This window comes from Panthera onca, chromosome B2 (genome assembly GCF_046562875.1).
Source record: "Panthera onca isolate mPanOnc1 chromosome B2, mPanOnc1 haplotype 2, whole genome shotgun sequence".
Lineage (NCBI taxonomy): Eukaryota > Metazoa > Chordata > Mammalia > Carnivora > Felidae > Panthera > Panthera onca.
In genome coordinates this window covers 44,424,449-44,568,627 of record NC_138343.1, presented here as the reverse complement: position 1 = coordinate 44,568,627, position 144,179 = coordinate 44,424,449, and the positions used below count along the sequence as shown (strand labels likewise).

The following is a 144,179-nucleotide window of genomic DNA, read 5'->3' as shown; positions in this document are numbered from 1 at the left end:
ACTTCAGGGGGCGGACTCTGACCAAGAAATAAATCTGAACAAATTGCTCAAAGCTTAAACACACCTGAAATACACTTTGGAATTTGGGGGAATAAAAGGCGTTTTAATCCGGCTACTCTAATTAGGAACAATTTACAGTGTTTCTGTGGTGTTTTGTACAGTAAAAGAGATTAGGAAGCTAAGAACATAATTGCTGTTCTGGGACAGCAAACAATACCTCTGTTTCCTGGGTTTGTGCCCAAGGGTGCTGGTGAATAGCGAAGGCTGCCTGCTTCTAAGCCAAGCAGGAATTAGGCACGGTCGACTTGAGATTTCCACCTGCTAGAAAGGCAGTGTTTTATTTAAATTTGGGCTGCATCAACAGGATGTCCTTGGGTACTTTGGACTAATACAGAGTTAATTCAAGCACGTGGTACAAAATAGATTGGGGATATCCTGAGCTTTTTGGATTCATCTCTTCCTTTGGGAGGAAGGAGTTTAGCAAATTTTAGAGTTTTGTCAGCCAGGAGCCACATACTCCATGACTGAACTATCCAAACTCTTTATAGATTCCATTTTGTACCCAAGGTCTTAGGGGTGGACAAAGTAATACACGTGAACATAAAACTGTATTTAGGCCCTCACAGCTTCCTCCAGAAGGATCAAGGTGCTTGAAGCATACTCCTCAGCCCTCCCCTTACTGCCAGAGCTTGCCTTAGCACACAGTGTGGTATGAAGAAAGGGTGGGAGAGGGAACAGAGACCATGGAGCCTTCAATATCCCAGTTTCTGTGCCAGACTCAGCATAGATTGCATCTTTTGGTCCTCAAAACAGCACAGTATGCTGTATATCATTTTCCCCTCTGTAAAAGGATGTGGGGACGGACTCAGGGATCGGATGAGAACAAACACGGAAGCAAGGAGATCCGGCACCAAGGTGCCCCACTCTACCTCAACTTCTCGTGTTCAGAAAGCCTCTGGCCTCAGTTCACACGAGCAGCCGCAGCGCTTGGCATGTTCTGAACAGAGATTGGCCCTTGGGGGATAAATAGGGGATCCCCGAGGCTGTCTTTTAAAATGATATCATGGTCCTAAGATACCATGATGTAATTTTTCCAGACACTTTACTCCGGATTCTCCTGAGAACTTGAGGGAGGCTAGGGGGGAGGGCTGGGACTTGAGAAACAACCGAAGCCAGAAGCGATGGGGGAAGAGTCCCCTGTTTGCAGATGACAACAGATCTTCCCAGAATGGGTGTACATTTCACCTGGCTTAATCCCAGCCAGACATGCCTAGTTACATTTCCCTGATGGCCTCCTGGGGTGGACGTGGAGGGTTCTTTCTGGGAAGGAGTCCCGGTGAAGCCTGGCTTTCAGGAGTGCCAAGCATTTCTCTGCCTTGCGGTTTCCCATCAGTGAGATGCGCAGATCTGCCCTCATTAGATAAGCCTAGAGAACCCTGCCAGTCCCGACTTTCTCTGATCCCGTGTCCCCTTATAGGTAACATGCTGAGAGAAGAGAAATTTATCACCAACGAGAACCAGCCCAAGTGGGTTTGGCGGGACCTTATCTTGCTGGGTAGGAATCCTAGATAAAGCACCGCCAACAGCTACATTTGTGCCAACCAGATGGGAGGCAACGCCCCTTTGGAATTCTGACCCGATGCTTGAAGCCGGAGCAGAGGAGTGCCCCAGGGTGGCGTGGCACCAAGAGACACAGTGCTTTTGTGGATAAGGTTTCCTGGTTCTTAGATGTCAGCCATGTCCCCCAACAGGGTGTGGGCAAGGCAGCTGTGAATTCCATGACAATGTGCTGCTGGACATTGCCAAGGACAACTCTCCGAGGCACAAACGGCCCGCCTGGCGCTGGTGATGATGTGAGTTTGTTTTCCCGACGTTGGCTGGCTGGGCGAGCCAGTCCCACCTGTCGGCTGTTTCACCCGCTTGTGGGGAATGTCATACGGCCTGCACCCTCACCAATTTTAAAAAGGAATAGAAGGAAGTCACACTCGCGGAATAGTTCCAGAATTTATATCGACAATTATTTACACATTAAAGTCTGCCACAATGTGAAGTGCCCATGCCCTGCTTTCTCTCAGGCCAGAGCAACGATTCTCCAAGTGTATCTCCAACCAGCAGCATCGGACCTGGAACTTGTTAGACATGCCAATTCTTGGATGTACCCCAGACCTCCTAAAGCAGAAACTCTGGAGTGGAGCCCAGGGACTTATGTTCTAACAAGCCCCACCCGGGGACGCTGATGCGTGCTCAGATTTGGAAAGCATTGACTTAGCAAACTCAGAGAGGGCGTGTTCCCGACTGAGCAGGGTTTGAGGCCAGGTTCCAAAGCTTGCTAGAGGTATTAACTTGTTATATTCCCAAACCTTAGTTATTTCATCTGTAAGCAAAGGTCATAACTCTGTGTAAAGTTAATGCTGGGAGCACGTGAGAGAGGCTGAAAGTTTTTAGCACCCTGCCCGGTATTTGGTAAGCATCCAACAAATGGTGACTATTAATGATATTAATAATGCTAATGTTAATAAAGGAGCATGGATCCCATACGACATTGTTAGCACATCAAAGCAGTGTATTAGGAGGAGAGATACACTCTTCAGAAACCAAATACAAAGCTTCAAACTCAGTTCTGCCACTGGCCACCTTGGACAGGCTATCTTATCTCCATTTGTAAAATGGGAAAGATCACAATTACTTTGCAGGGTCATTGGAAGGCTTAAATGAAGTCGGTAGAGTAGCTTGTTTAGTGTCTAGATACTATAGGTGTTAATTTTTCTTCCTCTTTCTCAGTGGGAAAACAAACACAAGTTTTTAAGTAGTCAGTAGTCAGTAGTCAGAGATTTAACCAAGGAAAATATCCATAATGGGACATTCTATCCGGATGGCTTAGGAAATACTTGTTTAAAAGGGAGGGAAGGGGCGCCTGGGCGGCTCAGTCGGTTGAGCATCCAACTTCGGCTCAGGTCATGACCTCACGGATCATGGGTTTGAACCCCGTGTTGGGCTCTGTACTGACAGCTCAGAGCCTGGAGCCTGCTTCCGATTGTGTGTCTCCTTCTCTCTCTGCTCCTCCCCCGCTCACACTCTGTCTATCTCTCTCTCAAAAATAAATAAACATTAAAAAAAAATTAAAAGAGAAGGGAAAGACATAGGGAGCTGTGAAGGAGAGAAGGACCCCTTATGCATATTTTTTTTTCTTGTTCATTATTTAATGACCCATGATAAGTCATAAGAAAAAATGCCCAGGCAAAAGAAGGCTTTTAAAAACAAGAATACTGAAGAGTTACAAACCAAAAGAAATTTCTAATTATTTTTATCTGGTGAATACAAAGTGGACTTTAAAAGTATATCAAAAGAAGGGGTGCCTGGGTGGCTCAGTCGGCTAAGCATCCGACTTCGGCTCAGGTCAAGATCTCACGGTTTGTGAGTTCGAGCCCCGCCTCGGGCTCTGTGCTGACAGCTTGGAGCTTGGAACCTGGTTCGGATTCTGTGTCTCCTTCTCTCTCTGCCCCTCCCCAACTTGTGCTCTGTCTCTCTATGTCTCTCAAAACATAAATAAATGTAAAAAAAAAAAAAACGACTTTAAAGTATATCAAAAAACATTACTGTAACTTCTAGTCAGGACATCTCCCAATATGCAATGCTCTCAGTTTCCCCAATTACAAGGCCTTTCTAGCTCGTCTCTCTCTCTCTGCCTTTTGTTTCGTACTTTAAGGAAGACCAACCAGCAGCCTCCGGTATCTTTTTCTGGGCTCTCTTGCGTTCTCCCTCTCTGACCACCAACACATGTCCATTTCCCCGACCCAGGCGTGGCAGGTGCTGGGAGGGGTGATGGCGCCCAGTTATGCACATTTGATTGAATGTTTAAGTGAACGAAAGTTTACATTCCAAGTATAAACTTAAGATGTATGGAAGGTGTGACTACAGGGTAATGAGACTGACTCTTTGTTCCCCCAAGAGGAATTTGAACTTTTATTTATTTATTCAGCTGAGGAAGTTTTAGTGTGGTGACCAGAAGTACAGAATCTGGGCTCCTCATTTACATTATAGCTCTTATACTCAGCCATGTATCTCTGGCAAGTGATTTATCTCCTCCAAGACCTCAATTTCCTCAACGGTAAAATTGAGGCAGTGATAATACCTTGCCCACAGTGTTGTTAAGGTAATTAGATCAAATTGTACGTGTAGCAAAATTCCTGGAACATCGTAGATGTTCAGGATATGTTTAGTGAACATCTAAAAGCTCACTTTTAGCTTTTATTTTATTATAAATATAAAAAGTATATAAGATACAAGGTAAAAAACTCTTTCCTTATTATACTTTTGCCTCCCCCAGCCCCCCCCCCCCACCCCGGCCCCCAAGAAATTATCATTATTAAACATTTGGAATATATCTTTTAAGACTATCCTGCCCCGCAAAGGGGACCCGCTGTATGCATTCTCCCTTGTAAGTTTATATTTGATGTTTATTTCAAACATTCACATCAAGGACATTTGGAAAATTTCCATGAGATTGAACTAGTATGAAATACAGAGGGAATAGATCTTATAACTCTATAGAGCTCTAGAGTCATACCTAACTTTCAAAACAAAAACTGCTCTGTTCTGTATGGCTACTTATATCCACAAATATGGATCTGGAGAAATTTGATTTCCTCAAAAACTTCACACCCATCTCAAAGCTGCTGGTTCTGTCACCATATTTAGGAGATTATGAGGCTGACCCTGAAGGTAACTCCAAGAGAAGAGTTAACTCCGCACACACGGCCTTCCTCCTCCCATCTCCACGCCAGCCTGGTAGTGCTATAAAGTCCCAATTAAACGTGTTAACTCTGGGATTCCCCCTCCCGTGCAGCTGGTAAACCAGTTTCATGTGTAAAAATACACAACGGACGTAGATATAGGCACTGGGCAACTTTGTTCAAGATCTGATTTCATCTGCACCTTGGCAGGGACCAGCAACTTCTACTGCCAAGAAGTGAGACTTCATTACTGAATTCTAGCTTTCCTTTTGCAAACGCTTCTTCTGGATAAACTAAAGTACATTGTGTGTGTGCTCAGTTATCCTGCAACATTCCCAGGAGGAGGAGTGGGAGTAGGGAGTCCAGGATAAAGCACACATATGTACACACACACACACACACACACACACACAGACACCACTTTAAGACATAGCTCTGCCTCCTGGTTGGACATCTGCCTAGGTACACGTGCATTTTTCTTGTGCCACCACTGACTTAATGCTCATGGTTATCATCTCCACCTTGTCCAGAAAGAGTTCACTCAAGTCCGCTTATTAAAGACTTTTAGACTCGACAAGCCTTCTATTACAAATCTTCTCTGTCCCAGTTACATGTCTCAATATCAGATTCTTTATGCAGAGAATGGCACTTCATCCCCCCTATGATTATCCTCTAGGTTCTATAGGTGAGGAAACAGAGACCAAGTTTACCTAGAAAGTAACAAAAGTGAGATTTTAAGTCAGAAACTCTAAAACCCTTGTTCTTTCTGTTCGAAAACTCTTCAAGATCCAAGATTTGCTGAAAGGCTGGTAAAAGAGAAATTACCAAGATGCCTGCTGGTATCTATCATGTTTTTCTACTTTGGTTAATGTCTTCCTATCAACCTATTTAGCCCTTGCAAGAAATGTCATCAGTTAGCCACTAAAATATTGGCCATAGAGTTCATAGTTGGTGGTCTTCTGTTGGGTCACAGACTCCAATCTTTGCTTCCCCAAACATACCCCCCCATAAGCCATGGACAGACAAGAATGTCAAGAAGGTTGAATGACCTCCCAGGAGCGTGAGGACACATTCACAGGAAGCCAGTCTTCCAGGCTGAATTTCTTGAATGGGAAGATAACGGCTGTTCTTTCTCCCCCAGTGAAGGTGTTGAAAAGCAGGTCATTGAGAAGCCATGGGAAATACTGCACGTGCCTTTTCAGCCCTTCTCTGTGGGATATGGGGACGGAGGACACCTGCCAACAAACAAATGAAAAATAAACACATAAGTAAAAATCCCTTACTGGATGTTGGAAAGCATGAAGACTTGAGAGGGACAAAAAAAGTAAAAAGGGGGAAAACAATTATTTCTATTTCTACTGCTACTGAGAGTATGTTTTGGAGAAACACGGGTTTCATGTTCCTAGAAGAAAACAAAGTGCAGACACTGAAGGTTACTGTATGGAGGACATTGATCATTCTCTTTACTTGAAGGGCTTGTGAGACCACACAAGGATAAAGATATGTATTGGGGAGAATCTCTTTACTTCCTTCTATTTGTCAAAAGTGAAAGGTCCAGGTGGAGAGCATAAGAAGACAATGTCATGGGGCGCCTGGGTGGCGCAGTCGGTTAAGCGTCCGACTTCAGCCAGGTCACGATCTCGCGGTCCGTGAGTTCGAGCCCCGCATCAGGCTCTGGGCTGATGGCTCGGAGCCTGGAGCCTGTTTCCGATTCTGTGTCTCCCTCTCTCTCTGCCCCTCCCCCGTTCATGCTCTGTCTCTCTCTGTCCCAAAAATAAATAAAAAAAAAACGTTGAAAAGAAGACAATGTCATTATGAGAAAACCCTGAAATAGCACAGTTGCCCCTAGTTTTAGGAATAGAACACAGTCTCTTTTTAATATTCATCTTATGAATTGACATGTCAACTCACTCCATGTTTTCTTAGTTGGGGCACTTCTTCCTCCCAAATATATCCTATAAATCTTGGGACAGATCCTTTCTTTGTATTTAGTTGAAGCTAAATCTGAGGATTCGACTAGATTCGAAACCATTATGCACAATAAACTCTACCACACATACTAAATTCTCAGAATGCACAGATGACACAGGCAAAATAAATAAGTGGCTTGTTTGTAAAGGGCTGAACACTTTTGTGACCTTTATTAACATTGGTAGTCATGCAAACTTTGGAATGAACAAACTTCATTCTACAGGGTCTGGGCAGGGAGTAGGTTGGCTTAGAAAAGAGTATTTACCTTCATGCACTTCTGAAGGGAAGAGAAAGAACATTCTTTGAGGGCTTTTTTTTTTTTTTTTTTTTTTTTTTTACCTTTACTCTAATGGAGGACTGGACTATGTTTTTAGCAAACACCACTGGAGACCAATCCATTCAGGAAATCAAACATAGCACTCACTCTACACGTCTCTAAAATGGTTCTGCTTGGAAGTATACAAACCTGAGTCTTACTTTGAGCCTTTACAAGATTCATTCATCTACTCAACAAAAATCTACGGGGCTCCTGTTATGGGTCAGGCACTCTTGTAGATATTAGGCATAGAGTATTGAGCACGATGAACAAGGCAGGTGAGGTGCCTATCTATGTGGAACCTATGTGTTCCTCATCCATCCTGCATTTCCACATGATTACCAACCTAGCACAAGCCTACAACTTCTCAGCTTTCCGGGTCAGTTTCTTGCTCTCTCCTAACCTCTTCCATCTTTCAAGTTGTTATTTTTATTGATTTGGAGTATGTAGGCCCCATCAATAAATAACTTGGTATTCATCTACATTTATGCTATAGTTGCAAAAGAAAAACATTACCACTCACCTAAAAAACCCACCCACTCTATCTTCCACCTTGGCAAATCTCTTTGACTCTTCATGGTACAGGTGACATCCCATGTCCTGTGTGAAGACATTCCTCCCTGCTCCTGCCTCTGTCAACTTCCCTCTCCTCTGAGCCTTGTACTCAAGTAGCCACCAAGATGTTATGAAGGGTATTTATTGAATACTTTTCCTATTATTTGCTGTTCTTTGTCTTTTCTTTCTTTTTCTTTTTTTTCTTCATCTCCTTTAATCTTATGTCACCTGCTAGATTATACCCTCTTCTGCAGCAAGGACTGTGCTTTATTCTTTGATGGTAGCTAGCTCATTTATTAGATTTGAATATGAATTGTATACACTTGAAATACACCTTTTCATTTGCTAATTAAAATCTTTTAATAAAAGATAATCTCTTCAACAAATGGTGTTGGGAAAACTGGACAGCAACATGCAGAAGAATGAAACTGGACCACTCTCTTACATCATACACCAAAATAAGTTCAAAATGGATGAAAGACCTAAATGTGAGAATGGAAACCATTGAAATCCTAGAGAACACAGACAGCAACTTCTTTGACCTCAGCGGTAGCAACTTCTTACTAGACATATCTCTGGATGCAAGGAAAACAAAAGCAAAAGTGAACTATTGGGACTTCATCAAAATAAATAGCTTCTGCATAGCAAAGGAAAACAATCAATAAAACTAAAAGGCAACCTACGGAATGGGAAAAGATATTTGTGAATGACATATCTGATAAAAGGTTAGTATCCAAAATCTAGAAAGAACTTATCAAACTCAACACCCAAAAAACAAATAATCCAGTTAAGAAATGGGCAGAAGACATGAACAGACATTTTACCAAAGAAGACATCCAGATGGCTAATAGACACATGAAAAGTTGTTCAAAATCACTCATCATCAGGGAAATACAAATCAAAACCATGATGAGATACCACCTTACACCTGTCAGAATGACTAAAGTTAATAACACAGGAAACAACAGATGTTGGCAAGGATGTGGAGAAAGGGCAACCCTCTTCCACTGGTGCAGCCACTCTGGAAAATCATATGGAGGTTCTTCAAAAAGTTAAAAATAGAACTACCCTATGACCCAACAATTGCACTACTAGGTGTTTACCCAAAGGATCCAAAGATACTGATTCAAAGGGGCACATGGACCCCAATGTTTATAGCGGCATTATCAACAATAGGCAAATTATGGAAAGAGTATAATGGAAAATTGCTAAGTCATCAAAAAGAATGAAATCTTGCCATTTGCAGTGATATGGATGGAGCTAAAACATATTATGCTAAGTGGAATAAGTCAGAGAAAGACAAATAACATATGATTAAACTCATATGTGGAATTTAAGAAGCAAAACAGATGAACAGGGAAGGGGAAAAAAAGAGAAGGAAGCAAACCGTAAGAGACTCTTGACTATAGAAACAAACTGAGGGTTGTTAGAGGAGAGCTGGGTGGGGTATGGGCTAGATGGGTGATAAGCATTAAGGAGGGCACTTGTTGTGATGAGCACTGGGTGTTATATGTAATGAATATAATGAGTCACTAAATTCTACTCTTGAAATCATTCGTGTATAAATTCTGAGTTATGTTCTGAATCATCCGTGTATATATTCATTTAACATATTCTGAGTTCCTATTAAGTTCAAAACAGTGTGGTGCTGTGGGGGATATAGAAAGGAAATTGAAAACACAATATATGCCCTTGAGGAGTTCACATTTTCCAAAATGAACCAAGAAAGACCAAGGAGTGATTCAATAATTTTGAAATAAAAAATAACCCCTTGTTGAAATTCTTGGTTTTGGTTACAAGAAATTGAGTGTGTGTGTGTGTGTGTGTGTGTGTATGTGTGTGAGTGTGCCTTCATACGTGTGTGTGGTGTGTATTACATTTAGTTGATAAGGGGAAAGGTCAGCTTTGCCTTATTTTGGACAAATTTTATATTACGCTGAAATTGTCTGCAGGAAAACTAGGCCATTGGATAAAATGGCCTAAGGGGATAAAATGGGTAAGATATTTCCCTCTTTGTGCAATCTGAAAAATGGTCACCACTGTGGTCAAAATCATATTGCTTTATTTATTATTTAGTTGTAAATCTGCTGTAGAAAAGTAGTAGTTCTGGGTGTGGCAGAAAAAAATATGGTCACGGAGACCAGGAAAGTGAGGCCCTTTCATTTAATATGACTATATACCCACCTCAACGCACCATAATCCAGAGCCACTCACACCTCCCTGGTTTTCTTTGAAACACACAAATGAATGCTTCGGCAGCTTTTTGGTATTTTCCCATCTCAATTTTCTCCATTGTTTGCCAAGCCTTTCTGGACAAGCCAAAATGAGAAGTATTTCCCTTCTTGGTGGTTGTTTGGCCTGTGGACCTGTGCGTGCGTGTGCTTTGTGAGCCCTGCCTGGATTGTAGGTAGAGATTTCCCCCACACCCTTGGGCTTTGAATGGGGCAGAAAAGTGGAGCTTGTTTTTTAACTTAGTAATAACAATGCTGAGTGCTTAAGAAAACACCTAACACTGCATCAAAAGAGCTGACGTAGATGTTACACACAGCAGCTGTGACGGTCATTAGAAATGGCGCCGAAGACAATTTTTATGGTTCTTAGAACCAAATAATACTGGGGGTTGAGGCAGATTCTGCATATGAGGGGTAAGAGAGGAATATTTTTTTTTTTCCCCAAGTGAGATATGCTGATTTTGTTTGTGTATTTCTGCAATCTTTTTGTTTGTTTTTCTGATGTTATGGTATTTTCCACTTTGTGTCTATGTGCTTGTACTTGTATCTATTAAAGAATATTTAAAATTTATTCTTTCATTCAATTAATTATTTATTTTGATGGAAAAGAAACGTGTGTTTTTATTTTGTTCTATTTTGTCATTGTTTTGTTTTGCTTATCTTGCCCTAAAACAAATGGCAAAGCCAGGAATGGTGTCAGTTCAATTACTGTGAAATCACTAACGATAAAGTGTGGAAACCTCAGTGTCACTTGCGGAAACCTCAGTGTCACTTGCAGCGTCTCCTTCAGATGTCTGTCCTGTCATTCTAATGTCTCGAATAGCAATGTAATGTGCCTTTTGGGCATGGGAATTGAAAGGGGAGCGAGTGACTAAATGCCAAAGCAAATAGTTTCGATTCTGCATCCATAGGTCACAGATGCTTTTGTCCCCAGCCTAATAGTACATCCTGGGATTTGGTCCTGGCCTGGAAACTACAGACTCCATGGAGGAAGGACAGTTCTACTGTAAATGCCCTACCTCTATAGCTCAGGTAGAATAACCTCCCATTGACTTTCTAAGTTTCTAGATTGGAATATGCTGGAACACTTGGGGTTTTGTGGGGTAAGAAGACACCTTTGCCATATGTGGTAGCTTACCCTTTATATGTTTCTTTGTGTCCCCAGGTTCCCAGCCCTTCGGACAGAAGACTGTATAGCCTACTCATCTGGATGGCCCTGTTCCTAACACTAATTCTGTAAGGTTTGTTCACTGAGTGAAGAAATGAAAGATTGTGTTTAATAGACAGAGAAACAGAGAATTCTTGCTGAGAAACTCTTCTCTCTACGACTGACTTTCCAAGGTAAATTTCCATTCTTTGACTTTAAACATTGACACAAGGCCTGGTTTGGGGACAAAGGCAATAGGAAGGAAGGAGAAGCCTCTGTTATCCTGTAAGGAAACACAGAACCTGAATGGGAGAATAAAAAATACATTTCATGAAAACTAAATGTGAGCCACTGAAAAAAATCATTAATGCAGAAGAATGCGGTTATAGCACAAAGACCTCACACACTCACAGGCACACGCACAATTTAGAGGATATACACAAGACTATGCTCTCCAAATTTCCCCATGTCATAAGTAAGTTTCAAAACAATTTTAATGAGCTGCACACTGTTCCATTATGTTGTTGAATTATATTTAATAATTTAACCAATTCCCCATTTGCAGGGCTCTGTACTGAAGAATTATTCTTACCCAAAGAGAGGTTTGGCATTTGGCTTTGGCTACTGGAAGGTATTCTCTGGGCCTTTGGAATGTCCTGCCTGATAAGAGTGTCTTTGTTTACCTTAGGATCTTGTGCCGTACTGCAGTCTAACAATGCGATTTATGACACAGGCTTTAGGCCATGTGGCTTTTGCTCTACCTCTAGAGGGGCTGGAGACTTAGGTAGGATACGCCGCACTGTCATAGGGCAGTCAATCATGTATATGTGATTGAGTCCCAATAAAAACTCTGGACATCCGAGAATCAGGTGGCCTTCTTTGGTTGGCAACACTTTGTCATATTGTCACACATTGTTGCCAGGGGATTTCATGTGGCCCCGGAAGGTGACAAATGGAAGCTACACATTTGGAATTTTCTGGAACCCTGCCATATGCATATCTTCCCTTGACGGATTTTAAATTCTTTCACTATAACAAATCATTACTGTAAGTATAACAGTTTTCGGTGAATTCTGTGAATCCTTCTACTGAATTATCAAACCTGAGGGTGGCCTTAAGAATCCCCAAACTCGGGGCACCTGGGTGGCTCAGTCAGTTAAGCGTCTGACTTAGGCTCAGGTCATGATCTCATGACTCATGAGTTTGAGTTTGAGCCCCCACATCGGACTCTGTGCTGACAGTGCAGAGCCTGACTAGGATTCCCTGTTTCTCTCTCTCTGCGCCTTCCCTACTCATGCACCGTCATGCCTGCTCTGTTCTTCTCTCTCAAAATAAATAAATAAACTTAAAAAAAGAAAGAATCCCCAAACTCTGCAGTTGGCATCTGGGTGACTTTGTGGACTGTACTCCCTAATTTCACAGGAGCATTAACATTTCCCTTTAAGTTGTCAATGATTTTTAAATGAAACATAGTTTTAAAATACATTTCATAGACTGAAAGAAAAATTACCTTAGATATACATCGTCTGTAACATGCATTAGAGAAGTGAGATGCGTTAAAGTACAGCTCTTAGAATTAGGAAAATAAGCCAAATTGCTTCAATTTTTTATAATGTAAATAATATAGTAATATATGGCACACACATCTGTATCTTTCACCATTTCCTTTCGTTAGATTCATAAATGTAGGATTAATGAGGTAAAATTCCTGGGCATGAAACTTGAAAAAGTTCAAGATATACAGCAAAGCTGTAGTAATCAAAAACAGTTGATGGTCAACTCATCTACAACAAAGGAGGCAAGAATATGCAATGGGGAAAAGACAGTCTCTTCAACAAATGATGCTGGGCAAACTGGATGGCTACATGCAAAAGAATGGAACTGGACTACTTTCTTATACCACACACAAAAATAAACTCAAAATAGATTAAAGACCTAAATGTACTACCTGAAACCATAAAAATCCTAGAAGAGAGCACAGGCGGTAATTTCTCTGACATTGGACATAACAACTTTTTGCTGGACATGTCTCCTCAGGCAAGGGAAACAAAAGCAAAAATAAACTATTGGGACGATGTCAAGATAAAAAGCTGCACGGCAAAGAAGACAATCAGCAAAACAAAAAGACAACCTATTGAATGGAAGAAGATATTTGTAAAGGACATATCTGATAAGAGGCTAGTGTCCTCTTACAAAAAGAACATAAATAACTTATATAAAGAACATAAATAACTTAGTACCAAAAAAACAAAAACAAAAATAATCCAGTTAAAGTGGGCGGAAAACATGAACAGACATTTCTCCAAAGAATACATACAGATGAACAACAGACGCATGAAAAGATGCTCAACATCACTCATCATCAGGGAAATGTAAATCAAAACCACAATGAGATATCACCTCACACTTGTCAGAATGTCTAAAATCAAAAATCCAAAAACTGATGCTGACAAGGATGCAGAGGTAAGGACCCTTATACACACTAGCCAAGCTATTGCAAAAAATGGCATGGAAGTTCCTCAAAAAATTAAAAATAGAATGCCATATGATCCAATAATTCCACTACTGGGTATTTACTCAAAACATACAAAAAGGCTAATTCAAAAAGATACATGCACCTTTCTGTTTATTGGAACATTATTTACAATAGCTAAATTATGGAAGCAGCTGAAGTGCCTATCGATATATGAATGGATAAAGAAATGTTGCATATGTGTATGCAATGGAATATTAGTCATAAAAGAGAATGTAATCTTGCTATTTGCAACATGAATGGGTCTATAGGGTATAACGATAAGTGATACGTGATAAAAAATAAGTCAATCAGAAATGATTTCACTCGTATGTAGAATTTAAGAAGCAAGCAAAACGAGTGAACAAATAAAAAAGGAGACAAAAAAACCAGACTCTTAAATACAGAGAACAAACTGGTGGTTCCTAGAGGGAAGGTGAGTGGGGGGGGAATGGGTGAAATAGGTGAAGGGGATTAAGAGCACTCTTATCATGATGAGCACTGAGTACTGTATAGAACCGTTGAATCACTATATTGTACACCCAAAATTAAAAAAGAGTGCATTTTTTTTACTGCATGATAATTACACTGGAATTAAAAAAATAAAATATAAAAATAAAATAAAACAAGATGAATTGCCACGTACATTTTTTACATTTCTGATTTCATTCCTAATATGGTCACTATTGGTAAACATTTAGAGTACGAGGATACAAAAATGCAAAAAAGCTCTTAATTTTTAATGTCTAGAGTTCCTGAGACAAGCAATTGAAGCACTGGTTTCAACAAAAGAAATGTTTCCAGCAAAACTTGCTGGGAGAAAATGCATTTTAGTACATTGCTTCATTTGGAATGATAGAACTTTTTTTTTTTTTTTCACTGTTAGCATTACAAAGGGGAAAAGCTCATTCAATTGAGCTTTCCAGAGGAGTGACTTACTAGAGACTTCCTCGCTTGATGGGCTAGAGAATAAAAATGTCACCAGTCAACTGTCCTCTTCCTGCAAGGTGCAGTCCTGACAACCAGGAAGAGACAGACCAAACCACATTTGGAGCCCAGGTCAAATTTAAAGGGCTCCTACTTTGTGCGCCTAAGTAACCAGGGAGGAAATTCTCTTCTCAGGCGTGGGAGTGCCTTCACCCTAGATTTCAGTCTCAACAGAAGGCTCTGTCTCTCCTGCTTTCATGCTCATTTCTTTCTTGTTTTTGAATATATTTCAGAGGATTTCAGAAGTGATGGCTGTATGGGGGCTGCACGCAGAGCACAACTGCTTTGTGTAAGACAGTGATACAGCCGTGAGGTTCCCAATTTGTCTAGTGGTGACGGCATGATCCAAATATCAGCTGCACCACTTTACTAACTGTGAGACTGACCTTGGGCGAGTACTTAACTTTTTAGAATCTCAATTAAAATGTACACACCCATGCCCATCTTTTAAAGTGGTAACAAGCATTAAGTTAGAAAAAATGGCATACGTGAAGTGCTTATCGGTGTCTGGTTCGTATTATATATATATATATGTGTGTGTGTGTGTGTGTGTGTGTGTGTGTGTGTGTGTATATACACACATATATATTATAAATACTATAACTGTAATAACTTATATCAAAAATGCATAGAGCCTGATTCTTCATTTTTATATCCCCAAACGTGCTATTCCACACTGCGGGAAACCTGTTTCATAAAAACTAAGTATTATGTCTCTAAGTCTATTTAAAAAGTATATGATAAATATAACGATAATTATAGTCAAAGGTAGTGAGCACATACTGTGTGCTAGAAGCTGGTCTAAGCACTTTTACATACATTAACTCACTTAATCTTCCCAGTGGTTCCATAGAGAGGTATACAGTGCTTATCCTCAGTTTATGAACGAGGATGCACAGAGGCCGAGAAGCTTCCCCAGGGTCACACGCACAGTCAATGGCACAGGTAGTTTCACTCAATGGGCAGCCCTCTTTGTTTCTGTCAACGCAATTCAGTCCGTGGTCTTGGCTTTGCATTCCTCCCCGGTAGAAAAACCTTTCTGAAATCAGGACCTGTTCTTTACACGCCTCTTACCTCTTACAAAATTGAAGGTGCTGTACACAATATCTGTTCTTGAATGATTGACTCTATCTTGATGTTATATTCAGATTTTAATTTAGGAGAAAAATCTGGTTTTTAAAGAAATATGTTTAGTAGCCTTAATAAATAATTATCAAACCTAAGCTTGGGAATCTTTAAGCTTTTCCTCCACACTCGGTCCGTATATTTCTCACAATCCCACTCTAATTATGATTATAGTTGATTCCACCTCGGAATTTTGTTCACCATTGTGATGCACATTCCACTCTTTAAATTTTTTCGTGGTCTCATTTCCTGCTAACTTTGGATTCTCTAAGCCCATTGAACCAGATCATAAACAGCTCTCAGATAATAACTGACATTTCCTCTACAATAAAAGCATCTGAACCATCTTCCAGACAGAAAAAAACAACCCTGATGTTTTCAGCCATGGGCACCTAGTTCTTTGAAGGCCTAGTTCCCTTTGAGCGTTTACCACCCTATCTTTTCAAACCTCCTTCAGAAGAAATCAATTACTGGCAGTGTTGTCCTTCTTCAAGCAATGTTGCTTTTTCTAGTCCTTGAAAATTAGGCCTTACAGATTCAGTAACACTATCTTTCTCTCCAACAGCTTGTTCCCAGGAGACTTGTCTCAAAGCATCAGGAGGAACCAGTTTCATCAGACGGCGGCATGGCCTTCTCTTGATGAATTCAAGGCACAGGGGCTATAGTGGTGGGCTTAAGGCTGAGTGGGAAGGTTATCTTGTGAACTTTTATCAAAGAGCAGAGGATACCAACCCTCATAGTGGGATTTTAGAACGTGAACTTTTATTTTCTTCCCCATCTTTATGAATAGAATTATCTATCCTATCGACAAAGGACTTGCTTAATTCCTCCATCAATTTATCAGTTTCGAAGTAGGTAAGTCAGAGGGTTGATGTTGGTTGACTTGGCCATTCTCGTTTGTCTTTGGGCTGGCAAAAGAATAAAACACCTAAATTATCCTACATCTTTTCTTTTTCTTCCAGTTGAAGCCATTCCCCATTCATCTCACTTACCTTTTTTCCCTTCACACTCCAATGACTGGCCTAAGGGCTCCCTTCACCGGAAAGCCTGGTAGTCATTCAATCAGCATGTACATGTGAATATAGTTAAATTGAAATATAGTCCACAGTAACTTCAAAAAATACTTTCATTAGACATAGACCGCGATGTAAATGCCCGTAGTGACAGGTCAGGCTGGAGACAAACATGACTATCACAGCGAGTCCCACATGGCCAGGGATTTCTCGGGGTCAGAAAGGATGGCCGTGTCCTGGCTGGTATCAGGTTCAGTTAGGGGCTATATGATATGGGTAATATGTATCTCTGAATCCTAAAAACACACATAGTGTGGCAAGAGTCCCACTCAGTGTGATTAGGAACATGGGCACTGAGCATATAGAGAAAGTGACGGGCTCAAATCTTCCCTTTCCAGACCCTATCCTTGATATTTGTGGAAACTGGGACCCAAATATGAATAGAGGCCCACAGAGCATACATCTCTATATTTTGAAGTTATAAATTAAGCAAACAAACTGTTAAATAAAATGCATCTCATCTTTCTTCCTTGACCAATCGACTTTCATAATGGCCTGGATGGACAAGCGCAAATTGGGAATTTTTCAGACTCCTTCGAATTTTGTGCCAGGTTGTGGCAATGCAGAGACAGGCCATCCTCCAGCCACACGTCTCCTCGTAGGGCCAAGGGGACAAGCGCATCCAGAGCCCATGACCCTATAGTCTCTAGACTTCACTACAGCAACCCAGGATCCTGGAACTCCCTGCCAAAGACCTCAATCTTGTTTTCTTGTAAGCTCCCCCCCGCCCCGGATGGATTGTACCATTGGTGTGCACGTCGCTAACCCCACAGGATAACCAAGAGTGTGCGGTTACAGCGGCGCTGTGCTAACCCGGATGTGCATACCTGTTATGTGTGAGACCCCTTGTGGAGCAGGAGGGGGCCAGGAGGGTTAGGTCGGGGGAGGCCATTCCTGCTCAGATCTGGGGGCCCCTATGCCCCTCTGACTTGCTAGGAGGCCTCTGTTGATTGACAGGGGTGGCAGTTCGAATCCCCTCAACTATTTGATCAGTTCTGTCTTTATTTTTTTATTCCTCTACTGACGGCGTGTAGTTAATTCAGTATAACTTTAATAGTTAGATGTGCTCTGGATACCCACCTGATTGGGCTGAGGGCACAAGTAGTGGTGCAGGTGGAGTCTGAGGTATAGGGAAGCTTCCATCTTCTGACTGGGAGGAATAAGGTCTCTCTTTATTTCCAGACTCTAGGGGAATGACTTCTACCATCACATCCTATGCAGGAAAACTGGTAGTGAGTGCAGGCATCTGTGATTCTTTCCTTATCTCAGGCACCAAACAAGATCCTTCTCTCATCTTCCCCTTCTCAGGAAATGTCTCCATCATTGGTCTCCTTAGTCCCTCTGGCCACCTTGGGCCTGGTCTTCAGTCCCTTCCTCTTCCTCACCATGGTCTACTGGCAAAGCCTTCTTGCCTCCTAAATATTTCTCACCATCTGCCCCCTCCTTTTTATCTGCACTGCACCCACCAGTTCAGAGAAGGGCCCGGGAGCTGAAGGTACAAAGCAGGGCATGGTTTAGGCCCCACGTCTTCACTGTGAGGTCTGGGCCTTACTAGCAGCCTCCAAAGTGGCCAAGGACTGGAGAACAGTTCAAGGTTGTAATGTTCTTGCTTTGTTCCATGGTCCTTTACAGGTGTATTATACTGTTGATTCTGCAAATATTTTGTATTATGTCAGAACTCTGTGTGATAGAATCATGCGTAACACACACAAAATAATAATGGACTGCAGACATTCAAGGTTTTTCATTTTATATAAGGTTTTAAAATTCAAGGTTTTAAAATTACATGTCATGTTGTCTCAAAGCCCTCTTCCCTCAAACTAAGAATGTTGTGTAAGAAAAAAACAGCTTTCCTTTTGACATTTTTACAAAGTCTCCAAAGTATTTGTGAACCTGCTCTTTTATAACTTACTTTTCTGAGACTGATATGTATGTGAAAAATCAATTTTGTGTTGGTCACAGCCATATATCCTGACGGCTTGGGTAAATATTTGTCTTAATGTTTCAGAGGGGTAGGAGTAAAGTGTTGAAATAAATGTATCTCTTGCCTTCTATGTGAATTGCCCTAGTAAATCTCAAAATGTTTGCTTTCTTAATGCAGGGACTTCTCAGTTTTGTCAGATGATCCACATCTTATCAGGAGGTGTCTGTACTTTTGAGGAAAATAAGAACATTGGAGAAAATACCCACATAGGTGAAATAAGAATGATATTTATGAGGAATGAATTAATTATCCTCCATTAACAACATGTCATATTTATGGCTTTGCAAGACAATTATCTTTAGGGAAAAATATTACTTCCACTTTTCCCAGGCTCAGGCTTTGTTCTTTCTTTTCTCTTTCTAGAGGACAGAATGTCCCTCAGCATGGAAACAAGCAGACCAGGTAGCCAAAATACCTTAGAATATTCTCATTTAAACAAACAGGAACAAACATCCTTAGAAAGGTTTTCTCTTGTTTGATGTTGGAGTTCCCGTTGAGATTTTTCAAACAGAAGTTATGAAAACAAATCGACTCCACAATCTCCCACCCCTGTAAAGCAGTAGTCATTCCTTTCTCTGCAGGAGTTTTCATGCCCATAAAAACTGAGATCTTTTCCTGGAGCAGCAATTAGATTGTTATCCCTGTATGTGTTTTTAGGAGTCATTGGTCATTGTCTCCCTAAACTGGTGATGCTAGTACTCAATGGCATCTGGCATAACTGTTTACACGAATATGGACAGGGGGCAGAAATAGACGTGAAACTTCGCTGACATTCAAAATTCTGCGATCTAGCCCAGTTTCTGGCCTTAGGGAGCAATGTGGCTTAACACCAGTCATTCCAACTTTCTGAGGTCCAATCTCTCCACCTATAAAACCAAAGAGTTGAACCAGATTAGGCTCATCGAATGTACTGCACACATGCTGTCCCTTCTCCTCTATCCTTGCCAGATACAGCCAGCCCATCACTGATCATTGCCACTTAGCCTTGACTTTGTATTACAGTCCTTCTCAGTTAAATGCTATGGGCAGCTGCTGCTGTAGAGTTTGTTTTGTTTCTTAAATTCCACATATGAGTAAAATTGTACAGTATTTGTCGTTCTCTGACTTATTTCGCTTAGCATTATACTCTCAAGCTCCATTCATGTCGTTGCAAATGGCAAGATTTCTTTTTTTATGACTGAATAATATTCCATGTGTATCTATACCATATTTTCCTTATCCATTTATCTCTCCATGGACACTTGGGCTGCTTCCACATCTTGGTTATTGTAAAAAGTGCTGCTATAAACACAGGGAAGCATGTATCCCTTTGAATGAGTGTTTAAATTATTTTGAATAGTGTATTCAATTATGGTGTTGAATTGTATTCTTTGGGTATATACTCAGTAGTGTGATTGCTGGACCGTAGGGCAGTTCTATTTTTAACTTTTTGAGGAACCTCCATACAGTTTTCCACAGTGGCCGCACCAGCTTGCGTTCCCACCAACAGGGCAAGAGGGTTCCTTTTTCTCCACATCCTGAGATGTATGAGTCATTAATTTTAGCCTGAGTCATTAATTGTAGCCATTCTGACAGGTGTGTGAGGTGGTATCTCACTGTGGTTTTGATTTGCATTTCCCTGATGGTTAGTGATTATGAGTATCTTTTCATGGATCTGTTGGTCATCGGGATGTCTTCTTTGGAAAAGTGTCTGTTCATGTCCTCCACCCATTTTTAAAATGGACTATTTGTTTTTGAGGTATTGAGACTTATCAGTTCTTTATAGATTTTGGATGCTAATTCTTTATTGGCTATGTCATTTGCCAATCCTGGGATCTCTTGAATGAGATAGAATTATAAGGTATTACTGTTAGCTTGCCCTCAGATTTGGAGGACTGAGGAACCCTGTTAGGGGAAATCGGTAGGATTTCATTTCCACTTCTTTTCCACTTTTTGTAATGCTGAAGGAAAGACAACTCCAAGTCATTTCTGCTTAAAACTTACAACTAGCCCAAAACATTAGGCTCAAATGAGTTTGTCCACAGATCTAGAATTGGAAACATTACTCATACAATGGGGAGCTGTGAAAAGAGATTATTACTTTTAATTCCTCAGAAGAAGGAAATTAGAGTCATAAATTTCTGGTTATTCAAGAAAAAGAAAATGTTTTCATAAAAAATTTAATCTGAGTAGATATTAAAACTGGCTCATTTAGAAAAGGAAGCTTCTATAAATCTCCATTTAATTTAATTCAGCAAATTTTTAGTGATAATATTTGTATATATAGTATCATGTGAAGGATACAGGGGAGACAAAGAATAGAAAGACCAAGACTTTGGGGTCCCTGGGTGGCTCAGTTGGTTAAGCGTCCAACTTTCGGTTTCGGCTCAGGTCATAATCTCCAGCTTTGTGGGTTTGAGCCCTGCGTCAGGCTCTGTGCTAACAGTGCAGAGCCTGATCGAGATTCTCTCTCTTCTTCCTCTCTTTCTTACCCTGCCCTGCTCACTCTGTTTCTGCCACTCTCTAAATAAATAAATAAACTTAAAAAAAAAAAAAAAGAAATACCAGGACTTTGACCACAAGAAACTCATAGTTTAGTAAGGGGAATAAGAGAAGTAATCAGACAACACCAAAGCCACCAAAGCAAAAAGAATGTCCTTCCCAGAGGACACTAGGAGGTTCAAGAAGGAGGTATCCTCTGGTTGAAAGGATCAGCTAAAGCTTCGAAAGAAGAGGCAAATGAGCTTGATTTTGAACAAGGTACAAGGAGGATATCTACAAGCAAAAATCAGGCTGAGATTTTGAAGAATGAATGTGGCACCAGTGTGCGGTTCGACTTGAGCAGGAAAGAGCCTAGGAGAGGACTTGAGAATCTATTTAGAAGTCTGGGCCTGAGGTAATGATGGCCCAAACTAGGAAAGTGTTAGCAGACGCCAAAAGGCAGGAGACAAGAGAGACATTGCTGAGGTAACGACTGCCAGGATTTGGTAATTGACATGAGTTAAAGACAGCCCTAACTGTACAGCCGAAGGACTGGAGTCATAGCCGTGCTATTAGGAAGGGCTAACCTCAGGGGAGTTGGTTTCATTAACACATTTGGAATAGGCTGAAACTTCAGCATTGCAGGCAGAATAATTTTAAAGGAGGATGTTTGGTCTGCAAATAAATAGAACTACCACTGCAGAAGCTTCTAACTTTTGCCTTAGTCCTTCCTGATAATTTGAGTGGTATGATAAAATGGCTGTTGTCTCCCAAACATATTTATTTATAGATATAAATGTCGGAACAGATGCTAATGTCCTCAATTAAGGATGTCCTTTAAATTTTTAATTTAAAGGTTTCCTTGCATGAAAGTTTCTGGATACTTTAACAAAACCGATAAAACCTCTGCCTTCTAACAATCTAATTGGTTTTATAATGCAAGTTCAAAGCCAGTGTTTTGATACTACTAATGCATGTTGCACAATCCATTTTCAAGGTCAGCTTTGGCCAATGAAGATATTAGTGACTGGAAGTTCTTAGGCTTTCAAAAAAACAGAACATAAACAATGTAACCCCCCCTCCCAAAGTAAATGGCAATTATCAGAACTAAAAAAAAAAAGGCTGAATAAATGGAAAACAATTGCTAGTATTTAATCACTGAAATAGACCATGAGGAATTGGGTGAGATTATTAAAAGAATAATGTTGTGTCCAATATTCATCCAAGCACATTGATGTTTTGTGGCAATAATAGAACAATATTTACAGAAAACACTGGAAAATTTTTCAGTTAAGCAGAAGTGATTTTGAAATTTGAGGCTAAACTGGACACACAGATAAAACCACAGATAAAAAAAAAATTAAATGATCACTATCTGGAATGGAAAATTTTTAAAGGGATTGCAAATCATGAATAATAAAATAAGAATATTTAACACATAAAATTTTAAAGTATGCATATCTCAGGTCAACTAGATTATATGATGATAAAAGTCTTCTTGTACACCTACGTTTATCAGACAAATGACAAAAAAACACTGGATGAAGAAGTAAAGAAGTCAAAATTTACAAGTGCCTTCTTGGTTTTTACATCTGGTGTAGTAAGTTCTGGCTTTTATGAAAAGCTGAAAAGACAACTTTCAATTTTAGGCATTGACTTAAACATTTGTTGAGATGGTATTCAGGTGAAGAAAAAACACGTCAGCCAGAGTATTCAACGTGGTGTGAGTTTGTTACCAGGACACAAAGCATCAACTTGTAGATAACAATTGGCATTCTATGGAACAATTGAAAAATTATATGTTATTGTCTGTATCCATGTCCGAAAGATGGAAAATGGAAGAAATCAATATCAAATTTGACCACGCGACCATCCACAGACACGTCAGGGCAAGGCAGACTGAATGCTGTTAGGCAATAAGATTTAATTTAGACCAAATATCAGATGATTAGGGGAGTTAAGTGAAACAACAAAAGAGCTTCAAATAAATAGCAAGCTGTGGTCTTCCACAGAAAATGCAATTAATTTTGAACATTAGCTGCCCCCTTATTTTGTTATTGGGAGTGAACTTTGTTTTTTTGGTATAAATAGTTGGGCAAAATCTTATGAAAAGAGAAGATGAGAATTTGGCTACTTCACTTACAAAGGAGGTAAAACTGTTTTTGTTTTTGTTTTTAATTTTTAAAGGAAAAGTGTTTTTGTGAATCAAAAGAAACTGCATGTGACCTATACAGCAAAGGGACATTCCAATAAAATATAAGTTAATTAAACAAGGAAACAAAAATGTGTACACGAATATAAAGAAGATTCATGTACAAATAATCCCCAAAGAAATTTCTGTAAGGATGATTTTCTTGCCATTGTGGATCAAGGTGTGCTCTCTTCTGAAGAGAGATTTGAACAAATGAAGCAACATAATGCTACTTTTAGTTTTCTCTGCACTACCTCAGCTTTGAAAAACTTGAAAGAAAATGAAATGTAAAAATATCATATGTTTATAGCAGCACTAGCAACAATAGCCAAATTATGGAAAGAGTCCAAATGTCCATCGACTGACAAATGGGTAAAGAAGATGCGTATACACATACAATGGAATATTACTCGGCGATCAAAAAGAATGAAATGTTGCCATTTGCAGCAACATGGATGGAACTAGAGTGTATTATGCGAAGCGAAATAAGTCAGTCAGAGAAAGACAAATATCATATGATTTCACTCATACGTAGAATTTGAGAAACTCAATAGATGAACATAGGGGAAGGGAAGGAAAAATAAGATAAACACAGAGAGGGAAGCAAACCATAAGAGATTCTTGAATACAGAGAACAAACTGAGGGTTGCTGGAGAGGGAAAGGTGGGTTAAATGGATGACAGGCATTAAGGAGGGCACTTTTTGGGATGAGCACTGGGTGTCATATGTAACAGATGAATCCCTGGGTTTCACTCCTAAAGCCAAGACTACACTGTATGTTAATTATATATATATATATATATATATATATATATATATATATATATATCAATATATATATATAGTTTTATATATATATATTGATATATATATATCTTATACTCACGTTAATTAGATCTATATTATGTAGATATATAAATATATGGATCTATATGATATATATAGATAGATCTGTATGATCTATCTATATCTGTATCTATCTAGATATCATATATATCTAAATTTTGGTTTGTGAGATGGTTAAAATCACAATATGTGATATGATTAAATTTATATACTAAAATTAAAATATTTTATAGTATTTTCTATGATAATGCTAATTTATTATATGTGATTATATAATAATATTTGAAAAAGGAATGTAAAGTTCATGGTTATTTCTCAATCTAAATATTTATTTAAGACATTTTTAAATAATTCCAGCATTATCTTCCCCACAGAGCAAAAGCGTTGTTCAATTTAATAGTAATCTAAGTGTTGCCCTTAAGGTATCTTATAGATACAATTTATATCTATCATCAGCTGATCTTTTTTTTTTTTAATGTTTATTTATTTATTTTTTTTGAGACAGAGACAGAGCATGAGCAGGGGAGGGACACAGAATCTGAAGCAGGCTCCAGGCTCTGAACTGTCAGCACAGAGCCCTGCGCAGGGCTTGAACTCACGAAATGTGAGATCATGACCTGAGCCGAAGTCGGGCACTTAACCGATTGAGCCACCCAGGTACCCCTATCATCCACTGATCTTAAGGAGATTATCCTTGATAATCTGGGTGGACCTGATTATATGACTTGAAAGGCCTTTAGAACAGAACTGAGGTTTCCTGAGGAAGAAGAAATTCTGCCTGTGGACTGCAGCATGGGAGCGTGTCCTGGAGTTCAGCCTATTCTTCCTGACCACCTGCCCTACAGATCTCAGACGTGCCTAGCCAGCTCCCACAAATGCATAAACCAATTTTTGCAAGAAAGCTCTTAATACGTATCTCCATCTAGCTCTGTTTTGCTGGTGGAGCCCTGATTGATAGAGTTACTTTCATTTATAATCTTTCGATATAGGAACATAGAGGATGTGGCTCTCTAAGTGTACTCTTGTTCAGTCCTACAAGCGTAAACACAAGCCTTGAGGCATGGCGCTGGGTAGGGCAGGTGCAGACTGACGGCCTGATAAAAAACAAAAACTGTGAGAGCCTAGGTCTGGAGAGCAGGCCCAAGGCCTGAAAGCTTGGCCCTTCTCAAAATGTCTTCTCCAAATTTGAATTGCAGAATTGCAATAGCTACTTTTTCTCTTTCCTTATCTTCTCTTTGCTGTATCTGGTCTTTTTTGCCCAGCAGCAGGATTTTGACCATTCCATTGGTATTCTACGTATCTCAAGCTCTTCCTCTGACCTCCAACACTGTCCAGCTCTACCCAGTACTCGAGTGAGCCCAGAGGCCAATAGTCCAGAACAAATGCTCCTCAGAGATGAATGATTGGCGGGGGGGGGGGGGGGGGGGGGAATGCAGCAAATCATCTCACAAACTAATTTCATTTCTCACTTGTAAACTAGAGACGAACAGTTAAGCTCTTCCTGTTCATCCATAACCATTCAGCTTCGAATACTATTTTGTGTTCCTTCCTACCAACTCTTTTCCAATGACATTCGAAGAATTGGTCCTTCTCCTTTTTTTGGTGTAGCAGCCTGGAGCTGGGCACCTTCAGGCCACTTCCATATGGAGCTGGGAGAGGCAATAAAGACTGCTAAAACTCAAAGGGCCCACCTTCCCCAGGTACGCAGGACTCTGTGGTTGATGCTGGGGGCCTGTTCATTGTCTTACCAACATGTTCCCTTCATTCGGGCGAACTCTCTCGGAACTGGGTCTTTGGCAGACCTTTGACCACTAACCTACCTCATCAGTTTTTGAATGCCTGATGGGCCTTAGGTCTGTTCTCCAGACCTAGGCCCCCATAGTTTCTGTTTTTTATCAGGCCTTCAGTCTGCACCTGCCCTACCGAGCACCATGCCTCCAGCTTCCAAGTCTTGATTCTTCATGGGCTCTTTTCGAGACGTGGTGAAGGGACTGCAGAAAGACTAGGTCAGATAAGCATGTTCAGTAACATTAATAAATTAATATTTCCTCAAACTCCACATATACCTGGAACATCATCAGTCCTATTTTTGATAACTTAAAGGAAAGTTTGCTTGTGTTTCAGTCAGAATAATATACATTTTTAAAAATAGCACTATTGGGGCACCTGGGTGGCTCAGTCGGTTAAGCAGCCGACTTTGGCTCAGGTCATGATCTCGCGGTCCGTGAGTTTGAGCCCCGCGTTGGGCTCTGTGCTGACAGCTCAGAGCCTGGAGCCTGTTTCAGATTCTGTGTCTCCGTCTCTCTGACCCTCCCCCGTTCATGCTCTGTCTCTGTCTGTCTCAAAAATAAATAAATGTTAAAAAAAAAAATTAAAAAAAAATAGCACTATTATCCTTTTTAAATAATAGAATTATTATTTCAGCTACTAAGAATTTATTTTTCTATGCTTATGATTTTTGGTGCTCTGTTTAATGTTTAATAGCAATGTTTAATATGATATTTTTATTTTTATATAATATTTTTATTAATATGTTTAATATAATATTTTTGAAATTGTATAAACTTAAAATGAAAGATTAATAAACATCAGTATTTATGGACATATCGCTGTCCTTAGTAGATATAGAGGGCGAGGGGAAAGGGGATGGCTGAGAATTTTGTTCCAGTCAGATTTTGACCCAGAGTCTCTAATAATGACAAGAGATGTTAAGATATAAAATGTGGAGAGTCACTGCCCTGGAATTTCTGCCACCTGTAATTAGGGATGTTTCATTTTCTTCCATATGACAACTAAAAGGAAACTTGTCGTGATGGTCAAGATAATAGTAGTAAAGAGAAATACTAGTATCAAGGAAAAGCGAAGCCAAACTTTTCAAGTAAAAGTTAAAAGGACTAGAATTATCTCCCGAAAGTGTTCATCTCTCCCCTCTATTTGGACCAGCTCCTCCCAAATATCATACTTCAATGTAAAAATCTGTTTCATCCTACCTTGCTGATTTTCTGGATCGTTTTATTATTAATATTGTAACGTTTTGTGCTTATTTTTCTTTGCATAAGAACAATAACAATGGCAGTGTGGGTCATTTCAGGAAGCCATCGGTTCATATATTCAGTAATTCTTTCTTTCAATTATTTATTCAATATTTTCTATGAAAGCCAAAAAATAACTACATTTTTAAAGCACAGCTAAGTGACTATGAGTAAGTTACCTCACCTCTCTGAGCTTTAGTTTCCTATCAAAGATGGAAGTCCTCATCCCCACCTTTCAGAGTGGTTATCAGAATTAAGCGAGGTATCATTCAACCTAGCATCACCTCTGGTACGTGATAAGTACTCAAGACATGATAGCAATTATTGTTGTTGTTATTTTAGACATGATGTTTTTTGTTTAAAAAAAACATTCTGCATATACAAATAAATGACTAGGTTTTGGAATAAAACATTGTTGTGACTTCTCAACCATTGTACCCACATTTCTATCCTATTTTCATCAGACATGGGAATATGGGCAAGCCAGTTGAGGTAATAGTAGACGGTAATTCTTTCCTAATTACGTTAAAGTTGTATTCAAACTCTCAACGTGGTCGATGCTCTGAAGTTTAGGTGTTTCTAAACTTAAAGAGTTATGAAATTATTTAACTACTAAGACTGTGAGCTGCTTGAGTCTCCAGTGCTGAGGATAAAACCAGACATGGAAACTGATAAGACAGTCAAATCTTTGGTGGTGTTGACCGATTTTTCTCTCTAAGGTAGCTGGGGATGATGAGGAACAAACCATGTTAAGTGACAATTCTTTGTGACTCTCAGAGAGGAATAAAGAACATGTTTTTATAAATTCTGGTTGATTTAAAGAATTGATAGCTGGGAAAATCATTGTTTCTGTGAGAAGATATGACAGCTTGTTGAGGCAGAGAGAATGGGAGTCATCCTTCGGGAATGAACTGAGACATTAGCTTTGGGGCCATGTCAACAATGATAAACCAAAGGAAGTGGTTTCAACCAAGTGCTGCCCACACACCCTGGTGTGACAGTTCAGTCCAGAGGGACCATGGCAGAAGCTTATTTTTCTTCCTTTCTCATTCCAGAAAGAAAAGGGAGGCCGAGGGGGAATACCTCACGTCATTTCCTAACACATTCAGTATTTACAGAACACATTTCATAATCTAGGCCAAATAAAGAGGCAGTGCATTCTGGAAATCGTCTAGAATTTTCAAGAGCTTGCTGAATTTCACTTCTGTGCACTTTTCTATTTCCCAGCTTTGGGTCATCTGCAACCATGAAAAAGGCCTTTACGTTTTTCTCATCATTAATAGAAATCAATCTTCCCTTCTCTATATCCTTTCTTAAAGACCCTCTGATCTCATGCCTTCTATCATTCTTTGTCTTATTTATTTATTCAGTAAATAGGTGGCACAAAGAGGGATACAGAGCTGATACAAGATACAATCAAGATGCTTAAAATATAGTATAAAAGCTAAGCCATGCATATCCAGGAAGATAAGCTAGGCACGGGTGAAGAAGAAAAAGAAAATGTTGTTATTTTAAATTTCTTTTTTAACCTTTATTTTTGAGACAGAGAGAGACAGAGCATGAATGGGGGAGGGTCAGAGAGAGGGAGACACAGAATCTGAAACAGGCTCCAGGCTCTGAGCTGTCAGCACAGAGCCCGACGCGGGGCTCGAACTCACGGACCGCGAGATCATGACCTGGGCCGAAGTCAGACGCTCAACCGACTGAGCCACCCAGGCGCCCCAAAATGTTGTTATTTAAATTGATATAAGTACTATAGCCTTCGAAGGGGGTAGCATAAAGATGGATGCTTATTTTAGAAGATAACTCCCTTGGGTCAGTTTGGAGGTGAAAACTGAACCCTCCCCCTGGGAGGGCGCTTCTGGATGCAAAACTAAGAGAGATACACTGCTCTGATTAATGGATTGAGGCGCATTAGAAATTTCCACAGCAGTGAGAGGATGGGACCCAGGGGAAAGGGAAGAGGGAGCTTCCAGGAGGTCCTGGAAAGGAAGGAGAGTCCAAGCACATGATATAGATGGAGGCCTCAGGAGAACATTGGCTAGAAAAATCCCCTGTGGAGCCGTGGCAGAGGGACTCTTTTTCATGGACTTGAAGACCATGGCTCCAAGTAATCAGTGTGAGCTGTTTTCTGGGCTTTGATGTAATTACCCTCTCCATTTTCTCAGACCTTCAAAAAATCCGCTGGACCCAAAAGCCTTATGCTAATGGGGCTTTTGGGAAATGAAGGATGTGGGGTTCAAAGGCAGGAACCAAGAGTAATGGCTTGGCAGTAAAACACTTGGTGTTGGTTCCAGTGTAGCAAGGATGTCTCAGAAGAACTCAACTTTCCCTCACATTTTCCTCGAAGATAAGGGGGTGGAGATCCAGGAAGATGTGACTTGCCAGGGGCTGTGATGTCATCACAGTCAGGTCACCTGGACCACCAGGTGACTTCCCTTCTTCCCACCTTTAAAGAGACATGGTCTCTGTTTGTTCTCTGTTCCTTCTGAGATGTTGAATGGCAAGGCTGGGAGTGAGTCTGAAACAAGGACCATCCCTTAACTAATGGGAAAGCCAGAGGTTAGAGAAATTTAGGACTTTTCCACAAAGCCATAGTTGTCTCCTCTACCTCTGGAACTAGGAACAAATTTCTTGGTGTATTCTCAACTCACATCGGTCTGTTGCTAAAATTCTGCCAACCAGGGTGCCTGAGTGGCTCAGTTGGTTAAGCGACCGACTTTGGCTCAGGTCATGATCTCATGGTTTGTGAGTTCGAGCTCCACATCTGGCTCTCTCCTGTCAGCACGGAGCCCACTTTGGATCCCCGGTCTTCTTCTCTCTTCCTCTCTCTCTGCCCTTCCCCCCTCTCAAACATAAATAAACATTAAAAATAAATAATAAATAAAATTCCTCCAACCACACAAAACAGGATTGATAATCAGATGTAGAATGCCTAAGTTTAACTTTTAAGACAAGTTCTGCTTTACATCATCCACATAAAATAATTCTTTTTTCAAACCTTCTAAGATACATACATTTTTAAAGCCACTTGTTTGGGGAAAGTTTTTAGATCTCTTCACTGAGTTTCCGCAGGTTCTCTCGTGTGGAGGATCGTGTGCAGTCAAGGATGCTGAGATGTCAGTCAACGTGCAGGACCCTGGAAAATATGGCACCTGGAGGGGTCCCTGAAGAGACCAGGTTTCATTTCACATAGAGGAAGTGAGTGAATCTGACCTCAAGCCAAGGATAACGATGCCATTCATCAAGATTAAACACAATTATGATGTTTCCTAGAGTTCTTTTCCTAGTAACTTTTTTTTCTACCACAATTGCAGGTGGAGGATGTGAAAAGAATGTGTTTAATCTATGACTCAAATGTCTCTTTTTTAAAATAATATTTTAGTGACTTTGCTTTCGTCTCTTTTTGAAATACAAGCTATGGAGACAAAGAATCAACTGTATTGTGTGCCATGTAGAGTTAAAGGACAGATATTTTGCCATTTTTGGTTTTGTTTTTATACCAAAGACGTGGAATAACATGAAAAATCTTGTTTATTCCCTGCTTAGTCCTATTCCATACCTTCCTTCTCCTGGATACCATTGGGTATTTTTTCGTTATGTATCATTTTGTACATACATTCCTGCAACTGACTTTTTTCACTCTGGCTTCCCCCCGCCCTGACTTTTTAAAATATTATCCATCCATGTTGATTTAGAGCACTATTCTTATAGTAATGCTAATTTTTTTTATCCATTTCCTAACTGATTACGTATATGTGTTTCTTCCGAGTCTAACTATTAACAATAAAGAGCAATACATTTGAATATGTTTGTGTTTTCTGCTTTGCATATATGGACAAAGACTTTTCTCGAATGCATATAGTGATCAGAATTTTAAACTTTCGCGGATCTGCCAAACTGCTTTCCAAAGTGACTTACCAAATAACCTCAGCATTGTGAGAGTTCCTAATTCCCCACAAAACAATCAGTGTATGAGAATTCTTAGTTCTCCCGAATACTTGGATTTACGTCTTTCTTCCTTTCTTTCTTCCAACATCTTTATTTTCCGGGGAGGATCATGATGTTGGTCTTACTTCAGGCAAACTTTCTTTTTTTCAAAAAAAACAATCCCACTGATGTCTCTTGCACGTGCTCCCTCTTTGACAAGTTTGGTGTCAGGGAATACACATTTCCTTTTTCTCTCTCCGTGAGATACTGAAGGTCACAGAACTCCTGACTATAGCGTTCCATCCTCGAAGACCAATGTGATGTTGGTAGTTGGCGAAGAGAAAAACAGCTAACGAAACAAGACTAGCCTCCACCTTTTGGCGGAGCCAAAGCTGTCAGGACAGGACGGATTCTCCCTCCCAGAGGCGCTTAGAGCTCTTGCAGGAAGAGCTATGTGAGTGCAGTTAAGTGATGTCTGAGCATCCAACAGATCACATTTGTCCTCTTTATTACTTGCCACGACTGTGTGTATACCTCTCATGATTCCTTCCAAATCGAGAATCACTCTTCTCAGGAAAACATCCAAACTTCCACGTTGGGCTGCTACGGGTGTTATTTATTTCCCCTCCAAAAAATAGAACAAATAACGAATTCATTTCAAAACTAAAAAAACAAAACAAAACAAGACACTTTTATGTTTACTTGCATACCTGAAAGTAGGACTTTAGGGAGCAGACTGAACTGATTGACCAGATCACTCCTTAAAGAGAAGTTATTGTCTGCCTTTGATATTACAAGTACATGTTGCAGGTTACATCCACTAAAAATACAACAAATATCAAAATTAAAGAGAAACTAAATCACACAGATATATTAATATTTTCTGGTCTCTTCCTGGCAAAGTGCCACTGACCCCTTTGTTGAAGGCTTTGCTATAGCTGATTGACAGTAAGGTATTTCTGAATGGCTGTCTAGGCAGCCGGAGTTACTGAAAATACTGTTTTAAAAAACGATCAAATACCTGAGATATGTGTCCTTTGCTCATGAAGATCTTCTCACCGCCAAGGTGAGAAGGTACGAGTTTCAAATGAGCCCAAACCTTGGCACTTTTATTCTACCTGGTGAACCCGGGTCCAGTTGCGACTCTGTACAGTCTCATTTTGGACTTCGCCTATACTTCTTCCCCAATTGAGATGCTGTATCCTCCTAATTGTTCTTTAAAAAAAAAATTCTTTCTGGAGCGCCTGGGTGGCTCAGTCAGTTGAGCGACCGACTTCAGCTCCGCTCATGATCTCACAGTCCGTGAGTTCGAGCCCCGCGTCGGGCTCTGTGCTGACAGCTCGGAGCCTGGTTCCTGTTTCGGATTCTATGTCTCCCTCTCTCTCAGCCCCTCCCCTGCTCATGCTCTGTCTGTCTCTGTCTCAGAAATAAATAAACATGAAAAAAATTTTTTAATTCTTTTTAAAGTTTATATATTTTGAGAAAGGGAGAGAGTGATCAGAGGAGGGGCAGAGAGAGAGAGGGGAGAGAGAATCTCAAGCAGACTCCGGACTGTCAACACAGAGCCCGACAGGGGGTCAAATTCAAGAACGGCGAGATCACGACTTGAGCTGAAACCAAGAGTTGGACGCTTAACTGACTGAGCCAACCTGGAGCCTATCCTCTCCCAATTGTTCTGCTGAGACAGTTCTGTTATTTACTCTGATAGTCAACATGCTTCACTTACTCCCTGTTTATATTTTACATATTCAGGGAACATATACAATTAAGCAAAATATTGAAGAAAACAGAATTCTGCCATTGCAATTACCACCCCCCCCCCCCGTTTTTTGTTTTTTTGTTTTGTTTTGTTTTTTTGTTTTTGGAAGAATGAGAGAGTGCAGGAGAGGGGCAGAGGGAGAGAGAGAGAGAATCCTAAGAAGGCTCCACATTCAGTGAGGAGCCTGATGTGGGGCTCGATGACTCTGGGATCATGACTTGTGCCGAAATCAAGAGTCAGTAGCTCAACCGACTGAGCCACTCAGGTGCCCCTTGACATTTTTATTTAAAAATATTATGGATGGGGACACCCAGGTTGCACAGTCAAACATCTGAGTGGCTCAGGTCATGATCTTGCAGCTCCAGAGTTCGAACCCTGTATCAGGCTCTGTGCTGACAGCTCAGAGCCTGGAGCCTACTTTAGATTCTGTGTCTCCCTCTCTCTCTGTCCATCCCTCGTTTGGGAACTGTTAGCACAGAGCCTGAAGCAGGGCTCAAACTCATGAGCCCCTAGATCATGACCTGAGCTGAAGTCAAACGCTTAACTGACTGAGCCACTCAGGTGCCCATTGACATTTCTATTTTAAATGGAAATAATACCCATTAATTAGAAACAAAATTGAAATGCTATGAAGAAAATTCAAACTATTGGTTTAATAAATCTTTGCTTTATTATAGATACATGTGTATATTAAATTATAATTAATTGCCCCAAGCAAGATATTCAGAATCACGCATACCTAGACTGTTTTTATAGCTGCTAGATTATGGCTCTGTTACTATAGTTTATACTTTAATCAGGCTACCTCAACAGGGGCTTCTCAGACAAATGCAACCCTTTTACATGCATAAGGTAACCTGTTGGTTCAGAGGAACCACGAGAAGCAGCCAGATTACACGCTTAGCAATTTTAGTAGTAACATCGTCATGGGTGGGGCACCTGGGTGGCTCAGTTGGTTAAGCATCTGACTCTGGCTCAGCTCATGGTCTCGAGGTCCATGAGTTCGAGCCCTGCCTCAGGCTCTGTGCTGACAGCTCAGAGCCTGGAGCCTGTTTCAGATTCTGTGTCTCCCTCTCTCTCTTGCACTCTCTCTCTCTCTCTCTCTCTCTCTCTCTCAAAAATAAATAAATGTTAAAAAAAATCATATTGTCATGGAAGTGTTCAAAACAATGACAATGAATGTTTCCAAATCCAAACAAACCTCAGAACTTAATTTGTGTTGTAACAGCATCACTGTGGCATGTTCCTTGACCCCCTCTACCTTTTGCTTTGATAGTTATTTATTTATTTATTTATTTATTTATTTATTTATTTTGCAAAAAGGCTTTTCTTGAAGTTCAGTACCTATTTATGAGGATAATAATAAAAGCAATGAAGTTCAATACTCACTCATAACAACCATCACCAATATAACAAATTTCTCAGGGAATTAGTAATGAAGGGGAACTTGCTCACTCTGGAAAGGCTGCTTACCCCAAACCCACAGCAGCATCCTGCTGAATGGAGAAATGTGACCTTCGTCGTTTCCCTTTTTTTTTTTTTTTTTAAAGAAGTTGACATGTGCCCTCATGTCTGTTTGGCCCCAAATCTCATGCTGTTTCCCACGGGTGCAGCAAAGGCTAAGGCGTGGACAGCTTTCAGGGATTTTTTTTTTTTTTTTTTTTTTTTTTTTTGGAGCAAGGCACTTTGGGTTGATTGTAACGGAAGATCACTTACCTCGGTTCTGTAAAAAGTGGGGACTTGGTCATAGCTATGTATGACAGGGACCCAAGTGTTAAGTTACAAGTCTTCTTAGATGGTAACGTGCCTTGCCTGTGTCTTGCCCGAGAGCAGGTCCTACAGGCGACAGTCGCCCACTGTGCGTGGGACCATGGATGAGTCACTGTTTTGCACATGCGTGTTTGGCAGGGACGGGAGAGACAGCTGGTGGCTTTCACAAGAACGAGGGCATGATGTTTCACAAGATGTCTCCTGGAAGCATTGGTAGAGGGAGAAGGAGAGAGGGGCGGAGAGGTCTGAGCAACAACCTTGAGGTCAGGGACTCAGAAGAGAAATCATTAAAAATGTTTTTAGCAATGTTGCTGGTACTGTTAGGCACAGCCTCCTCATCCCCCTAATCCTCAAGAAGATTTCAGTCAGGAGCTATGGCTCACCTTTGGGCCTTTTGGTGTTTAGATATGTGAGTTTTGTCTTTTTCAGTGTGTCCTCATAATAAAACAGGAGCCAAAAAAGTCAAATTTTATTTGGGCTGTAAGAGGATGGACCTCATGGAACCCTGGCTCCTGGGATGGAGTTTGGGTCCCATGCCCGTCCCTCCCCCCCGGGGACTTCATGCCCTCTCATGGGTGGGCTCCCCTCACTCTCTGTCTCTCTCCACTCTCCTCTCTCTTGCTGTTGTTCTCTTCTCCCCTCAGTCCCCCCAGATCCACGAAGATTTGGGGGTTGTGAAGCAAAGATCCTGTGCAAAGTGCGTGGAAATTTTACTTCCTTGTTTCAAGTGACCAACAAAGACTGACTTGTACCTGTTTGACCTAAGTTCAGATTCTTTTAAAAAAATTTTTAATGTTGCATTCATTCTTGAGAGAGACAGAGAGAGAGAGCAAGACAGCATGTGAACAGGGAAAGGGTAGAGAGAGGGAGACACAGAATCCGAAGCAGGTTCCAGGCCCTGAGCTGTCAGCACACAGCCTGACACAGGGCTTGAACCTACAAACTGTGAGATCATGACCTGGGCAGAAGTTGAACGCTTAGCTGATGGAGCCACCCAGGCTCAACCCTAAGTTCAGATTCTTATAGGAGGTAGTGTAACTGCTTCCGCGGGGTCAGTGTCCCCCCTGCTCCAATCTGTGTGGCCACAGCAGGGCAGCGTGAAAGGGTGGGACAGGGTCACGGGCACATGCATGGATGGAGGCATCCATCTCTGTGGATGGGAGGTTGGGTCTCAGAAAAGGGAGGTACAGGTCAGCTGGATGTCTTCTGATGTTTAGAAAACATGATTTGATTTGTTAGGGAGCTAAGAAAGGCATGGGCGTCAGGAAGGGACCACGGAGAGCCTGCCTTGGGTGCTCTGTTTCTGGATGAAACGCTGGCCTGGCCAGTCATTTTCCTGCCGTCCCCTCCACCCCTCTGGTTTCCAGCCTTTGCTGGATCCTTGTGCTTCTTGCCACCTCATCCGTCTTTCCCTGCCTCCCTCTCTCTTCCTCCCGTGTTCCCCTCCTGCCCCCTGTCCTCTCCATTTTCCCACCTGCGTGGCCTTCACTACCTCTTTCCTCATCTCTATCCAGCATCTTCCCATTTTCCTTCGCCCTTACCAACTTTGATCCTCATGGCTGACCTGTCCAAAGCTTCATTTTCTCAACAGAGGTCATTTCCAACCCATAACATAGTCCCTGTGAGAACGGGGATGGCCAGCACATGACAAACAGGCATCTTAATGAACGTTGAACCACAGCACATGTGAAATTGCTCTGCTCTGCAGGAGTTTAAACCGTAAATAAAACCTTAACGACAACCTTACGTTTTCTTCTGAGTCTATGTTTTTCCCTCTCCCTAAAGGGGGACAACCATAATGAATAACGCTCCTGCTCATACTCAACGTACACAAATTCCCCCCTCCTGGGCCCTGGGTCCCGGATAAAACAGACATAGTCTACAACCTTGCAGTTTCTAGTGCAGCTGCAGGGGGTGGGGGGCGGGTGGACACAGGGCGGGTCTTCCGCACTTTGTGAGAAGCATGGTTTACTGAGGGAGAAAACCCAGGGGGCCCAGGAAGCAGAAAAATGTTACCTGGAGGACGTGAGATTTGAAGGGTTGGGGGTCCGGGGAAGACATTCTTCATAGGTTTCCCAGCAATGAGGAAAGGTAGGGCAGGAGGGAAGGAGAAGGGGGCGAGTGTGGTGGCGGTGGGCGCTGAGGTGAGGTAGGAGAGGTTAGCCAGTGCCCAGTGTGGAAGGGGCCGGAAGCTAGGCCAAAGTGTTTGGCCTTAGGTCCTAGGCTACAGAGAAATTTTAAGCATGTGAATCCTATCCTGAGGACTGCATTTGAGGGAAATTTCTCTGACTGCGAGGTGGAGAACAGATTGGAGGGGAGTCAAAGGTCTGCAAATAGACCGCTGGTGTGGTTTTCACTCAGTGATGCATTCTCTGTCACCCCCGGTACCAGTCTCCGGGTGCACGGCATTCGAGGGCTGACTGTCACCCCTTGGGAAAACATGTCTACAGCCCAGGCCTCTTGATAACTCAGCTGGTTGAAACCAACACGCGCGCAGTTTCAACCTTCTTTCTGTAGCCAGGACTGGCTCTGCGGGCATACATGTGTATAGTTGCACACAGCCCCTATCAAAAGGGTCCTTGTATTTGGCTCTATGTTCTGCTGTCACTATCTTGAAATCCTTTTTTTAAGAGTTTATTTATTTTTTTTTGGGGGGGGGTACAAGCAGGGGAGGGTCAGAGAGAGACAGAGAGGGAGAGAGAGAATCCCAAGCAGCCTCTGCGCCGTCAGGGGAGAGAGAGCCCGACATGGGCTCTCGAATCATGAACCATGAGATCACGACCTGAGCCAAAGTCAAGAGTCAGATACTTAACGAACCGAGCCACCCAGGTGCCCCACCATCTTGAAACCCTTAATTTTTGGATAAATGGCCTTGCGGTTTCATTTTTGCATTGAGCCCCTCAAATTATAGAGGGTGTTCTGCTTCCAGCAGTCTGGGGATGGCAGCCTTCAGATAATTCTTTAAACCCTGAGGCGAAACGGCCTGGGACTTTCGGAGTTGTCCCAAGATTAGACACAGAATGTCACCAGCATTTCCAAAGACAGAAAGGAGAGCGTCTTCCCCTATGCTGGCAAACAGACTCTTCCAGGCCTGCTCTGAACTGTCTTCCTTCAATGGCTCTGTAACACATCTGGACCGTGGCCAGAAAATGCTTCGGCTCACTGGGAGAGGATGAGGGCATTCTTGACTTTTTCAGAGTTAAACACTTGGAGAAACTTCAGGAAGAAAGCACTCGGTAAAAGGTAAAGCTAGGTGGCCCCTCAGCTCCCTGCCTGTCGCTCTGCTCATTCACACTTTTCTTGGGTCTTAGCATGTTTATTCTCCTCTTCCCAGTGGCCAAAGGACAAGTTTAAATTTCTTATTTCCTCTAGGGAGCCTAGAGAAAGGCAACAGGCACCAAATACAGGAAATCATGTGGAGAGGATCTCTTATTTATTATGGTTCCCATATTACTTCCCCTCCCCCAGCCTCCGCCCCCACCTCCAGCCATACTCAGCCTTCCAGCTTTTTCCTGCAGCAGGAGGACAGAAGGCAGTTCACCTCTGCTCCCTAAGGTCTGTGTGAGTCCCGAGGATCTGAAGTCTGGTCTTGTGAAACCCCACCCTCCTGTGGTTGTGTGAACTCACCCTTGAGTTACACCTCACTTAAGAGGTTCCCAGGAAGATCTCCAGTACAGGGTCAAATTTCAGGAGCCTGCAAGCCACAGAAGAGAAAGGTAGGTCCCTGAATTATTTTGCTCTGTCTTGACGTGAATCAAGGTGCTCTGAAGTAGATATGTATGTCCATATTGCTTCTCTAGCTGGCTGTGTGTTTTCAACATGTGGGTCTTGCTGAGACTGCCTGATGATTGGACCGTGAGAAAAAATTGTGAGTGGGGAGATGACATTTGGGTTTCTTGGTTTTTGGTTTTTGTTTTGAATGTGAACATATTTGGATAAAGAATGCCAACTAGCATGATACAGAAAACATGAAGCTGATTCTTATTTTCTTTGGAGGGCAAATCTCATTAGAAGTTGCATTGTTTTGGCTTCTGCATAAAGGGGAAAAGCTTACCGCCTGCCTTTTCTTTTCAAATCATAGACCCCTACCATGTTTTGTTGTTGTTGTTGTTGTTGTTTTTACTTCTTTCTGAGTTTTGGGGGTTTTATTGGTGGGAGGGGGGTGTTAAAAACGTACCAGAGTTTACAGAGGATTTTCTGACAGAAATAGAAATAGATGTTTCTAATTTAGGGTATCTGTAAGTCATAAGTAAATGAATAAGCATTTTGTTCAGATCTGGTGGACTTCCCTGTTATTTTCCAGATTTTGCTATGAAACAATTGCTCTCTCTGTGGTTTCCTGAAATTAGATGCAAGCAGTGACAATGTCTATCAAGTGATGGCTGACAGGCTGATTTTACTTAGTCCGTTTTGATAACTGTCTACAAGGATGATGCTCACCCCTTAACTGGTTGCTTTTGCTGGTCACTACTGAGAATCAAGATGATGTGTGAACTGAGACTTGGAGAAGGGTCAAGTTTTATTCAAATAACACTACATATTTCTCTGGATTTTTTTTTTTTTTTTTTTTTTTGCTTTTTGTTTTTAGTGTTTCATTTTTATCATCACAACCAGCCCTTCCTCTGGGAGAAATAAGTTATGGTGACTTCACAGAATATCAGCCAATTTATCCCATTTATTGAACGTTAGCTATTCTTCCCAAAGCTTCTTTCGTTCAGATGCTCGTAATTTCTTGCACTTAAGAATTCTACCTCAGCACAGTCTCTCTCCATTCCATCCTGCATATCCTGCCACAGAGGTCTTTGGGAAATGCAGTTCTGACAATGTCACTCTCCTCAGTGAAATGTTTCCTTTGCACCCCATTGCTTATCTCCTTGCTACCTAAGGGGTAGTCCATTCTGGGACCAGCTGCATCACACATCACTTGGGAGCTCGTTAGAGATGCAAATTCTCAATTCCCTCCCCAGACTTAGTGAATCTCTATTTTAACCAGGTCCCTGGGTGATTCATAGGCACATTACAGTCTGAGAAGCCCCGACGTAAGGAAGGCAGAGAAGACCTTCAAAGTTTGTTCCTTTTCATCCCGTCCATAAGTCTTTCTGGTTGTACTGAACACCTTCTGTTTCCCCAATATGTGAGAGCTCTAAAGTCTACTTACATTTCTGTGTGCTGTGTGTCCAGGAGGCTGCCATTAACCCCCTCTACCCAGCTACCATTGCGGCCTGATTAGTTACCCCTTCCTACCCCTCATCCAGTCTGCCTCAGACCGAGTGTCTCTCAAGTCTATGCCTTTATGGCACTTGGTGAAATGCTTCTGTCATAGCCCTTAGCACATTAAATTATGGTTGCTGTGCTTATTTTCATCCATGAGGGGTTATTGGTCTTTTATTTCTGAAGCTATAGCCCTTGAAACCATGCCAGGTGTATACCGTGTGTTCAATCAATGTTTACTGAATTCACGAACAAATGAATGAACAAATAAATGGATATATTGTTTGAAGAACCCAAATTAGTAACCAGACTGAGCTTTAAAGTGTGCGGTTTTCCAAGGAGATTGCCAAGCCCCGCAACATTTTGCCCTGCTATCTTTTACGAGATTTTGCTGAAATCGTTTTTTCCACCAAGGATTTTGAGTACCTACTATGTGCCATACTTTCGGAATCTATTTCTTTACGTCTCTGTGGGCAGGCTCTCCCATTAGGTGTTTCTCTACCTGTGCCCCTCCTCCTCCACCACTCCAAGTCAGAGACTTACTCGGTTTTCAGCAACTATGTGCTGAGCACCTTCCACATATCAGGCACTGCGCCATGTGATAAGGATACGATGGCAAACGACACAGATGCGAATACTGCCACCATGAAGCTCCCTGTACAGAGGGCACGTTCTTTATTATTCTCTATTCCACTTCTTCCTGAAAGGGATTAAGAAAAACTGAAAGTCCGATCTGTAATAAATATTGGCATATGCAGGTGAAGGCATTGGGCACCAGAAGGCAGTGTGATTTAGCAGAAAGAAAGCTGGGCTGGCCTTTAGTTAGTCCTGATTTAGTCCTGCACCTGTAACTCACTTACCATATGAACTCGGGTGGGGCCACATCCATTCCCTGAAACTTGATTTTCTCAAACGGTGAGCAGGGCACAGAGCTCTAAGGAGAAGTTCTTGCTTTCATGAGAGGCTCCAGGGAGTCTATGCAGTCACCTTCTCTCATGCTGCATGGTTATTTGAAGGACAATGCTGACAAAGAGGAGATCTTAAGGGAGTCATTGCATTACTGTGCCATGTGCTCAGCCATCAGGCACAGTGTGGCAATAGTTCCTAGGGAGCAGTGCCCTGCAGCTTAAAGAAACCCATTTGGCACTAGTTGCTGGGTATAGAGCTGGTTGAAGTAGGGCAGCTGAGGAAGGAGGCCATATCATCCTCAGGCAATCTCTCTTTTTGGAAAGCAGCCAGAAGAAGGGAAGACTGTAGCTCTATCAAGCAGTGAAGGAAAAATCTAAAAGCTTAAAGACAGATAGCCCATCCCTGACCCCCACTGTGGCACAGCTACAAGGATTCCCTTTTTCTTTTTTTCCACCCAAAGATGTATGTCTTAACCATATTTCACCTAGAATCAGATGTTGTGCAGGACATCGTAGCCTGCACGATTTGTCCCCATAGTTTGCGCTTCCATGGGATGCGTGGACAGCTGGGAGGAAAGAAATACCTCCTCTTTGTGCCGCAGACACAAACACCGTCCGAAGCAAACCGCTTGGGTAAACTCGGGTAATGACTCTTTCCTTCTTCAAGCCTTCTTGTCTTGCTCCATCATCATCTGGAGCTTCCAAAGGAAATGCCGCCAGACTTTCTGAATTCCTTCTTGCTTCTTGTCACTCATGCACCTCTTTGCTTCCATACTCCCTGCACACACACACACACACACACACGCATGCACACGCACACACACCTTGTCTGCAGTTGCCTTTCAGGAGCCAGAGTGTTTTCTGCTGGTCATTTCCTAACCTCTCCAGGGAACTTTACTCTCTAGTAGTAAACACAAGTTACTTACTTGCAACAAAAGGGATATCAACCTACATACGAGATTCCTAATGACCTGTCAGCAGTCTTACAACGTACCTGAGATCAACCCTGGCCTGAGATCAATACCTGGTCAACATTTCTTGTTTAATCAGAGGCATGTGGTGGGCTAGAAAGAGGCGGCCCTGGTTTTGGGTCCCCCTTCTGCCACTTTTTAAAATAAGTGGCTGTATCTTGTCAAGGCTTAGTTTTGTTTCTGAAAATGCAGATAATCTTTGGCACACAAGGTTGTAGAGATTCATCGGCTTCAGTATCGAATATGTTGCCTCGAGAAATACATCAGATCTTGAAAGAGGAGGCTGGCCAAGATGGTGAAAATGAGAAAATTGTCATTTGCAGATTGGTTGAAGGAACCAGGAGATATTCGAAGTACAAAGTTGCCCTTGCAGCATGTGAAGGTTGCCTTCAAATCCTTAAAGATCGCTCTATGTGCGAAAAGAAGTCAACGGAAGACTGATGAGTGGAAATTATAGGGCCACGAGTTTTAGTTCCACGTGTGGAAGGGCTTACCCACCATCAGGACTGTCTGAAGCTGGGTGGGCTGGCTGCCTTGAGGTGTGGTGAACGCCCTGTCCCAGGCAGTATGCCAGCACCCTGGAGGCCCACGGCCGGGGTGTTCCCAAAGGGATGCCCGCACTGGGTGGAGTCCGGGTGATGACCTCTCGGTCCTTCCTGCTCAAAGCCACCAGGAGCCTTGTGATGTCAGGGCCCCAGCCCAAACCACCAAAGGAGGGTTGCAAAAAAAAAAAAAAAAATCATCAGGCTGGAGAGTGATCTTAGCTGCATTTTCATTAGCTAGCTCTATACATCTGCAGCGATCGTTTCTAAATAGGTCCTTTGCCACAACAATAGAGCTACGGTGGACGTCCAGGAAAAAAAAAAAACAAAAGGAATGAGAACAATGAGGTGGGAAAAGTTCACCTCAAAGCGCTCTTCTTGGGTTACTCGCTAACTAGATTGTGGGTTACTTCTTGTGCTGCAAACACATTCTTATTTGATGGAAAATTGCCACATTCTGGTACTTTTCCCGCCAAACTAGAGTCAGGCAAGTAACAGCAAGACTCAGGGCTTTGTCTCCGATCTCTGCTTTATCTATAAAATAGAAACACTACTCTGTGAATATGTATTCTTAGCTATTCAGAAATCTAATTTTAAGTGCAAACTAAGTGCTTCTACTCTCCTCTAAATTTCAGGGACCACAAGCAGAATACTCGACTCTTAGGAAGAGAGGAGAACTGGCTGGGGCTGTCTGCCTGCTCTGAGTTGAGGTCTTTAGCCCATCTTTCCACCCATCTTTCCTTTGCTAAATGAGCCACAGCTGATAACAGCCTCTCTGCCAGTTAAGGACCTCGAGACTTAGGGCAGGGAGAATTTCGCTTAAGTGGGTCCTGTGTGTTTGCATCATCTATGGCTGGGTGGCCCTAGGCTTCTTTGCTAATACTTTATCCTTCCTGCACTCAGAAGAACTGGCTGACATGTAGTTTTGAACCCTCACATCTTCTGCAGTCACTTATGCAGCAACTCAGTATGCTATGCTTCTTCCGTCTTGTCGTGGAGTCACAGAACAAAAGGACAGTGGCCCTTCCAACAGAAATGGGTGTCAGAAAATGCTAACGTTTTGTCAAATCAAGATGAAACCGTGATATATTTTATTCTCCAGGTTTACCTAAAGGCTTGCTTTCTTAAAAGCCAAGTGAAAAATAAAACTCTTTGAAATATAATCAACTGTGCATGGCAAAATCATAGAAGCCCATGCAGACCAGTGTGTTTATTTTTAGATGCACATCAGCCTGGCCAGCATAGCAAAGCAACTGTCTAATGTCCAAGCTATGGCCCTGGGAATTTCCTCTAACAAGACTGTGTTTCCGTGCATTGTTACAGTACAAAGGGCAGGAGGCCTGAGTGGAAGGCTCATGGTAACCCCGCCCAGAGAGAGATCTGGAACCTGTCATTCCCTTCGTCTACATGGTCCTGAATGCCGGGGTCAACATGGAGGTCGCCCGCCAGCTCTGGGCAGATGCAAATGAATAGACATGTATGATTATTTCATCTAAAAATACCCCAGAGATCAGTGATGGCATTTCAGAAATAAAGACTCAGCTTTCTATTGGCAGCTGAGGATCTAATCCTCACCCATGCCATGAAGTGGATTCTGGTCTAGCCCAGAAACAGGGATGTCATTCAAAGATCCTGCATTTGACTGCATTTAGTAAAGGGGTTGTCAAGCATATTGTAGTAAAAAAAAGTTGGGGCACCTGGGTGGCTCAGCCGGTTAAGTGTCCGACTTCGGCTCAGGTCATGATCTCACACTTTGTGAGTTCAAGCCCCGCGTCAGGCTCTGTGCTGACAGCTCAGAGCCTGGAACCTGCTTTGGATTCCGCGTCTCCTTCTCTCTGCTCAGCTCCATCTCACACTCTGTCTCCGTCTCTCTCTCTCTCTCTCTCTCTCTCTGTCTCTAAAATAAATAAACATTAAAAAAATTAAAAAAAGAAGATATTTTGAAAAAAAAGCATCCATGTACATACATACAGCTACATACACACATACACACACGTACAGAGAGCAGGTGATCAGAAATCTATCTGAATCACCAAGATCTTTGCTATTATCCTAGGGCCAGTTTCTGTTCCTTGATTTATTCATCTACAAAATGGATGTAACAAACCTCACGTCCTATTAGTTTGGGGAGGAATAAGGTGCAATATCACAAATAAACTGGCTCAAAGTAGACTCTGGCTCAAGGTTTTGCATTTGGGGCCTAATATGCTTTGAGCTTCTGACAAGAAATGACTAAAACTATTGACCATCAAGTCTGGAGGGCTTTTCGTTGTTGCTGTTTTGGAGGTTGCTGTTTAGTTTTTGTTTGTTTTATCCTTTATTATCTTTTTTGCCACTACAGAGACAGAAGTTGCTGTTTTGGAGGTCACTGTTTAGTTTTTGTTTGTTTTATCCTTTATTATCTTTTTTGCCACTACAGAGACAGAAGCCATTAGGTTTCTTACTTCATTGACACATTTTGCTAGTAGAGTTTTTATCTCTTGTCAGGCTGTCTCTACAGCTGGAGAAGGTCACTGCATTAGTACTCAAGGTTGCAACACTCAAAAGTTGTGTCTGGGGGTCACTAGGGAAGATGAAGGAGCAGGTCTCAGGTCTGTGCAGGGCGGTCCATAGCCACTCTGTGTGGGGTCTGTGACCTGCATGCTAGCAGCCCCGTGTGGGGACGAGGCCCCTGTACAATCAGGCCCGAGGGGCAAGGAGACCCGCACGTACGAATAGTAGTCCTGGGCGGGGATCCTTGGGCTCAGCTGGTAGGTGGATGTCCAGGCCCCCTCCAGGCCCGCAGATGCAGGAAAAGGTGTTCTAACTCTTTGGTGAAAATGCAAGAATGTTGTCAAAAACGCCTTTATGGATTGTTTTGTTTGCGAGTGTTTATTATCAGACACCCCTCAGGGGTTCACAGGGCAGGTTGCGAATGTCCGAAGTGGGGCCTGGGAATTTCCTTCTACAAAGGCTGTGCTTCCTCTCTTTGTTAATCCTCAGAGAACAAGTGGAAGCATTACTAGAGATCCTTACTTAACCCTTTCTCCTGCCCACCACTCCTGTGTCCCCGCATCACAGAAGAGTCACGTTTCCAGCCTTCTAAGAAGAAGAAAGATTTCATACTTGGGGTGTGTGTGTGCACCTGCAGGTTTGTGTGTGTGTGTGTGTGTGTGTGTGTGTGTGCGTCAGTGTGCATGTGTGGGGGTGGAGGAAATGGGTGATAAAGCACAAAACATCTTATCTGAAAAGCTTTCATTCAGTATCACAGCATGCACCCAGTCGTTGTTCAGACCCGGGGAAATGTCTACTTTCTTTACCATATATGCCTTACAGAAAAATGCTGCCCCGATTTCAGTTCCCTGTCCCCAGGGTAGGACCCGCCTAGCATGACAGCTGCTGTTCTTGTTTGGAGTCTGCTTACTGGCTCATGCAGGGCACCATGAGTTGAAATCATCCAATCAACTAAGTTATTTATTGAGCATTTACTACATACCTAAACCCTACTAGGCACGCAGGGAAAGCAGAAGTTCTGCCTGCAAGAAACTTCAAGAATATATGACAGTTACACATACACACACACACACACACACACACACACACTCATATGTTATAAGTGAGGATGCAAAGAATCCATATAACTGTATAGTCTAAGTCTAGGGCAATCAAAAGAGACACATGAACCCTCGCCCAGCTGGAGCCTCTAATTATCACTATTTTCACGGTGACTCCTCTGTCCACAAATCTCCAAGCCAAGTGCATGAGTGCAGGTAGACATAAATGGGTGCCTACACACACACACACACGCACATCACTCCCAGGGGACAGCTTGGCCTTCCCAAAGGAAATAACTCCCTTGCTTTCTCACCACTAATTCCATGAAAGGATCGTTTTCAACACTCAACTCTTCCTCCTCTTTTCCTGTCTCAAGAGAAGAGATGACCTTTCCCTGCATCCAGAGGCCAGCTCTCCTCTCCCTCCCAGGAACCTCCAGTGGCCTTGGTACTCTCCTCAGTGATTGGCTCTTTCCCATTATTATTGAGTTCTACTCAGGTCCTTCTTCTTTTTTTATTTATTTTTGAAGGAGAGAGAGACAAAGCACGAGTGGGGGAAGAGCAGGGAGAGAGAGGGAGACACAGAATCCGAAGCGGGCTCCGGGCTCTGAGCCGTCAGCACAGAGCCCGATGTGGGGCTCAAACTCATGAACTGAGCCACCGACCGAGCCACCCAGATGTCCCTACTCAGGTCCTTCTTAATTCAAAACTACAGGAACAGCAGATCTTCCCCACCCCACACTCCTCGTTCATCTTCCATTTCTCTCGCCAAATAAATTTTTGAAGAATTTTGGATGTGCCTGTCTTCAAGTCGTCACCAACCACGCACCTTGAAAACTGCTCTGTTCTGTCTTCCCATGTGCCCTCCCCCCGTGCACCTTGAGGAATGCTCTTGCCAGGATTCTCTCTGACCTCAGTGTCCCCGGACACATCTCGTTTTGTTGCCCACAGCAGTTGTTGACAACCACCTCCCTCAGTCTGGTCCCTGCCTGCTAGGACACTACGGTCTCACTCTTCCTTCCCTCGCTGGGCCTTCCCAGTCTTCTTTGTAGGTTCCTTTCGGTCTGCTCTCCCTACACCTTCCTGATGGCCATGATCTGGACCACCTTCTCCCCTCCATCTATACCACCTCCCTGCTGCCCTCCATTCCTCTGTCTAGAGTCCTCTTTTCTCCCTTCTCTGTCAAGTAAACTACTTGTCCTCCAGAACCCATTTTATTTATTTATTTATTTATTTATTTATTTATATTTTATTTGAGAGAGAGCACACATGCAAGCGGGGGAGAGGGGCAGAGGGAAAGAATCTTTTTTTTTTTTTAATGTTTTTATTTATTTTTTGAGACAGAGAGAGACAAAGCATGAGTCGGGGAGGGGCATAGAGAGGGAGACACAGAATCTGAAGCAGGCTCCAGGCTCTGAGCTGTCAGCACAGAGCCCGACGTGGGGGCTCGAACTCATGAACGGTGAGACCATGACCTGAGCCACAGTCGGACGCTCAGCCGACTGAGCCACCCAGGCCCCCAGAGGGAGAGAATCTTCAGCAGGCTCCACGCTCAGTGCAGAGCCTGATGGAGGGCTCAATCCCACGACGCCAGAATCATGATCTTGAGCTGAAATCAAGAGGTGGACACTTAACCGACTGAGCCACCCAGGCACCCCTCCAATCTATAGAGTTTTTCAAGAAGGCTTGGCAAATTGATTACCTTTTCTAAGCCTCCCTCTCTCAAATGGGAATCGCCAAGCAGTTCACAAATTGTGGTGAAAATTAAGTGACATTGTGCAGGAACAATTTCTTGAAAGGCACTCAGCACATAACCTGTGGTGGAGTTGCTTCTCTGCCAGAGCGGTGATTAATAATCACAAAATGTCATCAATGCCAACCCCTGAGGAACAGGGAGATTAAACTTACATAGCTAGTCAATGGTAGCGCTGGGACTTGAGCCTAGGTACTCTGGTGCCAGAGCCCCTGCTCTTAACCTCTTATAAGCACCTCTAATCATGTGCCGCCTGGAGGATTCATTCATAACAAACGCTGATTGAACACCAGCCTACTCTATGTGCAACACTGTGCTGGGTCCCAGGCGCACAACAGGAGACAGACAAGGTCTGGCCTTGGGGGTGAGAGTCGGGGAAAGCGGGATCACAGGGCAGAGGAAGAACCCACAAATAGACCATTACAGTGCAGTTCAGGAAGTGCTTTGACAGAGTAGTGAGGGGCAGAGGTATACATGCAACCAGAGGGAGTCAGAGGCAGGTTCTTGGAGGGAATGACCTTGACTTGGGCCTTCAAGGACCACGTGGGGGCGTCAGGCAAGTGACACCTGTACCCCAGTGTTTCTCTGAATGTTTTGATACAACAGGCCTAGGCCTGGGAACCAGGCAACAGTATTTTTCTCAAAGTGAGAACTACTATGATAAAAAAAGAGAGAGAGAGAGAGAGAGATCATGCTGTATCTCAGTGGTTATTAAACTTTTGTGTGCCTGAAAATCACCTCTGGGGAGCTGATTGATCCACACCAATCTCTGGGCCTATCCCCCCGAATTTTAGAATCTGAAGGTCTGAGTAGTCTCAAGAATTGGCATTTCTAACAAAGTCCCGGGTGGTGTTCGTGCTGCTACTGGGAAGAATCTCTGATCATATAGCCAAGAACTTACACAAAATTATTTGGGTCATTCTTAAGCCGCATTAAAATTTGACAATTCCTGCCAGGATGCATGACTCTCTTACTTTCTTTGCTATAATGCTCCTTTAACTTCTAAATATTTCTGTAGTTGAAGCAAATTTAATCCAAATATTCCCCATATTCGGGCTCATTTTGCTCTGTAAGTGGTTCAAAATACGGTGACTTGTAGGTTTCTTTGGAATTTCAACAATCAACCCTTTGAAACTTCTGTTTGCAAAGCAGGAAGTCACTTGTTGCCCCAAGCAAACACTTAAGTCAAGGGTTTGTCCCTTTGGAGGGCTTTACAGCCTCAGCTTTTAAGCAAGTTTCTCTACCTTTGAAAACAGTTTGAATCTGAGTCTTTACGGAATGGCCTGTGAACAGTGGAAATAGGCGATTGGTGTCTTTGAGTATGGCCAGCTGGCTAAGGCCAACATATGTCCAAAGGTTGTTATTTCCTCCTCGAAAAATATGGCAGGAAGAGGCTGGGAAACCCAGAATCACCCCAAACAAAGGAGGGGTGAAAGGGTGGATGGAGAGGAAAGGATCCTGGAAGTTTAATGTTTCCTTTTACTTACAATAAAAAAAAAAAGGTACATTTTTTACTGTCATGGTCACAAACTAAATTTTTACACCAAAGATCTAGAAGAAAAAGGTTGATGTGAACAATAGCCAGTGGCCAAATGAACAGTCATTAACATAAATGAGTGATGAATCAAAGTGAGACTCCCAAGAGCAGAAATAAAGACGAATCACAGAAAACCAAGTTTCTGTGAGGGTTTTATTACCAGTCCAGTAGCTTAAATTCCTCTATCTATAATATTAAAATGCAATTACCATTCTGAATATTTGGAAGCATCTGGACATCCTCATCCATCCAAAGTAGATTCAGTTCCATTGACAATCTCGGTTGCAAATGGAAGAAATGGGCTAAATACCCATTTTAAGATATTTTTTTTTTATACTACCCCATTTTGCCCCTTCGTTTACCAGCGAAATTAGTTACCAGAGCTCTGCATTCTATATCCTCACAACAAAAGTCAGCATTCACTAAAAATCACTTTTGAGTTATAAACAATGAGCTCAAAGGGAAGTTACTAAAAATAATTGAAATTAACAGTAACTGTATAAAAAGGAAATAAGCAGAAAATGGCTTTCATTGAGCCCAAGAAACGATATGCTTGCACCAGAGTGCTCTATCCCCTCATTTATTTAATTTTCACATAAGGATTTTAGTCAAAGTCTCCCAAATATATCGATTTGGTTGTCTGCTTAGATAGTTGCCCTGAGCCTCCAGAAACTCACGGGGCAGCCAGTGCTCTCCCATTGCTCGATGTTGTCACCACACCTTTGAGCTGCCTGAGTTCTAATCCCTGCCTAGACTCCATCCAGATACCTAGAGCTTGACCACTCAATTGCCCTGTTCAAGCAAGACTCCCACACCTACAGGCAGAAAAGATCCCTTAATTAAAGGAGGGAGCAATGAGTCCCTGAGACTTCTGCTTTGATGTGATCTGAAAAATGGAGAAAAATAAGGTGAACTTTGGGGAGAGGAGAGGGCTTACTATGGAGCTCTTTGTGGTTGAACATAGCTGGTTGTCCCTAGAACAGAAGTGTTCAGAGTTGATCTTATACGAGAGCCACCTAGAGAGCTTGTTAATGATGAAGATTCTGGACTCTATCCTGAGACACCGGACAAGGTCACATGCAGGGTCTGGAAGCCCTGGTCAGTAGACCCCCAAGAGCTTATCAAGCACTCTCCCTATGAGAATCACCAGGACCTAGTCTCAGGTGCTTGTTCACATCCACCAAGATGCTCCCTCTTATGGTGAGAAGAGCAGGTATGCTCCAAGGTTTCATCCATGGCTTGGGAATGTAGGGGAAAAATGGGTCCCTGGCTGAGTGTGAAAATTACACTGACAAAGACAACAGGACAAAGCATATACATTTATTTAACATAAGTTTTAGATGATATGGAAGCCTTTCTAAAGAAACGAGGGCCTGAAGAAACAGAACTGAGGGCCTTTGAGCCAGGTATGGTGGTGGATGGAGAGCCATGGAAAGATGTAGTAGGACAGAGTATGAGCCAAGTATAGTTAAAGGCGGAGACTCAGCAGGGCCTTCTTGCTCAGTCTTCTCAGTGTCCTTCCATCTTGGGTATGGGGGGTAGGGTGTACCTCTTCCATGAGGGTCTTTTCATCTGCTCCAGGGGAGAAGGGCTGGGGAAAATCAAGGGGATCTTCCTGCTTCTGCCATTTTCTCACATTCCTTCAGCTTAAAATATTCAATATGCCAAGATGCCATATTTGGAGGGTACTGAGTCCTGAACTCCATAGAAGAACAACTCCCCTCCCGTGGCCTCATCTACTTTGGCAGCAACCCCACAAGTTGTTCACTATCATCAGCCTCCTAGATGTTTGAAAGAACAAAAACTTACAGAAATGCACAGAAATTATTTTCCAGTCAATAGTATTCATCAAGGGCTCTCAGAATGTGGGAGGGAGGGAAGCCATCAGGCTCAGCTCTGATTTTCTGCTCATGAAATGGCATGTGGGGGGTGGGATGAGGCCACCAGAAAGGCAGGGAAAGAGAGCACAGTGCTTTAGAAGGCACCCAGAGCATCATCATTCTTCCAGCAAGAACGTGCTGAAGAAACATTGGAACTTGTCCGGCAGGCTTTCCATGGTTAAAGAGCCTACATGCCTCCCAAACACACAAAACTATAAATTGTGTTAAATCATGTAAACTGTAAGTCATGTTTATTCAGAAACTACATGTTCTAGAAAACATTTACGGTTGTCAATACCTCCTAACATCACTTTGGAAGTAGGATGGTAACTGATGGAGGGCACTTTGCTTGGGAAGACTGGGACACACGCTGGGAAGTAGAAGCTGTGATTGGTCTGAACTGCTCTGTTTAAGACACATAAGGAAAAAGGACACAGCAGGAAACCCAAAAGCAAGAGGTCTGAGTCTCTGAGGCTGGGTAAGGGTGGGATAAGGGTCCAAAAAGGGATTTTCAATAACATGGAAGAAAGAGGGGCGTGATGCCACCCCCACCAACACACAAGCTCATGTGCATGTGCATACACGTGCGTGCACACACGCACATTTAAAAAAATTTTTTTTTATTGCTTATTATTTTTGAGAGAGAGAGAGAGAGAGAGAGAGACTGAGAGCAAGCAGGGAAGGGGCAGAGAGAGAGGGAGACACAGAATCAGAAAGCAGGCTCCAGGCTCTGAGCGCTCAGGACAGAGCCCGACGCGGGGCTCGAACTCACAAACCGTGAGATCATGACCTGAGCTGTAGTCGGCCGCCCAACCGACTGAGCCACCCAGGCGCCACCCCCCCCACCCCCCACCACACACACACTTTATTGCCCTTGCTGGGCTCTATGTTTCTACATAGCGTTTTTGCTCCTCTGATATATAACTTATTTTGTTTTTGGTCTATATTAAAAAGAAATGACATTGTCAAAAGCTACTTGAAAGAGGTAGAGGCAGTTAAGTCAACAGGGCACCAGCAGCATCAAGAAGACCTTGGTTGCCTCCCCTGGGGCACAAAGGGGCAAGAAGGTTGATGTTGGGGTGTCAGAGGAGACTGGCGACATCTGTGGCTGGGGCGGAGGGAGCTCCCCAGAATTGGACTGAGGGTGGAGGAACACAGCCTCCTACCAAAACTGCAGCCCGGCAAGGAAAGGAGGGAGCAAGTAGCTGGCTCCCCTTTCTTTCCATCCTGCAGCCTTCTGCTGGGATTTCCCACCCTCCCGGTCCTGCCATCCCCTTCTGAGATGACAAGGCACCACGAGGTGTGGGGTCGGCCTCCTGGGCACACAGCAGGGCAGCAAAGGGCAGAGGGGGACCTGGAGGCTTGTCAGCACTCTTCCCCAACTAGAATGCGAACTCAGGGACAGCTGTTTTAGTTATCTGTTCTATGCTTGACTCCAGGGTCTAGGTTAGTGTCTGTTTTTCACACATATTTGCTGAATGAATGAATGAACGAATGAATGAACGACGCACGACTTAGAAGAAGAGACATACGAAAAGAGGATTTCAGCCATGACGCAGAGTGCGTGATGCGAATCCACACAACGTCGCTATTACCATATTTAAATCCATCCTTGCATGTAATGCTTCCGTGGGAAGGGATATTCTGAGGGGCAGATGCCACAGGCAGCAGACCCAGAAGAACAGAATGAGAAGGATACCTGGCATCTGATCCCACACGTATCATAGTAGTAAGTTATCCCGAAGTTCACTTCATGCGTTTCTAAATCTTGCTCTACGGGCAGCTAGGTTTGACTAACAACAACAGATGGGCCCCAGCGCTGTCCATCCAGCAGCACAACCACGATGTTCTGAGGGTCGTGCTCCAGGCCCCGCAGATGCTAGAGTCCCGGGAGGGCTCAACCCCACCCTAGGCAGGACACGGGGCCTCGGCCATGAGGCCGCTCTGCGTTCCATCCTCTCCAACTCAGCTCGGAGACTGAGTTTCTTGCCTCTAAAATAGGACAACAGTGGCTCCTCCCTTAGGCAGTTGTGAGGCTCCCTCGGGGCTCGACCCACTGCCTGACAGGGCGTAAACACTTAGTAGTAACCAGAAGGATCGATTCTTGTGCAAGACGTGGTCTCTAATCTTGAGAGAGGTGTGGAAAGTGCTGCAGACGCTCTGATCTCTGTGCGTGTTCTCGATTAGAGACAGGGGGTCAGGAGGTAATAGGACAGCCGGTCCCAGAGGACGGCTTCACCCCTGTCCTCAAGCAGGGCTTCCTGCTTCCTTCCTTTAAGTCAAGTGAAGCTGAAGCTGGTTTCCCTCTGACCCCTGATCAGAGCCACACACTACCTTTTTTTTTTTTTTTTCAGGTGGCCTGGGGTCCTTAGAACTGTATTGAGAAAGAGGAGGGTGCAGCTCTTCCTTCCTCTGCTCGGGGAGAGGTTTCCAGATGGAGCTGAAGTGAGGAGCAGGTTGAGGCCTTGGGACAGGCATCCTGGGATTCACATGGCTTTCCCTCTCCAGCTCTCTTCCACTTCCGTTTGCTCGTGGCTTCCTCCACCCCCTGTGGGTCTGTATCCCCGACAGAGCTGCTTCAAGTTCAAACAGATGAGGCTAGTGAACGAAGAGAGAACGGGCGACCCTCTGACGCCGGGTCTCCCAGGGCTTGCATGACGAACTTACAAGAAACCCTCTGGAATGGGTAGCCCCCGAGGGCGGGACGTGGTGACAGGCCCCCCTGGCTGTAGGCAGCAAGGTGGCACACTATCTGTAGAGAATTTAAAATCATTAACGAAACCAACAAAAAGCCTTTAAAAAAGCTATCAACACATACCAGCGATTTCAAACGATGTCAGTGACGAAATACTCTTCCTAAAAGGTCTTTTGTTGGTCTAAGTTCTGAACAATGGCCACCGTCCCTGGTGAATTTCAGTAATATAAGCTCCTAATTATATTTTCATTCCTTATTTTTCAATAAAGATTGTATTCTACATAGAACCTACTTTAGAAAACTCTGTAAGAGAGTGACTCCTGACACAAAGGGACTCAGCTGCATGTGCTTCTTTCAAAATAACTTCCTTGTAACTGTCTGAGCTTGTTTGAAGTGTCTCTGGCCCCTGGACATGACATGTCCTTGTCTTTGAACAGAGATTAAAAGTGAACAAGGTTGGGGCGCCTGGGTGGCTCAGTTGGTTGAGCGTCCGACTTTGGCTCAGGTCACGATCTCACAGCTCTTGGGTTCGAGCCCCGCGTCAGGCTTGGCTGACAGCTCAGAACCTGGATCCTGCTTCAGATTCTGCATGTCCTTCTCTGCCCCTCCACTGCTTATCCTCTGTCTCTCTCTCTCTTTCAAAAATAAACCATGAACAAGGTTATGGGGCGCCTGGGTGGCTCATTCGGTTGAGCTTCCAACTTTAGCTCAGCTCATGATTTCACGGTTCTTGAGTTCGATCCCCACAGCAGGCTTTCTGCTGTCAGCACAGAGCCTGCTTTGGATCCTCTGCCCCCGTCTCTCTCTGCCTCCTCCCCTGCGTTCACTCTCTCTCTCAAAAATAAACAAACCTTAAAAAAATGAACAAGGTTAATGGGGTGGTTGTATAGACAAAGAAACTGAATGGGAGTCGCTTCAATTCTGTTACTCTACGGGACCACACTGAGTTTTTATTCGTGTTTAAAATTTAAAACAGGGGCGCCCGGGTGGCTTGGTCGGTTAAGCGTCCGACTTCGGCTCAGGTCACGATCTCGCGGTCCGTGAGTTCGAGCCCCGCGTCCGGTTCTGTGCCGACAGCTCAGAGCCTGGAGCCTGTTTCAGATTCTGTGTCTCCCTCTCTCTGTGACCCTCCTCCGTTCATGCTCTGTCTCTCTCTGTCTCAAAAATAAATAAACGTTAAAAAAATAAATAAATAAAATAAATAAATAAATAAATAAAATTTAAAACAGTGAAGCCGAGTGCAGACTGCAGATTGCACTCTTTTCATCTGGCAGATACAAATTTTAGTTCCCCTTGAAATGTTGTATTGAATTTTAATATTTTCAAGTGAAACGTTTTCTTTTCTTAGTTGTTTTAAATCTGAATAATTTAATCAAGAAAGTATGGATTATTACTGAAAATAATGTTCTCCTCTAAAAGAGGGAGGGGCTAGTGAAAGATCTGGTCCAGAAATCAAACATGCTGGATGTGCCCATGGTCCAAAATGCCCTGAGCTGGCTGCTACCTCTTCTCTCTGGTTTCGCAATGCGGAGAAGGAGGAGTGTGGCATGGGTATACGTGTGTGTGCATGTGTGTTTGTGTATTAGTGGGTTTAGGGAACCAATTCTCTCTTGGTCATTTCTTGGTTCCTGGAAAATTTTGCTTTAAACATAGAAATATACTCAAATATTATTCCCGGTAGTGCACATAAATAATCCCGGGACAGGCACCTGATGTGTAAGGTGGCTCTGGCACTTAAGAAGGGACAGTGTGGGAGCATTTCCAACTTACTAGTAAGTGATCCAAAGACCAGAGGTCATTCATAAGAGGGCCCATATTTGGTGAGAGCCCAGCAGGTTCAACTAGAGAGTCCCAGACAGAAGTGCACCCTAACTGTGTATACATGCTGTCACGTAAAGCACAAAGCTCAGATCTCAATGGCCCTAAAAATGGAAAATTGAACATTAGAGGAATTCAGGAAAAGACTAAAAATAATATGCGGCTTTCCCTCTCTTAACATTCCAAGTCAAATGAAGCAAATATAAGGGGTGAGGACCTGGAATAATCATGTCCTTGTTGATATGTAGCTGTGTTTTGTGTGCTATGTATGAGGTCTAAAAATAGTTTCGTGGTGCCTAGAGGCATAGTCTGACTTACAGAAGTAAGGTATTTAGGAGATGTCTTGAACTTGGAAACCTAGACCCCGCGTTGTCCTGGGATGGACCATGGAGCTGTGGAGAGATGGGCAGCTTCCATGAATTAGGGTGACCATGTGCCCGATGGTAGGCCACTTCAAAGGGCAGTAGCAGCCTCCATGAGCACCTTTCCCCTAATGTCTTACCCATCTATTTCTGAAAAAACTCAAAAAGTGCAGGCTGGAACCCAGAGCAACTCAACTACCGGGCCAACTAGAAGGTCAGACAGACTCTCGGTTTGCCATAATGGTATGAAACGGGAACAGATCGGTGAGTAAACAGGGTGCCAAAGCGATGCCATATCCGTGGCTTAGATTCGGGGACATGGGGAATTTAATAAATCTACTTTTAAGCCACTCGAAGTGAACCACTGATGGTTTCCCCAACATTAACACAAACAAGTTGTTTTGAACAGGAGCCATTTGACTGAGTAGTAGGGGTGATATCTGGAAATCATGTGTCCTTACCATTTTCGTTAAAAGTAGTTCACTACAGGTGACATAAAACGTGGTGTTCTTGGTCTAATAAGATCTTGCTAACTATGGAATATTTGGGTTTCCCGGAGCTCATGAGCTCTGTCATTTTTCAGCGTTCTGCATCTCTGTGCTTTTAAAAGGCACATTCTTCCTTTCCCCAGGGAGTTTAACTTAAGAAGCTCTGATTAATTTTCATTTGTGATTCATTTTCCATTCTCAACACTGCTGCCCCCAGTTTTATGCTTCTCCTCAACGGGGCTGAATTTCAGAGTCTTTGTTGTTCTTCACAGACATAGGTGTCGACCAGTCTCTTTCCGATTTCTTTCTCAAGCAAACACTGTCATTGTGCCTGACATATTATATATTCTTGAAAAGGCATTTAAAAAGGATGCGTTATTCTTCTGAAGAATTGAGAGAAGTGTTAGTTTAGAGCCATAACTGTTAGATGTGAAGCAGAAGCTGAGAGCAGTGACTCTGGAGGAGGAGAGATGTATACTTGGGGGGAGGGGTGGCAACTTTTGCCACAGAGTGGCCTTCTCTGGTTGACCAGAGCTGCTATTGGCCTATTAGTGTTACCTTCATATTGCAGGTCTTGGACATTTTATTGAGCATCTGTTATGTGCCAGGGATTTCTAGCCCTACCTCAGAAATTACTTCCACTGTTTGGCTAAGATGATGGAGTATCTTCCCTTTCGTGTAGATGGGCTCCTGTAACCCTAGTAACAAGCAGGGAGTCATGCAGGGGGCATTAGTGTGCACAGTGTATTAGCAAAACCATGCTGTGACCTTGCCTTTGGAAGTACTGAATCCCCTGATGGTGTGTATCTGGCCAGCTGAAAAAGACAGGATGATAAAACCAATCTCCTCTTGGTCGGTTTGTTCATTAAGAAAATATTAATTGAACACCCACCATGTTCCTTTTCATAGTTACCTAGTATTTTAGTTCATATTTTCTTTTATAATCCCATCTGTAACTTAGTCATTTTTAACTAATAATTTTTAAAACTAATAGTTTAAAGATAGTTCTTAAACTTTCAGTTCTTGAGTGTTCAATTTCCCTCTTTCTTAAATACATCCTTAACCTAGGTACATGGATGCCATATGAGTAAAATTGAGGGAGTCTGTGAACTTGAATGAGAAAGTACCTTTATTTTCACTAACCCCTGATTGAAATTTAGGACTTCCTTTAATTAGAAACGTAGACTGCACATCACTGTAGTATTCGCTGTACATACGACTTTGTCACCAATAAAAATTCCAGATAATTTTATATCACATCACTAGGTTGCAGATCCTTAAACTCCAGTTTATTTTCATTACCACCTAAAATTATGTAGTTATTAAATTTGCACCATTAAATCTTTTAATTGAATATATTAACAAAGAAGTCAGTGTATTACTAAGTCACATTATGTTTTAATATCTTGATAAGCACATTGCAAGGTAATTATTTTCCTTTGTAACCCTATGTATTTTGTTTTATGCATTTATTTTTTATTTTTGTAGTTGTTGTTTTAACGCATTTAAAAACATAATCCCAAGAAGGATCAATAGTCCTGACCAGATGCCCAAAGGAGTCCATGGCACAAAAAATATTTTCACCCTATTTTTGTAGTACTTTCAGCCAGAGTCAGTGAGATGCAAACTTTTTCAGTCTTTATATGTCTAAAAAGATCTTTATTTTGCTCTTGTGCATGAATGTTCTTCCCAGTATGGAGCCAGATGAGGTTGCCTGGAAGAAAGCACAGGTGAGAAGGGACAGTGGGACCCTGGACCAAATCTGGGGCACGCCAACTTTTAAACGTCAGATAGAGGAAGAAAGGCCACGAAGGAGATTGAGAGGAGGAAGCAATGAAGTAGGAGGAACGCCAGAAGAGTGGGTGTCACAGAAGCCAGAATACTGGGTTTCAAGGAGGGAGTGGCCAACTCTGTCAAATGGTGTTGCGGGTCAAGGAAGGTGAGACCGGCCAATGGACCATTGACTATGGTGACGTGGAAGCCATGGTGAACACCGTGAAAGCCCCTTTGTGCAGTACAGTTGACCCTTGAACAACAGGGATTTGAACTGAACAAGTCCATTTATACATGGATTTTTTTTTTGAGAAATACAGTACATTACTATAAGTATATTTTCTTCTCCACATGACTTTTTAAAGAACATTTTCTTTTCTCTGGTTTACTTTATTGTAAGAACACAATAAATACTACATATAGCATACAGAATATGTGTTAACCACCTGTTTCTGTTACAGGAAGGCTTCCAGTCAAGAGTAGGCTATTAGTAGTTAAATTCTGGGGGAGTCAGAAGTTATTTGCAGATTTTCAGCTGAGCAGGGGGTCAGTGCCCCTAAACCTCTACCTTGTAAAAGGTCAGCTGTACCAGTGGAGGAAGATTGATTTGATTGAATTTGGGGCCAGAGAAGAAGAGTGAGAATGTGGAGACAAAATCTATGTACTCAGCTCTCTGCTCAAAATTTGCTATAATGGTGAGCAGGAAAACGTTGCAGTCAATGGCGACAGAGAGAGAGAGAGAGACATATGAAGAGAGATTCTGGAGCATGTTTGTGTGCTGTTGGGACTGATCCAGTGCTGAGGAAAAGGAAATGGGACCCAGAGCCAAGTGGAGGAAGAGGCAAGCCATCAGGAGGAGCAGGGACACATCCTCTCAACCCGGAGGGAGGGCCAGAGAGGGCAGTGCAGGTGCAAGAGGGTTGAAAGTTTGTGTGTGGGGGGATGAACATTCCCATTTGATTGATTCTGTTTTCTCAATGAAGTATGAGGCAAGGCTCCTGCAAAGAGTGAGGAGAGAAAAGAAGGTATGAAAAGCCATTTTGGGGATTGTCAAGCTATGCGATTGTAGCAATTCCACCAATAATTAGCAGAAGGTTGTCCTGATGTTATAGGTCTGCCCCCAGATGCAGATAAGAACTGCTGTCTGAAATACAACCTCTGTGTTCCCCACTTCTCTCTAGCTTCATCCCCCTCTGGTATCTTGAGTCTCTTCCGTATGAAAGTTTCCTCGATGACCTACACTAATTCAAGCTTCTATACAACTCACTGGAGATTTTTCTGTTGCTTCTCAAATCCTGCCACAGTCGTGACAGCCTATACTACTGATGTCACCTGGCCCCATATATTCCAGACCACTACGGTGCCATTCACTACACTCTCAGTGCAACTACGTTCCAGTTTGTTAAAAAGAACATTGAACTTTCAACATTGAATTTTCTTCCATGAAAGAATATAGGCGCTGGAAAAATTGGGCTGATTTATTTCAGGCACCATTTCAGGCACTCATTATGACGTGAACCAAACATCCTAAAGAAAAGTCTGCAAGTTTAACACAAGTTTAAGATCGTCTCTCTCTCTACTCAGGAATCATTACTCCATCCTGTATTGTGCAATTGTCCCAATTTAGGCGTAAGAGGAAAGATGTCTGTACAGTATCTAGCGGGGTCAGGGGAGGGGCAGGCACCAGGGCACAATGTTGAGAGTCCTGTATGGGGAGACAGAAGGCCTAAACTCCAGTTCCGGCTCTGACACTACTGGGTGTTATGACCTTGGTCGCCCCTCAATGTCCCTCTGACATCAGACAGCTGGAATAATGATCACTGGACTCCTTTTACTATGACATTCTTTGATTCTTACTTTTATCCTCACCTGGATAACTCTTCAACTCATATTTATCTAGTGGTTTTGGCATCATAGCTGTCTGCTAATCAACTTGATAAAATCTGAGGAAATTACCTCTGCCATCAGAGGCAAAAATGAGGGAAATTTTCTTTTGGGGTCAGGAGTGCCGAGACCCTGAAAACAACAGAGAGCAATGGAATCTGGATAGGAGTTGCCCTTATGGGGACAAGATTTTGCAGGCCCAAACTCGGGCCTCCCACCTGTTTGCAGGTGGCCCTCTCTGTTACCTGAGGTCTACGCTGCCTGCTGATGCAGAGCAGAGCATGTGCCCCCCAGATACACAGTGAAGAAGCAGAGGTTAGAACAGGAGTGAGCGTGGACAGAACATGTGCACTTTCTAGTAAATGCAGCTGCTTTCTAAATAGATTCCTTCTAAGACCAATGGAAGAAAGAATCCCCGTGTCCTCAAATAACCTGTTCTTTGCCGTGATGCTGACAGAAGCGTTGAGGGAAGGACTGAAGGGAGAGGAGTCAATGACAAATTTGGTCAATCAATAACTGATGTCATGTGTATCACAGCTGCAGCATGTGGGTGACATATGTCATGCTGTGGGCATCTGCAAGGACTTTCTGCTCTATGAATCACATGTCACCTATGGGAACTGAAGGTGGAATCTGAAGGCTGGGGATGGCTCATCCTCTCCATTGATGGTCAACCCTCTCCAAGCAATGGTCAATAAAGGTCAAAGGAGGGCTGTTGATGACATCTCTATGGAGCCATGTCCTAAATCTGCCTCCACGTCTCCCATATGCTACCCTTCCCTCTTCTGGGAAAATGTAGGGAAAGTAATGATGGGTGTGGAGTGCAAAACAGGGTTCCATCTGGAGTGTGCCTTTGTGCTTTGCATTTCTGACAGAACCCAGAGCCATCACTGGAAGCATAAGAAGGTGGGTCCACTGGAGCTGTCAACCGTATCTAATTGGTTCAAAAGATGGAAGCTTTGGGATCTTCCATAGCAAACTAATCTAAGTATCTGAAAGACACGAACACAAAGAAGGTGTAATAACTCTATTGGTGGAATGGACCCAGTAACAGCACGTGCAGATTAAACCTGAGAGTCCCCAGCTGACTGTAAATCTGACCAACTTCAATTAGCAGAGACTTTGCCAAGATACACACACAAAAGATAAGAATAAGACCATTTGTATACTATAAAACTGACCGATTATTTGTTGGTTCCTTCCTTGCATAAGGACAGGTCAGTGCCAGAGGGGAATTTTCCTGGCCTTGATATAGAAACACCAAAAGAGAGCTGACCCCGGGCCGCACGGGGTCAAAAGGGTTACCAACATCTGGTTGTAGATTAAAAAACCAGGACTTACCCTGCCAAGACATGAAGGTGGGAGTGTTTTGCAAGTTGAACCATTATGTACTTTTGGACGTACTTCTGCTGTGTATATAGTAATGCTGTGGCATTCATGACTTTGTGTGTGACCCTTTCAAGTACTCTGTTTTAATGAACAAAATAAGCATCCCTGCCCTCAAGGAGCTTACATGCTAGAGAGGGGGATGAAAGATGGAAACAGACAAGAAACACAACAAATAACTACGTTAGAATGCGCGAGAAGTGATATGTGATGCGGGAAAAAGTTGATCGGGGCAGGAGGATCGGAAAGGCTGAACTATGAACTATGACAATTGGCAGAGGCCCCACTACGAAAGCGCTGTTTGGACAAAGGTGGGAATGAGGTCGAGGAGGGAGATGTGAGGATATCTAGGCAAAGAGCATTCCAGGCAAAGAGTACAGCCAGTGCCAAGACTCTGAGACGGAATTGTGCCTGGCTCGCAAGGAGGAGCAATGTGACCAAGGGGAGAGAAGTAGGAGAGGAATTAAAGGAAGAAACAGTGGGAGGCCCACAGATGTGGGGGGTGTAGGCATTGCAGGCCACTGAAGGAACTTTCAGTTTGACCGTGAGAGATGGGAGCACAGGATTGCTGAGTGTAGCTGGGCATCACATAACGTACTTTTTGTGAGGACCATTCTAACTGCATTCTTGCACAGACACCAATTAAAGGCAGTGATAATAATGCGGTCAAGAGACAATGATGGCTCGATGAGAATGATAGTGATGCAAAAGGTAAGAAATGCCCAATCATGTGGATATTTGGAAGGTAGAGATGATAGGATTTGATGACAAATTATATAGAGTGTACGAGGGGGAGCTTAAGGATGACTCTTAGAGTTGTGGTCTGGACAACCTGGAAGGATGGCCATGTCCTTTACTATGATGGGAGAGACTGTTGGAAATGCTAGTTTGGGAGGGCAGATCAGGACTTTAGTTTGGTCATGTTCAGTTTGAGATCCTACTGGATATCCAGATACAAAGTAGGCAGTTGGATATATGGGTCCGGAAATCAGGAGAGAAGTCCGTGATAGAGATATGCATTTGAAAGTCATCAGCACAAAGATTTAAACCATAAAACTGCTGGAGATCACATGGGGAATAAGTGTCAACACAGAAGAGTTGCAAAGACAGGGTCAGGGAACTCGCCAGTGTTAACAGGGGCAACCAGCAATGGAAACCGAGGTGGGGAAGTTTCATTTTCCTTTTGCTTTTATTGATCATCTACTATATGCCAGCACTAGACTGGTTGCTAGGCATACAATAAATAATACTAGTCTCTGCCCTCAGGCTGCTTAAAGTCAATCCATCAAAATAATCATTTGGATGCAGTGAGGTAATTGCAAAAAGACATGTACCTGGTATTATGGGTCCAGGGAGAAGGAACATGTGTCCCAGGCTGGGAGGGCAAGGAGGGTCCTTGGAATAAATAACACCTATAACTTAAAAGGAGACTAGAAGTTACCCAGGTGAGCAAGAGGGAAGGGCAGAGCAGTGAAACAGCCTGGAGCCTGCTGGGAATGTGCATTAATTTGGGGCTGACATTTCTGCCTGAGAAAACAGCTCTGTACGGAATGAGGTTATACCCTCAAGTCCTAAGAGACATGTCATGCCAACAAACATATATAATATGACTGGTGAGTTAGTTACTCTGGCTGCACCACTGAAGAATGGTTGAAGAAGCTTGGGTTCATCTTTCCGCCAACTCCAACATCTTAGAATTCAGGAGAGGGCTTCTGTCACAGCCACTTGAATCCTTAGCTGTGACAGGGCAAAGTCTCCCCGTCGGCAGCTGATTCTGGGTTGCAGCCGAGACCATATGGTGGTTCCATTTTTTATTTGTCTTTGTTTTCATTGTAAAGTGAGTGGGGACAAGCACAGAGTGTTCCTAGCAACAAACGGGACTGTGGGTGAGAGAGGAATTGCTCCTCAGGGAAGCAAAGGAACAGCCACCTTGACAACGCCCCGTTCCATGTCAGAGAGCCAACTGTGCCCACAGCCCGCTCCCAACCCACCCAAAGCAGGAAGTCTTGGAGCATTTTAAAAGAAGCATTTACTGGGAGCTCACTCTGACAGCGGGTGTTTTTTAAATTTGTGTGTTGTTTTTAGTTTATTTATTTTGAGAGAGAGAGAGAGAGAGTGTGTGTGTGTATGCACAAGCAATCACAGAGGGGCAGGGAGGGAGAAAGAGAGTCCCAAGCAGGGTCCACACTGCCACCCTGAAGCCAAATGCAGGGCTCGAACTCATGAGCCATGAGGTCATGACCTGAGCCGAAGTCAAGAGTAGGATGTTTAACCGACTGAACCACCCAGGCGCCCCAACAGCAGGGTGTTTCTTAAGGTAAGATGGATGCAAGTCAAGCTCCCTGGTATCATTACTTGTTTTGTAAGTCTGAGGTCTGCAAACTTCCCTTTCACCTGGAGTGGGCTAACAGGCCACCTGACATTTACTTCTAGCCTGCAATCCTTTTCCAAAGCAATCAGCCAGTAAAATTCTTTCAGCATCCTTTATAACTACCACATCCACGTCCAGTTTCCTCCTATTGTTTCTTCATTCTTCTCCAACACACCTACATTCGTCCTAATCTACATTCAAGTCACCCCCAAAGGAACCAAATATCATGATGAAAACAAGATGTATACCAAAGTCCTCTTCAAAGTGCCAATCTCTGGGCACCTTGGGTGGCTCAGTCAGTTGAGTCTCTGACTCTTGATTTCTGCTCGGGTCATGATCCCAGGGTCGTAAGATCGAACATCACATTGGGCTCCGTGCTGAGTGTAGAGCTTGCTTAAGATTCTTTCTCCCTCTCCTTCTGCCTCTCTCCCCTGCTTGTGCTCTAGAAAGAAAGGAAAAAGAAAGAAAGAGAGAAAGAAAGAAAGAAAGAAAGAAAGAAAGAAAGAAAGAGAGAGAGAGAGAAAGAAAGAAAGGAAGGAAGGAGGGAAGAAAGAAAGAAAGAAAGGAAGGAAGGAAGAAAGAAAGAAAGAAATCAACGCTAGCAGAAAGCAAAGGAGAATACCAAATCCACATGCACAGCTATTATTACAACAAAAATTTCTTTTCAGTAGAGATAACAGTAGCCAACACTTACACCATCTCTCTATGCGCCAGGCACTCTTGCAAGCATTTTAATCTTCACGGCGACCCTTAGGTAGGTATTATTATTACTCCGATTCTATAAATGAGGACACTGAGGTGCAGAAGGACTAATAACCTGTTGAGGTTGCACAGAGCTATTAGCAGATCTGGGGTCGGCACTCTCACCACCATCCTACTCTGGGCTTTCAAGATCTGGGCGCTTTTCCACTACGTACATTTAGTATTCTGGATTTTTAGTGTAATAAAGAATCTAGAGTATCTCTATCCATTCCTTACAGAAAAAGTCAGTACTTCGTATATTTAGCATAGGAAATTAATTTGGAATATTTTAGGATATGATTTGAAGCTATTTGGCTCCATGCGTATGTGTTTTAATACTCTTCCTAATATTTTTTTAGGCCAAAAGTAGTATTTCAGATAGGCCCAAAAGATCTATTCTTCATTGTGATTCACCAGGTTACGATTTTTAGCTTTTAGCTACAAATAACGGGAAACCCAACTGGAACCGGATTAAATAATAAGGGCTTTTATTGCCACACTAAGGGTGAATCCAGAGGTAATGTGCGTCCTCACTTGGCTTCGTGTCCAAGCATGCCCCAATGTCCGGCAAGGAGAATGAGATCCGCATGCTTTAGACCAATCACGATGCCCACCTGGCCCGAGACAGCCAGGTTGCCTTCCCTGAGTTCCCCAGCCAGCCTGGGCTGGCAGCAAGGAGGAAGTGGAGGGTTGACTGTGGCGGGCAAACACCAAGTCCGCCCACGACGACGTGAAGCTAACTGGAGAATACAACTGAGAATCACTACCGAGAGGTAGAGTAATATTGTGACGGTTCATCTTTTGTTTTTGCAAGTGAGAGTCACAACTGTATTGGGATGTCCGATATTTCCTTGTTTGTTTGTTTTTAAGGTTTTATTGAAATTCCAGTTAGTTAACATACAGTGTGATATTAGTTTCGGGGGCATGATTCAGTGATTCATCACTTCCACACAAGCCCCGGCGCTCATCATAGCAAGTCTATCCTCTTTTTTGGTCAAAATTGTTCACTTTTGTCTCAGGGCTGATTACTACTGGTAGTTGTCAACATGCCTACGGGTGATAGCTTTTTCTAAGCGTATTTACTTATTTTTTGAGAGAGACAGAGAGACCAAGCAGGGGAGGGGCAGAGAGAGAGAGAGGGAGAAAGAGAATCCCAAGCAGGCTCCACGCTGTCAGCACAGAGACTGATGCGGGGCTCAGACTCACACACCACGAAGTCATGACCTCAGCCGAGACCAAGAGTCGGATGCCCGACAGACTGAGCCACGCGGGCGCCCCGGGGATAGCTTTGACCAGATGGGAAGGTGGGCGAGAAGGAGAGAGAGATGGTGTGGGATAGGAAAAGAGTATGAGCTTGTAGGATTAGAGCCCGGGGCCCCAGATAGTAACAGTTCTCCTCCTCTACACCAGGCTCTCAATGGGAGCCTGTACGTTCAGCGGTGGTGTTAGCCACTTTCACACACAATAAAACCAAGTCTCAGCGACGTGCTGTCATGTGTACGAGGCCACATAAATAGAAACCCATGGGAATACAGTCTGAATCCCTACGGTCTGACACTGGCCGAGCCCAGCCCAGGCCTCGTGCTTCAGCCTTTCCACGGGAAGGGGTCCAGAGGAGGGCTACCTGAACAACATTCCCCACACTAAAGCATGAGAACAAGAGTGATAATCTATCACATCTCATCTGTGTTCTGACCGTGGGCAAGTCGCTGTTTCTCCCCGGCTCACAGGTGCCTGACTTGTAAAATGAGGATGGGTAGGTCACTTCCAGCTCAAAACTCTGATTATAATTCGTCCTTAAACACAACAACCTGAATACAGCCTGCCAACTGGCCCTTTTCCATGTATCTCCTTATCTTTAAATATTAGTGCTGTTATCAAGATGATATTTGAAGCATCGCAGCATTGGATGCGTAAGCATCCAGAGTGTTCCTGGAACTCCGAGAGAACTAGTTGTCCCCTTTTTTTAAATCTTTTTTTAAAATTAATGTATTTACTTTGAGAGAGAAGGAGAGCACAAGGAGGTGAGGGGAAGAGAGAAGGAGAGACAGAAACCCAAGCAGACTCCGCGCCATCAGCACGGGGCCTGATGATGTGGGACTTGAACTCAGGAACTGTGAGATCACAACCTGCACCAAGATCAAGAGTCGGACGCTTAGCCGACTGAGCCAGCCAGGTGCCCACAGTTGTCCCCTTAATGTGGCAGATTTGAAGTGCAGCTCTCCCAGCGCTGGGGCTAAGAGTATCTTTAGGTCTTTTCATATTCTGGGGATTTTTAAAAAAATTCTCTGACTTCTTGATGCTACCAGAAATAAGAACTCATCAATAATTCTACTTTCCTTCCACTCTGAAAACACAGTCTGATTTAGTGAACATCTTTCAAAGGTTGAAACAGTGCATCCTACACCGCTCCTCAGCTCTAACCCCTTTGGAGTTTGCTTTGGTTTCATTTTTCTGATTTTTTTCCTTTGGTGAAAGAAAAGCAAGAACTAGGGGCATTGGCCAAACAAGTCTGGCCACTCAGCGGAGAGGTTTCTAGATAAGAAGGATCTGAAGGACTTCCCATGGGCGTAAGGGAAATCATGCACGCCATCCGGGGAAGAGGACCAGGAAATCGCTTCTTGTTTTTCAAACAGAAGTGAGCCTCTCAACGGATGGCTCTGTGAGCCTTGGAGGATCACTGCAGGGGAGGCACGGGAGAGGGGTGAGGCAGAGCTCGGCACGGAGCCCTCACAATGAATCCTGCTTGGCTTTCCCTTCATCGGGTGTAGATTTCCTTGGAGAGCATGGGGCCAATGGCCTCATAGTGGAAACCTGGATGATTTTAGACATCTGATCAGAGCAGAAGCCAGCCTGGGGACTGCGGTGCTGAACAGGTAACAGGCATTCTACTGTGGTTCATCTCCCTTTGTAGCAAGACCCTGGGGGTGCCTCGGTCCAGTTATGATCCTCTTTGCCTGACTTCCTTTTGTATAGCTGTCACATGTATGTTGCCAGCATAAAGCATATCTGCTCAAGAGCTTTGTTCAGGCTGTTGGCCAAGTTGACGAGGCTGTGCTTAGGAAGACTGAGTGTCGGCAATTAGATGGCATCTTTTAAGGGTTTCCTCTATAATGAAGAGAGTTTTCCTTTTTTTTTTTTTTCTTTTTTCTTCTTTCTTTTTAAAATGAATTTTCCCATCCCTGAGCCAGAAAATACCATAAAGACCAGAGCATGCATGAAGGCCGCCATGAGTATTTCCATGGCCGGGCATCCATGGGCCGTTGTGCTGCCAAGAGGCTGTACTGTGTCTAGGAGGGGGAGCACCAGCTAATCTCTCAGCTCCCAGGCAGTCCTTGGGGTAACGGGTGATCTCCAAAATGTTAAACTGTCACTTCCCACCCATGATGGAGAGGAAAGCGTTTACAGTCAGCGCTGGGAAGGAAGTCAAGAAAAGTGCTGAGTTTAAGAGCTGGGCAGACTTGGCCTTGAGCATTCTAGAAGGAGGAAAAGCCCTTTGATGTGTGGCTTGCTTAAACCATGTTTTCTTATGCTTTGCAGAGAGCCAGGCCCTGCCATTTCACCGCCACTCCGTTTTTCCTTCCATAAAGGGCTGATGTTTTTGGTCTTTCATTTCTGAATTATATAAGTAGCACATGAATATATTCCTCCTGTAATAGAATATTTCTAACACCCTCCAGTACCCACTATGTCTTTCTCCTCCCCCAAATTATCCCATCAATAATTTGCTGTGTATCTTGTCAGTTGTTTTCTGTCTTCTCTGCTCTCAGGACAAGCCAAGGCACAGAGCACAATAAATTCTCATTGTCAGATTCATTTATCGATCTTTAACAACACCTTTTCTCACTGAAAGATGAAATGATACCTGGAGGTGTCGACAGCTCTTTTGACTCTCAGAAAAGTCCAAAAGAGTTTTTTTTCATTTTTGTCATTATTACCTTTGCGTTGATTTTGGCTTTGGCAATCACTATTAATAATGGCTTCCCATAGGCGGCTGGGCAGCTCAGTTGGTTAAGTGTCCAACCCTTGATTTCAGCTCAGATCTTGATTTCACGGTCGTGGGATTGACCCCCACACTGGGCTTCACACTGATTGTGGAGCCTGCTTAAGATTCTCTCTCCCTCTCTCTCTGTCCCTTTCCCCTGCTCATGTGTGCAATGCTCTCTCTCAAAATAAATAAATAAATAAATAATTTTTAAAAAAAATAAGAGCATCCCACAGATTAAACTCTGGATTTTCTGGAGGTTTGGCCTTCTTTCTTTGAAGGCCATCAAAGGCAGCCTTGTTTTAGAAATGAAAGGGGGAAGAAAAGGAAAGAAAAAAGAGGAAAGGAAAGGAAAGGAAAGGGAAGAAAGGAAAGGAAAGGAAAGGAAAGGAAAGGAAAGGAAAGGAAGGAAAGGAAAGGAAAGAAAAGGAAAGGAAAGGAAAGGAAAGGAAAGGAAAGGAAAGGAAAGGAAAGGAAAATGAACTTGGATAGATAGATGAATGATTAGCTAGCCAGCTAACTAGCTAGAAGCTAGTTAGATTAAGTGGTTGGTTCAGGGAAGATAGGATGAGGGTAGGAGAGATTCCCTTTTTATTTAATGTATAATAGATTAAAAAAAAAACAGGTAAGTTCAGTTTCTACCTCTTTTGGCCCTCTGTGAAAAGGTAACCATCTATTTTCCCCCCCTGCACGATGTCATGAGACAAGTGAATAAGAAAAATTCCCTATGAACCAGTCGATATGGGTCATGGAGAGACCGATTGGAAAGAAGTTACAATGTCAAACCCGAGAATAATTACAAAATACTTTCAGTTGCTATTTGGTATTTTCTTGGCCTTTCCAAAGTTTCCCTATCCAAAACTAGAAGGCCATTTGGCCCTGCTGATTTTGGACATTCTGCCGTGCGTCTTCAGCCTGGATCCCTTCTCCTGGGCTAATCAGAGTAATCACGTCACCGTGTCCCCATGCAGGGACTGCTGCTTCTTCCACCCCACCTCAGGGGAAACACATATCCTATCTCATTTTATGGAATACAAAAATGAAAGGTTCGGAGATTAAGCGGTTTGCCCAGCATCACATAATGGATCTTTTTGGGGCACCAAGATAAGAAAAAAACCCAGGTCTCCGGCTTCCCAGCCCCTCTTGGGGTCAGTAAGGTGAGAATAAAAGTCATGCAGAGGAGAGAATTAACGTGTGTGGCTGGATTCTGTCAGCTTCCTAGCAACATGGGTTCCCAGTTTTGCTGGGAATCTACAGACAGATCAAGCTATTGCCTGGGCCAGATTTTAGCAGATTCCAACACTTGTCCATTAGCATCACCATCGAAACTTAACAAAAAGACAACAATGCCCAGGTACTTCCCTGGAACAGCTAGATCAGAATCTCTGGGAAAGAGATCTGGGCAGGGCCTTTTTTTCTTTTCTCTCTTTCTTTCTTTCTTTCTTTCTTTCTTTCTTTCTTTCTCTCCTTCCCTCCTTCCTTCTTTCTTTCTTTCTTTCTTTCTTTCTTTCTTTCTTTCTTTTCTTCCTTCCTTTCTCTCTTTCTCTTTCTTTCTTTCTTTCTTTCCTTCCTTCCTTCTTTCTTCTTTCTTTCTTTCTTTCCTTCCTTCCTTCCTTCTTCTTTATTTCTTTCCTTCCTTCTTTCTTCTTTCTTTCCTTCCTTCCTTTCTTCTTTCTTTCTTTCTTTTCTTCCTTCCTTTCTCTCTTTCTCTTTCCTTCTTGTTTTCCTTCCTTCCTTCTTTCTTTTTTCTTTCTTTCTTTCTTTCCTTCCTTCCTTCTTTTTTTCTTTCTTTCCTTCCTTCTTTCTTCTTTCTTTCTTTCCTTCCTTCCTTCTTTCTTCTTTCTTTCTTTCTTTCTTTCTTTCTTTCTTTCTTTTCTTCCTTCCTTTCTCTCTTTCTCTTTCTTTCTTTCTTTCTTTCTTTCTTTCTTTCCTCCTTCCTTCCTTCCTTCTTTTCTTTCTTTCTTTCTTTCTTTCTTTCTTTCTTTCTCTCCGAAACAATTCTTTTATATAGCTAGGGTTGGGAACCATGGAGTCCCAACTGTAAGAGAGAAAGTTGCCAGATGGAGAAGCAGAAGCAACACCTGTTCATGTGGCCAAGCATTTGGGGCTGGAAGGGCCAGCAGCTGTGAGCACATGAGCAATGTGCATTAGGATTCTGGCTGCTGCTGTCTGCCCATGAGAGAAACGGACCCATCTCACACCCACGTGTGAGAATGCAGAGATTTCCAGTTCCCCCACCAAGGGCCCGGCCACACCCCTGACTTCACTGCAGATAGACTGGCTCCCTTGTTCCTTGCGAATTTTACGAACCCAGATTAAATGTTCGAGGTAAACAGGATGTGCTCTTCTGGTGCCAAATGATTATGGGGGTCATATATCTTATCCAACGGCACGTTGACGTGTGTGTCCCCACGTCCAGAAAAAAGGGAAGAAAGAAATACTAACTATCCTTTGCGTGATCTGCCGCTTTGTGGATTGAGCTAAGTATGGATAGACAATAAATCAGGGTTATTTTTTAATCATAAAATGTGCTCCTAGAACTATCCCTTCCAAGATCTCTCAATACAGTTCAAGCTAGAATTGCTCATGGCTGTCATGTGTGTGTATGAATGGAGAGCGTTAGGAGGGGCTCTGCCAGCTTTACGTCAGAGTCCAGGGTGCCCCTGGGTTTCGGCACATAGTAAGTACCACCGGGTGGCTTGTTGACTGAAATGTCTGCATCGGCTGTGGGTACACTATGAACTCACAAGTAATTTACCAACACAACATTTCAGCCCACATGGTGTGATTCTAGTCATAAAGGTTCAATAACTGAAATCTTGCCTATTTCCTAAAAATAATCCCCAAAGTGAAACCTTTGAAGTCACAGTTTGGTGAAAGCGTCTGTGCTGCATAGACTTGCTAAGTGCTATGGGGTTACCCAGGCAGAGAATCCTTTCCTTTAATTACCTTAGATTCTTAATAGAGGGCCAAACACAGGCATTGAGGGTTTTAATAGTACCTGACAATGTTTACTGAGTGTTTATTATGTGCCACTCTGCTCAGGGTTGTCCAAAGATTGTTAGCTCATGTAGTTATTCCAATAATCTTATACGTCTGGTGCTTTTATAATAGCCATTTTACTGATGAAGAAACACACAGTTTTAAGCAAGTTGCCTGAGGCACACAAAGCCAGCAATGGATGAAGTCGGGACTCCAGCCCAGGCAGTCTGACTTATGAGTCATGCCTAATTACTATGCGATGCTGCAAACCTCACAGGGCACTGCAGAAAGGTCCACACGGCAGATACATCCAGTGTATTCAGGAGAAAGATGCATCTCTGGAGGAGATAAGAAAAGAGGCAGGATGCTGTAAAGATTAAGAGCTCCAGCTTTGGCAACAGACTCGACTACTTTACCGTGTGGCCGGGGTGTGTTATTTAATTTCCCCATGCCTCAGTTCCTTCATCTATAAAATGGGGACGATGATAGTTCTACCAAGGTAGGATCTAAGGATTAGATGAGCCTTGTTCATGCAGGGTGTTTAGTCTAATTCCTGGCATGTAGCCGAGTCTTGATAAATGATAGCAATTATTGCCATTACTAAGTGGATAGCGAGACCCCAAAAGACAGCTCAGAAAGGAGGAATGGGACATTTCAGTGGCCAGGAATGGTTTGAGAAGAAACTGAGAGGCAGCCATTCATTCAACCAAGACTTGCTGTTAGTATTTATGACACATTTTGCCAAAGAAAGTACGGTGAGAACTTGTGAGTGGTCAGCCTATTTTGCAGGCAAGTTTTATGGAAGAAAAACATGGCAGAGCTGGGTTTATATTTAGGTTGTGTGTGCCAGGTGAAGTAGCCCAAATATTGCCTGGTCACTTGAGAACGTTTGAAGAATTTGAATGCGGTAGACAGCAATCTATGAGAAATCGTGTTCTAGGCAAATGAATCTGCCGATGGTGCGTTGGGTTATTGAGCAGGGCAGTGGGGGTGGGGTGGGGAGGAAGCCCATCCAGGAGATTGCTGCAATCATCCAGGTGTGAGGTGATCGTGTCCAAACCAGGTGGCAGCCGAGGGAAAGAAAACAGCAGCGGAGGCAGTGACAGGACTTGGTGGCTGGTCACATTGAGTCTCCCTCTCCTGCCCTGGATTCTTGTGTGAGGAATACCCGTGCGATGGTGAGCCTGGGGAACTGGACGATGAAGCCAGCTGTTGGGAAATCTTGAAAGGGATGGGTTATGAGGTAGCAGTGGGAGAGAAGAATGACATTCAGTCTTTGGGGAGCTGAATTTTCCACCCAGAGGGAAAGAGTGTGGTTGGGGAGATGCGCCTAATACATAGCAGAGAGATCAGGGTGGAAATAAAGTTTTGGAATTCTCATGTAACTTGATAATGAAAACTATGGAAGTGGACAAGCTCTCTAAGAGAAAGGGTGTCGGGGGGATGAGCCAAGGACCCAGGTCCACAGTGGGGCAGTTGGGAGGAGGAGGGAAAGGAGCAAAAGCTGGAGTGATGGGAGAGGAAGGGGAGAATGATGGAAGAAGAAAGGGGGCCCCGTGAACGAGGAGGCACTAAGGGCATCAGAAACCAAGAAACCAGGGAGGACGAGGACTAGTGAAGAATGGCACTGGCTAATATCAGACGCTCCAGATTAAAGAAATCTTGGAATATTCATGACTTCTCAGGGAACTGTATTTGGGGGGAAATAATACTCTTTTTTTTCATTTTGAGTAGTACACACACCTTATTCTTAAAGCTTAACAAAATCCCTAGAAGGGAAAATGAAAATTTCAGAGAAATGAAGTCATGGGCCAAGGACAGCCATGCATGGTCTCAGGAGACAGAGACGATGAGGTCTCTGAAAGCGGGAGACACAGAGGGCTAAAGTGGCCCTGCCAATCATTAAAACGTTGGAATAATTTTTTAAATGTTCGTTTGTTTGTTTTGAGAAAGAGAGCATGGGAAGGGCAGAGAAAGAGAGGGAGAGAGAGAATCCCAAGCAGGCTCCACAGTGCGCCAATCCCGACACAGGGCTCCAACTGACGAACCATGAGATCATGACCTGAGCAAAAACTAAGAGCCGGCCGCTCAACCGACCGAGCCACACAGGCACCCCTAAATGTTGGAATATTTTAAACCATGTTGTAAATAACTACTGCCCCTCAAGCCCCTGGAGTGTCCAAATGCCCTCCACCCACCTCTGCCTCAGCCACCCAGCCTTCGGACCCTCCCGCAGACCTCCGTACCATCCAGAATGAGGGCCCCCGGCCCCTGCTCCTGCATAGTGACCAGAGACTGCTCCAAATGGTCCATTACTTTTATGATTAACACTCCAGTATTCTTTTGAATACCTGATGGAGGGTAGGACCACAGATCTGTAAGGCTTGGCCCCACACCCAAGCCCTCTGCTGCTCAGTGCATCCCTACAGCCAACCACAGGGCTACCCTCCATCATAGCTGGAGCACAGCCCCGGCATTGTTTTGCTGGGACTTAGGGAACCCCTTCCACACAGTAAATGAAAGTAGGAAGATCGATGAGATAAGAGCAGAGTGAGGAACTTAATGTTTTCATAAAGATGGCAATCTCTTGCTTAAAGGCTCAAATTCTCCAGGGATTTACAACAGGGAAAGAAGTGTAAAAGGTTATCAATGCTGCACACACGGGCAGTGTGTTTTGGAAAACTTGACCCCATTGTGTACAAACAAATGTTCTTCTGTAATCTGATGGTACCGAGCCGCCCTGACACAATGCTGTTGCGGGACCTTATTTCAAGGCAAGGGAAAATTAAATAGAAAAAAAAAATGTTCAAGGCAGTCCTTTAATTGGTATTGTGTTTCGTGTTTGTGTTAAATAAATATTTAACTTATACTTCTGCATGTGTGAGGGATGAATCATCTAATTAAATAATGTCGGCAAAGATAAGTCTTGTCACCTCTGCTGTGGAAAATACAGATCTATGAAGGCAGGCTCTTAAGGTTATACGTGAGGATTTTTAATCCTCAAGTTCAGGAGGGAGGTTATGGCTGATACCCTGTGCCTCATGGAGATGAGTAATAATCACAGCAGAATTTGCAGTTGAAGCCCTCCTGGAATTTGGTGTTATAATTTAGCACCTGTCATCAAAAGGAATCTGCTCTGAATTATTTTCCAGGAGTAGAATGATGTATGTGCAGATCTATGTCCAGTCTCTCACCTGCTATTTTGATCAGAAGTACGTGTTTAAAAAATAACTACCTGAACATCTAGGCTGTTCCCCAGAACGTGCAAGGCAGGACACAGGGAGATATGCGTGTGGCCTCTCTCAAAGGGGACGGTAACTTGTCTAGTTGGCCAGCCACAGGCCAAGGTCGAGTAAGAGGCATGGCTTCCCTTGATACAGTCCTCACGTGCAATACATTGAGTTCTTTTCTTAAAAAGAAAGTCACATGGGGCTCCTGGGTGGCTCAGTTGGTTGGGTGTCCAACTTCAGCTCAGGTCATGATCTCACCGTTCATGAGTTCGAGCCCCGCGTGGGGCTCTGTGCTGGCAGCTCGGAGCCTGGAGCCTGCCTTGGGTTCTGTGTCTCCCTCTTTCTCTTCCTCTCTCCCACTGGCACTCTTTCTCTCTCTGTCTCAAAAATAAATAGACATTAAACAAAATTAATAAAAAAAAAAGTCACACATATAATATCACTACTCCATGCGACATGAGAGCCAAGCAGGTTACAAATGGGAGGAATCTCCACTCTGTCTTCCACCTTGCAAATCTCCTAAGTTGTGTACACTCACTCGTCTTGCACATAGTCTACAGCTACCCCCAATGTGATTTCCTCCCTCCTCGCCCCAACGAGAGCTGAGCACATATCACGAGTACATTGCCCTTGCTGAGAACATATCATGTCTCCAAATCCCATGGGCAAAACCAGCCCCCTCTGTGTGGGCCTTTCAGCACCACTGGACACAGTTGTGACAGTCTGCTTCTTGAAACCTGGCTTTCCCTGGTTCCAGACTCTCTTCTAACCTTGTTTCCTTCCTGCCTCTCTGGTCTCTCATTCGCAAACATCTTCGCTCTATCATCTTCCTTGACAGGACCTCTGGTTGCTGGAATTTTCTGGGCCTCAGTTCTTGGCTGTCATCTCTACTCTCTCTACTGTCTTCCTAATCAATCTTAACACTCCTGTGGTGGCAATTACCCCGCCTGTCCTGGCTCCTGCTCACCTCACAAGCCCTCCGGTATACATCCCCTGCTCCTTTTGGTGTTCCAGCCACTCTGGCCCATTTGCAGCTCCTTGAATGTACCGTGCATTTTTTCTGCCTCAGGGCCTTTGCACATGATCTTTGTCCTACCTGGAACTCTCAACCTCCTCCCCCTCTGAGCTCCCTTTTGTTTTTAGCTAATTCCAACTCACACTTCAGATTTCAGCTCAACTAAATACTTCCTTCAGGATACCTTCCACAGATCCCCAGGACTAGGTCATGTCCCTCTGTTAATAGATTTTATTAGAAAATTCAGCACAGTGGTGAAAAATATCGGCTCTGGAATTAGGCTTTTTCGGTTCACATTCTGGCTCTGCCACTCACCGTCTTGTGTAATTTGGGGAAAATTATTTAACCATTCTGTGGCTCTGTTCATTTGATATCATACTGTTAAGTAGATACTATACTAAAATCCCTATACTGGAATTGCAATGAGGATTAAAAGATTTAATACAGTCAATGCTCAGCTCTGCACCTGGCACATAGTAAGTGCTCAACAACATATTAGTGTCATGATTATTTTCCTTGGTCACACTTTCATGGTCATGGTCAAACAGTGAATTGAGTGACTGATCCTTTAATGATGCTCATCTACTCCATTAGACTCTAAGCTCCATGGAGACAGGGATCATTTGCTTGTTTTCTGCTCCTTTCTCTGCACCTAGCAGAGCACCTGGCACTTAGCAGGACTTAATAAATGTTTTCCCAGTGAATGAATACAGAAATGGATACATGAGTAAGGGAATAAATAGATTTGCTTCATGCTATGCTTACGACAACAAATATAATACAAGGAGGAAGGTTAAGGACCTCGATTAAGAGGAAGTAGAGACTATTTATAGCTAGGCAGATCAAGGAACCTCCAGCCAGGAGGCAGCCTTTTGCCTTGTCATTGAAGGATGGATTAAACTGGAGTATGCAGTGATTATCCCGAGGCCAAGGGGCGGGGAAAGACGGAGATTAACAAACCAAGTAAATGGTAGGATTCGTTTGGTTTTACCAAACATTCAAAAATAGTTTGACAATAATAACTGCTCCTCTCCACCGCCAGGATTGATTCTCAAAGATTAGGTTTTGCATTTTTACTTTGGCATGAACCCCAGAAAACCTCTCATTCTATTTTCAATTATGAAAAATCAGCCACCGTCAGTGATGAAAATCTAATAGATGCTTATTACATATACTTGCTCTGGAATATACAATCTAGGTCATGGAAGGCCTTGAGTATCAATGAAAGCAACTGCCTTTACTCAAAAAGCAATGGGGAGCTGAACAGGGAATAACATGTGAGAAGGGCATTTCTGGAAGGTTAATCTTGCGTCCATGTAGACAATGGGGCGGAGAGGGAAAGAATACAAGCCATTGCAATGGTGCACGAGAGAGGCGGTGAAGGCCTGAACTGCCTAGTAAGTCAGAGGTGGGTTGGATAAATACAAGAGGTCATCATGGTTAGGCTCAGAAGCCTACGTGAGGTTTACCTTGGATTTGAAATAAATGTGAGAAATTTTAGACTCTTTGAATAGTAATGGGACTTCAGAGGCAAACTTCAGTGAGCACCTAATAAATTACAGAGATCTATACTTCTCATCATCATCTTTGATGACAGTCACTATCCACAATTCTATCATAAATGGTTTGCCCGACTGTAGGACAATATTGTCATCTAGAATGTAAGAATGCTTGGTGGGGTCTCCTGAGGCACATAGTCCTTTCTAGGCCTTAGTTTTCTCATCTGAAAAACTAAGGGGAGCCCACACTTCCATGGAGGCAGTGCTGGAACTAGAGATAAATTCTAATTTGTCTTCTAATTCAGATTGTGTGTGTTCTTATGCTCTGTTCAGACACACCGATAATCCCTTTTTCAATGTTCATCAAAAACATACTCAAAATAAACACTCAATAAATATTAAGCAACAGACCAGAGGGCCACACTTACCCTTTTTAAATAAAAAACGAATGGTATCATTTTTACTGAATTCGAATCAGTTTTCCAGGGCTGCCATAACAAAGTCCCACAGACGGGGTGGTTTACACAACAGAAATCTCTTTTCTCACAGTTCTGGAGCTTAGAATTGGAGATCAACATGTCAGCAGGGTTGATTTCTTCAGAGGCCTCTCTCCTGGGTTGGTAGATGGTCATCATCTTTCGGGGTCTTCACGTGGTCTTTCCTCTGTGTCTGTTTGTGTCCTAATCTCCTCTTCTCATAAAGCCACTGGCCGTACTGGATGAGGACCCACTCTAATGACCTCGTTTTAACTAAGTTACCTTTTTAAAGACCCTACCTTCAATTAAAGGTCACATTCCGAGGGACTGGGGGTTAGACTTCAACATATTAATTTTGGAGGGATACAACGCAGCCCAGAACAAGTTGCAATGAAGACCAGGCCCTTTCGTGCTTTGTGGGCATGATCTCTAATCTCCTCAGCGGTGCCGCAAGGCGAGCGCTGGGATCCTTGCCATTCATATCAGCAAACTGAGGCTCGGTGGGGGTGAGTGTCTCACCATGGTTACCGAGCGGTGGAGCTTGAGTCAGAATACAACCCTGTTTCACTTCCAAAGTGGTGCTCTTTCCACTGTAGTCTACTACAGGAAAAAGGGAATCGCCTGAACTGTAATGCCACCAAATTCTCCTTCCAAGTCAGAGCAAAAATAGATCTGCCTTCTTTGGTGCCAGTAATTGTTCAGGAGAACAAAGCCCTCCTAAGGACCGTGGCTGAGCCTACTGCACAGCGGCCAGGCAAGCTGCTCAAGGGAACCTCCAGGAGGGGCTCAAGGGACTACTAAATCTCCCCCTTTGGGCTCTTGTTTCCTCTGCGTATGCTGTTCTCCTTCACCTGAGACTCTCTTTTCTTCCCTTGTTACACATGAAAGCATCACCCATCCTTCAAAGTCTGGCCACTGACCCTAATCACTCCCAAACTCGCCCAGCTTTCCCCCATCTTCAGTTCCAGGCATGCTTATCACTCGCACAGTGCAGCTCACTTGGGAGATAGGCCCTCGTGGGGGTGGATCTGGCTCTGTTACTCAACTAGCTGGGTGGCCTGGGTGAATTCTGCAGCTTCTCTGGGCCTTCATTTTCTCATCTATGAATTAGGATAAAAGTACCTACCTCACAGGGTCATCGTGACAGGGAAACTAAGTGCACTAACCTATTTACTGCACTTAGCAGTGTGCCTGGAACATAGTAGACCTTCAGTACATAGTGGTTTTTATGTTGATATTCTTTCAGTCTATGTTGCGTGCCTTCCCAATAAGACTGGGAGCTTCCTGGGGGCAAGGACCATGGCTCACTTCAATTTATGCAGGCACAGCACAATTTGGGGACTGCAGAAAACACTCTGTATTTGCCAGTGCACAAGTGTGCAACACATTTGATAACTGTATGAGATGTTGAACACAGTCTCAATTAACGACCTTGGCTATTGGATTGTATCAAAAACTGGTGGGAAGATCACCTTGGAGCCCACACTTCCATTCGTTCGTTCATTCATTCATTCATTCATTCATTCATAATTGACTGCTTCCTAAATGCATCCCCTCAAACTTCTGTTTCTATGTAAGTTCTTTAGTAGAGAGCGCTATAGGCTGGTGATAGAAGGTACCAACGTGCAAGGAAATGTAGAAAGGGCAATAGGTGGCCGAAAATATGGATCTGTAGACCTCAAACCTCCCTTGCATCAGAAACAGCTCTGGTAGATGGAGAATTTCAGCTTCCACCCCTTAGACATTCCAACTCAAGTGGTCTAGGGTGATTTTAAAATAACGAACAAACAAATGGAAAAAGGAAAATAAGAAACTCCCCAGGTGATGCTTCCGATGCACAGCCAGGGCGAAGAACCACTGAAGCAGATGATGTACAAATACTCCAGGGAATTTTTCCCCTGGGCAATGCTAAGGGAGGCAATGTGTGTGGGACTAGAGCGGGGAGCAGAGCCCTGGTCACAGAGGCTGAGCAAGTGGGCTCACATTGTCATCTTACCTTCCTCCTCTCCAGAAGGAACCAGGAGAGTATCTGGGCTAGGGTCCCCAGAGGACAGGGGTTGAGGATACCAGAGAGCCTGAAAAGGGAGAGCTGTGTAGGACTTAGGAAATAAATCATTTCCAGAATGAATCTCACTCTTGCCCTACTTAGACGGAGTGTGGAAACACAACTTGGTGACATTGGGGCATCGAGCCTCACAGATGTGGCCATTTCGTGAACATGCTTCTAACCTTGCAAAGGCGTGCAAGGCCATTTACTTCTCCTCCCACTCCCCCGATAAAGTATGGGCCAGTCAGGGCTGATGAAGGGTTTCCAGGAAAGTGGGTTTTTTTCAGATTTGGGAGAATAATTCCCTAATGTGTTTCAGGCCAGTCTCACAGTGGCAGTTCCTGATGCATAATCACTCTGCAAGAGAATGTCATTATAGACCGCTTCAAGGAAGCCAGACCCTCATCCTGCAAGTGCAGGGCTTCTGGGAATCCTGAGGACCTATTCCTGGCATATGATGTCAGGGTGCTTGATTTCCCTCTCCCTGTTCTTTAACTTCACAGACAGGAAAATAGGTCCAGAGAAGATCTGGAAGTTGCTCATCACCCCAGGGTTTGTACTGAGTATGAGATCATAGTTCCCAGTTGGTTCTGAGACACAGCCAGCTCATTCAGGTTGGTGAGTTTTAGTAGACAGTATCCCAGATTTATAATTTCAAAAGAGAATGAAATTGAGAACATCAGATAATTTTCTTTCTTCTCTGCCTCCGTTTGTCTCTGTGTTTCTTGGTTGTTGTCCACCATTTAATCCAGGAATATAGAATGCATAAGAACCTCTAGGGGATTTACAATTAAAGAGATTCTGCTGAAGATATATTGCCTTGAATCTGGGGTTCTACTTCATGCTTTTGATTGGGTGAATTTGGATTTTTCTGCCCATTAGCCGTGCTAAGTAGCCCCCACAGTCTCCACTGGCCTCCTCACAGATGAAAACCAGCTGTGAGCTGGAGAGTTACTGAAAAATTATTGATATAGGTAAAGGAAGTTTGTCTTCAGATATCTCCCAAAATGTAGGACCCCCAAAAGCTGAACTGATCTTCAGCTGGTATCACTGTTCTGATTGGCCAGGCCCATACAAAACTGGTTGTCAAATACTTTTAACGTTACCTCTCCCTCAAGGTGGTGGCATTCTTCTCTTAAGTGGAGAACCCACCTCTCACCCTTACTGGGTAAGCAATGGCTATGTACCTGTTCTCATGCCCCTGCATCCAGGGAACATTCCCTTCCCCACAGTGGGGTCCTTTCGACATCTCTATTGACTTGTGATTTTGTTGTCACCAAATAGGTCAATAGAGAGTGTTAATTTAATCAATACCTGTCTCTAGGGACCTGGGAGAAGATGGGGACAATGGGCAGTATTGGCCAGTGGCCTATACAAAAGGACCAGATATGACCACTTGGAGACATTATAATTCTTGCTAATTCTGACAGAAAAGCCACCTCTGGGGAATGGTAAAAAGGATATAGAGTCAGCTCCAGTCCCTCTAACACCTGGGTCCCTCCCTGGCTGTCATGAGTCAAGGGAGGTTCATTAACCGTTCAGTGACTAAATCTCATCCTTTTGATTAACTGTCTCAATCCAGAACCAGCTAGCACAGTGCACGAAGGTGGGGCACGAAAAGGTTACATCACCTCCTGAATACCCAATTCATCCCGGGAGCAGTTGTTATCACCCCACTCAGTCTGCTCAATACCCACAAAAGCCTGTTCCCTTTGAACAAAGAATCAGTTGCTACAATTGCCCTACAGCAGATGCATCTGGTTTAGATATCTATTCTCGCAACCTAAATTGCAAAGCATTTTCCAAAAGCCATTGAGCTGCAGAATTTTAGAAATGTATTTGATTGCCAGATCTGCAAATTGGGTCACTTTTCCAGGGCCTTCTGCCTCCCCCTTTTCCACGGGGGAAAAGGAAAAGGAGGCAGTCAGCAGCTGGTGATTGAAACACAATTCTCCCTGGCATGTAGGTCTTGGCTATCATCTGTGTGTTATCCTGGCCACGATCCCCTGGCACTCCCTCGAACGCCTGGGCCAAGGCCTCCCCTTCCTGATGACTGCCCTCTGGATTCCACTAACAATCAGGGTGAAACCATGGCAGCCTGCACCCCTGCTGCTCTTCATGGCTTTTAACAGATTAACTTAAAAAAAAAAAAAAGTTTATTTATTTTTGAGAGACAGAAGAGACAGAGAAGCAGAGAAGCTGAGGGAAAGAGAAAATCCCAGACAGGTTCCTTGCTGTCAGCACATAGCCCGACATGGGGCTCAACCATGAGACTGTGACCTGAGCCAAAGTCAGATGCTTAACTGACAGAGCCACCCAGGTGCCCCCAAACTTTTATTTAGCTTATTTATTTTTAGAGGGAGAGAGAATGGGAGAGGGGCGGAGAGAGGGAGGGAGAGAATCCCAAGCAGGCTGGGCACTGTTAACACCTAGCCTGGCTCGGGGCTCGATCCTATGAACCGTGAGTTCATGACCTGAACTGAAACCAAGAATCAGATGCTTAACTGACTGAGCCACCGAGACACCCCATGGCTTTTAATCATCTGAGCCTCAGGAAAGTCTGTGAGAAAATTAGAGGAGGTATAATTATCCCCATTTCATAGATGGGGAATATTGGGCTCAGTGAAAGTGAGTGACTTTACTCAAGGATACACAGTTTATGGTGATTCTGCATCTTAACACATATCTTCTGTCTCTTGGTCTAGTGTTCTTTTCATGAAAATACATGGCTGTAAAAAAGTTGGTAAGGAAAGGAATCTGTACGAAGTGGTTTGTCTGGGTCCACTTCATTGAACTGGGATTACGCAATGTGATATTCTTCTTTAAAAAAATTTTTTTAATGTTTATTTATTTTTGAGAGACAGAGAGAGCGCACAAGTGAGGGAGGGGCAGAGAGAGAGGGAGACACAGAATCTGAAGCAGGTTCCAGGCTCTGAGCTGTCGGCACAGAGCCCGACGTGGGGCTCGAACTCACAGCCTGCGAGATCGTGACCCAAGCTGAAGTCAGATGCTTAACCGACTGAGCCACCCAGGTGCCCCTGTGTATTCTACCTTTTAAATGCAGAGATGATTAATCTGGTCACCAAAAACTTCATCTTAATCACCAGCATTATAAAGAGGTTGATATCAAAAATCAATGCATAAGATGGGACATATTATATTAATATTCTGTGTTATTTACTGTAATACCATAAAAGACTATAAATTACAGATTATATTTTTATGGCTAAATCCAAGATTTTTCGTACTAATGGGTCCCACGCCCATTATTATGCATCATGAAATCAATTTAATGGGTTGCTACCAGAATTAAAAGGAAAAATAGGGTAAGGTAGGATAGAATACAATTGGAAATATCACAGTGTGTTGTATGTAGCAAAGGCAAGTAGTGTTCTCTGAATCCTTTTGTTCGTATGTTAGGTATACTGGATCACGATGTTTAAAGTATTTCTTGCTGAGAAGTCTTTCCTTTTTTCTTGCTTTGTTCCCTCCCTCCCCCGTTTCTCCTTTCTCCTTCATTCTCTGTCTCCTTCTCTATGTATATAGGAAGGGTACCCAAACATCCGCTCTCTGTCCTATGTACAGGTCCCTCCACAACCCGCCCAACCCTCATCCATCCTGACATGATCATATCCTCAGCCCTGGGTCTGAAGCAAAGACTCTCCTCTATAGTTGATATTTTCATGCTCCTTCTGTTCTCTTGTCTGTTTGCAAAGGTCCTTTGGTAGTGTGATGCTCGAAACAGGGTTTGCTAGTTCTTTCTATGTGTAATAAACAAATTCTTCCATCTCTAAACCATCATATTTACATTTCAGGCAAAGCACTTCAAACGTAAAGAAATGAAATCCCCAAGGAGAACCACGCTGTGCTGTATGATTATTGTGATTTATTTTTCCCAAGCTACACCGAACTTGAATTTAGAGTCTATTGTTCATCCCTTGGTGAGTACATCCATGTGTGCTATATTTTTCCCTGTCAAATTTTTCTGACTTCCTGGGACTGTTGCAGATGGAAATTGCTTTTAAAAATGTTTTTTGGGGCCTTTGAGAAAATGTTGCAAATGCGAGGAGGGGGTGGCGGACATACATGGATGTTCGTTTGTCTACCTGGCTACAACTTACCATACTCCGCGATTAGTGGTGATCAAGGGAACATCCCTCAGGCTTCCCTCCTTAAGTAAATGGCCACTTTGAGTCCTGAAACTCTACTCTGAAACTGACAACAATGACCAGAAGGCAGATTTTGAGGACTGGGGGCAGGACACGTTCTCAAAGCATTTATTTTAACGTGAGCATCAGACTAGAACACATTTCAAAATGTGTGTGTGTGTGTGTGTGTGTGTGTGAGAATCACAGATTGATATAGCTGAAGGGGCCGTCGATGTCATTTAAACTCTTTGCTGACAAATTATCCAGGTGGTTTCGTCTTGTCTTTGGGAAGACAAGACAGAGGATAATAAATACTCCCTCCTTCCTTATGGAAATTATTAGTTATTCCTTCCTTAGGCCACTTCGTGCACCAGAGACAGGGCACGTTACTGGTTTTTAAACCTTGGGCAACCGATGTAATTCTCTGTGTGGTTCAATTTCTTCACCTGTCTCATAATGAGAATAGTACCAATTTCCTGCTTGCTACGAGAATTAGGTCAGTTAATATGTGCGAGATGCCTTAGAACAGTGCCTGGCACACAGTAAAAGCTGTGGTGTTGTTTACTGCTGCTATTTCTCTACTGTGATGGCATTTTTTGCTACTGATTTTTTTAAAAGGTATTTTAGCACTGTTGTATTCAGTCCGTCACTATTGTTAAGAGTTTCACTGATACTTTGTGGCATTATAGACTGTCTCGTTCGGTCTTCTTAGTACTTAAAAAAAATGATGTATTTATTTTTGAGAGAGACAGAGACAGCATAAGCAGGGAAGGGACAGAGAGAGAGGGAGAGAAAGAGTCCCAAGCAGGCTCTGTGCTGTCAGCACAGGCCTGACATGGGGCTTGACCGCACGAACCGTGAGATCATGACCTGAGCCGAGATTGAGAGTCAGGCACTCAACCAGTTGAGCCACCCAGGCACCCCTCTGCTTGGTACTTTTTAATTTTAATTCTTTGTCCCCTGTTTCCGTTATAATATTTGTTTTTATATTCATGTTTGCCCAATCTTTGTTCTTTGTTTTTTGTTTAGCCTTTAACGGACCACTTTGTGTTGGAAGTCCTCTTATAAACAACATGTGTTTGAAGTTTCATCTTGTTTTTCCTTTTCAACAAAATCTGAGTAAATCTGACTTTGCTTGGGGGAGCATAGTTTATTCACATTTAATGTCATATAGAAGATGCTTGATCTTACTTTCAAGGTTGTGTTTTAGAACTTGATGCACTTAATTCCTCTTTTCTGTTTTTGTGTCTTTCATTTGACCTAGGTTTGCTTTGTCTTTTTCATTATTTCTGTCATGACTTGGGAGGTGTGCATTATGTGTCTCTTCTCCCAAACTCCAGTGTGAGGTTCCCCTTGTGTGATCGTATGCAGCAGCTTGTCCAGGTAAATGGGAGAGAAACATTCACACCTCTTATGACTTCATGGGGTCAGTGCAGAGTTCTAGTTACTCAGACGTGTGGGCAGAAAGCCCGAGGGTGAGGTGATCTCAGCAATACAGTCAGCTTGACCTTTATTCCAGAATTTCCTAGCACTCCTGGCCTCCTGGCTTCAGCTGTGCCCTCCCCCTAGACCAGGATGGCCCCCGTTGCTGTGGCCCCAATAATGCCCCTCCATCCATCTGGGGGCATTGGCTGGTCAGAGGATAAGCCAGTGACTTCCCAAGGCTTCTGGTTGGGTTCGAATTCCATCTTTCTAGAAACTCCCACCACTATCCCAGAGGTGTCCACTTTTCCTCTCTAGATCTGCCTTTGAGATATAATATCTTCACACAACCCAAAGGCCACAGACCCTCTCATTGGAGAGATACACCTGAACCTGCCTCATCAGCCTGTACTGCCCTAAGCTGCCCATCCATTCCCAAGGCTGACCTTCTACCATTTCAAATGCAACCCTGTGCTGATGGGCTTTAAAAAAATATTGTGGTAACATACATACCATTTACCATCTTAACCATTTAAAAAAATCTAATGTTTATTTTTTTAAATTTTTTTTAATGTTTATTTATTTTTGAGAGAGACAGAGACAGAGCTTGAGCGGGGGAGGGGCAGAGAGAGAGGGAGACACAGAATCCGAAGCAGGCTCCAGGCTCTGAGCTGTCAGCACAGAGCCCCACGCGGGGCTCGAACCCACGGACCGTGAGATCATGACCTGAGCCGAAGTCGGACGCCCAACCAACTGAGCCACCCAGGCGCCCGTGATGTTTGTTTTTGAGAGAAAGACAGAGCACAAGAGGGGGAGGGGCAGAAAGAGAGGGAGACACAGAATCCCAAGCAGGCTCCAGGCCCTGAGCTCTCAGCACAGAGCCTGACGTGGGGCTCGAACTCACGAACTGCGAGATTATGACCCGCGCCAAGTCAGACGCTCAACCGACTGAGCCACCCAGGCGCCCTACCTTACCCATTTTTAAGTTCAGTGGCGTTAAATAGATCCACATTGTCATGCAACAAGTGTGCAGAACTTTTTCACCTTGCAAAACTGAAGATCTAACCCCGTTAGACAAGAACTTCCCATTCCCCCCTTTCGTCCAGCTCCTGACAATCACTATTATTACTTTCTTTTTATGATTTCCACTACTTTAGGTACCTCACGTAAGTGGAGTCATCCAGTATTTGCCTTTTCGTGACTAACTTATTTCACTTAGCATAATGTCCTCAAAATTTACCTACGTTGTGACATGCGTCAGAATTTCCTTCCTTGCTTAAGTCTGAATAATGATCCGTTGGACGTATATCCCACATTTTGTTTATCCGTCTGCCCATTCATGGACACTTGGGCTGCTTTTATGTCTAGCCTATTCTGAGTAATGCCGCAGCGAGCCTGCGTGTGCAAAGGTGGGGTGGTGGGCTTTCAAAGTGTGGCAACGGAGCCCCTCAAACTTCAGCGTGTGTATGAACCCACCGGCGCACCTGGTCAAAGTGCAGATCTCAACTCAGGAAGTCTGGGGTGGGGTCCGGATGTTGCATTTCTGACAAGTTGACGTCGTGCCTGCTCCGGTGGCTGTGCTTTGAGCCGCAAGACTGTAGACACACAGCCCCCGCATCGTCGCTGAGTGTGAAACCCAGCTCTGGTCAGCCCGGGAAATTTCGTCTTTTCTCCGTCTCCCTGAACCTGTTTCCTCTACATAGCATGAGAAGAAATGGCATCTCCTCCATCGCTTTGTTGTGAGGGTCAGACGCTCTCATACCAGCACAGGGCCAACACTTAAGATTTGGTGCAGAGTTGTTTACTTTTACTTTGCTAGCACACGTAAACCTGTGCTAGGATGCCTTTGTGGGGTGATAATTATCTAACTGGAGGCAAAGATGTCAAGCTGGGGAGTCCAGCTCAAGAAAAAGAGAAGTGAGGGACAGGGCTTTGGCGAGGAGGAGAGAGATCTGACGACCCTGGAGACTTTAGTCACCACCTTATTGTCATCCTGTTCCCTGGGATTTTTTTTTTTTCACATAAAATGCCACCTCTCATTCCTGACTGATCGCCCATGATCACTCCAGGCTACCCCTTCCCCCACCCAAACCCATACACAATTATTTTAAAGTCATCATGTCCAAGAGGTGGGGCATTTCCTGGATTTGGTGACCTTGTGTCTTCTGGCTGAGACTTGGCCATCAGGAAATCCCCTTTGGATGGGGATGGCCATTGTCCTCAGAGACTCATCTGGGTACCTCTATATGGACAAGCAGGAGGAAGTCCCCTGGAGGTTCTGTTTTCTTCTCCGAAGTAAAGACTCATCTGAGAAGATCTATGCTCCCCTAAGAGTTCTCCACAGTACCCCATGTTTAAGAGAAAAGGCAAGTGCCAGAGTCACAGCAGTCCCTGAACGGGGGTGACACGAGGACTCAGGAGGGCAAGTATGGCCTCTGGTGAGTCCCAAGCCAGCCTGACACACAGACACATTCCACTGCCAGAAACCGTACAAGCAGCTGGTGTGCCTGAGAACATTGTTTTCCACGACGTGAGAAACTGAGCCTCAGAATGAGCGAGTGACTTTTCCAACCAGGAAGAGGGGGAGGTGGTGGGATTCGGTGCTTGGTGCGATTCTAACGTTTGCCTTATTGAAATCCAGGCCCCCCTGACCTTGCAACCCATCTCTTGCAACCCTTTCTTGACCTTGCGACCCATCTCTTTGTACCTTCTCAAATCTGGGAGAGCCAAGGGTATTCACCACCACCCCCGCAGGGGACTCCTCAAAGACTTTATTGCTTTCAGTATTTTTGCCTCATTTGCCCCAACGATTGCGGGACTTTAAACAAAAAATGGGTTATTCTCACAAGAGGCGGTGCATCCTCGCTGGAAGGATGACAGAGGCAGTAGGTGACAGAGCTACAGAGGCGGTGCTTTGCAGAGATGTCCCCTGACAGTTCCCGATACTCACCATAAGAATGCAGGAAATAGTTAAAAAGTAGTGTTTCTCAAAAGATGGCCTCATGTCCAGAGATGTGCCCATTAAAAAGACAGTTTTTGTCACCGCACCCCAGACCTGCTAACCTGGACTGGGGGAAGCCAAGGGAAGTGATCCTTACGGTCACAGATTGAAATGCTATCTACGAGGGAATTGACTGTGCCTGAATTGTTTTAACCTCAAGTCTTTAGCCCCTCCAGAAAATGGAGCAAATGAAATCGAGACCTTGGAGAGCTTCCCAAAGGTGATTGCCAGGGATCACCTTCTCCTGGGCCGAGTCCCCCAACCACAGCCCATGAAGAGTGGACGGAGAAGCCTTCCTGGTGGCTCCCCACTCCCTGTCCCTAGCCCCCCAGAGAGGATGCAGGCAGGAATAGAGCAGAAGCCCCTTCCCTTCTGCCTGGGCACAGAGCCAAAGCAGTCTCCGGGAGAAGCTGGACAGGAACCAGCCCTAGGCACTGACTTTGCTCCCTCTTGGTTGCTGCGCATTTAGGTACAGCTAAGATAAGCCCACTGCAAACAAAAGAGCATTTGGGCTTCTGACATTCCAATCGTCATGCATCGTTCCTCTACTTGTTTCTTCAAGAACATTTATGAACTGTCAGGCACACCACTCCTGTACAGATCCTCATGGCTGTTAACACTGTCATCGAAAAGAAGGAAGGGATAGGAGGAGGTGACAGAGAAAGAAAGGGTGCTAGGTAAGAGAGCCGAGGTCACGGAGACAGACCCACCGTTTCCCGGGGTATCTCCTGATAAAATCATTCAATGCCAGTGTGGACACGTGCAGACTCTGGAGCCAGGCTAGCCCGGTTGGAGTCCTGGTTCTGCCCTTTAAAGGCTGTGTGACCTTAGGCAAGTCATTTGACCTCTCTGCGCCTGTGCTTTCTCATCAGGGAAATGTGAATAATCATAGTACCTGTGCCTCAGATTGTCGTGGGGGTTAAATACCTAAGCACACGTCAAGTACTCAACAGTGCCCGACACAGGAGTGTTGGATATATTTTAGGCATTCATATTTTTATAATTGTTATGACGGGAGATAACCAGAAAATAATGAGAACTATAACTAGAAAATAACGAGAACCACAGATGGTAGAATGAGCTTTGCCTGGGGTGACGTTCATGGATGTGTTGAGCTCATGGAAAAGGACACACCACAGAGGGCAGGGGCCATATGGCTCTCCTGTTGAGCCTTGAAGGGAGTCTGGATTGGGAGGCACAGCCTAGCAGGGATGAACTAGGAAACCCAGGTCAGGTCAAGGTGTGGTTACCAGCCGCAGAATTGGCAGTGATCCCAACAAAGCCAATCAAAGTCAACTCTTAAAGAAAGCTGCATGATGACAGGAGAAGAGCTTTATAGAGACGAAGCAAGTGTCAATGTGTGGATGAAAGGGTCCGTGGCAATGGTGCTTCTAGAAGAGCGTGACGCTTTGTCCCAGAATAGCTCTTACGACGTCACCAAACTATTCTCAGTGCCTTACATTTGCTAATCATTTGATCCTTATGACAACCTCACGAGGCAGACTATTTTTATTCCTATATTATAGATGAGTATGGAGGCACAGAGAGGCTAAATAACTTGCCCAAGTTCACACAGCCACTTAACAGCAGAGCTAGGATTTGAACTCAATGCCCGTAGGGTCCTTGCTCTTAACAATTATAGTCTATGGTATAATTCAACTTTATTAAGGGCTTACTATGTGTCACATGCAGTTGACTTAATTCTTATACCAGTTCTATGAGGTCGGAAATATTATTATTCCATTTTACAGAAAAGAAGACTGAGGCTCAGAGAGGGTAAGTAAGTTCCCCCAGGTCACATAACTAGTAAGCAGCACAACCTTGTGCCCAGGCAGTCTGACTCCAGAGCTAGCTCTCACAGCCCCTGCCACAGAAAGCAACAATAGAACCATCCAGGAGAAAAAGGAACAAAGGAGGAGAAGATGATTTCTAAGCATGCATAATGTAAACAGCCCTAACGCAGCAGAAAGATTGGGGTGGGGACAGGCTGAGTGCTGAGGAGAGGTCATGTCTCAGACTTGTCTAAGACTCGTCACCGGAATGACTCAGGGTTCAAGTCTTAGGCAGAGAGCACAAGTTAAAAACACCATAATTTGTATTTCTTGACCCGACTCAAACTACGGGGACTTGGAGAAACTCAGATGTGGTGATTGGTTCCGCTCCTGGGCCTAGAGACTGGTCTATGAAAAGTGAATGCCAGCTCACATTCATAGAGTTCCCGCCATGCATGGGGTACAAGGTGCTCACCCGGAATCCGCAGCCCTACGCTCAGCTCCTACGATTCAGAGCACATGAGCAGGAAGCCAAGGAGATAAGACATCTCTAACCCCCACTGACAGTCTCCTAAAATGTTCTTTCAGATTCTCCGTGAACATGAACTAGCGGGGAAGGAGCCGCTAAGGCAAAAACGAGCAGGTACGTAAAGCCTTCGCTTGGCAGTCTCTTCTAGTAAGCCCGATCAAATGACATTTGCTGTGACTTTTCAAACCCTGTGATCCCTATAATGCAGTCTCCGAGTGTATCAGGGTTCAATTTCTAGAAGCAATTACAAGGGAACTCCATTCCCTCCTCTACCTAATGACATTAAATGGATTTTAGCAGCACGTTACAAGCCCCTCACCTCCCCCCTCTCTGCTCCCGAGATCCTGAAGAGTCTGTCCCCAGTGGCTCTCTCCTCAACTCCCACTTCCTAGCCTTTCAAAAACACCAATCTGATTCCCCATATAAAATCTTTCATGGGCTCCCAAATGCCTTGGATCTCTCCAAGGATTTTCTCAAATCCAATCACCTGCTGGATTGTTAGCAGACCCCACGTGATTTTCCCACTTATTCTCCTTCTGTTTCCTTTCACATGGTCGCTGCCCACCCACCACCCTCCTTTGTTTGTCAGAGAGACTCCATTCACATGGGCTCCTGCCATGTAAGGCTTTCCATTGATTCCCCAGACAGGGAGGGGCCGTTTTCCTGGGTTCCCACTGCTCTTGTCACATTCCCATAGCACAAGATGCGTCCCAATGCTTTGTAATAATTTTACTTCCCGTTTGTCATCCCCAGTAGACATGAGTTCCCTTGAACCCTCCTCATCTCTGTAGCCTGGCACTGAGCCCAGTTTCTCAGTAAATGAGTGAACAAATAGAGAGCATATGTCCCTGTCGCAGCTGTCCCTGTGTGAGTCGAGGGTGGGTTCCTACCGCCAAAGCTGCTGGCCCAGTGTCTGTACCAATTCTGGAGAAGGTAGAACTTCTTAACCCTCAGGATTATGACTGAATCACACCCAGACATGCCGTGGTTTGGTCTGTTTGGCCTTGTCATCTGCAGGAGTCATAAAGCCGCCAAAGAGGGCGGGCTTTCGCGGGGGCCAGGATAAAGGTGTCTGTTGCAGCTTCTCAGAGCACCAACCAGATCGACCTCTGCCCAGTGCTTGAAATGACAATTCGATCATATTTTATTAAGGACTCAAAATGTTCGCTGGAAGGTCATACCTTCATTTTTTCTTCCTTTGCCATTCTTTCCTTCCTTTTCTGTTTCGGCTTTGTTTTATATCCTTATAGACCCTCACTCTCCCACTCCCCTCCTTCCCTGAAGCGGTCCGAAGCACACAGGTGGCACTTTCTGTGCGTTTAAACAAAGCATCAGTGCAGGCACTCCCATCCCCTGAGCCCCCTGGCACCCTGTGACAGGAGCGGAGCTGGAGATGTCCCCATTCGGTACTTTGAACGATTTTCTTTTTAAGAACCAAAGTACTTGCGGGTGAGTTCCAGCTCCAGGTTTCTCCCAGGCTCCTGGAAGGCCCAGGCTGCCAGCCTCCTCGGGGACAGTTGGTGACCATACAGCTGTAAAAGTAGCGTCTTCCTGTGCTTCTGGGCCTGGCTGTCTGTGACCCGTGGTGACATCGTGAGACGTTAGCCTTTTGGAAGGAAGCCACGTCTGCATCTAAGGATTTGACATTCCAAAATTTTCCAGATGTGCTTTCATTGAAAACAATCATGATGATAATAAATTACCATAAAAATATATTTTCCGTTTATTATACATGATCCTCTGTGCGCTTAGGATTTTAGAGTCGTTTTGGAAGGTGATAATGACTCAACCCATCATCTGCAGAAGACGGTTTGACCTTGGGGCTTCTACAAAATCACCAAAGTAAGGAGTGGCTATGGAAAGACTCAGAGGCTAGACCTCAGAGAGCTGAAATATAAATTGCGATGGAGAGCACCATTCTCGAGGAAAACAATGAAAGAAACCAACAGGAGGCAAACAAAGTTTCCAAGAAAAGAGAATTGTCGACAGGCATTTCCTTTTGAGGCACTGGATCAAAGCTTTAGGGTTTGAGATAGATAGAATCATCTTTAAAAGTAGGATCAGCACTTACTTTTATGCTCAGAGCACTCTGGGCTTCTTCCTAAGTTACTCTGGTCAGTTATATATCTTCACTGGGCCCTGATATGCACACACACGTACATATATGTGTATGTGTATGTATATTACATACATCATACAAACACAGACATACGATTGCATGCAAGTATATATATGAGTTATTACATTTCAGAGTTGTTGAGACGATTAAATAATATTATGTACATTTTATTTAAATGTTACTAGGGTTATCTAGGGATTTATTCGTGTGTTTTTTTCATTAAAAACAAAGATTTATTTATAGAAATAATATTGCATTTGAAAGAGCCTGAAATCCCTGGTGCAAAGAAGTTCCCGTATAGCCACTGAAGGCAGGAGAAGGGAAGACATGGCACACAAGTAGTGTTTTAGGAAAACGAATTCAGAACCCTGTTGGGGAAGAGGAGTCTGCACAAACACTTAGAGGCCAGAGGATCAGAAGAAGGGTGGATCTGCCAGTTAGAGCAGACAGGCTACTGGGGGGCAGGGGGAAAATCAGAATAGGACAGAGCATCCAGAGTTACGTCCCGACGAAACCAGGAAGTGGATTCTAGATCGGCTGAGAGGCTGGCACACAGAAGGGACCGATGGAAGCCACCTGAAGTGAAAATTAGCCAGATGGTTATGGCTGAACGAATTAGAGGAAGAAGTCAGTGCTCGGGAGACCAGCGAGGAGGCTCAGCAGCATGGATCATCACTGGTCCTGGTTCCTCGAGTGAAACGGGGAAGGAGAAAGGGGAACATTTGTGAAAGACCTTACAAGGAGCGGGTCAAGAAGACTTGGAGACAGACTTGACATAGGGTGAAGGGTAGCGGTGATCCACGTGATACGGTAGGAGCACACAGACCTGGGTGTCTGAGGGATGTGGAGGCCACAGGGAGAACCACAGCTGGAATGGGAATCTTGTCTCGGAGGTTTGCCAGGAAGCTCCAAAGTTACTCTTAAGGGCAATCTTCTCCGGGGAGTGCGAGTGGACGTGTCTTTATTGGTTAGAAATAACACGCATGTGTTCTCTGTGTCGGTGTGGAAGTGCTCTCTGCCAGGTTTCTGAGCCCGATTGGGGAATATTCTTGGGTCCTGGGCTGAAAAGTCCTCGTGGGTTCTTCTTTGGTTTCCGAAGGAATGACTGAGAATGGACACCTTTTTGAGAAAGGGAGACCCAGGGTGTCCTAGCCCCGTGCAGGAAGGGCTCACATTTACGTACCTACGTAGTGAGGAAATTGGGCTGTTGACTGCTGGTGTGGGAATGTCAATCTTTCTGCAGACCTGGCGGCCCCAGTGTGTGCTCGCCCTTCATCTGGGTCCAGGAAATGCTGTGCATTGTCTAGGTTGAGGAACGTATTTCGGGGAGCAGGGGTTATGTTTTTGTCTTTCTTAGGATAACACACGGCATTTAGTGCACTGAGCAAGCGGAGGTGGTGGCAGAGTGAGATGGCAAGAATAAGGCGCTCTCGGCCCAAGGTCTGGGGTTGGTTTTAGGGTTGATGTTCCATGTGTTGGGAATGCTTTTTCCTTTTCATTTCTTTTCTTTTTATTTTTACATTCATTTATTTTTGAGAAACGGAGTGAGACAAAGCGTGAGCAGGGGGGGGGCGGGGGCAGAGAGAAGGAGACACAGAATCTGAAGCAGGCTCTAGGCTCCGAGCTGTCAGCACAGAGCCCGACACGGGGCTCGAACCCACGAACTGTGAGATCATGACCTGAGCCGAAGTCGGACGCTCAACCGACTGAGCCATCCAGGTGCCCCAATTTCTTTTTTTTTTTTTTTAATTAAAATAATTTTTTTGAGAGAGAGAGAGAGAAAGAGCATGAGCGGGGGAGAAGAGCAAAGAGAGAGGGAGAGAGAATCTTCAACAGGCTCCACACTACACTCAGCATGGAGCCCGATGCACGGCTCGATCTCATCGTAACCTGAACCAAAATCAAGAGTCAGACGCTTAACTGACTGAGCCACCCAGGCACCCCCCCTTTTAATTTCTGATTAGTGTCGTTTGTTTGTGTAACAGTCTCAAAGGGGAGACCATTGGAGTAGCATTAGCTTTTCTTGACCTACCAGGGGGCATCTGCCTGTAATATCATCATCACACTTACTATCATTAATATTATTCTTTCTACCTGCTGTTTCAAAAGGGCTACTATAGGCCAGACAATTTGCTAGGGGCCCTCATACCAACTCCTTAGCAGCAATTCTGCAGAGAAGATATCACTCCTTTTTTTACACATGGCAAAGTGTGGCTCACAGAGGCTAAATGGCCTGTCCAGGTAAGAAGGTATTCCGGGGGCGCCTGAGTGGGTCAGTTGGTTAAGTGTCCGACTTTGGCTCAGGTCACGATCTCGCGGTTCGTGAGTTCGAGCCCCACGTCGGGCTCTGCGCTGACAGCTCGGAGCCCGGAGCCTGCTTTGGATTCTGTGTCTGCCTCTCTCTCTGCCCCTCCCCTGCTCACGCTCTGTCTCTGTCTGTCTCAGAAATAAATAAAACATTAAAAAAATTTTTTTTGGAAGGTATTCCGCTGCCCCTCTCACTGGCTCCACAGTCCATGCTCATAGTGCAGAGTTAATAATTTTCAACATGTGTTTCTGGCTCCTGCCCATTAGATTCCATTCCATGGTTATTACAGCAGCTTCACAGGGTAAGGAGTACAGAGCACTGTCTTCAACTTAGCGGGAAAAGAGTTTTCTACGGGTCTGACCTGGGTATGTGACAAACTAGTAGAAACGATTCATATCTCCAGACTTTACAGCCCAGCGTTCTATGACATGCCGAGATGCTCACCCTCTCTCCCATCCACACCTGCCGGTGAGCCATAGCCTGGGGCTCTGGTGGTTTTCCCCTGCGTGAACAAACCTTTCTAAAATCCAAATGGAGAACAGGATCCTTGGTCTATCTGTTGACAATGGTGCAATCAGAGACAGATGTGTAGCCAAATTGCTACCTACTAGAACATAGTAAGAAACAAGCAGAAAGACAGGCGGCTGTTAATATTTACCTGCTCCAGGGTGAGAAACAAGGGAGCCAAGCCTTCAGTGATCACGAAGCATCCTCCCTTTTTGGTCAAGAGAAAGATTACACCAACCTCCTTTCTCTTGGGAGATTGATTTAGGCATACTCAGTCTCCACCTTCTGAGAAGCCACAATTCCCATTAGAGTTGCCAGGCAAAAATAATATTGTTTGCTTAAACAGCTGAGATTAAGGCCCAGAACTACTTGTCGCACTTTGTGGCCAACGTTCCAGAAATGTCTCTTTAAGATAAGTGCTGCATGTCGGGCAGCGATTTATGGGAAAGGAGAAGGGAAAATCCTGGTGGGGTCGTACCTCTGGGCCTGCCCGATAGACCTCCATCTGTGACACTGATGACACCTGGAATGTGCTACCTTCCACTTGGGGCATCGGTTGAGTCAGAAAAGTTCAGGCAAACGGCAGGAGGCCACAGGAGCCCAAGAAAAAGCAAACACATTAAACTCTGGAATCAGATGGTCCAGAGGCAGCAGAGAAGAACTTATGGGCCTCTAAAAGGACACACAATGACACAGAGGTGGGAAAACCATCCCCTGTTCCTCCTGAGCCCCCTTGTAGCCTGGGGCAGATCAAGGAACATCACTCCCCCCAGCTCCAAAGTCCTCAGATTTGGGAGAGGCGAGGCAAGCAGGAGTTGGCATTTCCATCCCAAACTGTGGGTCTGTCTCAGGGCTGTGAGTACAGTGTGCCTCTGGTCCCACCCACCTGTGGGTCACAATGACACCTGCACATCAAATCAGACACTCCCCCAGGGCCATACAGGGACAGGAATGACCCAGATCCCGAGGGCATCTTCTGTTCCTCAGGCAGGCCATGGAAATCACTCTGGAGGCTTTGGTCCTGATTTTCTCTTCCTGGAGTAAGAGGCCCCGAATATGCACATGGCAATCTCCTCCTCTCACTTGCATCTTTGCTCAACGTTTATGGCTTTAGAAAGGTCTTTTCTAACCATTCTAGATGGTTAAAATACCACTCTGCCCGCACTCTGCCTGCCACTGTTTTTTGACCCTGCTTTAGCATCTCCATGCCCTCCAGAACTGCCTGACATTGAAGTTTCAGCCTACTTTTACCTCCCGCACGGGTGCAGGAGATCCATGGAAGTAGGTAGAGCTTTGCCTCTCTTATTTACGCCAGGTCCCCAGCACCTAGCGTCGTGCCTGGGAAGTAGGCACTCAGCCAACAGTAAAGTTACTTATGAATCGATAAGTCAAGAAACTAGGGCACAAATGAATAAATCTAGCTAGACTTAAGATCAAAATCCATGAGTGTCAATGAGGGGTCACAGTGTGTTTTTCCTCAGAGTGGATTTCTAAGACATTTATGATGCTGAAACAAATAGAACGATGTTTTAGATAATTCTTCCATTTATTATTAATAATTTTGCTCTTGGATATGCTTTTATTTTGAAATTGACTTTGAGAATTGCACATTAGTTCTAAAGACACATTTCATAATAATGCCTTGTCTTTTAGAGTACATTAGGGTTCACAAAGTGGTCACTTTCATTATCTTCTTCCATTAGAGTTGTGACAAGGAGTGGTTAAAAGAAAATGGACTTGGGGTGCCTAGGTGGCTCAGTCAGTTAACTATCAGACTTCAGCTCGTGGTCCATGAGTTCGACCATGCATCGGGCTCTGTGCTGACAGCTTGGAGACTGGAGCCTGCTGAAGATTCTGTGTCTCCCTCTCTCTCTGACCCTCCCCTCCTTGCACTCTGTCTCTCTCCCTCTCAAAAATAAATAAACATAAAAAATTTTTTTAAAAAGAAAAAATAGACTTTGGGGCACCTGGATGACTCAGTGGGTTGAGCGTCTGACTTCAGCTCAGGTCATGATCTCACAGTTTGTGAGTTTCAGCACCACAACAGGCTCTCTGCTGTCAGTGCTTAGCCCGCTTCAGATCCTCTGTCTCTCTCTCTCTCTCTCTCTCCCTACCCCTCCCCCACTCATGCTCACTCTCTCTCTCTCTCTCTCTCTCAAAATTAAATAAAACATTTAAGGGAAAAAAAATAAAATGAACTTTGGAGTTAAGAAAATATGGTTTCAAATCCCAGCTTTAACATTTGCTATTTATGTGGCTTTAACCCATCAAGCCTCAGTTTTATCATCTGCAAAATGGGTATATGCATACTCTCCTCATGACCTCAGACCCTACTGGCCAATCAGTAAATGGCAGCTGCTATTATTATTGTTACTTTTGTTATGATCACTTTTGATCCATCTGGTATGACTGAAGAAAGACGTGCACAAATGCACTTGGAGGCCACCTGACTGTCTCCATAGGACCAGAAGCAGGGGGTGTCTGAAAACAACAACAACAAACAAAGCAAAAGCAAAAACAAAACAAGACAAACAATAAAACACACACACATGTAAAAAAAACAAGTTTAGGCGCTAATATTGGCTTTCCCGGATTACCTTCTTGGTTTCCTCACTTGGATTAGAACATTAAATCCTAAACCTGCCTGATCCAGAATCACCAGTGGGAATTGAAACACACACACACACACACACACACACACATTTCTGGACCTAATCCATGAAGATTTTACTTTGACTCACCTGGGTTGAGACTCCAAAGTATTCATGTGTGTTGAATTCCCTAGATGTACATAATCATCAGTCAAGTGCAGACCACTGGCATAGATGACTTCCAAGGGCAAGCCCCTAGCCCTTTGAGTTACTATTGGATTGTTGAGCTTGTTTTAAAGAACTATTTCCATGCTGATGGCATTTCCTTCTCTAGTAGAGGTCCCCCATCTTTATCAGCCTCTAGGGAGAAGTGGCACTCAGGAGTTCTGAAACTCCTTTAGAAGTTGTTGAAGAACATAAAAAGCAGATGAGGGGAGAGGAACTTAGAGGCTAGTGCTTTAATTACAGTTGCACGAATCCCATGGAAGAGAATTTGCTAAAACCATAGGAACTTTCCTCTTCATATTTTAAGCTTGTGGCTCAGTTCCCTGTAAGATCTCACTGGAAGGACCACCTTGGTTTCAGTGGGGAATGATGCCATTGATGAATCACCATGTGCTTTCCAGGCATTCGCTTGTTCTGCAACTGTGTCTGGAAAGGGCACAGAGAGGTGGGCTCAGGGATGAGCGGGAGGAATGGTGAGCCGGCAGGCATTGAGGCTATGGTGGGGGTCAGACCCTGGGGTGCAACAATGCAGATGAGGAAGTGGGGGATGTGGGATTGTTATTGACTTCACTCTGCTAAAAAACCCTACCATCTAGGATATCCTGTTTACATTCAAGGGAGGAGATAGACTGCCTACGGACAAAGAGAATCCTGGAGCTAGGAATGCGCTGGAGGGTATAAACATTGCATTACTTTTCAGGAAAAAGAATATGCTCCAAGGCAGACTTTATAAATATTATGCAGCCGCCCTCCTCTCAAATGTTCCCTGTGGACAACCCACCGTGTCTAGAGTTAGGCTCACACAGATTAAGGTTAGCAATTCTTCCGGGAAGCCTGTTTTCATCACAGAACCATCAGAGAATCAGAAAGAAAACAGGAAATTTTAGGCATCGCTGTGGTATCATGACAGCCTGTGACTCTGCGTCGGGTTTTAAAAGCCTTTTTGTTCTGCTTGTAAATACATTTTTATAAGGAGGAAATATACCTTAAGATGCAGTCTTAATTTTGAGAGATAGACAAAGACTTTTTTCACAGTTTGAGTTAATTACAGCAAGTTGCAGGACGGATGCCAAAATGAAATACTTCTCAACAAGGTTGATGAGTAAAACCCAACTTCTTCTTATTTGTTTGTTTGTTTGTTTGCCTATTTTCTTCCAAGATTTTGTGTAAATTCAAATTAGTTACACGTAGTGTAGCATTGGTTTTAGGAGTAGAATTTAGTGAGTGATTCTAAAATCAACCTTCTAAGGCATAGTTTATAACTATCAGTTTACAAATATTACAGCTTTCTGTAATAAAAACTTATTTACTGGAGTTTCCCACAATGAACTTAACTCATTTTTAGTCCTTCACATCAATATTCCTTGGAAAGTTTTAAACAAATCTGGCAATATTATGGGAAAATTTTTTGCCCTTTTAGAAAACATAGAATTGATTTTTTTGGCAAAATATACATCATGCAAAATATACATCACATTTGACTTAAATTTTCAAGTAATACTTTTGCAAGTATTCTCTAACCTTTTCTTTCTTTGACTGACAAGATAAAATAAGCCACAATTTGTCTTCTCAACTCATCTGTGTAAAAATTTCTCCTAATCTTTGAAGGTTCATCATTAGCTATGAAACTCGTCCTTGGCTTCTGCTCCTCTTATGTATTTCAGCCAAGAATGAGCCAAAGATTCGGGCAGTGATGGGGAGGTGAATGTGTGGCTCTCTTAGAGGGTCACAATTTTAATAAGAGCTAATTGGGCACATGTTTATTATGGGGTGAGCTCCATGCCAGATGGAGTCAAGCCATGCGAAGTGAAAGAAATAGTTCCTGCCCTTGAGAAGCTTACAACTGGTGAACCAGACATGCTGTAATACAGGAAATTATGAAAGGACATTCCAGTTTATATATTGTCTGGCTTGCTGGTGGGTGGGTATGTGTTGGACCAAATATATCTAGGATGCCAGACACAGAAACAGCCTGGAGACCATTTGGAAGGGCGATGAAGAGCTGGAGATATCTCTGATTTTACGTTCTCCTGGGCAAATTTTACTTTTGTTGAGTACCCATCATGTTCAGGACACCAGAGGTACACAGCGAGAACTAAGAGCCCATGCTATGTGCGTAGGCTAAGGGCAAAGGAAATTAACAGGATGACTCTTCCTGGAGGACTTCAAGCCATGCGTAGTTCAGATCTCAAAATATACGCGTGTCAGTTGAATGGTGTTGGAAACACCCTGACTCATTTCTCTGAGTCAAGACCGTGGCTTTATTGTCTGGATGTTGCCAAGGCTCCCTGCTAGATCTCTCTGCTTCTGTTCTAGACAGGTCCTGAGCTTAGCCTGTGAATCTCTCAAATGACCAGAGGCCACTACACTTAGACCAGAAAGATCAGTTGCCTTCCTTCTTTAAATGGTAAAGTCATAGACAGGGAGCACCATGAAGGGGGCAAGGCTGATGTGCCAGCATCCACATAGTCCTGTTATTGCCTGTAAATGTGGAACTGTCTGCCATGCTCCCTCTCTGCCCACCACCCTCCCCGCCTTCCCCCCCCCCCCCGCCCCCCACCGTGGTGAATTCTCACAGGTTCCTGTGCTTTCCTTTCAGTTGCCTCAAGCAGAGTTGCAGCTGAAGAGTACACTGTTGATGTTGAGATCAGTTTTGAAAACGCCTCCTTCCTGGAGCCTATCAAAACTTACTTGAAAAGCCTCAGTTTCCCAATTCAAGGGAACAGCACTGACCAAGCCACCACCACCATTTTAAGCATTGAGGTGACCACAGGTGAGTCAAAGACCCGTTGCTATAGAATGGAGGGTTGGGAATATCAGGAGAGGAGCTGTCCAAGCTCCTTACTGTCACAGCAAATTGCAATTCGTAGGCAAGTGACGTGACTCAAAAAGACCTGATGTGTGATTTTATGACTTCACGGCCTTCCAGAATGCAGCCCCTCTTGGCAGACTCCATAGCCAGTTCCTTATCTCAAATGGGAGCCAAATGTTTGCTTGGTGGTTTGTGTATTGGTTGTCACAAAATGGTCCCAAGATATTTCCAGGTCCTTCACAACAGGCTACTTGGTCCATTCCATCTGGGTAGTCAGTGGGTACGGCAAGGACTGGTTCGGGTATTAATAAAGAGAAAGTTCCCTTCATTTTGGCAGCATAGGTCAGGAAATGGGAACCAGGTACACACCTGGATTTGTCCGTGCGACGGGATTTTCTGGTCACTGCCTCCCTTTTGAGATTATGCGAGCTGTCCTATTTCTCAGGCACCATCACCTGGGATGCTATGATATGGGAGTCCCCCTTGTCCCAAACAAAGTTATTGCCTTGCAAACACTAACAGATTTGGGGTTTCATGATTCTAAAATGGAGGCAAGAATAAAATTCTTATCTTTTAAGAATTTTTTGAATTATATTTCAAATAGTTCATCAGCATCAGTCTATGTATTCCAATGTTTATTCCTTTGATTTTGAGAGAGAGAGAGAGAGAGAGAGCATGTGAATGGGGGAGAGAGGCAGAGAGGGAGAGAGAGAGTTTTAAGCAGGCTCCACACTCGGTGGAGCCACCCAGGTCACCAAGTGAGCCACCAAGCACCCCAATCCAATTTTTTATTCTTAATATATGCTAGCTGAACCCGAAATGGCTGCTTCCTAGCTCCCTCTGGATGCCCTTCCCACCCATGCTGTAGCAAAGGACTACATCAGTGTCCACAGATTTACTAGAGCTTGGGTGCCTCTCCTATTTCAGGAACAGTGATCTGATGACTTTCCTTTGGGTAGTCACTCTTAGAATAGACAGCTCCCCATGACATGACTTCGATCGAGTTTTAGAAATAAATTCAAAGCCCTCTGTTTTCAGAGCATTTTCCAATGTCCCCAGTGGGATTAGAAAGTATTTGGTTTGTTTACGTGTGACTAGAAATGTAACAGGCACAATTTTATTTGTACTCTGTATTTGCTGTTTAACAAATTACCCCAAAACTTAGCATCCTAAAACAACAAACATTTATCGTACCATACAACTTCTGAGGGCTAAGAATTCAGAAGGAGCTTAGCTGGGTGGCCCCGGCTCAGGGTCTCTTATGAGGGCGCAGTCAAGCTTCGGGCAGAGTAGCAGTCCTCTGAAGGCTCCACTGCAGCTAGAAAATCCCCTCTGAAGCCCACTCACATGGTTGTTGGCAGGACTCAGCTCCTCACTAGCTGTTGACTGGAGACTTGCTTCTCACCATGTTGGCCTCTCCATGACATGTCCTCATGCAATGGCAGCTGGCTTCCCCCCCGGAGCAAGTGGTGAGAGACAGACATCACCGAAGGAAGCCACAGCGTCTTATATACTAATCTCACGAGTGATATATCATCACTTCTGCCATGTTCTGTTGGTCACACAGACTAAGTCTAGGGCAACATGAGAGTGAGTGACAAAACGGTGTTAATAGTCAGAAATAGGGGTGGTCAGGGGCTGCCTTGGAAGCTGGCTACCATACACTTTGTGTCCAGAAATCTGTCTATCACATTATTATTGTAGGCATCCGCTGTAACAGTCAGAGCAGTCATCCTTCAGACGGCCATACCTAATAGCGTGGTGATGTGTACGGGAATCACATGAATCTCACGTAGTACTGTTGAACTTCCCAAAGGGCAATGTGGAGTCAAGTTAGAATTTCCTACAGAGTATAAATACTTACAGTCTATACATGTAAAGGTGGCGAGCACCTTCTCTCTCCTCACTGTTCTGGTTGTTGATAGTCTGCAGACCTACCGGAAATGAAATCTGGTGCTCGTGTGAGACAGGCTATAGGTGGCCTCAAGAAAGGTGTCTCCACAATCTCACTTGTCAAGAGCATGATGGCTTCCCTGCAGGGCATCGTTGCAGTTGCCTTAAAGGACTACCTCCCAAGGGACCTTTTTGCCAGCTCCAGGGAGGTAAGTAACTGTTGATTAAGTGTTTGTTTGTTTGTTTGTTTGTTGAGTGACCGATATCAACTCAAGCAAATGTTTCTCGGTCCTGTGTGTATTCAAACACTAACATGAGATTTTGAAATACTGCCCTGTGATTATTTCAGCAGATGTTACCCTAAGAATGTCAGTCCGACTCAATGTGGGCTTTCAACAAGACCTCAAGAACTCTTCCTCTGCTCTCTATAGGTCCTACAAGACTGACTTGGAAACAGCGGTAGGTTTTGACCCCAAGAACCTCTTAGCCAACAAGTTCTTTGGGCTGGACTGAATCTGTTGCATTCACCAAGGATAAATTCTGTCAGAGTTTATGAATATGGGCATCAAAAATATTTCTAGATATCTGGGATGATGAATTACGGAGTGTTCAAATCCAACAGTGTGCAGGGGATGATTTTATGTCATCTCGACCTATAGGTGGAACTTCCTCCCAGGGTAGAATTGATTCAGAGGAGACTTGGTGTCATCAACCCACTGAATCCCATTCAGGTCTAGAAGCACCTGGTGGCACGTTTCTATTTGTCTTCCCACACTTCACGGATGAAGCCCTAACGTCTTTTGGGTAGATCAGCCCAAGGCTGGCACCGTGGTTTCAAATCATTCCACATTAAAGGTCATGAGGCATTCTCACTTAAGACAGATTTCAATTTACTCATATAAAAATAGAGAATATTCCCGGAGTATTAACTGAGTGCCAGACACTACTCTAAGTGATTTACACTGGATTAATTCATCTGAACCTAAAGGCTTTGCTTGAGTGAACTCATTTGCGATAGAGCGTCCCAGTTGGTGTGGTACAAATTATTACAGGGGGGCTGAGATAATGACTTCCCTTAACTCTCTGGGCAGCCAAGCCCCTGCCTCAGGCCAGGAGCAGCCTCTGCTTACCCTTGGAAACCACATGAATGAGGTTTCATTTTCTGTGGGTGCCATGCTGCAGCGCTGAAGGGCTCTTGGACATCTGATGTGCCTATCTGGCATGTGATAGCGCTACACAGCGTGAGAACCTTCCGCACATGCTGCACCCTCAATTATATGCTTTTGAGGGAAGAGAGAGTTCCATATTCATCTTTGGATCCTACCAACCCAGCTTCCTGGCACGGTGCTCTGCACCCACAGTGCTTTGCATGTTGCATCTACTGGTAAATGTGACTTGAATCAAAATGAATTCCCTGGGGTGGGTATTCAGAGAAACCTCCCCATTTTCTCTGCCAGGCATTTCCCTGAGCGAGATTTTTGGCACATTAAATCTGGTGTCTGTTTGCTTCTTGGAGAACCCAGGCTGACATAGGTCAAGAGGAATTACTTCTTCAAAGTTCTGTCAGCGTTAGCCTTAACAAAATATACAGGAGAAAGTTTTACCTGGGATGATAAGAAAAAATAATGTGCTTTTTCTCTGCTTTCAACCTTTTGACTTATCTCTCACTGGACCTTGATACATGACACTTGTCTTTCTTTGTTTTCCAGTTCTGGAAAGGTTACAGTATTTTACCGGGCTTCAAATTGGTGACTGTGACAGGGTTCAGGTAAGAAGCTGTAATCGGGTCATTCCTGCCCAACGGCAGAGACCACTACGTTAGTGAAGAAGAAACAACCCATTAGAGGGGCATCATCTAGAGCAGTTTGGTAGAAGTGGAGACAATGCTCGATTGGTAGGGCGCAAAGAGGGAGGCAATACTGAGAACGGAAACTCACTCCTCACAGATATACCCACTTAAATGGAAAATGAGCCCAAGACTTCTGTTTATTCTGTGCCTGCAGGAGTTTTGCAAACAGATAAGGGATAAGTCCACAGACTAGGGAGTTCCAAAATATAAAAGTGAAAGAATGTCATGCATGATGCTTTATTCAAGAAAAGTTGTCCAGCCAGCCACGGGCACAGAGTTGCACGCTGCTGTGTAAATGGCTCCGCCTGGAGTTGGGCTCCACGGCAGCCCTAAGGAGGTATGCACAGTGTTTCAAAAAGTTAGATGCCAATTTTAACAACAAAGAATGTTCACAGAAACATTCGGGATTCTGCTTCAGTTGACATTCAGCATATCTGGTAACCTCGGGCCAGCATGGCTGTGTGACAACAGTCTCTGCACTGTGGCTGTGACCCTATGACCAACTTGTGTGATTCACTTCACTCATTCCCGTCCAGCCGTTTTGCTCACTTACGTTACCTGCCTGCAGACATTTGAGTGTGCAAGCCTTTGTCGCAGGCTTTCAGCTAGAGCCTGAAACCGGGTTGATTTGAGTGAACCTTTGAAGATAAAAAGTACCCAGTCTGTGCTTGCCATTTTGTTTTCCCATGTAAATAAACCATAAGGATCTAGACTCTTCCAGGTCAGTTACTGCCTTACTGAACTGAGTGGTCTCCATCCAGGCCCGGAAGTGTGGTTGTGACATACGAGGTCAAGACTACAACACCATCACCTGAATTGATGCGTAAAGCAAATGATCAAGTAATGCGGAACCTTAATCAGACCTACAAAATGGACTACAATTCCTTTCAAGTAGTTACTAGCAGTAAGTAGGACATCTCCATGTTTTTCCTATACATGGATTCTATTTAGCTATAGCAATGGTATTTATCATTATGCTTAAAACCAGGAAATTACATTACAGTGCCCTCCATGGGGAGAGGCTGTCTGGTTCCTGGCACAGAGGCTTCCCATCTGAGGCACCGTTACAGATCCTGCCAACCAGGCTAATGTCACTGCAGTTGGGAAAGGGGTTGCAGGGGGGAGAGATTTTGCAAGAGGGTCCCAGAGCCATCTGGGTCGATGGAGAGCTTTGTTTCGTTTCGTTTCGTTTTTAGTCAGAAGTCTGGGGGTGCCTGGGTGGCTCAGTCAGTTGGGCGTCCCACTTCGGCTCAGGTCATGATCTCACGGTCTGTGAGTTCGAGCCCCGCGTCGGGCTCTGCGCTGACAGCTCGGAGCCCAGAGCCTGCTTGAGATGCTGTCTCTCCCTCTCTCTCTCTGCCCCTCCCCTACTCATGCTCTGTCTCTCAAAAATAAATAAATGTTTAAAAAAAAATTAAAAATAAAAAAATAAACACATAATCGGAAGTCCCACATCATCCGGGCGCCTGCGTGGCTCAGTCAGTTAAGCAGCCAACTCTTGATTTAGGCTCAGGTTATGATCTCGTGGTGCATGTGATCAGGACAGAGCCCTGAAAGCATGGAGCCTGCTTGGGATTCTCTCTCTCCCTCTCTCTCTCTCTGCTTCTCCCCCACTCTCTCTCTTGCTCTCAAAAAAAAAAAAAAAAAAAAAAAAAGTCCCAAAACATCCAAAAACTAACATTGGAGTGGGGTTGGGACATTCATGAAATGCATTGATATTAAACAATTGATACTGTTATTTTAGAGAAGTAGTTCTTGAAGTATACCACCCCCCCAAACCAGCAGCGTCAGCATCCCCTGGAACTTGTTAGAAATACAAATTCCTAGGGCCACCGCAACCAACCAGGGCGATCTGTGTTTCCACAAGCCCTTCAAGTGATTCTAATGTGTGAGAAAGTTTGAGAACCTCTGCTTTGGATCCCATAGAGCAGTAGTGAAAATCCTGGGATTTTTAAATGCTTTCCCCCATTTTACAAATGGGTACAGAGTTGTGTTCTGGTGTGTTACCAGGTGGGTGGACCTATTGTCACTTGGGAAATAGAAAGGAGAGAGCCAGCTGGGCAGAGATTCGGCAGGCAAGAATTTGGAGGCAGATGTTCTAGATAATTCTAGTACGTGGTTCCAGAATAAAGTCTATGCCTCTTCAGAACCACGCTGCGTCCATTTGGGGAGGACTCTGAAAGGTCAGTTGCAGGCGCCTCTGGGAGACAGGGCACAGGGGTTAGGCCGTCCCCACGACAGATTTACACTGCTCGTCTTTACATTCTCCGGTAGTTTTAGATGCCAGGTCATTTTCAAAAACAAAATGTTAAAAGAGATATGCACAGTGGTAAGAAAGTGCTACAACCAAAGCAAGGAGAAAAGAAAAATAACAATTGGAATAAATAAGGCAGCAACAACACAGGTGAAAACTGGAAAACTGAAGGAAGAGGAGTGAGTGGCCTAAAATTCAGACTCCCATGGAAGGCAGCCAGCCATGCCACCCCTGCCTGACCCCCAACACCACCCCCCCAACCCACACAGGTTTTGCCTTGAGCAAGTCCCTGTATTTATGGTTCTGAGGGCCGAGGACAATATCGGCCTCTCGCAGAGGTAAGCTTTGGTTATGATTACTCTCTCCTCCAAATTTCAGTTGTGTTGAGGTTAGCCAGCCACTTAAACGAGTTTTACTGGTTAGTGGCTGACTGCCGGTCCAGAAACATGGTGTTGACAATGCAGTTCACAAAGGCACTTTGGAGTTTGTGCCTTATTCTTCCAAAGAGCAATGAAGCCATTGCGAACGGCACTTGACCCTGCTTCTACAGAGGGTTTACATCCAGAATGATCCTGGGATGTGCACGGACTCAGACCAAGAAACACGAACTTATGTCATGTGCAATTCCACGGGAGAGCTCAGACATCATCCTGCTTTCCATAGTGTTGGTGGTATTTACCTAGAATATAAATATCCAGAAGGTCAAGTGACTGGGTGTTTGTTTTTAACTTATAGTTATATTTGGAGGCAGAGGAGAGGAACAGAACCAGAAAGAAAAAGAGCCGAACGAATGAGTTAGTATCAGGAACTTATTTTAAACCTTTATGAACTGCAAAGGGCACGGGGCAATGTTCAGAACATTTCCATTTATTTGGTGGTATATTAATCCTCAATATAATCAATGTTTGGTTAATTAGCAGGGTCACTTAACCATAATGTTCCTTTAATCACTGCCGATAGATTTACGGTCAATTCCACATAACCACATTCTACTGGCAGTCTTACTAATCATTATTATTGGCGACAATGATAATGAAGAGAGACATTGTTATTGTGTCTTTCCTGTGTTAAGCCCAGAGGGTTACAAATATTTTGTCTTCATATATCCTGTGAGATAGGTACTATTATCTCCATTTTATAGGTGAGGAAATGGAAGCTGAGAGAGGGTAAAGAATGTGCTCAAGAACACATAGTAAGTAACATAAGTTTGTATGACTTCAGAGTCCGTTCACTACATTAAATATTCACAGAAGGCCTGGCTTCTTAACAGTTAAATGTGATATTTTAAAATCTTATTTAATTCAGGAGCCTAACAAAAGAGATAAGAAATATTTAGATACCTTGATATTTTGACTGGAACATCATAGCTCCCCAAATTAATTTTACGGTGTTTTGGTCCCATGTTTACAATATGGAAAGGGTCTGGCCTGAGCCTGATGCCCGTGTAAAAGAGGCCTCATACAGCTTCTTCATCCAGCCCCTCTGATTCCCTCAACACGTAGAATTCATGAAGGACATAGAATAAGAAACACGGCTTACAGGGCATAAACTGCATGTTGTGTGAGCAAAGGACAGCCATAAAAAACACGCACAAAAATAGTAAATGTTGTGTTTTATTTCTACCTGTAAAATGACTTCATGCCATCGTTCTCCAGAATTTTACTGTGAAAACAGTAATAGGTACCATTCCCCCAGATCACTTCCCATGATAGCTCTTGCTGCTACTGTTTCCCAGACAAGGGAGCTGCGGCTCAGAGAGGCTTAGTAAATTCCCTAGGGCCACACAGCTATGTGTGGCACAGAACCAAAATTCAAATCTGGACCTGTATGTCTAACAAGCTCTCCTTCTTACGGGCCTGTGGGTATTGAGTCTTTAAAAAAAAAATCTTAACAGACTATTGCAAGAAATTATTTTTTCCCTGTTTATAATTCATCGAAGACATAGGACAGAGCATTCAGTGGTGTGGGGTATTTGTTATTAGCAGGAAGCTGTTGATATTATTGAGTCAGTAGCAAAGAAGCTTGATGTTTAAATTAGCTGGGGTGGCTTTTTTAGCAGCAAACGAGCAATTTTCCACCAGACTCTTTGAAATATTGAAAAGAGCTTTGAAATTCCTGTTACTACCATTGAGGGTTCTTACTACCATTTCCATTACTACCATTGTGCAAAGATTCTGAACTGGAAGCCATGTCCCCGGTATCTGGTAACTGGTAAGTCTCTGGGCCTCAGACACCAGCAATCTGGGCAAGGAATGAGGAGGATGTGTTGCTTCATTCCAGACAGCACCATGGACCCATGTGGTGGGGGCGTCTGGTGGGTAGCGTGAATTACATTCATTTGCTTTGACATCTTACTACCTTTTCTTTGGGTTTCCAGATGAAACTAAGTTCACCATCGTGCCAGAAATCATTTTTGAAGGGGACACGGTAACTCTGATGTGTGAAACTGAAGTTTTGTCCTCTAACGTGTCCTGGCACCATGTCGAAAGGCACTCCGACATCCAGAACAAAAGCAGATTCTCGGTTTACACCTTCGTGCTCAACAACATGACCTCAATATCGCGCCTCACTATTTACAACATCACTCAGGGGGACGCAGGTGGGATTTCATCCAATAACTGGTGCAGGGAAAGGAACAAAAAACTCATAAAGAAACAAGCCGTGGAATGTGTATATGGTGTTTTCCTCTCTGAAAAGAAGTCACCAGGCTCAACTTTTCAAAATTAAAAATGAATCCCATGGCATATGCGTAAGCGAATATAGATAGCATTGGAGACAAAAACAGGTTTCCACATTTACCAAGGGCTTATGAGTTAGAAAGTGAGAGGAGAAGCTGACTTTTGTTTTTAATTTTCAAAAACTCTTAAAGAGCTTTGTTGAGACATACAATAAGCTGTACATACTCAAAACTTGTACAGTTTAACAGTTTAACAAGTTTTGACATATGTATAGACCTGTGAACTACCACCCTCGTCAGGACCATCGCCCTCCATCACCCCCTGCCCAGTTTACTTGCATTCTGTTGTAATCTCTCCTTCCCCCAAAACAACAGAAGCAGAAGTTTGAAACCTGACATTCTAGAATTTAATAACCCCGTTGTAACCCAGATGTGAATGGGGCAGTGGGGGCGGGCACCTCTTTTTCTCTGACTGAGAAGTTGGGTTGCAGACCCACGGGTCCTGTTCCATCTTTATTGATTCTGATTTTGCCGCAGAGTTAAATAGAATGCCCAAATCATCCACAATCTTCTAACTCTCCTTGCTACCTCTTCCATCCCCACACATTTTTTTTTTCTTACCAGCAAAGACTGAGATTTCTGCTCCTTCCTTAGAACATCTCTCTACTCATTTAACTTGCGGCATCAGAAATGATCTGCATTGACTTTCTGCACTTCCTGAATGTGTCTTCAGGGTTGTTTAGAGCAAGTCTTGGATGCTTTTGCAAATGATGTTTGGCGAAATACTGTCATGACACACGAGACGAGGCTATCATTCTTCTAAGGAAATACATATACATGGCCATAAAAAATGCATTTGTATATTCTATGCAGGTGAATATATTTGCAAGCTGACATTAGATATTTTTGAATATGAGTCCAGAAAAAAAATGGATGTTACACCCATCCGAATTTTGGCAACTGAAGAAATGAAGGTGACGTGTGATAACAATCCTGTATCTTTGAACTGCTGCAGCGAGATTAACGTTAATTGGAGCATGGTAGAATGGAAGCAGCAGGGGAAAATAAACATTCCAGGTAAGGATGTTAGATGCCCTTTTGCATATACACTTTTGCCTCTTGGCCAAGTAAAAATGGGAGAGGCACTGGGTAGGAGAGGAAATGTCAGACGGCTGTTTTTTCCCAAACTTCACACTGTGAAAAAGTACTAGGATTAATGCCAGCTCCAGCTTCGCTATTCTAGAACATTCCAAAAATATATGCATATAACTGTCATGCTTGGGTTGTAGACAAGATCCTGGCAGAGAACACCTGATGACTTTGGACCATAGTATCTCCCACTTGTAAAAAAGTCTGCCCCACCTTTTTCTCCTCTTCATCTTAGCAAAGAACTAAGGATGAGGTCACTGGCTTTGCTTTGGAGCCTGACTTGGAATTTCTCTTTTCTGTGTCTCTTCTCCTGGTGTCTGTCCTTCTCATGCCTCCACCTCTGTATTCATATCCTTCGGTATTACCTAATTCTGTCTCTCTCTCTCTCTCTCTCTCTCTTTAAAATCTCTCTGTGTAGACCTGTGTGTCTCTCAATTGTTCCACGTCAATTTCTGATCCCCTACACAGACCCTGTTTTGTATAACACTTTATGATTAACCAGTTTTGAAAATCTGTTATCACTTTTAATCGTATTTAACCTTGATCACACACTTGACACTGGCTTTTTTGGCCTCCAATTTGCAAATAAGGAAATTGAGGTCTACAATGACTTATTCAAGTTTGTCACAATAGGAAAGAAAGAAAGAAAGAAAGAAAGAAAGAAAGAAAGAAAGAAAAGAAAGGAAGGAAGAAAGAAAGAGAAAGAAAGAGAGAAAGAGAGAAAGAGAGAAAGAAAGAAAGAAAGAGAAAGAAAGAAAGAAAGAAAGAAAGAAAGAAAGAAAGAAAGAAAGAAAGGAAAAGATTCACCTCAGGTCTGATTTCACAAGACCAGTGTTTGCCTTGGCAAAACTATTTTTCCCATGCCTGATGAGCCAGTGCTGGAGTCGGCTGATCTGGCAGAGTTTGTTCTGAAGCAGAAGATTGCTTGTTGTCTAGAAACTTCATGTAACAAGATCCAGTCCTTCCCTTAAGAAATGACAGTTTTATGTATTCCTTTTTAAACTAAAAAAAATCATTAAAGTAAAATGTGGTTTTACCCATCAGCGTTACAAGGCTCTATTTTACAAAGCCTTTGCTACCAGACGATATTAAGTTATAAAAAAAAAGACAAAACGATGATGAATTTCCATGCACCTTTTCCTGAGCACATCTATTTGCAAAGCACATTTCACCTGCCCCATTTGTATTTCACTTTAAATACTCCCAAGAATGGGAAAGGCATCTGGTAACTGCTGAAAATGTTGACACATGATACGTTTAGTCACTTCCTTGATTTTTCAGGAAGAGGAGGTGTAGGCAGGCACCCTGGAGGAATTGCCAGATGGGAGAAAGACCTTGCAAAGTTCCCTTGGTACTGACTTCATAAGCTTTCAACTCTGAGAGGTGAAAAACCTTGCCCTCTGGCAGAGGAACCAGGAAGCCTGTAGTACAGATGCACAGGGACCTCTCTGTGGCCGCCACTGCTTCAGACATTCCTAATACCCAGTGCCGGTCCGACTGCAGAACAATGGCTTTCCTGCCACGGGGCTGGCCACCTGGGGACCTGTACCGTCTGTTCTCTGATGAACTTAGCCTCTGCCCCCAGCACCTTACCTTCCTCCCCGTGCCCCGCTCCTGAAGTTCTCTCTCTCTTTCTCTCTCTCTCTGTCTCTCTCTCCAAATTCCATGAGGTCGTCAGCACCCATCTGTCAAGGTCAGTAGGAAACAGGCAAGCAAAATAATTCACTGGAACTCAGGTGGGACTGAAAGTACTGCCTCACGTCAGAAACAGGTGCATTTCATTTTCAAAACCCAAGGGAAAAGACAGCAAGACAGTGATCAGCCTGGTAGAATTTCTAGCGTTAAGAAGGTGGTCTTCGTAGAACGCGGAGGGCTTTTTGGAGCTTTTCAACTCATCAGGCAGCAACTGATGATATAAATGGTAACGGTACAGAGGTAAGAGCATCAGTACTGCTCCTGCCGCTGGTAATAGTAAAGGTACTCACAGTTATTATTATCAGTGCAGCGTCTAGTCTGCCTGTATGGCCTGCATGGAAACCGATTGACAGGCTGGGGGAAGTGACGAGCAACAGACTTGGTAGCCTCACTGTGGCTCTTATGTGGTGTGATGACAAAAAACAACGGAGCCATGGGGCGCGTGGCGCGTGGGTGGCTCAGTCGGTTGAGCGTCCAACCTCGGCTCAGTCATGATCTCGCCGCTTGTGAGTTCGAGCCCCGCATCGGACTCTGGGCTGACAGCTCGGAGCCTGGAGCCCCCCTTCCGATTCTGTGTCTCCCTCTGTCTCTGCCCCTCCCCTGCTCGTACTCTGTCTCTCCATCTCGCAAAAATAAATGAACATTAAAAAAAAAATGGGAGCCTTAATTCCCTCCTGGCTCACAAGTTACAGCCATTCCCAAATGAGTTCATAAACTTCTTCGTGGCCCTGCCTACCACATCCAGTGGCCCATCACCATGCGGAGTATTTAGAAAAAAACTGAATCTTTATAGGAGGGTGCCAGTTCCCTCTTGGCTGACAGACATTGGATGACATTAGAGGGAACAGCTTTAAACTCCACAGTCCCCTTTCTTGTGTCTTTTCTTCTGATTGCTCTGCTGAAATGTTTAAGCATATATTATTCTGTGTGCTTGTGTGCTGTCCCAAATGGATTTTATTTGGGGTTGTGTGTTTTGTTTGTGTTGTTTTGTTTTGTTTTGTTTTCGCACCCAAACAGGGCATCAGTGAGAGAGAAAGAAGGGAGACTGGTTGTTTTTCTTTACTGAGTAGAAACCAGTCTTGTGGCTTTGGAGTCCCTTCATGACGTGCCACTGGAGGTAGGCTGGCTTCAGGGTCTGAGGCAAGACCTATGTAGGGAAGCAGCTGGAAGTAGCAGATAGCATCATGAGTGGCTGTGCTCTCCGTTCCTCTGCACGTGGGGTCACCCCAGGTGTCTGTGAAAAAGACCAGCTGTCAGGGCTCTACCCTAGAGCAATCGTGTCAGGATCTCTGGGTTTGGGATCCAGAGAGTGGCATATTTTCTTGAATTTTGCAGGAACTTTTGTTGGGCATAGGGGAGTGAGAACCGTGTCTTTAGCCTAGTTCCTCATTTTGCACACGAGAAACGGAGGCTTTCTGTGTGCTGCCCTGTGTCTCCCCGAGAGTAGCAAGGGATGCCCCATCTCACCAACTACTCTTTCTCCTCCATGTTTCTCTATGTGTTCCTACGGATGCCATGGACAAATCCGATTTTATTTTATTTTATTTTATTTTATTTTATTTTATTTTATTTTTATTTTATTTATTTTACAAATATTTTATTTATTTATTTTATTTTATTTTATTTTATTTTATTTTATTTTATTTTTAATTTTTTTCATGTTTTTTAAATTTATTTTTGAGACAGAGCATGAGCAGGAGAGGGGCAGAGAGAGAGAGGGAGACACAGAGTCCAAAGCCAGGCTCCGGGCTCCGAGCTGTCAGCACAGAGCCCGACGTGGGGCTCAAACTCACAAACCGGGAGATCATGACCTGAGCCGAAGTCGGACGCTTAACCGACTGAGCCCCTCAAATCCGATTTTCAATAGTGATTCCTCTGCTTGTGGGAAAGCCCACAGAATTGAGTACAAGAAAAAGGGAGAACTTGAGCCAAGCCGTCTGTCCTGAAAAAATCCTCCTTATGACCTGTGCTCTCCAGGACGATTATAACCTACTCCCGAAAAGCTGCAATCCCGTCTCTGCCGCGTGCCCTCTTCCTGACACCGGGCAAGTCGGGTCACCTCACTGATCGCACTTTCATCTGTTAAATGGTGATGACGCTACCCATTTTTACAAAACTTTGTGGATGTTTGCAGTATGTAAGACAGTTCTGAGATGTTTCAGAGGAATAAGCCAGAAGATGTTTACAACTGAGTGGGAGTGGAATGTGAGGAAATGCAAGTAATTAAAGATGGCTTTAAGACCTTTAATTCTGGGAGCTGCCAATGGCAAGAGAAGAAACAGAAAATGTGCAGGTTTTGTCCAGGAGAAGAAAGGTCAGCTCTTAACTGAACATGTTGAGTTGGTGGTACCTAAGATGTGAAATCGATGCTTGGGAATCTGTTTCTAGAGTTTCCAACAAGAGCGTTTCTCTTACAGATAGAGTCAGGAGCCATCCACATGTAGAATCTAAAATAGGAATCGTGGGCTTGCATAGATCTGAGGGTTGATGTGAAAGAACAGGAGGGAAAATTCAAGTCACAAGGGAGGGGGAAAAAGATAAAGGATGGAATGAGGTCCTGGGAGAGTTGGGAGAAGGGGGTTTTCAAGGGCCAAGTGGAGAGGTGAGCCTTAGAGCTGACGCTTGTGCCTCTGAGCTTGGAGCTAATCCAATCAAGTGGGGGAAGATGGAGATCGGTTTGGAGTTCGGAACATTTGGGGGACTGGGGGTGAAAGCTGGTTATGTATTAATCAGAGTATTTCAAACATCAGTGGTCATCCAACCAAGGCTGGAAAAGATGCATTTATGCTGGAGCTTATCAGAAAGCTTATCGTTTTCCTTGGTTGTTGGAAGATTGGACAGTATTTGAAGAAGCCTGATGAGGATGTGGTGGTAGGCAGGGTTGGAGGAGAGGGATGGAAGGAGGGAGGGAGTTAGAGAGTCGTTAACAGGAAGTAAAGATGGAGAGAGAGAGAGAGAGAGAGAGTGCAAACCAGGGAGGGACAGAGAGAGAAGGAGACACGGAATCCGAAGCAGGTTCCAACCTGTCAGCTGGACACAGGGCTCGAACCCACAAACCATGAGATCGTGACCTGAGCTGAAGTCAGACGCTTAACCAACTGAGCCACCCAGGTGCCTCAGGCAGAGGAGGTATTTTGAAGGGGAAATAGCTGGTAACCTGAGAAAGCATGAAGTCGTAACTTCCACGGAAACATACAGACTCCTAAGAGGGTACACGTCATGATGAAACATTTCTCCAATGAGACAAATATCACAGGCTCCAGGCTTCTTTCTCCTTTCAATAATAATAGTCTAAATAACCTGACGTCTTTTTTCCTTGCCGTTGAAATCATATCCAAACACCTTGCTTCTCTCTCTCTGCCCAGAGCAGTCTAGTGACTTTCTCAACACTACCCTGCTAGTAAGTGGTCACCACCGTAACAATCCTCCTTCTCCAAAAAGAAGAAAGCTGACTTAAATAATAACTCCTCGGCACTGATTTGGCCTCTTTGCTCCTAAATCAAATAGTCGCCCAGCGATGATAGCAAAACAAACAAACAAACAAAATGCTTGTGTCGCTGCAGGAAACCCTGAAACAGACACAGATTCCGGCTGCAGCAGATACACCCTCAAGGCCGACGGGAGACAGTGTCCAAGCAGACTGGGTGGAACGAGGGTCACCTATGTGTGTGAGTTCATCAGCGAGCACGGAGCCAGAGGCAGTAAGAGCATAGAAGTGACATTCACCTCTGTGGGTAAGGACTCCTTCACTAGGATCTTTGGCTTTGCACCTCAAGCCAAGGGCCATCAATCCCCTGGGAATATCGAGAAGCAATCAAGCAGGGCCTCCCCTGGTAGTGGGGGTGTGGTTGGGGTAAATCACTAATGGGAGACAGAAGAGGATTTCCCTGCCTACCATTTAAATGCAGATGAAGTCATGTTTTCACTCTTACGTGAAAGTGAAATTTGCGAAGCTTAACAAAGACCATGGGGAAAGGGAAGGGAAGGGGAAAAAACAGTTTCAAACAGAGAGGGAGGGAGGCAAACCATAAGAGATTCTTAAATACAGAGAACAAACTGAGGGTTGATGGGGGGGCGGGTATGGGGAGAAGGGAAAATGGGTGATGGGCGTTGGGGAGGGCACCTTGTTGGGATGAGCACTGGGTGTCGTACGTAAGCGATGAGTCATGGGAATCTCCTCCCGAAACCAAGAGCACGCCATATACACCGTATGTTAGCTAACTTGACAATAAGTTATATTTTAAAAAAATAAAAACTAAATAAATTCAGATGGAGTCTTTAAAAGAAAGGAGGATGGGGCTGTGAAGACATGGCTGCAGGGAAGGCCAAGGCCTGCATCGTCCTGATAAAGCAGGAAGTGAACTGGGAATACAGTTTCAGGCTTGGATTAGTTCTGTTTAATCACTGAATTTCTAATGAGGGTAGCGCCCCTAATTTTCCCCTTTCCCCCCATAATCCTATCCTCCCTCCCTTCCAGTAGCCTGGCTCACTGCCTACCACCCTTCACCTGCTCTGGCATCCTTCTCTCCCACTCCACCTGTTCTAGAGAGGATGTTGCAGAAAGCTTTAAAAATCTGATACTTTGTGGTTGTTTTACAGTTGTCATGAGTCGTTTTTAGCCTTTTCACTGAGTTAAGCCTCTTAAAAGTGTCATTTCTTCTCCCCATGCAATAAAACGTGATAACTTCACCCCTATCTGCAAAAAAAGGGGCGGTCAAACTTGTTTTTCCACCCATCTCACAAACACACACACACACACACACACACACACACACACACACGCAAACCCAAAAAACTACTTAGGTCAATCATCAGACCCCTTTGAACAATTTGGAGAAAGGTTCATATGAACAATACTTATTAGTCTCATTCACATTCTCTGCTCTTATGACTTAGCATTTTTACAAAGATCAAGACTATGTTTATCTGAAAACATTACTGCCATGGATGAGTTCGGGGGTCTTTTGAGCAATGATTTGCAATTGTCTATAGTGGAAGCAGTTATACACTTCCAGTTTTGACTCGGAGTTGTATTGATTATGTGGGGTTCAGGCTGTCTTAGAAACGTATTTAGACTTCACGGAAAACCACTGGTCCGGTAGTTTGGACCTCACCTGAGAATCAAGAGGAACAGATTCATGGTTCCGTGGATCCATGGTTCCTACCTTTCCATTCTCAGAAACCGCCAAACTGTAGAAAGGCATCTCTACCTGAGATCCCTACAGCTAATGAGGGCAGGGGGAGGGACACAGCAATCCATGCTTATGGAACTGAGGGCCTGTACCTGAACGTTGGGATCCCAGCTTCTAAAGGGCACAATGGGGAGCCCTGATTTCTTTTGAATGTGACCAAGAGTAAGATTTTACACTGATTGAAAAAGGAAGCTGGCATCAGTGGGCTCAAGGCATGAAACTGTTCGCTTATGGAAGATCAAAGTGAATGGCATTTTGAAATGTCAATGACACGCTCAAAGAGGAGTGGAAAGAGAGAAGCAGGGGCAAACACAGTGGAATGTTCATGTAAGCTCTTACATTTGTTAAGGGTCCGGTTAACATTTTTGTTGAAGAATTCCTCATGAACACATGGGTTAAGTCAACACCCCTAAGTTTGCAACCTTTTGCCCTGCTGATCATCAGGAAATAATTCCAGCCACAATGGGAAAGTGCACGAGCTCCTAAGGCATGTGATGGAAATGAGTACAGTTCAGAGCACCACCGGGAACAGCCTAGAAACCAGTAAAGCCCTGGAACAGCAAGGTACCAGTCCCGCATTGACACAAGTAGAGTGAGGACGGCCCACACTTTCTGTCTCTGTCTGAAATTTCACTCGCGTGTCAATGTCACCAGCAAGACTAAACATTGTGCCTGTTGTTGGTTTTTCTTTTGTCTGTTTTGTTTGCATTCTTTCAGCCAACCTAACAATAACCCCGGACCCAATTTCTGTTTCTGAGGGGCAAAACTTTTCCATAAAGTGCATCAGTGATGTGAGTAACTATGATGAGGTATACTGGAACACTTCTGCTGGAATTAAAATATACCCAAAGTTTTATACCACGAAGAGGTATGCTGATGGAGCAGAGTCAGTACTCACAGTGAAGACCGTGACCCGGGAGTGGAATGGTGAGTGAAAGACCCTGGACCCCACTCTGCTGCCGGGACCCCCGGAAACACCCTATGAGAGGCCCCTGGAGGGCCTATGTCATCACATTTCATGCAAGAGCCCTTTAGGGGAAGATGTCACTATCTCCATTTTACAGATGTGGAAACTGAGGCTCAGAGAGATTCACAAATACACCTAGGCTTCTACATCTTAAGTTGCAGAGACAGGATTGGAACTCGTCTCCAATTCAAGAGCCTGTGCTCTTGCCATGAAGTTAAGAGGACTGCTTTTAAAAGTAGTTTCACCAGACTTTTAGAGTTTTTCACCCGATCGTGATGTAAAAAAAAAAAAAAAATCTAAGTAAAGGATTTATATGCCTGGTTCCAAAGAAGGGAGCATTTTTATTTCCTATTTATCGCTACACATTATTCATGTTGGAAAGAAATGCAAATATTTGGAGGGGAAAAAAGAGAATTTGATAGAATGGTTGTAATAATAGCTGACATTTAATGAGTCCTTAGTATGTGATAGGCACAGTGCTAAGTATTTAAGTGGGTTAGTTCAATTAAAACAATAAACCTAGAGGATAGTGGTATTAGTGTCCCCATTTTAAAGATGAAGGAACTGAGGGCCAGTGAGTATAAGTAAAATACCCAAGGTTATACCTCTGATAAATGTCAGATCCAGGGTGAAACTGAGACTGTCTGGCTCCAGTGGCCAACTCTTTGTTGACCGCTCTACTCTGAAGCCTTTCATTAACCATAAAGTTAATCAGTCCAGGTCCTCCAAGTCCCAGGTCATCTCTATTTGTCCATATAAGGCCTGGGCAACATCGTAGAAAGAGCTAGTCATTGTTTGGCTGGCCTTGGTAGAATACAGTCAGGAAATGGGAGTATTTTTCTCTCACGCTGGACTTATATCTACTCTGTCCAACTGCTCGTTCCTACTGAGAAGCCGTAACTGAGAAGAAGCTATAGCTTTTCCAGTCACATAAACTATTTAGCAGTCCTATACTCAGGTACTAAAAAAAAAAATCTATTGTCGTCTGAACTGACTACACTTTTATTTTATGTTGAATTTAAGCTTCCCTTCCTCCCAACAGAAATTGAAAGGGGTTTATTCTCGGTCTTTGTTCTAGCTGTTTTTCCTCTGGCCAGTTGCTGCTCTGGCCACCCCAGAGTTGGGGCAAAGAGAGGGAATGTAAAGAAAATCAAAGGGTCTTACTGAGCTATAGGTACTGTTATAATCTTCCTGCACTGTCTTCATGGCACCTGTTCAGGTGGTGGTTCATCCTCTGATGGGCTCTGCCATAAAGTCCACTGGGAAAAGATCCTCTCCAGAAGCTCAACCCAGGTACTGTGCACAGTCTATTCTGCCTCACCAAGCAGAGGGTCACAGGCTACTCCCGCTGTAGCCTTCCTTCTGTACTCTGGCAAAGCCAGCCAGCCTCTCATCGTTAGACTTTTCTAGATAGGAGTCAGGCATCATACATCTAACTCCAGAGCCCACAGATGAAGCCCCCTCAAGAATTTTAGCCTACCCCTGCCCCTCCCACACTCTTTAGTGGCGTCATGGTGCCCTGGAACCTGAGGAAACCACTCACTCAGAGATGGGGAGAGGAGACATCACAACACCTCAGTGCTCCATCTGGCTGACAACTCCCCTCAAAGAACACCCCATCTCAGCACACGCCAAAACTCCCATCTTTCCCCCTGGGTTAATAAAAGAACTTTGGGGGTAGGTATTGGGAAAGAACCTGGCTTCAAATGCAATTCCACAGCCAACGGGCTGTATAACTTTGGATAAGCCACTTAATTTTATTTGGAGTTTTATGTAGGCTATTGGTTGGTCCTTCAAATACATAGAGAACCCAGGAGGAGAGGTGATCAAACATTCCCTTGTCCAATGTCCAGAGGAAGGTATGATGTGCCCTTGCCCGTGCTTGACAGGGAAATTTAATCCTCTTCTTAACCTTCCCAGCAAACGCTATTTTGGAGCAGTGACTACACTCCATCTCATTTTTGTTTCCTTCTACTCAGGAACCTATCATTGCATATTTAGATATAAGAATTCATACAGTGTCGCTACAAAAGATGTGACTGTTTACCCGCTGCCTCTGGAGCCAAACATCATGGTTGATCCCTTGGAAGCTACAATTCCATGTAAAGGTTCCCATCACTTCAAGTGTTGCATTCAGGAGAATGAAGACTACAAAGTCACTTTCCAAATGGATTCCCTATCCTTTCTTGCAGGTAAGACAGTAATTGCTGCATTGTGAGGCACACCTCCTTCATGTGGAGTCTAAACATCTCATCTTAAAAGAGAGGTAAAGAGATATGAAGACTGCATCAGAGACAGAACGTAACAGAGAGAACCCCACAAAACTTTAATACCTTCTGTTTTGCTGTGTGACCCATGGCTTGTTGGTTTGTGGCAAAATCTTGAGGCTCTGTGAGGGTGAATGAAGCCCATTGGTTTTACTGGGAGCTGTCGCAGACAGTGCTAGAATACTTTCACAGGCCTTCTACTTCCTCAGTACATCAGACTAGAAATTCTGGTGGTCCCTCCCCCCACGCTATGAATCAGCATGCTTCAAAAGTACCTCAAAAATCCTTTTAACTATGCACAGTTGAGCATTCAAGAAAGTAAGAGGCCAAGAGCATAAAGAAAAAAAAAATAGAAATGTTTTAGTACCTCTGGGCCTTCTCTGAAGGCATCTGCCAGTGTCAGAAATGCAGCACCTTGGGTTTTAAGGCTCTGAAGGACATTCCAGAAAAGGCCTTACTCTCTAGGCAGTATCTTAAGGCACCCTATATCACCAGCACAATGTCAGAACCCTCAAAGGGTGAGATGCTCACTCAGTAAGAGGATAAGCAGAAAAACAAAATTTGTCTGCCAGAGTTAAGAGCTTAGCCTCATTTCTGGGTGGGCAAAAGTTTCCCCTAAGAATTATAACTGTCTTGCCCCCACTCAGGTTTGGGGTTTGAATTTATACTACCTATGGGGTCCAGGAACTCCACACTGAAGAGTGACTAATTTAAAGTGGCCTACTGGTAGCACCCAATGGTACCTGCCAAAAAAATGCAAATCCTCTAAGGTAGGATGTACCCTCAATCCATGAACCTCAGGATTTCTACAGATTAAGGTCAACCAAATATGAGCTCACAACCCCAAATCTCAAAACACAGACACCTTCGTGAAGGATTTACAAGCTCAATTCATTCATTCGTTGAACAACTATTCATAGAGACATGCCCAATGCAAAACACTATAGTAGTCAATTAAAAGAAGACAAAAGAAGGTGGGGCACATATATTAATATCTAGCTGGAAGTGTTCATGTCAAAAAAGACAATGGATATAGCATTACATTTCTAAAATGAGCAACTCAGATCAAAAGAACACTGGAAGTTCAGAAAAGCAGGACCCAATTAAGATGAGAATTTAGAGAAGGCTGTATGGTAGGAGGGTCTAGAATCAATCTGGATACTGAAGTATTTAAACATTTCAACATTCTATGTTTAACATGTGTGCATTCAAGGCTCTCTGTGTGCCAAATACTCAGCTAGGCATTGGGAGATGCAATGATAGACCAGATACCTTCTCTAGTAATCTAGTAAGACCAGATACCTTCTCTCCAAGACTTTATGGTCTAATGGAGGAGACAGGTCCATAAAGAGGTGATTCTAAACCAATGTGGTAAAGGCAAGACAGAATAAATGCACAGGACATGCTGGGATTTGGACAGGCAGAAGGAGGAGAGAGAAGCTGAAAGGCATTCTGATTGTCCAAACTGTACAGGCACAGATTTGGAGTCATGAATGGTAGAGGTAAAGGTGAGGTGAACACAGTGTAAATGTGGGCTGACTTACTTCTATGCTAGAGGCATTTTTAAACCCATATCAAAAAATGAATGTGGCACATTCCTTGGAAAAGTCTGGACACACATATCCATATTGGATTATCTGAAAAAAAATGTGTGCTTTGGAGACTCATCTTGTGACTTAATTCTTTCTATAATTCTATCTCAGAAAAAGAAGTTAATGGAAAGCAAGTGTGCTACAAATATAATTTCATGGCAAGCTCAGTTTCCCGGTGTCCAAAAAAGTTCAACATATTTTGTCACTTTACCAATGCTGCTAATAATTCAGTCCAGAGCCCCTCTATGAAGCTTAACCTGGTTCCTGGTAAGAGCATTTTAAATTATTTTAAAACGTTATAGTCATGAGCAAGGTATTCATTTAGTCATTCATTCCTTCATTCATCCATTCAATAAATATGTATTAAGCACCTTCATGGGGCAGGCCTTGGGCTAACGGTGGGGGATTTGAAAAGAACTAAGCCATGTTGACTGGCCTCAGGCATAGGGAAAAGATGGAGGTGATAAAAAAATGTTATTACATCTAATGCAGTAAGGGCTGAACTCGAGAAGCTGTGGGCAGTCCAAAGAGGCTTCCAGGTTTAACTCTCCTAGTGATGGTAGGGAGCAATCAAGAAAACCTTGTGGACGAAGCCCTATTTCAGTGGAGTCTGGGAGGCTAAGCACTGTACTGGGAAGTGCACAGTATCTTTGAACTTTCAGCAAAGGAAAAGTGTCCCTATTAGACAGGGCTACATGAAAAGAATCAATCTAAAAAATAGGCACCCATCGTTGTCATCCTTTGTCATCACTGGGCCAATATCACCCCATGTATTTTCAAGGTTGAAGGTCATGGTTTGTGGCCATTTCTGTAATGGCCCATGACCAAGAGCTCTCCTCAGGAGCAGCAGAGAGGCAGGTGAATAAAGGATGGTCCTGGGCTTCTGCAAGAAGCAATCCCCTCCCCCAGAACCCTTCTCTGTAATAGCACCTCTGATATCCAAGGGATTCATAGCTCTATCACGAATCATGTTTGGGTTTACTTAGTGATTTGTGGTCATTTTCACGTGTATTGGTGACTGAGCCCTGGACATCAAAGTAGGAATTTAGAATTCCCCATCTCTCTGAGTCACTGTCCCCTGACCCTACTAAGCACACCTCTTCTTGGGGGGGTAACCAAGGCCACTTCTTCACTGTCCCCCATGCCGCATCTTCACCCAGGCATTGACATGTTTTATTGACTTATCTTTGTTCTTCTCCTCTTTCCTCATCCCAGGTGTGATTCCACTTCCTTTTCCTAGTAGAAACTACTTAGTATTTCAAGACTTTATACAATGACTGAGAACTTAATGCTAAATTTGTAAGTTCGTGAGAAAGGGATCTGCTCATCAGAGAATCAAGGTCCCTTGGAGATTAGAGGTTTTTCAACAAATGTCATTTTCCCATGCAAGTCTGGTCTTGAGTAGACACGAAATGGAGTCACCACTAAGGGAAGCCAGAAGGAACAAATGTTTACAAATATTGCTTAGAATATTCAGGTCACGGGTGCCTGGAATTCCTACCATTAATTACATATTTGAATTAAGGCAGTGCCTCTCAACCTTGACTGCACACTGGAATCACCGGGGAAAGTTAAAAAACTGCCAATGTCTAAATCCCAGCCCAAGAGTTTCCTATATTTGAGCAGGAGTAAGACTGGACATTGGTATTTTCCAAGATCCCCAGGTGATTCTAATATGCCAAAGTTGAGAATCCCTTGGATTAGGCATTATGTTCCTGAAGATTCCTAGTAACTTGATTATCTCTTATCTAGATGAGCACACATTAAGCTCTCATTTTTCCATGCTTTAGATTTTACAGGCAGCGGAGAGAAGATTCCTGCGGACTGGAGATGGTGATGAGGCATAGAGGAAATAAGTTCTGTTAGGAAAAGCAAGTGCAGATTAAAGTCAGATTTGTGTTGAAAGCACAAAGAGGGGTTTTGAAAAGTCAGGTGCAAAATAAAAAAGTGGGTAACTCTGAAAAGGTCATTGAAAGCAAAGAAAAAAATGAATTCCAACATCAATATTCTACCTAGGCCTGACCCTATTTCGACTATCTTTTCTCCTCCTTTTCAAACAGTCCCTTTTATTTCCATGTTCCTAATGCAGGAGAGAACATCATGTGCCAAGATCCCATAATAGGTGTTGGGGAGCCTGGGAAAGTCATCCAGAAACTGTGCCAGTTCTCAAGTGTTCCCAGCAGCCCTGGAAGTCCCACTGGTGGGATCATAACGTACAAATGTGTAGGCTCCCAGTGGAAGGTGAAGAAGAATGACTGCATCTCTGCCCCAATAAATAGTCTTCTCCAGCTGGCCAAGGTGATCCTTAAATATTTGACTCCGAGCTCTTGTTGGGGAGATATTTCTAGCTTATCTTATTTCTCGGCAAATGGGCCTTGGGCTGGTTTGTGTTGCTCCCAAAGCGACTTTTACTTGTTTATTTCCAAAGAAGATGCAAACCTAGAAATGCTTTACATTTTTCTTACATACAAATATGTAGACAACAAAATATGCATTCTGCCCTAGGACCAGCTGTATACCTTTTTACCTTGACTTCTCAGTGCCTTGTTTCTATTACCTTGAAGGTGCAGGTAGAATTATCCTCTCTTATCGATCCCCTTTGAATAATCTTGATATCAAGCAAGTAGCTCAAATCTTTTCAGAAAAAGGAGAAACTTAAAAAATAAGGTTCATTGGTGCAAAAAATATGTATACTTGGGCTTTATGCTTTTACAGGTCTGAGATTTCCTCAATCTTAGAGGGAACCCTATAGTAATGGGAGATGTAACTAGCCTGCCTCTCTTAACCAGAAGAGAGGTTACTGCCATATGGTAGGGAAAAATTTCTTTTCATCAAAATAAATGTGACCTCATACTGAAGTTGCTTAGAGTAGAGACTCGTAAAATGCAAATCCTAATGAATTACAATAAGTCAACATTGATGAGGCAACTAGTAGTTATACTTAGTGGTTATAATTAATGATATCATTAACCAAGTGGTTCCAAATGCTCTCACCATTGGAAGAAGAATTAAGGAAAAGGGGTAATATTGATTTGTGTCTCCTCTGATCATCTTCTGTCTCTTTTCTTGCCTGACACTAAATTCATTAAAATACCTATGAGGCGCAAAGCATTATTGTAGGTGCTATCAGGGTAAAGAGACCAAATCAGAACTTGGTCTCTGATTTTCTAGAGAACATAATCCAGTTGAGTAGTTATATACACATTAATTTTGCTTAGGATAATCGGGAAAGGTCTGCTTGAAAAACTTGGCATCTGATTTGGGCCTTGATGAAGGATACATCAGTGATATAAATTTTCCTGATCAAGAAAGATAGAAATATTATAACTTGAACTCCCTGTTGGGCCCTGGTCCCAATTCTAGATACCTAGATACATTTTCAATGGAAAAGGGGCATGTTGGTCTATCATGCTTTATGTGATTTATCCATTCAATATATATTTATAGAATACCTACTATGCACCAACCTATATGGCTTATGCTATGTGAGGCATTATAGGATATCAGAAGGAATATAACACATTTCATAATATTAAGGAGCTTATAATTTAATTGGAGAGATATTGAAATTAAAACACAAGATGACATTGTCACAAACAGAAATGTCACAAATGTAAAGTATGTAAAATAACAAACACTTTTGCATTCAGAGGAAGAAACTCCCTTAGTTTGGAATACTCATCAAAGTTCTTTCTGGAGGAGGTAGAATTTGAAATCTTTAATTATAAGTAGTTTAATTAATTGTGTCATTATAATATAGGTAGTTGGCTAATTAGAAAACAGAAGTGTGATCACTATAGATAGGGTGACCATATAATTTATCATCCGAACCAGGATGCATTTTGAAAACAAAAGAGGGCACTAGTAATCATTACACTGGGACAGCAGATATAAAACAGAACTGTCCCAGGAAAATTGGGATGGACAGTCACCCCTCCAATGGCCAGCAAGGTAAGCGATGAGAAAAAGCAGAGTGGCAACGTGGCTTCCATACAGACCACCAAGTGACGATTTACTCAATTTTAATCTAGTTGTCTAGCAATCACATCTACTCTCCTTTTTTAAAAAAAACTAGCCATCAGATTAACATGCGTTTTACTGTTCCCTTTCTATGTGTGAGGACTTACGTGATATTCTAGTCTGAATGGCACACAGATTAAATTAAGAGATAAGTAAATTACCTTATAGGATGTACTTCTAGGAATGGAGAAAAGGAAACCACGGATGTAAGAGATTTTCATCATGGATGATAGATCAGCAGGATTTGATGACCAGACCAACCGGCAAGTTTTCCCTTTGTCTGTGTTGGCTTTTGTTTTACTAGGCTTTGATCAAGAGCCCCTATCAGGATGCGAAACTCCCGACGTACCTAAAGGATCTTTCTGTTAGCACAGGCAAGGTGAAACACGAAGTCAGCTCATTTCCTGGGAGCCTGGGAGCCATCATTAACATCCTTGATTTGCTCTCAACGGTTCCAACCCAAGTGAATTCAGAAATGATGACGGTGAGTTTGTCTGGGGCTTTACAGGAGCTTTGGGTCTCATCTTTTCACCCCCTGGGACGTGTAGTCAAGAAACATAACTACCCCTCCCCCACTGCAGCCCCTTCTTTGTCTTCTCCAGAGAAATACACTGGATATTAGGGTCAGGTAGCATGCTCTGCCAGCCGTGGCTGTTAGGGTCACAGGGAGTGTTTCTAGTATTCATTTGGGGCACTTAAGAAGATTTCTTTAGTGAATCCCCATCTTAGTTTCTTCATGATGAATCCGTATCTGCTTCCTAAGAAAACCAGTCATTAAAGGTTTTCAGACTATGTACAAAGTGGGTGTCTCAGCGCTCTAGCACTGAACATGAACTTTGAAGCAGTCAAGGTTCCGAGAGGAAAGAAAATTCACCCAGGATTCAAGTGAAGAGTTCAAATGAAGAGGCTTTAATGAAAAAAAAAAAACTTAAAGAGGTAAAACCGGGGATACAAAAAGGAAAGAATGGAAGACAGTACTACCCTGAGGACTAAAGGGGAAAGGAGGGGAAAGAGCGTAGCTACAGCAGAGGGAGAACTAAGCCTTAGAGGAGGGATCACGAGCGGTAGCAACAGAACCAGTACCACAGATGTGTTGAGGACAGCATGTGTGTAGGGGCGAGGGCGTGGCTGCGGTGGGTAGTGGGGAAAATACATTTCCGCCTCTTTCTTCTCCCACCATCCCATCTCCTGCCAGTTCTCCGTGATGTGCAACCCAGCCGGAGGCATCTGGAAAGCAGCTTGGGTAACAAGGGTCCAAGGAGGTCATGTGGACCTCCTGGGGCTACAAGGAGCCCCAGGAGTTGCCACAAACTGGGTGGCTCACCATGACAGGAACTTACTCTCACAGATCTCAAAGCTAGCAGTCCGAAATCAAGGTGTCTGCCAGACCACGTTCTTTCTGAAGTCTCCAGTGGGGAGTCTTTCCCTGCCTCCTCCAGCTCCGTGTAGTTCCAGCATTCTTTGGCTTGCAGCTGCCTCATTACACCCTCCGAGTTTGTCTTCACATGGCCTTCTCCTCTTCCCTATTTGTCTTCTCCTCTTCTGTGTCTCAAAAGGATACTTGACATTGGAGTTAGGGCCCACCTAGCTACTCTGGGATGATTTCCTCTCAAGATCCTTAGTTACATCTGCAAAGACCCTTCCCCCACAGAAGGTCACATTCACAGGGTCTGGGTATTGGGACAGATTATTCGGGGGGCCACCATTCGACGAACTACAAGGCTCATAGTTTCAGATTGAATGGAACGAGGCAAAGAAGGGCAAAGAAATTATATTGAGAGAAAGCACAAATGGAAAATGACAAGCCCGAGTTCATGGGAGAGAAAATCAAAATGTTCAGGAAAAAAAAAAAAAAAAAAAAAAGAATGATGCCTTTGCCAACAATTTGGTGCTCAGCGTTGGAGAGGGTTTTTTGAAACTACTTTGCCCTTGCCGGTAAACTATCACCCTTTACAGGCTTGGGATTTAAAGGAAAATAAAACCACTAATAAATCTCTCCCAGCCTGCTAAATTGGTCTCAGTGGGTGTGTGTTGGGGCTGACTCTTGGTAAATATTTAACAAAGTCTCACAGCCTTGGGGACACATCCTCTGCTAACTCCCTGCCGTAAGAAGGTGGGACACAGGTCCCTACAGCCTGCGAGGCCTCATTTTTCTCTTCTCTTTTCCTCTTACCTGTACCCATGCAACCAGTTTCCAGGGAGATGTTCTTTTTCCTCCCTTTTATGATTGAAAGAATTTGATTGGTCTGACCCCATGCCATGTCAATTACAGCACGTTCTGTCTACGGTTAACACAATTCTCAGCAAGCCCATCTTGAGTACGTGGAAGGTGGTACAACAGCAACAGACCAACCAGAGCTCACAGCTACTGGATTCAGTGGAAAGATTTTCCCGAGCATTACGGCCAGAAGATAGCACTGTTTTGTCCATCAACCAAACTAATGTGCAGATGAGGAGCGTGGTGATAAAACCTGGCCATCCAAAAGCCTACAAACAGAGCTTTGTTTTCTCAGACTCAGACCTGTGGGGTAACGTGGCCATTGAAAACTGCCAGCTGGGAAACCTGCAGCGAGATTCATCTATTGTCACTGTGGCTTTTCCAACTCTCAAAACCATCCTCGCCCAAGATGTTCCAGGAAAGAATTTTGCGAACAGCTTAGTGATGACAACCACCGTCAGCCACAATATAACTTTGCCATTCAGTATCTCAATGACTTTTAAGAACATCAACCCTTCAGGTGCGGTACCGCGATGTGTCTTCTGGAATTTCGACCTTGCCAACCACACAGGGGGGTGGGACAGCAGTGGGTGTTACGTGAACAAAGTCGATGAGGACAGCGTCTCCTGCGTCTGTGACCACCTAACGTCGTTCTCCATCCTCATGTCCCCTGACTCTCCGTACCCTGGTTCTCTCCTGGAAATACTACTGGACATCATTTCCTACATTGGTTTGTGCTTTTCCATCTTGAGTTTGGCAGCCTGTCTAGTCGTGGAAGCCGTGGTGTGGAAATCAGTGACCAAGAACCGGACTTCCTATATGCGCCACATCTGCATAGTGAACATCGCCGCCTCCCTTCTGGTGGCTGACAGCTGGTTCATTGTAGCCGCTGCCATTCATAACCATTATCACCCACTCAACGAGACAGCCTGTGTGGCCGCCACCTTCTTTATCCACTTTTTCTACCTCAGTGTCTTTTTCTGGATGCTGACTCTGGGCCTCATGCTCTTTTACCGCCTGGTTTTCATCCTGCATGACACAAGCAAGTCCATTCAGAAGACTATTGCCTTTTCTCTTGGCTATGGCTGCCCTCTGGTCATCTCGGTCATCACAGTGGGGGCCACCCAGCCCCAAGAAGTCTACACGAGGAAGAATGCCTGCTGGCTCAACTGGGAGGATACTAAGGCCCTGCTGGCCTTCGTCATCCCAGCACTGATCATCGTGGTGGTGAACATGACCATCACGATTGTGGTCATCTCCAAGATCCTGAGACCTTCCATCGGGGACAAGCCAAGCAAGCAGGAGAAGAGTAGTCTGTTTCAGATCAGCAAGAGCATTGGGGTCCTCACGCCGCTCTTGGGGCTCACCTGGGGATTTGGTCTTGCCACTGTGTTCCAAGGAAGCAATGCTGTGTTCCATATCATATTCACTCTCCTCAATGCCTTTCAGGTAAGTTCCACTCTACAGGGCTCTCAGGAAGTATCTGTCCTGGTGGGACAAATTAATGATAGCAACACAAACAGGGGTAGGAATGGGGAAGGATTTTAGTTCAGAGCCCTAAAGAGAAGTAATTACAAGCACTCGGTGATATAGAATGGACACATTCCTCAGCTCCCATGGAACTTCATACCTCTTATCACTGGTATTATAATTTAGTTGCATGCATGACTCTCTTTGAAAAGCCCTGATAATACACATAAGAGGAAAGTCCCTTCCCTACACAGGATTTTGCTATTTATCCAACATTATCAGGATGCCACCTATGATCTCCTAATTGAAAATACCACTATAAAACCAAGTAATCTCTCCAGTTAAATTTCTACAAGCATTAAATGAACTCTATCTTTGTGGGGTCAGGGATAACATCTATCTCACTTATCGCTGTATCCCTAGTAGTACCTAAAAAAGAACTTGACCCAGAGTAGGTGCTCGATAACCATCTGCTAAATAAAATGAGTGCTATGTACCACATAGTAAGTTCCCTAGAAACATTTGCTGAAGAAGGAAGAATGAATGTCCTATGTAAGGTAAACATTCTGCTGTATTATACTAAAATGAAAAAGACACACTCTTGGGGTGCCTGGGTGGCTCAGTCGGTTAGACGTCCAACTCTTGGTTTCAGCTCAGGTCACGATCTCACAGTTTCGTAAGTTCGAGCCCCACATTGGGCTCTGCACTGTCAGTGCAGAGCCCGCTTGGGATTCCCTGTCTCCCTCTCTCTCTGCCCCTCCCTCCACTCGTGCTGTCTCTGTCTCTCCCAAAATAAATAAATAAACTTAAAAAAAAAAAGGCACACTCTTTGCTTTCCCATAGCACATAGCACATAGCACATAAATAACTATAATATAAGTCCAATTGTTAGAAGAACTTTAGCAGAGGTACAGACAACAAGCGTTTGGAGCACAAGGAAGGCAATGCTTAATTCTGATTCAACCAGTAGATGGGTGGTAAGCATAGGTCCTCACGAGCTGGTGAGGGGGCAGTGGGTCTGGAGGTGAAGTTGAGACATTGCCCCGATGCTCATGCCAGATCCTAACTTCTGCTAGGCCCGTGGCCTCAAACTATATGGCTCATATCTAATGAAGTTTATAGTATGGCTTGACTACAAGGGGTTGATAATGTCACCCCATGCTCCAGGTCCTCATCACAATTATGTGAACCCTACGGAGACGTAAGAGATGTACTTAACAGCATAGCCAATAGGACCTCCAGTTCACAAAGGGGCGGGGATAAGGAAATAGAATGATATCCTTATAACATTATAACATTTAAGGTCTCTTGGTGTGGACCTACTGAATCCCTTTGAACATTATTATCTACCAGACCCATTCCATAAACACAGAAGTGGGAAGACGTAGTACGAATTCATTGCCAGGGTAACAATACTTCCTATGTTGCCGGACAATAGAACACGATTAAAATCGTATTGAATTATAATCATAATTTTAAACCATAAAATCATAAGATTAAAATGTACTTCCTGCCAATTCTTTTTTCAGGGGCTATTCATTTTACTCTTTGGGTGCCTCTGGGATCAGAAGGTAAGAACAATCACAGTTTCGTGCTCCCAGAAAAGTCCAGTGTTTGTGGCATGTTGAACTTACCAGGGCTTCCTTTAAACAATTGCAGGTGCAGGAAGCCTTGCTGAAGAAGTTTTCACTGTCAAGATGGTCTTCACAGCACTCAAAGGCAAGTCCTTCCTTTGCAGGGACTTTGGCAAACCCTTCCCTCTCCACAGCCTGATTCACCATAGATCATTCCACTGCTTGTGCGTCTCACCTGATTCTGCCTATTAAAGTCAGCCACGGAGCTTTCACTAAGATGCTGTCCCACATCTTTAAGTAGGGATCAGGTAGCACAGACAATACCAGCTGGAGGTCAAAAATCCAAGTTCAGTGCGAAACAAGAAGTTTTCTGGGGACATTGAAGACAATAGAGAACAGAATGTGAGGAATAACGCAGAGATTGTTGGTAGTTCGTTTTGGAAAATAACGATTGCGCTCAGGGTTGACTGTTTTCACACGTCAGAAGACACTAAACCCTATAGAACAGTAAAACACATATTTGAAAGTTATTTTCCTAATTCTGGTGAGAGTCCGATGTTTCAAGGTGGCCCTCCTACTTGATTTGCTTGAACTTGAAATTCATGCTCTTTCAGGCTCACTTTCAAGCGGAATGAGAGATGCAGGCAGTGACCACTAGAGGGCAGCAAACAAACCATCAGAGAGAATCAAAAGAGGGCTTTGGTGGAGCGCCTGGGTGGCCCAGTCAGTTGAGCGTCAGGCTTTGGCTCAGGTCATGATCTCACAGTTTGTGAGTTCGAGCCCCGCGTCCGGCTCCGTGCTGACAGCGTGGAGCCTGGAGCCTGCTTCGGAGTCTGTGCCTCCCTCACTCTCCCCAACTCATGCTATACCTCTTTCTCTCTCAGGAATAAATAAACGTTAAAAAAAAAAAAATTAAAAAAAAGAGGAATCAAAACAGGGCTTTGGTTTAACATTTGCTTGCTAATTGTCTTTTTTTCTTTTTCAGTCAACATCCCTCGGTTCATCTACACCAGTATTTTCTATGAGTTCTCCGATATCAAGAAGATTTAACAATTTGTTTGGTAAGACAGGTACGTAGTGACTTCTAGCTCACTCCCTGGGGTACTTAGTTTGGGTTGACTTGAGCAAATTTGCCCTGATGCGGACTCTCACACCCCTACTTTCCCACTTCATGGCGTTTACCATGAACAGCCTCATTTGGGCCGGAGTTAAATACAGGAACTCGCTTCTATTTCCCAAACCACCAGCAGGTTGTAGAGAGAGCAACTGCCTTCAGCGGGCAACTGATAATAACTTAAAAAGGATAAGATTTGGAGAATCTAGACAAGCCTGTGGAGAGCTGTCAAAACTGTATCCACCACAAAAGTGGGAACTGTAAATTGCTAGCCTTGTCAAATGTGGAGTTCATTGCTATTCGCGTTAAATAAGAATAGGCAGGTCATGTTTATGGGTTAAGGTACGGCAAAAAAATATATTTAGAAAACTACTACAGTTTCACATGCTGTGGATTTCTTTTCCCTTTTTTTTCTTTTTTTTGGGGGTGGGGGGAGTGTGGTTGTTTTACATGTGGGCATGTATAAAACCGTGCATGCATAGAGGAGGAATCACCCAAGTTAGCTATTCTATTAGAAACATGCACAGTTAAATTGCTACCTTGGAGGTATAAAATCAATAATGTGAATGACTTTAAGCAATGGGTCTCAGCTAGTCTGGCAAGTTGAAACCTCTGCCCGCTATGCCCCTACCCCCAGGAAAATAAGCACCAAAACTCCTTCCAGCTTCTTGAAACTGAACAGATCTCACAAATGCCGAATCTAGAAAAGCGTCATTATTCCACACTAAGGCTCTTCCTATATAATCAATTGAGAATGCCTACCATTTGTTAAAACTCCGGAGGACTTGGTGTTTTTTTGCTTCGACCTGATGCGTTACTCATGAAACCGGAGGACGTTCACTTGCGATTTTGCAAGTCACCGATGGCAGCTGGTGTGAAATTATCAAATCTTCAGGGTGTAGTACAACCACTGCACTTGGCCAGCACTGTCGCTGGAACGTGTTGACTATTCGCGCTCGGGTTAAAACTCTGCGAAATGATTCTACCGAATCAGAATGACACAATATGCAAGGCCGATAAAATGTGCTCTTTGATTTTGAATCAGTCAGGTCAAAGGTGGAGTTGGGTCTCTGCTCCTGAGGTCCCAGGGCCTGAGATTTCCAGTCACTGCCATTCAATGACCCCTCGAAGGTCATTAACGCAGCGCCCTACTGGCCTACCTGAGGGTCCTGTAATCACTGTAACTTTGGTTTATGTTGTCAGCAGCCCCGCAGGGCCCCCCAGGCAGTGATGGAAACCTTGTTAGCAGTGGCAGCTCACCAGTCTGATGGTAGGGTGGGCACCGTGTCCCCTCCTTGCCCAACACCACCCTCACTCGTCCTGTGCTCAGTCCCCGCCTCCCGCTGACACCAGCCCCTGTGGTTGCTCCGTGGCTGCCCCCTCAGCTGCACTTTCATTAGCATCCCCTGACTTCTGCTTCTTTCCCAGTCCTGTCTTTTCTTCCCTTGTAATTTTCCCCTTTCTTTTCTTGTTCCCCTTCCCCACACCCAACCACCACCCTCACCTTTCAGCTCAGCCTCTGGCTCCCTCCCAAGTCACTCCCAAGACCTTCCCAAGTCACTCCAACCCCAGGGGGCCAGGGAGGTTCCCTCACACAGATGTCCCCAGGCCCGTGCATGTGGTGGCATGTGGAGGGCTGCCCAGAGTTCGTATCTCCCTGGCCTTTGTAGAAATCTGGCTGCTGGTTTGATGTGAAGCAGTTAGCGCTTGTCTCGTGGGCTGCCGCGCATGCTTGAGAACAACAGCTTTGTTCTCTGGCACTTCTGGGTCCTGGGAGGAGGGCAGGCATGGGTATGTTTCCAGGCATGGCCGAGCTTCCCTGGCTCTCGGGCTAGAACTCCCCTTGGGCCATTAGGAGGGGCTCACACCTCAGTGATCAGGAAGTCTTGTCCTTAAGGCCGAGCTGCTGCTCTGTTTTTCAGGCACGTACAATGTCTCCACCCCAGAAACAACCAGCTCATCCCTGGAAAATACATCCAGTGCTTACTCGTTGCTCAACTAACAACAGGAAAATCCACCCATACGACTTCTTAAAGGACAGTGGATGCGCTCTGAAAAAAGTCCTTCCAAAGCCACGGGTAAACTGTTTTCTCCACAGGCTTCCTGGAGCGGATGCTGAAGAGACTGTTTCATTAGGGGAAGAAGCTTTCTTTCATAAGGACGGACTCAAAGTCATTGTTAAGTTTATTTGCTGCCCCACCCCCACCTCTTGTGTGATACTAAATGTGTATAGTATTTAAGTGAAACTCAAGTCCCCCAAGGCCCAATTTCCCTGTCTGTATTGTAAAATAGAATTTCAAAGAGGCATTGTTCCTTTTCACACGTTGGACACAAACATAAGCTTTCCTAGGTACAAGGCTAATACCTAGGAACTACTTCAGTGAATTCTAAGAAGGAAGGAAGGAAGGAAGGAAGGAAGGAAACAGGAAAAAAGAAAAAGATAGAGAAAAACATTAAAAACTGCATTACTTGTTAATTACATGTTAATGTAATTATTCAGACACTGCCACATGGAGAATACAAAAATGGCTCAAAACGGAAACTGAAATAAGCCAGGGGGAAAGTCTGGTACCTTCCTGGTATTTTCTTAGCTACGAGAGAGGGACAGAGAGAGAGAGAGAAAAAAAAAAAAAAAAAAAGGACATTGGGAAAAGACAGGGAGGAAATTGTAACATGATGATGCTTTCAAGTGGATAATAATATTTATAAGAAATGCATGGAAGGAGATGTAATTCTCCTGATGCTAAACACACACACAGATGCTATTAGTTCGTGCTAAGGTTTGAGCTCAGTGGACCGAGTAGGCAGAGGAAGCGTGATTGAGGCTCTTTATTAGATCCCAGCAGACCCAACGGCTAATTGCATCTTCTAAAGTTTATTGGGAAAAGCCTTACATGTTGGTTTATTCCACTTTTTTGAAGGCCAAAAGTATATTTTTTTATATCCATCTCTTGCCAAATGTGATATAATGTGATATAAGTGTGATATATTGCACTGAAAACAGATCCCACCTGTCATATACTGTATTTAACAGCTTTAACCAGGTACTTCTCTGGGCACAATAGAATAGATTTTAATAATCGTATGGCACGGTTTATTGTTCCTGTTGTTGCTACCGTGGATTTCGTGGCCCTTGGTGTGTTGTATAGCTCCCTATGCATTAGCTCTTTCAGTGCTTGAGTTCCGAGACTAATATACGTTAAGAGTTTTGCATTGTCTAACTTGTGTTTATTCCAACCACTTGGCAATCTTCTGGAAAGAAATTTTACAGCTGGCTCAGTCTACGCTCCTAATGACCCTTTACCTCAATGAGCAGATGGTGGAGGTTTGCACCCAAGGAGGTGATTGTTTATGAATTAGGTGCAGGTGTGTGTGTTTCTCGTGCTGTGTGCATTTCATAAAAATACAACTGTTATTCAAATCGCATCCATATTAAAGTCGGCTATAGCCACAGCAACCATACGTTCCAAAGTGAAGTCTGATCACAGAGAGAGAGCAAAACACAATAAACACGTGAGGCTCCTCGGGAAATGTGGGCTGCGTGGTCTTCCTAAGGGCTGAGAACCAAAACAGGCCTCACCATCAGGAAGGTAGGAACCAAGAGGCTGTGACACAGAAACCGTTTATTTACTGAGTTCCGAAAGGAACTCAAGGGTTGCAAGGGTTTCTTTTTAATATTTTAACTCTTTGACATCCCTTCTTTTTATTTGTAGTTTAAAACTCTTACTTCTGCCTCTCTGTTCTTCATGGGGAGAAGGAGGTGGGACAGATAGAAGTCCCAATCACGTTTCAAGTAAATGAGCTCTTCATTTCTACGTGTTCCCAAATGGTGTAGACCTCTACTCCCATGCTTGCCTGGAAATGGTCACAAAGGAAATGATTCAGCTATACAATTCTCCAGGAATGGTCACCTCTGGGCAGAGCTCAGTCCTGAGGAGACAGAGCCGGAGGCTAGGCTCCAGGATGGATGGAAGGAGAATTAGAGATCGTAATGGCTTTGCCGGGGCTGGTTCCTGTAGTAATGGCAGGGATGATCGAGGTTTGGTTATATAGTACAACATGTGAGCATGGCCATCGTGACATGATCAGCCAAGGAAAGCATAGCACTCAGGGGGCGTTCAAAAACACAACGGGACAAGAAACATAGAACTTCCCCCCATGTCAGCAGGGATAACCTTGGGAATCATTGTGTTCATGGGGGAGATCCTCCAAAATGGCAGGAACCTTTGCAGAGTTCCATAGGATGTGGCTTTGGCCCTTTGCCCACATGCATTCACTGGAGCACGTTCCCTTACGCCCAACACACACACGTGTGTGTGCGTGCACTTTCCACCTTTCAAGCCACAATACCAGATCCAAATTCCAGAAAGCCTACGAAAAAAAAAAAAAAAAATTAGAGCGATACTTGCTGGTTTTCTGCCCAACTGCAAGATACATAGTTCAACCGCTGTGGTTTGCCAAGATTATCCTAAAATAAACAATAGAATTCAAAATTGTAAGAGAGAGCAGCCCACGAATCTGGAAGGCCTATGGAAGCGGGAGCCCCGCCAGGCCCTGCATTCACTAGTTTTCAGTCAGCAAGGATTGCAAGGGTTTGGCAGCAGATTTCTGAGGACGAGGGAGAAGGAATGTTGGCTCTGATGGGGCAAAGTGGGATGTGTGGTCCACTCAGCTCCCATAGTGTCTAGTGTTTCCCATGTTCCTGACCTCCCTCAGTGAGTAAAGTTCCATGGGCCAGGACTTGCTTGCATTAAGGGCCTTCTGGTAAGTCAGTTTCTTGCAAAGGGATCTGTGCTAATACTTCAGAGGTTGTGAGGTCAGAGCAGTCACAAATAGCAATTATTTGTGAATAATTCGGGCACCTGGGTGGCTCAGTTGGTTAAGCGTCTAACGCAGGTCATGATCTCACAATGTGTGAGATCGAGCCCTGCTGACAGTGCAAAGCCTGCTTGGGATTCTCTCTCCCCTTCTCTCTTTGCCTCTCTCTCTCTTCCTCCCTCTCAAAATGAATAAATAAACTTGAAAAAAAAAAGGCAAATGAGAAATTAAAATAAACTATGGAAATATTCTCTGGGAATATTGGTAACACATCACGTCTTGAATGACCCATGTGGCTACTCTCCTCTCCCCCTCCCCGCCCCGCCCATCTCTTATATATGGACAAAGAGGTAAATAAACATCCATGGGGTTTTCAGGATAGAAGTTGCTAAGAAACTGAGAAACGCTGGGAAGTGGGACACCTGGGTGGCCCGGTTGGTTAAGTGCCTGACTCTTGATTTTGGGCTCAGGTCGTGATCTCACAGTTTGTGAGATCGAGCCCCATGTCGGGCTCTGTGCTGACAGTGCGGAGTCTGTGGGATGCTCTCCCTCCCTCTCCCCTGTGCATGCCTGCTTTCCCTTTCTAAATAAATAATGAATGAATGAATGAATGAATGAATTTTAAAAAAAGAAACACTGGCAAGTGATAGCGTTTTATGGTTTGTGTAGAGAACGGCAGAGAGATCAGGGTTGGAAGGCTAAAAAAAAAAAAGTGACGTGGAGAGGAGGAAGCCGACAGTGACCAGTAAGTGCAGAAGCAGGGGAGGGAGTTATTCTGAGGTGAGAGGAAAGGAAAGTCACAACCGATTTTGAGGAGACCAAAAGGAAGCAAGTCTAGTCACAGAAATCCCGTGTAGGCGAAATGCATTTTATCTGTGGCGTGGGAAGTTGATGTCAAAGGGCACTCTGCATCCCAAAGAGCATCGGTGACACAGGCCAGGGGAAGGCTGATTCCCTGAGTGTCCAAAATAAAGGAGGGGCTTACGGTGGAGATTTATCTTCCTTGTGTTAATGTTTAAAAGGCCATGGAAATCGTGTCTCATCATTTGAAAACCGTTAGCTCTGAAACGAGATTCTATAGGCTTCTAATATTATGACTGGGGATATTAAATCGGGTCACAATAGTGTGTCGGCAAACTCTATGTGGGCTTTCCATGCTTGTAACAGGAAAATACCCAGCGAGGTCTCCTGGAACTCTCTTTATACAGATTGTCTGCTCTTTCGCAGTAGGTCAGTGCTGCGGTCTCAGGCTCCCCCACCGGAAATCCAACCAGAATTTAACTCCATTCTCCAGGCTTGGGGTGGGGGGCTCCCAGAAGCTCCCAGCAGAGCTCCATTGGCTGACAGCACTGACGTCTCCCATCACACCAGCCATACCCCGATGCAGCGTGTGAATCCTGGAGGCTTACGGAGGGCTTAAACACGGGACCTTGAAGTAAAGCTCTCAGCACCCAACTAAACAAATATCTATTCTAACAGTTGTGTGTGGCTTGGTTGGAATTTTCACCGACAGCTGAAAACAGCGTCCCATGAGTTCTGTTAGCAACAGGTATTTCTGCAACATGGGCCCATATGCCCTGTATTAATATTCTATTGGGGTGTAACATGTTACCATAAACTTAGAGGCTTAAAACAGCACTCGCCTTGTTATCGCATGGTTTCTGTGGGCCAGAAGTCTGGGCACGGCTTAACTAGGTCCTCTGTTCAGGGTCTTCCCAGGCTGACCTCAAGCTGTCAGCCGGGGCTGTGGATTCATCTGAACGTTGGGCTTCTCCTCCAAGTTCATCGGTTGTTCGGTGGAATTCGTTCTTTACAGTTATAGGATTGAGGCCTTCGGCATCTAGAGGTGTCCTGCCATTCCCTGCCATATGGCCTTCTCCACAACATGGTCGTTTGCTTCTGTAAAGTCAGCAGGAGGACTTCTGTACTGCTTCGAATCTCCCTGGCTCCTTCAGTTTCTGATCCTAGACCCTCTTTTAAAGGACTCACCTGATTAGGTCAGGCCCACCCGCGATAATCACCCTCGTGATTAATTCAAAGTCAGGTGATTAGGGGCCTTGATTACCTCTGCAAAATCCCTTCACCTTTGCCACATAATGGAATCTAGTCGTGGGAGTGATATCATATTTACAGGTCCTGATCAGTTAATGGGGGAGTATCACACGAGATATTTCATCAGATTGTTTAAACAAGCAAACAACATTAAGGACCCAACACTACTCTGTAGATTCTCTCTGAGGCATTAGCTGTGGATATGTGACCTGAAAATGTTTCTTTATCCATATCAGTAATCACACTTTACAGGGTCTCTCTGGCAGTGTCAGTAATAAAGCTCTTGTGACTCAAGTATTTCAATGTCAGGGCACCTGGGTGGCTCAGTCAATTGGGCATCTGACTTCGGCTCAGGTCACGGTCTCACAGTTCGTGGGTTCGAGCCCCACGTCAGGTTCTGTGCTGACAGTTCAGAGCCTGGAGCCTGCTTCAGATTCTGTGTCTCCCTCTCTCTCTGCCCCTCCCCTACTCATTCTCTCTCTCTCAAAAATCAACATAAAAAATTTTTAAAAATTAAAATAAAGCCAAAGTGCTCCTCCTGTGCTGGGCACTTTGTCGTCCTTCAAGGCTCCCCGTGCAGTGATACACTGGGAGCCTGTCGTTCACATCCAGGACTGGGAACATCTCGTCCTCCATAAACCCCCAGATCTCTCATAGGCTCTTACGGGTCACAGCAACTTGTCTGGAGTTTCCTGCTCTTTTGCACCGAGTTTTTTCCTTTGTAAGAAAATGCATACATCTTTCAGAAGGAAGATTGTTTATTTTTGTGTTTTGAAGATTTCCCCCCGCCCCAGCTTTACGACGTTTATACTTTCTTCATATAAACAGGAAGAAAAGCAGGCTTTCTATGAACACTTTATGTGAACATGAACGCAGCTTCCTTTGAACTATTCGGTAACACCTTGTACGCTGCGTTGTCTAGAGGAACTAGAACGTGAGAATTTTGAACTTTTAGCGGCCCAGTTACAAAAAGGGGACTAGGTAAAATTAATTGCGATAATGCTTTTATGTTACTGAGTATATCCCAAACGCTGTCGTTTCCAGACGTCATTGATGCAAATGTGTTAATGAGACATTTTACATTCCTTTCTCTCTTTTTTGTACTAAGTGTTGAAATGCCAGTGTGATCTCACACTAACCAAATGGCTCAGCCATATTTCAAGCGTTCAACAGCCACCCGTCTCTAGAGGCTACTTCATTGGACAACGCAGCTTTAGAGCATAAACCAGAGACGAAGGCTTTCTGCTATTCTGCCTTGTGTGTGCCGACAGGAAGGCAGCAGCATGAATTTAAAGAAAACCTGCACCACACCACCCGTGCTGGTCTGTGCAGAGACCCTGCACACATTGGGGCAGGGGGGAGGGGGCAGGGCTCCATAAGGCCCCAAACACCTCTCTTCCCTATCACCCCCACCCCTCCAAGTTGGCCTGAAAGCCACACCATTCAAAACTCCCCTCCGAGACTTGTGACAAGCATGGGGCATTTGCCTCCGAAAATCACAGCTCTGGGGTGCCTGGGCGGCTCAGGCGGTTAAGTGCCCGACTCCTGATTTCCGCTCCGGTCATGATCTCATGGTCCATGAGCTCAAACCCTGGATCAGGCTCCACACTGACAGCTTGGAGGCTGCTTGGGATTCTCTCTCTCTCTCCCTCTCTCTCTGCCCTTCCCCACTCCTGTCTCTCCAAATAAATAAATAAATAAATAAACTAAAAAAAAAAAAAAAAAAAACAAATCACAGTTACACCTCTTCCTTAGGAAGGAGGAAGTGTCTGGAACCTCCATCAGCCTTCTTTCTTGGGGAAGGAGCTTGCCGTCTCGTCAGTATGGTGTAGCAGAAAGAACACGGCTCCTAGAACAGAAACACACGATTCCTCGCTCACCTGAGCCTCCCCTAAACCTCTCTGGTCTTTGGTTCGCTCACCTAAAACCTGGAGATCATTCTAATTACCTCCCAAGGCTGTGGTCAGGCTTACAAAGCACCGTTTACATAAAAACAGATTTTGTAAACCTGTCAAGCATTCAAACAAAAGATTACTCCCAATATCTCTTTGAAAGGCAGATAGAGGCTGCCCACAGACAGCTGTAAGGAAGGGCATTAAGTTCTGGTGATTCTAATGGGGCATTCTAAGCCCTGGGCATCTAGGGGGTTATCAGGAGGACCCTGGATCAGGAAGGTTAGGTCACAGTTCGTGAGGTACCTATGAGGAAATGAGTCCTGAACAAATTACTGGCTCCAAAGATCCCCTGCAAGCTAATCCTGTACGTAACAAGATGACTTTTCCTACGAGGGACCAAAGCACATATGTGGACGTACCTCCACATAGACCATCCACACTTCCCGGAAGAGTCCGGCCCTCTTCCTTGCCTCAGAATCTGGGTCACAGGTCAGGACTCAGTCCCTAGCACACACAGCGCAGAAGGCGGGTATGGGCCATCCACTGTCCCACGGTACAGGGAAGATCGCCGGAGGCCCAGGCCTGTCCCACCACCCCAGGGGCCTTCAGAACTCTGAGGACCAGGCTCCCCTGTGGATCAACCTCCCCCTGCAACTCCTTCTGGGCCCTTGAGCCGGGGCCTGAAGACCGGATGGTCCAGGAGGATGAAAGTTTGGGGAAGCAGGAAAGCTTTTTAAGTGTGATTAGTGGGTTCCCAGGGAAGGCCTGCTTTGAGTAACGCTTTCCAGCATCAAATGGGTCCACGCGGCAGACCTCCAGGTGCCTCTTTCCTCCAGGCCAGCCAGCAGCAGCAGCAAAATCCAAATACAGCCTGACCCCCGGGGGGAGGCTCCTATCGAATGACCCCTCGGGGCTGCAGATGCCCAGCAGTGGACTTTGAGAGAGTGGAACTGGCCCCCTGGGCCATGCCTGTGATGCACCCGCCCCTTCTCTCTGGTCCCCCTCAGCGATTCTGAAGGAGTGGGGCAGCGAGAAAGCACCTGATTGCTTCCTATTTACCAACCTCAAGGGTTAGGGTTCTATCCACTCACCCACCGCCTCCCCAGCAGCCCCACCCCATCTCTCTCCTTATGTCCAGTACAGACAGATACCTAAGTTTATCTTCTAGCACCTTCTAGAGAGGAAACCATCTTCACAAGTTTTCTATGCTCAGTGACTGTGGAGCACACAGAACGAGAAGGCACAATCCCTGAAGCCTACCCCGCGGCAGGCCCCTGTCATTTATCTCCAGACACCAATTTCCCGTGTGTGTGTGCCGGGGGGGGGGGGGGGGGGGGGGGGGGGGGGGGGCGTGGTCCCCCACAACGTAGCTACCGTCATCTTTGCTGCTTTCTAAGTGATTTTCTAGCTACCCGTTCTTAACCTTTGACCTTTAAACTCTGGGATGAAGACTTGCAAGGGCGGGGCGCCTGGCTGCCTCAGTCGGTTGTGGGGGTTAAGGGTCCGACCGACCGTTGATTTCCGCTCAGGTCATGATGTCCGGGTTTGTGAATTCGAGCCCTGCACGTGGAGCGCTGCCAGTGTGGAGCCTGCTTGGGGTTCTCTCTCTCTCTTTCTCCCTGCTCCTTTGCCGTTCGCTCTCTTTCTGTCTCTCAAAAATAAATAAACTTTATGGGGCACCTGGGTGGCTCAGTGGGTTAAAGCATCCGACCCCAGCTCGGGTCACGATCTTACAATTGGTGGGCTGGAGCCTGACTTCAGGCTCTGTGCTGAGCTCAGAGCCTGGAGCCTGCTTCGGATTCTGTGTCTCCCTCTCTTTCTGCCCCTCTTTCTCCCTCTCTCTCTCTCTTTCTCTCTCAAAATGAATAAACATTTAAAAAAATTAAAATAAGTAAATAAATTTTATATTAAAAGAGAGAGTTGCAAGGTCACCAGGGCCCCCTCTGCACAAATGGGCGATGGGGTAGGGGAGAGGCGAGACGGATCATGCCCCAGGGTTTCATTCTTTAATGCAGAGCCAAGTCCCAGGGAGGCAGGCCGACGACTGTTACAAACCACACATAACACACCCAGGAGCCCAGGAAAAAAAAAAAAAGACGCTTTTTCTCAGCACGAAAAGCAACAGGAACTGATGGGGCAAGTCACGGGAAGACGGTCCGGTCCTGGCAGCTCACTTCCTCCGTTGAACAGCACCTCCAAGAGAGTCGCGGGCCCCGCCTTCTGGCACAATTTCCATTTTGTGCCATCCCGTGTCTTCCTCCTCCATCCTGCCAACCAGCCTCCACACCCCCCGGTTGTGGTGGAAAGAGGTGTTCGATTTTGCTTTCCCGAGGAGGAATG

General features: G+C 44.1%; 1 protein-coding gene and 1 long non-coding RNA gene across 6 annotated transcripts; one reads left to right on the top strand and one right to left on the bottom strand.

Annotated features, from left to right (window-relative positions):
• Window positions 1–38,121: 38,121 nt before the first annotated feature.
• ADGRF5 (adhesion G protein-coupled receptor F5) lies at window positions 38,122–135,689 on the top strand. 5 transcript variants are annotated; one of them, XM_060615674.3, is made up of 22 exons: window positions 38,122–38,338; window positions 83,525–83,650; window positions 90,641–90,695; window positions 100,931–101,104; window positions 103,069–103,245; window positions 103,386–103,495; window positions 104,746–104,804; window positions 105,647–105,789; window positions 109,517–109,738; window positions 110,690–110,893; window positions 116,224–116,394; window positions 118,297–118,416; window positions 118,570–118,779; window positions 120,799–121,011; window positions 122,790–122,945; window positions 124,768–124,976; window positions 127,003–127,182; window positions 128,971–130,365; window positions 131,916–131,957; window positions 132,046–132,105; window positions 132,946–133,030; window positions 134,997–135,689. In XM_060615674.3, exons 2-22 carry the CDS (start codon window positions 83,549–83,551, stop codon window positions 135,074–135,076), a joined length of 4,167 nt encoding a protein of 1,388 aa, XP_060471657.1. In that variant the 5' UTR covers window positions 38,122–38,338; window positions 83,525–83,548; the 3' UTR covers window positions 135,077–135,689. The 5 variants fall into 5 exon arrangements, with proteins under 5 accessions (XP_060471657.1, XP_060471658.1, XP_060471656.1 ...); XM_060615675.3 differs by lacking the exon at window positions 38,122–38,338 and adding an exon at window positions 67,070–67,351 and having other exon boundaries at window positions 103,389–103,495; XM_060615673.3 differs by lacking the exon at window positions 38,122–38,338 and adding an exon at window positions 67,070–67,351.
• A 478-nt stretch (window positions 135,690–136,167) lies between these two features.
• Window positions 136,168–143,173, bottom strand: LOC144616385 (uncharacterized). The gene is made up of 3 exons (XR_013555650.2): window positions 142,991–143,173; window positions 141,689–141,793; window positions 136,168–139,791 (listed from the first exon to the last, which is right to left on the bottom strand). It is a non-coding gene; the product is annotated as an uncharacterized LOC144616385 (long non-coding RNA).
• Window positions 143,174–144,179: the final 1,006 nt, after the last annotated feature.

Coding starts and splice junctions, on each gene's coding strand:
- ADGRF5 (XM_060615674.3), top strand. CDS start 83,549: ATGAAATCCCCAAGGAGAACCACGCTGTGCTGTATGATTATTGTGATT. Junction 109,739..110,689: donor CATCACTCAGGGGGACGCAG/GTGGGATTTCAT, acceptor TATTCTATGCAG/GTGAATATATTTGCAAGCTG. Junction 131,958..132,045: donor GGTGCCTCTGGGATCAGAAG/GTAAGAACAATC, acceptor AAACAATTGCAG/GTGCAGGAAGCCTTGCTGAA.